The sequence below is a fragment of the Pleuronectes platessa genome, chromosome 19 (assembly GCF_947347685.1).
Source record: "Pleuronectes platessa chromosome 19, fPlePla1.1, whole genome shotgun sequence".
Taxonomy (NCBI): domain Eukaryota; kingdom Metazoa; phylum Chordata; class Actinopteri; order Pleuronectiformes; family Pleuronectidae; genus Pleuronectes; species Pleuronectes platessa.
The window spans coordinates 10,949,506-11,086,919 of NC_070644.1; the positions used below are offsets into that span (position 1 = coordinate 10,949,506).

At 41.5% G+C, this 137,414-nt stretch overlaps 5 protein-coding genes across 16 annotated transcripts; 1 reads left to right on the plus strand and 4 right to left on the minus strand.

Annotated features, from left to right (window-relative positions):
* Positions 1-6,487: 6,487 nt before the first annotated feature.
* Positions 6,488-38,826, minus strand: nup214 (nucleoporin 214). 8 transcript variants are annotated; one of them, XM_053410786.1, is made up of 37 exons: positions 38,623-38,826; positions 37,170-37,365; positions 36,854-37,008; positions 36,217-36,415; positions 36,052-36,122; positions 35,867-35,936; positions 35,651-35,754; positions 35,181-35,287; positions 34,968-35,034; positions 34,244-34,367; positions 31,266-31,424; positions 29,561-29,990; positions 29,337-29,473; positions 29,156-29,244; positions 28,338-28,424; positions 27,946-28,095; positions 27,243-27,401; positions 27,025-27,128; positions 26,458-26,637; positions 26,011-26,099; positions 25,843-25,926; positions 25,223-25,531; positions 24,969-25,136; positions 24,533-24,644; positions 22,958-23,015; positions 22,068-22,137; positions 21,804-21,888; positions 21,455-21,507; positions 19,851-21,356; positions 17,827-17,894; positions 17,550-17,730; positions 17,245-17,397; positions 14,655-14,826; positions 13,002-13,147; positions 11,870-11,903; positions 9,762-9,904; positions 6,488-6,991 (listed from the first exon to the last, which is right to left on the minus strand). In XM_053410786.1, exons 1-36 carry the CDS (start codon positions 38,662-38,664, stop codon positions 9,868-9,870), a joined length of 5,955 nt encoding a protein of 1,984 aa, XP_053266761.1. In that variant the 5' UTR covers positions 38,665-38,826; the 3' UTR covers positions 6,488-6,991; positions 9,762-9,867. The 8 variants fall into 8 exon arrangements, with proteins under 8 accessions (XP_053266761.1, XP_053266759.1, XP_053266758.1 ...); XM_053410784.1 differs by having other exon boundaries at positions 17,550-17,733; XM_053410783.1 differs by having other exon boundaries at positions 17,550-17,736.
* An 808-nt stretch (positions 38,827-39,634) lies between these two features.
* Positions 39,635-69,714, minus strand: LOC128424560 (nucleus accumbens-associated protein 2). 3 transcript variants are annotated; one of them, XM_053410794.1, is made up of 7 exons: positions 69,316-69,714; positions 49,977-50,158; positions 49,098-49,859; positions 47,643-47,819; positions 45,707-45,812; positions 45,374-45,471; positions 39,635-45,276 (listed from the first exon to the last, which is right to left on the minus strand). In XM_053410794.1, the coding sequence occupies exons 2-7, from the start codon at positions 50,086-50,088 to the stop codon at positions 44,750-44,752; spliced, it is 1,782 nt and encodes a 593-aa protein (XP_053266769.1). In that variant the 5' UTR covers positions 50,089-50,158; positions 69,316-69,714; the 3' UTR covers positions 39,635-44,749. The 3 variants fall into 3 exon arrangements, with proteins under 3 accessions (XP_053266769.1, XP_053266771.1, XP_053266770.1); XM_053410796.1 differs by lacking the exon at positions 69,316-69,714 and adding an exon at positions 68,678-68,779; XM_053410795.1 differs by lacking the exon at positions 69,316-69,714 and adding an exon at positions 51,359-52,007.
* Positions 69,047-72,474, plus strand: LOC128424562 (uncharacterized). Its single transcript, XM_053410797.1, has 2 exons — positions 69,047-69,213; positions 71,447-72,474. The coding sequence occupies exon 2, from the start codon at positions 71,766-71,768 to the stop codon at positions 72,465-72,467; it is 702 nt and encodes a 233-aa protein (XP_053266772.1). The 5' UTR covers positions 69,047-69,213; positions 71,447-71,765; the 3' UTR covers positions 72,468-72,474.
* Positions 72,475-74,420: 1,946 nt separating this feature from the next.
* Positions 74,421-76,194, minus strand: LOC128424827 (transmembrane protein 250). Its single transcript, XM_053411233.1, has 2 exons — positions 75,990-76,194; positions 74,421-75,708 (listed from the first exon to the last, which is right to left on the minus strand). The coding sequence occupies exon 2, from the start codon at positions 75,531-75,533 to the stop codon at positions 75,114-75,116; it is 420 nt and encodes a 139-aa protein (XP_053267208.1). The 5' UTR covers positions 75,534-75,708; positions 75,990-76,194; the 3' UTR covers positions 74,421-75,113.
* Positions 76,195-110,947: 34,753 nt separating this feature from the next.
* lhx3 (LIM homeobox 3) lies at positions 110,948-121,556 on the minus strand. 3 transcript variants are annotated; one of them, XM_053411467.1, is made up of 7 exons: positions 121,487-121,556; positions 120,874-120,879; positions 116,132-116,303; positions 115,800-116,002; positions 113,715-113,866; positions 112,463-112,634; positions 110,948-111,381 (listed from the first exon to the last, which is right to left on the minus strand). In XM_053411467.1, the coding sequence occupies exons 1-7, from the start codon at positions 121,554-121,556 to the stop codon at positions 110,948-110,950; spliced, it is 1,209 nt and encodes a 402-aa protein (XP_053267442.1). The 3 variants fall into 3 exon arrangements, with proteins under 3 accessions (XP_053267442.1, XP_053267443.1, XP_053267441.1); XM_053411468.1 differs by lacking the exon at positions 120,874-120,879; XM_053411466.1 differs by lacking the exons at positions 120,874-120,879; positions 121,487-121,556 and adding an exon at positions 118,815-118,911.
* Between the last annotated feature and the right edge of the window lie 15,858 nt (positions 121,557-137,414).

The window sequence follows — 137,414 nt, forward strand, 5'->3', positions numbered from 1 at the left end:
TCCTTTTTTAGCACATCTGCTAGTTTATCTCTATATGTGTCACTCCAGGGAAATTTCCTCATCAGGCATGTTGGGCTCGCTCGACCTGCAAACATCAAAAGACCAGAAACCAGATGAGCCAGAATAAAGAAACGCTGTCTAAAGTGCTGAACTCAAAAAATCTTGAAAGCCTGCACGTTTACAAAGAGGCCAGAGGCAACACACAGGCTGCTGAGCACAGTCAGTCAAGAGATTTCTATGGCATCAGAGGGGATGTTACTGCTCTGTATGTGCCTCTTTTTCTTAATGGCAGCGATTGAAAGCAATACAAGAAGATAGAGCATAGTGGTGGAATGAAGCCATTGGATACAATAAAGGGAGAGGACATAAAAAGAACCACGCAAAGAGAATACAATAAAGATGCTTCAGAAAGTCAGGTTATGAATGAATAAACAAGTGATGGTTCTGGGTGCATGTGGTGGCCCGACATGTCACTCACACACATTTCTTTTCCCTTCAATTTCCAACCATCTATTTTGCAAAATATTATTATTCTGCATGTAAATCTTATAAATGTTAGATTTTACTCGTGGGAGAGCTGAATAAATAAATCTCTTGTAGCTGATGTTGGCAACCCCTCTACCAGTGAGGAATTAAATACTTGAAACTCATTTAATTTGTTGATTGAATTTTCCATTTATACATGGTTTTCAAACACACAGTTCAAATTGAGTGTTTAACTGGGAATATCCTGTTAGGGGTATTTTTGGCTCAACAGTTTATTCCATGAAAAGAACCAAATCTATCTGTAAATAATGTTTACAATAATCTTAAAAAAGTGACACTAACATGCAGTTTTATTCATAAAAATGCTTAAAGATTAAGCTGTTAACTATATTTTTAGCAAATGTTACTCAAACAGGAATATTACTTTTGTTGGGAGCTATTGTCTGATGCGGAATAATAGACATTTATGCTACTGAGGAATGACAGCATGGGAGACTCATTTGCATGGTTGTCAGAATGAAGAAATATAAATTTAAATATATACTATATGATATAAATATATACTATATATACAATGATATACTTTATCAGGCTAAATAGGAAGTAGTAGAATAAATTATTTTATTGTTTTGCGTCTTTTCATCCCATGAAAAGAAGATATATCCCCAGTCCTATATTTTCCTCTTTTCTTCCTTCATATGTTCTACGGTTGAAATTGACGGTTTGTGTATGACCCTGATTTGTCAAATTTATATGCGTAATCTCATCAAAAGGGATAAAAGGAGTTATCAGAAAGATTAAATGGCTTAAACTCACAGCATCGGAGCTGCATCACACAAGCTTAGAGATGGACAATGGAGCAATGACTACCTCTCCGGGGCTAAGGAGCCTCTTTGTAGCGGCACACAACCACTGGGTCAAACAAATCAAAATGTGTGCATCTGAATCAGGTGATTGAAATGCAAGAAGGGTTCACAAGTTATGCTGAACGGCTGTGATAGCAGGAGGAGGAGTCTCCTTTCAACTCCTCTGCACTGCACCTCCGTTATAACTCCCAGAGGAGTTCTCAAAGGATTACAAAGTGCTCTTCTGGGTTTTTGTATTTTCTCCTCATCGCCACATTAGGCATGTAAATAAGGGCTTGAAATGAATCTCTAGACTACAGCGTGAGCAGCAGGCAGACATTTCCTCCCTTAGCATGAGCTCAGAGAATCACCGCATATACATATGATGGCGGACATTGACTCACAAATTTTTTAAAGACAAGCTTGGGATTTAGCCACTTGCGGCTCTAATGAGAACTGCGAAAAGTCCTTTCACAGTGAATCTGTGGGGGAAAGGGAGGCTGATATTATTCTCTGTGTTAATGGCTGAGTCCAGCAGCTCATCCGGATTCGATTCAGGACCCTACAGCCTCGACCGTCTATTCTATCCTGGTCACATTCCTGAGCTGCAAATTCACAGCTATATTTATATGGCTCAGAGTATGTTGCAGTGTCTCGCTGGCTGCAGACGTCCACCTGTCCCTATTTGTAATTCCAAATAATGACTTCACGACTGCATGGGCTCCTATTAAAATTCAAATGGTTGCCACTGTTAAGAGTTGCAATAGCTGTCTATCATTCTTCGCAGCAAGTCCTCCGAACCAAACAACCATATAGATCGCTTGTCCCCTGTGCCCTTGACCCTTCGGAGGGCAGACATACCAGTCAATACCGGGGCTTATCAGCCACTGATCCACAGAAAACTCCTGGCTTTTATCTTTATCAGGATGGACCTCCGAGTGGCTATGCAAACTAATCTCACCTACTCGATTTTCAGAGTTATAGATATACATGCATGGAAGTACAATTTCACCTTTGTATTTTCCACATTCAACGTAGACTACTAGAACAGACGTCGGAGTAGTTATTCTAGGGTCAGGCCTCCATGTATTTTCAGGAGCCTTCATGGGGAGGTGTAAGTTAAAAAAAGTACACATGGCTGTTATGGTTTAGAATGATACCAGTATTATTAGACAGTCTATGTTTTGCCTACATTTTGTAGAGGTCAGTTAAAGTTAGTACGCCCTGTCCTAAGGTAGAAGATAGATACTATATTTAAAGTTGGTATTAAACAACAGTGATGCCTTTTCACGCAGGGGTCTCAAGAAATCTCAGGTCCTTTAATATTTAATATTAGAAAATTATTAAATGAGTAAAGTGGAAAACACACCTGATTGAAACTAAACATTTTCTGAAGATGAGGATAAGTTCAGGAATGAATACTTTATGAAGACACTGCATTGTCTGTATGTCTGAGTATGATTAGAATATGATGAAGCCACCACCTGCACCATGTTTGAAACCATGTGTGCTTTTCGAGAACGTATTATCCTGTTTGACCGGTTGGATCCTCCATCAACACAAAAAGGACAAACTAATGACCAACAAAAAAGCTTCCATTACACAACATCGGCAGCCTCAGGCTCAGGGTTCCTGCAAAGTTCAACAAGTTATTGTATAAATTATTACATTAATAGACTTGGATAAGTCGCAGAAATGGGTGCATCAATTAAGTTTTGGACACTTGGTCATTAAGAGACGATGAGTTTACTCTCATGGACAAGTTAAATAACTAAACTATTTTTCATTACAGCATGCTTGAGAAAATATTTAAAACTAATTGTCCACTGCACGTTTTATTAAAGACCATATTTTTTTATTTGTTATGATAAACATTTATGAAGTTGAATATGTATTTCATTTTTATGTATATAGTTATTTATCGTAAAGTTTATGGGTAATCTGTATACTATCAAGCGATATCTGCATCATCCTCCTCCTCTGCCGAGCTCTACTTTTTATTGCCTTCTAGGCCCTTTTTGAAGTAATGGAATACAAAGCTTTTTAAGACAGTGTTATGCAAGTTATTAAAATGTATTATTGCAGGCAAGACAATTGATGTGACAATAAAGCTAAGCACTCACTTTGTAACCAGTACCCATATAAGAGATTGATAAACAAAAATGTACATCAGCGCTCCGTCTGGATCGTCACACCAAGGCTCGTCTAAGGACAATAACTGCTCACTACAGGGATCATGCAATTTTCCATTTAAATGAATGACGGCCATTAAACACGGAGCATCCCACAGTGGTACTTATAGGCAACCTTTATTTGCCGTCAGTGTAATTACAGCATGTGATGTCGTTGGATCCCACGTCTCCCACATACAGCTTTTGTGATAAAAACCAGACATCACAAGCTCCTCCTGAGGGAGAGCATCCAGAGCCGTTACACAATTATAAGTTGATGAGAAGTTTCAAAATGAACATCTCACCACACCTCTGTCAATATGGATGCCTTCGCTCACAATAACAAAACTTAATCCCCCCTTTTGTGTCATAATGAATTCCTCTCTGGTCGCACTCGTACAACTTCAAGGAGTTTACAGAAAGGTTTAAAAAGACTGTGGAACAAGTCTGAAATAAGGCACAGACACGTTTTAGTAAATTGGGAGTCATAATTTGCTGTCTGGCCCAAATATTAAATATGAAACTATTAACTAAAGATTACATATAATGCTCTAAAGTCGTTCTTTTCTCTAGTATAGAGGTATAGGGCTTTTTGTGAACCTAAAAGATCTACAACAGCCCGAAATAAATCGAGCTCCTCTCCTCCACAGAAAACACTCGTTAGTAGACCGGCCAAAACTTCAGCATAATCTTGATGTGACATCAAAATGCCCCACATAGAATATAATAATAATACATATACACATCTAGCGGCTAGTCTGGTAAAATCCAGGTAAAGCAAGAGCAGAGGCCGACATTTCCTACACTTGCTAGAAGATGTAAAACTGAAAAGAGGAGCTGCAGCAATGGAGAGAATGAGGAAAGTGATGCGTTTTCTGAACATTAAAGAACATAAACCTTTTCAAGCATTAACAGAAATCTTAATTATGACCCTGAATGCGAGCATAATATGTCTCCTTTGAAAACAATGTATTGAGTCAATACACAAGGCTGCTGGCATGACAGTATCAGCAATCAATCGTGTCTGGATATTACCGATGTTAAAGCTCAGAGTGCACATGACAATGATGCCTACTGTATCCAGCCAGTAAAACACATCTGCTGACAGCAGCATGCATTCAAATTCTAGATGCTTGCTTTGTGAAATGGGGAAAGCCCAGGATTCAGCAAATAATAGCATTAACCACAGTAAGCATTAACTAGATTCAATGTGAAAGACTTGAAAACTAGATGTTGATGAAATCCTGAGATAACCACGTCTCCTGCTGCAAAACAGACGTAAGTTACATAAAGATCCCAGTAAACCTGGGTGACGCAGGACTTTAAAGTGTTAACCTCAAACTGGAAGCAGAGAATGCTCACCTGAGTGGGGAATTCAGAGCTGACGCTGAGAAGCCAGCTGCGGCTCGGCTCTTACACTTAAAAAAGAAAAGCAGCTTTCGTGGCCGAGGCTGGGGTCTGACCTCATGTGCACTTTAGTGAAAACGAGTGAGGGCTTCTCACATCAGTGGTGCAAGAAGCTTGGAAAAATAAACATCACTGTCCGCAATAGAGGACTCTCATTAGGACAACTTGATTAAAGAAAACATTTTAGTGTTGAGTGGACGGGTTGATAAGTGTTTTTATATCAGTGCAACATATCCTGTGTGTATCGGGTGTCACAAATTCTCACTTAATATGGATTAGAGGTAACATTGGGATATATTTGATCACCGTCCACATGGCGACTGTTTTCCTTAGTTCCTGATGCTGCTGTTTCATTATTAAATATCTTTCATAGAAGGCAAAGAGAGAGTGTAGTTGAGTGTGTTTGAGCTCTTACATCTGCTTTCTTCAAAACATCTCAGCAGCAGTGAACGACTGCAGTGATGCTCAAAGCACCCCCCCTCCCTGGCATCTGTGATAATTCCTGACATCCATGATCAAGTTTATTAGATAAGACAGTAAACCCATCCTCAGTAATCCATTTACATGCAAAGTAAGTGTTGAAATTGCCTTTTTGTGTTGTGTCACATGTGAACAGATAAAGGGGAATAACCAGCCCTGTTGGTCCGGGGCACTTTGTGCATTATGTGAAGACTGAATGAGTTTTATGGAAATGAAAAACCTCAGAATGAAACTCCTTTGAAGTATCAGGATAAGTAATGACACTGAACTGCATAATCCCTGTGAGGGAGTTAAAGACAAAAGAAGTCGGCAGGTAATTAAAGGTTGGGATGGACTTAGCACTGGCTCGGATGTTATTTATCATGCATTATGTTCATGTCAGCGCCGCAACAAAGCTCAGAGCCGGGCTTAGCATTTAAGCATGAACACTACCATGCATTCCCTGCATGAGTCTACCTCAGTCTGCCCTCCCCTTCTCTACTCATCTCATTGTTATATACTAACCCACTGTCCATCCCTTTACTGGCTATACTAGCCCCATGCACAGACTTTACCACTACATATTCTTATATATTTTTTTTTTTTCTGGTGTTTTTTATTTATATACATTTTATAGTACTATCCAATCCCTTCACTGGCTATACTAGCCCCATGCACAGACTTTACCACTACATATTCTTATATATTTAGATATTTATATATTCTGCTGTTTTTATATATATATATATATATATAGATTTTATATTTTATTGTACTATCCACTCCAGCAGAACAAGAACACTTTCCTACTGGACACTGACACAATCACATCATTTCATTCCATTCCTGTATCTGTAAATTTGTTCTCCGTATGTGATTTATGTATGTATGTCAGTGATGTGTTAAGTGTACAAGCTACTGGATGATCTGAATTCCCCACGGGATTAATAAAGTATCCATCTATCTATCTATGCTGTATTGTGTCCTTGCATCCTGATGGTTGCAGTAGCCAATGCACCGTGTTAAATTAAATCCCACAGCTTGAGCAGAACATGCGTCAGTGCACACACATTTCATGGAGATCCTTCGAGTATTTCTGATATTTCAGTCTGGAACAAATGATGATTCAGTAAATTTCCTTTAATGTTCAGTAACGAATACATAAAGCCAACTTTCCACTGGTCAAAAAAACAACCAACACCCTTGCTTTTTTCTACAATCTGCATTAACTCCCAGGTCAGATGGTAGAGATGTTGTCAATCTGTTCCGATCAGCAGTGATGGAGTTGTGACACTTTGGTGAAAGCGCTGATTTGGCAAGATGTTGGTCACGTTTGTGACGTTGTACATGACGCACCGGGTGAAAAAAAAGAAGGGCAAATGGAAAAGGAGTCAATCACCTTTACTGGTTTACACATACACGCGTATACCCTCTAATCCCGGTGTAAAAGAGATGTCAGTTTATGTTGTATCGGTCTGTCCACAGGATGCAGCGCCCAAATAGGTGGGGGAGGCCTTGGAGAAGGGGATCCGCAGTGCACCACCAGGGCAGTGCCGGGAGAGGGATGAAACAGTTGAGCTAGGTCTCCCTCGTCCGTTTAGTGGATTATTGGATTTGGATTATCTGTGTGCACACAAAATTACCCATTAGTCAAAATGTTAGTATGGTCTTTGGGAGGAGCTGGTGTCCACAGTCGCTCGCACTGACCTCACACAATAGAGGAGCAGCACAGGGCTCATAGGAATTAATTAAGAACAAAAAAGATGCACTCTTGGACGTCCATTAGCAGATTGACGTATGTGTGTGGAGAGTAGAATTTACTCAATGTGTAGTGCTTATCATCAGTCACTGTGTGCATGGTGGGGGGGCAAAGAATAAGGGGGAGTTGGGGGAGGGGGAGTTGGGACAAAGCTATTTTTAGCTGGATTCCATGTAGACAGCTGCCGTCCTCCAGAGTGCGAGACCTTTCCTGCACTTCCCATTCTCAGGAGCAGGGACACGAGTTACAACAACTGTCACTATCAGATATTTCTGTCTATGTTTGAGGTTTATAAAAAAATAGATCAAATATATGTTTGTCGACTGTAAATGCTTTTACGGAAGCCATTTGTAAAGTGGGTGCTGAAAATCTCATAAGCTCATCCTCTTTAACTGAAAGCATTACCGACTCATTAACTGCCTGTGTGCTTCTCTAACATCCACCTACCATCACATACATCTGGTTAGGACGGACAGCAATATTCCGATTATTAACCCTATTCTAAATAAGACATTATCTCAGTTATGATGTTTACATGAGTTGCTAATAGAATATTCACTTCATTAAGGAGTTTACGTGTCTACGTAATTCAACGTAAGTTCGAACACTGCACAAGTCCTAATTCGATGATAGAACATCACAGTGCCCAACGTTAAAGCAGCTCTGGATACAGAAGTAAATCCACCAATCACAGCCGTCATTATTACACCTAAGGATTGTGGATATTGTGTTCTCCTTGACATCGAGAATAAAACATGCTTTTCTTAAAACACAGCTGATATCATACAGACTTGTATTGTTTCACAATCATGCACCTTGGGGTAAGTCTACCTTGGGTGGTTAAAATATTATGGCTCATTATAAAAAAAAAATCTCTAGGCCAAAAATAGATTGAATTTGTCCGAGTACGCCATTATTTGGGTTAAGATTATCAGTAAATGCTGTTTGCATAGCAGTGTATTTTTCAGACTGATGTCTTAATCTGGTTAATATCGGAATTATAGGGTCTTTTGTGATCTAGCGCATAATGCTGCGGTTTGGTTTCATTAGCATGTTCCCAGGCAAAGCCAGGAGCTCCAGCCCACTCATCATATCTATAAAAGCCTGTTGAGGAATGTGGATGAGACCACTTCAGCAGGTGTCCACGATGGGTCACGTTATGACCCCGACATTCTACTGCTGCTTCAGAGCCACCGGGACCTCTGCCTTCCCTTCCACCAGAGAGAAGGACGCAAGATAAGGTTGGACAGAGTGACAGTGACAAGCTCCACAGCCATAAGCCGGAAATGTAATTCTGATGATAGCAGCCACATGCCGTCACAACGCCGAAGCTCTGATACGAGCCATAGATCCCCATCAGCATTTCTCCAACAGCCCAATTTAGATGCTGGTGAGTCAGTGAATCCCTGACTGAAGATGTAGGAATGAGCTACATATCAAGAGGGATTTAGCATTAATTAGGGAGCCATCTCAACATAGCCCACAGCTAACTGTTATGCTATTCATGCACTCTCGAATTAAAGCTTTATACAGCAAATTCTCCGATTTTAATTCCTTTGTAAAAAGCAAATACCATGGAGGGTTTTTAACCATGAGAAGGACGAATACAATCCATATCAAAATGCTTTGCTTTACATATAAAAATCAATACAATAATTATGTTCCCCTTTTGCAAGATTATTTCTCAGGGATATAAGGATGAGGATGAAGGCGTTGGAAAAGGTTTCGATTGTGATCAAAACGTTCAGCTGTTGCTTGAATTCATTCCCAGACCATTAAGAAGTCCCTCATGAGGGAATGAGACACATCATGATTAGACAATGTTCACTTTAGTCCTCGATTTTTATGCAAGAAAATTAAACCATAACATGACATATTTACTGGAAAGACAACTCATAATCGATGAGTCGTTATTGTGACGGTTCACAATTAAGCTGTGGTACTAAGAGAGTTTAGAGTAGAGACATTTTGAGATATTTGATTTATTTCCAATTGTTTTGTGTAAAAATATACATAAAGAGGACTTACTGCAAAAATATTAGTTTTTTTATATTAAATCACAATTCCTTTTAGCAAGACTCAAAATGTTCTATTTTGATATATTCTTCATGGGTGTACATTTGACAAATTACTGTTTAGCACTGTGAGGAACATTAGATGCTGTGAACACCTTTCTATATAATCCCATTAAAGACAGTTTAGAGTTTTACTTCTGAACATTTCTCTTTGTACATTGTGATATGTCAAAGTGAAGACATTACAATTTTAAAATGCTGAACAGAAGGCAACATTACTCAGGAGTATGACTGGAACATTGACTGCAATGATACTTAAATCATGGGAACTACATCAATGTATGTTACTACACTTTCAGTGACAGGTCAAATCAAAATGACTATTTGTCAAAGATATTGCTGAGAATCTGTTTTTCCAGGTACTTCTCACTGACTGGTCTTGTTTGTATTGATGTCAAGTTCTCAATACTTGACTTTCTTATTCCCAATAAATATTAAATCCAGATAATCAGCCAAACTCTGCAAGCTGGTTGAAATCTTGTGTTTTTTTCCAAACATTCATAAGTTTCTGTCCAAAAAAAAATATGTGTAAAACTATTTTCTAATTTACTTTATTTACCCCTTGAACCAAAATGCACCACAGTCTTCCCCTGTCTCTCCTCTCATTGTGCGGCACAAAGGACTTGATTGCAGGAAGTACTGTAGCTCATGGAGGTTTAATAAAACTAGCTTCTCCAACTGGCAAATGTTTGTGAGCTTGATCTGGAAGAAGAAATGACAGACAAAGCAGAAAGAGGGAGAGATTACTGAAAGAGTCTCAATGTCCGTTTAAATGTTTGTACTGATAGTACTAATATTGGAAATACCACTCTAATGTGTAAATCAAATACACACAACTTCTTTTTGAAATCAAGTTTAAGGATCTTGATATCAAACATTCCACACTGGATTACAAGGAAATGGGTTTAAAATGCATTACATGTAATGCTACTATATTAATGTGCATTAATGAAATATAATATATTTATCTCAATATGATTTCACATGTCTGTGGAATCAATCCAATCCTTCCTGTGTTCTCTCCTCAGTTATTTAGCAAATATTTGTGAAACAATGAAGACGACTCTTCACTCTCAGCAAACACACACACATTTTTATATAGTGGACGTAGGGCAGGGACTGATAAAGACAAATGAGGCCCGTTTCTCAATCACCTTGCTCGTATCATTTTAAAAACAGGCTTGTGGTCAGAAAATGTACACATAATTGCACCTTATTATTCAAAACTGTTTTAGAAGTCACTTCCCATTGTCTTTCCTTTAAAAAGGTGGAGGCAGCTGAGAAAAAAGGCAGACGGTGTACACGCCCAGAGCCTATGTGAATATTTGCTTCTGAGCCATGGACTGTCTGTTTACATTTCAAATAGCCTATGTTCTACGACTACAGACGTCAGGCTTTCTTCTCAGCATCACATCCCCCTTTTCTTTTTTCATCTACAATGATTCTGTATATCAGCTCCCTGGAATAACTGACAGCAAACTGTTGTACAGAGACTGAGGACTTCAGTTATGCTGACAGTGACTTCTGTATTTCTGATTTCCATCTATTCTGTTTTTGATTTTTTTTTCATTATGTCACATTAAGCATACGCATCATGCTTAATGTGTGTTGGGATGATAAACTGTTTTCTAGTTTATCAGCCCAACCTTTACGTATAGTTATGTAGGAATAGAAGAAATAGAAAAATTCTTTATTATTCTTTAATATTTTTGTTAAGACTCAAGGGTTTGAACACAATTTATTCAAAACAACAGAGTAGTAATTAGCTAAATATATATATATATATATATTTTTTTTAAATAGTTGTATAAAAAGATATTCTGTTTTTGTTCCTTCTGCTTCATAGAATTCAGAGGTTTTCTGTACTCAGGTTCGGCGGTTTGGTGCTGGGAGAAAAAAAATACTTACGAGGATAAATAGCAAAGAAAAGGAAGACAACACAAATGCAAAAAAAGGGGGTGATATATAAGGATTATTAACAGCATGTGAATGTGTCTAATATGCTAAGCCTCGTCTCCACACACACTCCTGCACATTTCACTGTTCATTCCACTGGAACAGACCCTAAGGAACACAGGCTGCCATGTGACACGCAGCAGCAAACAGAGGAAGAAGTAGCAGAAGACAGGGAGGGGTAGAAAGTGGGATTGAGAGATGAGAGAAGAGATGGAGGGATGGGAATTAAAAACCTATCACAAGGTAGCAATTAGGCACAAAGTGTGATGAGCATTAAATAAAACAGGGCTCATTTTAGGGACAGTGACTTGCAACAAGGGTCAGGACCATGAATCATACCTGCAAACACATGATTTAATGTGTTATTTATTTCTTGTAGTGTTTTTATCCATGGTCGAAAGAGCAAGAAAGACCACTTCATATGTTATTTAATAGAGTAAAGCAGAAATAAAGCCGAATCAGACTTTAAATGAATAAAGAGCAGAGAGAAGATGAAGAGGAGGAGATAAATGAGGGCAGATGAGGTGGTATTAAATCTGAAAGGTTCGGAGGAGCAGTGTTGTGGAAGAAAAGACGTGAGCTGCAGCAGAGTTCAAGCACCGCAGGCACAACGCGCTGCTGCCAGGGAGGAGCAGTGAAATGTGGCTCTGCCCACTCACCACGTCACACACAGAGAACACAATCAAAACTCAATGTATAGATGACACTTACTGGTTTGAAGAGCCAAAGGTGTTTCCAGAGAATCCTACAGGATGGAGAAACGTGATTAGCTGTGTGATTGTCGCAATAAAACATTGTAATTGTCAGTGTGGCAAAAGATTAAAAATAATATTAACATTTGACAGCACAAGTTATCTCTGACACATCTGTGTGCTATGTAATATTGATAGTAGTAATACAGTAAAGGGCACCTAAAATGATTTAAGTACTCATTAATCTGCTGATTATATTTTGATAACAAATCAGTCAATAAAATATGAAAAAAAATAGCCAAAAGGGATGTCTTACCATTGCTTGTCTGACTATTTTATGTTGTATGACTTTTCTCACATCATTTCTTGTTCTGTGTAATAAATTATGTTTCATAATTTTATTAGGATTTTAACACAATACATAAACAATGTACTTTCTGTCCAAAGAACACCTTAAATGAAAAAATATGAAGTACGCATAGCATAAACTCTCCAGAGCTGTTATGTGCGATTAATGAAGTGTATTTTATTTTCTAGTCATTTACTATTATTTTCTTTCTCTGTTTTAACTCGTTTCTTCAAGCATTGTTGAAAGTGCTGGCAAAATGCATTATTATCATCATCATCATTATATTTATTATATCAACTACCTAATATTGTACTACTACTACTTATAATAATAATAGATAGTGGGTGTAAAAAAAGTGTATGGATGTCTGGAGAACTGTTTCCTGACTCCACTGAGCTTGTAAACAAGAGGGAAGCTGAAGATGTCTTGCAGTTGTTTCCCTCCGCCAACTTGTTTTTTTAATTCATCCGCTTACACTTATATGTAGCGAAGAAGTTCAAGAAATTCAAGTGTATTTTTCATCACAATTAATGTATTCAGTTTTGAGTTGTGGCAAAAAATGTGTTCTGTGAACTCACAGTGACCTTTGACATTCAATCACCAATGGAATCAGTTTATTCTCGAGTCCAAGTGAACATTTCTGCCAGATGTAATGAAATTCCCTCCAGGTGTTTCTGAGATATCACGTTCATGAGATAGCGACAGTCAGATGGACAGACTAACTGGCCTCAGGCCATGGCAGTCGCCCGCATGGACACATAAAACAAAAACAAAAAAAAGTGTACTGAAAGAGTAGTCTCACCTCCTGCCTGTGGCTGCTGTCCAAACCCTGAGAAGCTGCTGGGCTGAATTCCAAACCCAGAGCCCTGCTGGGCCAAGTTCCCAAATGACGGAGGGTTCTGATTAGCTAGAGCGCCAAAGGACGGGGCGGGGGGAGGTGAGGCAAACCTGAAAACAGAAGCATACACAGAAAATGTGATATGGTAAAAGAAAAGAACCATTTAACAGCCACATTCTACATCAACAATTTATTCTGAGCAAAGAGAAAGAGACTATGTGCAGGATCTATTTATTATTTAGCTCCATCCAAGTCAACATGCAAGCAGGGCAGGAGGTGTCAGATGGTGCGTATGTGTGGGTCAGGGTACGAGAGGATTAAGAGACAGGGGTTTAAGCAGTAATCTCTTCTGCAGGACCAATGCCACACTGAAAAGAGAGAATAAGCAAAACAGAGGAAAAGCAGGAGCCTGTTTAATCTGCAGGCGGCATGACCCCAGAGTGAGATTATCTGAGGAGAATAATCTAGTCCTGCAGAGAGCTCCATAGTTTAGGGCTCACTGGTATCAAAACACGTGCACATGGTGGTCACGCAAAAAATGGGGAGCATGGAGAAATCATTTGAGTGGAAACAGAAGAAAAGCTGTAAAAAAAATAAAGAATTAATACTTTCTTTAGTAAGACATTTCAACTGTGGTAAGGCTGACTGTAAAATGTTCTCCTTTAATGTTGACCTTGTGGTCTGTTGTATTTAACGGTAAAACGTCTGATTTATACATTAACCCTTTCCTGATTTCTCCTCAAACTGCAATCAACTTTGCAGACACAGAAGTGGAAGAGAACAGGACAAATCTAATTGACATCAGACAAGACCCATCTGTTATTAAACTGGCATCAGTGCAAAATTATTAAAAAGACCATAGTATTGATAAGCTCCAATGTTACAGGTTTCGCGGTCAAAAGGGGAAAAACCAAGACAATACAATTCCTATTCGTTATTTCTACATGAACATTATGTAGCACTTTTTATGTCACCATCCCTATTTGTGGTTTAGATACACATTTTCACTTTTCTCAATTCAGATTTTTCTTAGGGGCCGTAGTGCAAGGGGAGGGGCAACTCTCACAGACCTGCTGCAGCATACACGTACACCTATCCACAAACTAATGTTCAAAAGTGTGGTTACACTTCGTTGGGGGGGAGGCTGCTAAACCACAGTGAATGCTGCTCTTCGGTTACTTTGTGTGTTCTGCTTGTGAGATGGTGAGAAAAACAGATGTTCTGATTTTCAAAAAAGCAACTACACGCTACAGGCAAAAATCCCCCCTCCCTAACTGCCACCCTGCGCAAACAGCCTTGTGAGTGGGTGGGGACACTGACAATTTTAAATATTTGCGGCAAAGCAACTACCAAAAAAAACAGTCTTGTGTATTACACTGCTTTGTTACTTAGAGGTTATGCCAAATCAAATATTAATCGCTTTTATGGCTTGAATTTTGTTGTAGGTAACGATTTAAACACTTTTAATAAAAAAAAAGAAAAATGTAAGGATCTCATCAGCAAGCAAGTGAAAGAGAAGCTCAACCTCTGAGCTGCTAAACATCAGCATAGTTCCTCAATGTCCAATATTGTCCTACTTAAATATCTCTGCACAGAACATATACAACAACTTCTTACCCAAATCCTCCCATGCTGGAGGCCGTGGTTCCCTCTCCAAACACTTTACCAGCGGAGGAAACCATGTTGTTGTTGAATGAAGGGTTGGCGCCGAATGACGCAGCACCTCCAAATGCTGGAGAACTACCGAAGCCAGGGGGACTCCCAAACACTGGAGCGCTGCCAAATCCACCTGCAGAGGGGAGACCGATAAATTCGTTAAAATAAACAGAAAGAAGTCGAGCATTGTGGTCCTCATCGTTGTTTCTACAATGATAAAAAAAAAAGAAGTTGCATCACGATGTTATTGTATCGCTTAAGCTCATTTAAATAAATGTCGGTGTGGAGATCTGCTTAGACTCCTGGGTAAATATTACAACATATACATTCAACATGTAGTCTGAAACATGGCTGACTTACTAACAGGGTAATAACAAGAATAAACCAAACAAAAATTGTATTTGAGTCATACTGTCTAATGAGCACTGTTGTGTATACATTTTTGGAACAACATTCTCTGACCGCTTAATAACAGGATGAACACTTCACGCCAACTCGAAGCCTCAGAGGTTGCAGTGCAGAGGGAGAAAGGGCGGACTGAAATTACAGCCCGACGGACAGCAGCATGCTCCAGTAAATAATTGATTGAGATAATGTAACAAGATTACATTCCCTGTACGTGGGCCAGTGATGGGGCATTAGTGTGCTGAGTGGTACCAATAACCCAGTGGAGCCGAGGGATGGCTTGGAGGGCTGCTGCTATTCATCATTCAATAATTTAAAAAAATAAATGTTATATCTTGAAAACCAAATAATCTCTTTGGTTGGGGTTAACATTAATTCTTTATACTTAAACTTGATGCTGTGTAAATTGTTAAACTGTTTGGTGATTGGGTATATGGGAGCATAATGAGCAGTTTAGACCATAAAGAAGATCTAAACAGTTTGACTGTCATTTTATTAAGCACAACAGAATGTAAGCGTTTCCACTTTGTCCAACTTGAGCAGAAATCCACATACACCTACTGCCCTCTTGCAACAATGACGTCATTTCGAGCCAGAGTTTGCCCAGGAGCGATCAGGGGGTGGAGCTGGAGTATTGAGGTCCGGCCGATACAAGCAGTCAACCAATCAGGTAGTTAGTCTAAGCTGTCAATAATGACGTTTTAACCGCGTTTTATAGTATCAAATATCAATCAAAACCAAATTTGCATATCATCATCAGCGTGATGAGAACAACCTAAAATGACAGAAATCATCTTGTAGAAAAATGTATCCATCTACTTTGACTATGCATATTCGGTCCATATCCCCATCCACTAACATGGAGGCGGTGGGGGGCAATGACCTTTACAGCAGCCAGCTTCAAGGGGGCGATCGGGATTCTTTTGCTTTATTTTTAGCAGTCATGTCAGCCAAGAATCTGCCCTTCCTCTAATATGAGTTAGGGGGAAAGCATTTATCACCCTCTGTTTGCAAACAAAGAACAAACCAACAGGTCTGAATGAGTTTGTTACAGTTTAACTTACACAAATAAAAACTGAAAACTAATAAGAATGGCACGACAAGACAAGAGTTTAATCCTCATCCTAGTAAACAGCAGTGCAGTGAGTGAGACCATAACCAAACTACTACATGTTGATAAACAGGGACTCTAACAAAACAAAACATAACAAATCAAGAAGGACAAAGAACAATATCTGCTTATATGCATCATCAGCTGTCCTCGTATGATCTTGGCTGTTACAAAACAAACTCATTCATGTAAATCAATACCTTTTCTAACCACACAAAAACTGCATGAACACCTCAGGTTTAAGTAAATATTCCTCATCGGCCTAGAGTGCAAATACATCTGAAGTCATGTGCACCTTTCTACATACTGCAATTCATAGAAATCTGAACCATATATTTATCATAAGTAGATGAATAAACAATCTCCTGTAAAGACATTACTGCTTTTTTATATCATGTATAGTACACATCCTATGCCAGTGTGCATCAAGGCCATGTACTTCTATCTACTTCCTACCCCCTAAACAGTGCAGCTCTGATTAATGTTGACATTCAAGGTAGTGATCACTTAAATTAAATAACAGCTTAGATATTTAAAAGCTTTTTCTATATTGCACGTCCATCTGATACTTAAAAAATACAACACAACTTTGATTCGTTGCCCTATGACTGAGCAGTTCTGGGAGGGAACGTTGCATCAGCATTGTTCTGGAAGGTAATGATGTAGCATCTGACTACCTGACTTTCTGATCCACTGGGGTGAGGAGATATGGACATTTGCTGTATCTCAGATAATAAAGGAGAAAGCCATGTCAAAATCTGTCTGAATAAAAAAAATTACCTGATTGTATATAACATAAACTATAGTGTCTCTAATGTATCTCTAACTAGTGTCATTCAGATATTGCTCCTCTTAATATACCTGTCCTCCTATCCTGTCCATTCTTATCTCACAATGCTAAGAAAGATGGGAAGAAAGTGTGGAACTGTGGCAAAATTTACTGGGTTCTCTCTTGCACCAAGTTTTGTGGAAATCTGCTGACAAACATAACCTCTATGGAAAGGGTCATAAAAACGATATGGTGGCGGGTTGTACCTGGTTTTGTCGGAGAAGCGAAGGAGCCAAAACCCTGGGATGCGACACTCCCTCCTCCAGTGCTGAAGGTCCCACTGGGTTTCTGCTCACCAAAGGAGGTCTGTCCAAAACCAAAGGCCTTGGCACCACTACTCCCAAACAGAGTGTTGGCACCTAGAGGAGAAAACGGAAGATAAATGCAAGTTTTTTAAAGAGCAGTAAAATGCTTTTGCTTTTTGATTTCCAGTTGGTCTCCACTATGGCACAGGCAAGTGGTAACACTGATGACAGAGTAAAAAAATACTTTATAGATCGAGTTAGCTTACCTGTCTGAGCAGGCTGGCCAAATCCTCCGGTGGCGGGAGGAGCGCCAAATGGGTTCTTGTTGGCAGCCTCCTCAGTGGGTTTGCCTCCCAGGCCACTGAAGAATCCTCCACCAGCTGATGGGCCTGCAGGGTTGGCTGAACCTGAACCAAACACACTCCCACTAGATGGTTGCTGCTGCTGCTGCTGCTGGGAGAGAAGTATTATTCATATGACGTGTCCAGAATGGGCAATACTTTAAATATCAAGACAAAACAAACCAGGAATAATGGATAGTACCTGTCCAAACACACTGCCAGTGCTCGGTTGCTGGCCAAACGAGGGAGCGGCAGAGGAGCAACCAAAGCCTGAAATAAAAATAGAAAAGACATTCCCTGTGAAATCTACACAACTGCAATAGATGCTGTGGAGTTGGTGATGCCATAAACATATCCAATCATCACTAGACAATATTGCTCCCCTTTTCTCCCTCACTGCCACAGAATGAACCGATTATTGAAACTTTGACCCCCTCACCGAGTGTGTAGTCAGGAGCTGGGTGCAACTGCTGAGCTGATACACTGACATCAGCTGTTCATAAAGAAACACATTCCCACTCTGCTCTGGGAATCTAGAGAATCTTGGGGAACGGGACAACTCCCGTCGGGCCACCTTCTCCAATCTCACAACCCGGAGATCCACTCGGACTTGATAATACAAGTGTCATATTTGGATTTAATCACAATAATATGTGAAAGTCAGCCAAATGTGTAAATGCTAGTACACAGCCTCCCTCACTTCCAGTTCCCGTTCTGACATAACAATATAATTTCAGTGGTTGTCAGAAGCCAATAACGTCACCAGTTAGATACGACTTAACCACTTTGAGAAGTTCAAGTCTGATGAGCGAGTGTGACATCACTTTGTCTTCAGCTGACATTTTTATAATGACTTACTGTTTTGAAATTGTAAATCCTGTCTGTGCCATTATTGTAATAGCCATAAAACAGCCATAGGATTGAATTTTTTAAACTGAAGATGCTGTGTTGATTTAAAAATGCCACATAATAACAAGAAAAGATGAGAAAGGTAGAAACATCAACAGGGCTGATAAACAGATATACAGCCAAAAGCAGGTGAAAACTGAGATCTGCCACAGCTTTTATCTCTAATGTCGGTAACAAGGAAATGCATGTATCGTAAACCACACACTTATGTTACCAGATTTACAAAAAGAACAAATAAATGAGGCAACTACAAGGGTTCTCCGAGACAGCGTACCTGCCACAAGGCTAACACTCGATTGGCTAGGCTACAGAAAGTGAAATTACCAAACAACGCAAGAGCAAACAATATGCTAGGCGCAAATGCCCCTGCCTCCAAAGATTAGCACTTTCAAAACTCAAGTTTCAAAGTTTGAGAACAGTTTACCCCAATTACAAGATTTCAAACCTAGTAAACAAACTAATGCAATGGGAGAAGAGTGACAAATTCAATACACAAAATTTGTTGGAGTTTGAAAAGTAAAACTAAAATGCTAAATACTATTTGCAGGGATATTCTTTTTTTTCATCCTATCAACACATTATGCAAGGTTTCAAAACCATGTTTCAATCATGCAAAACATTTATTTTTAGACTTCAGGTTTCCACATACCAAGTTTATTTTAAAGGGGACATATTCCACTTTTGTAGTGCTTCTACACGTTAATTTGGCATCTGGCATGTCTACTGTCCCAAAAACTCTGAAAAAAAAAACAACTCCGACGATTTGTTGTGGTTCCTCTATGTCAGAAACGATACGCTAGAGTGCGTTGAATGGGATTATGACCGAAATAAACGTCATAGTCACACCATGCCCATGTAGAGGGTCTCGCTACATGTCCTGCGACGAGCGAGCTAACGCTAGCGTTGAGGGGTGAGAGAGAGGGGGGGTTCAATCTGAGGAGGGCTGTTTTAGACAGGGTAAAAAGGTGCTGTTTTAAAGGATCCTTGTGGTATTTTGACCAAAATATGTTAGACATTTCATTAAGACCCCAAGGAACCATATCAACTGTGGTAAAATGGGCATAATATGTCCCCTTTAAGTTTTGGAATATGGCGGAATATTCATCCCATACATAACCTCCTTGGTTGAGGTAATTATTCCAGCAGTTGTAATTTACACACCTTAATTGACATTATTCCACTCAACACTTCTATAGCTATAATTTATATCCCAAAGAATGGTTTTATTACTCAGTGGCAATAAATAAACAGTTTGGCACAAGCTGTTTCTCTTTTTTACAACTAAGCCTTGACACATCAGTCCAGACTCGCACTCACCTGAGGACTGTCCAAAGCTGAATCCTGTCGACGAAGACGTGGTGGTGTTACTACCAAACACAGACCCTTGCCCAAATCCCGAACTCTGGCCAAACGCTGGGGCTGTGCTCTGTCCAAACGGTCCCGACCCGGTGTTGCTGTCTGTGTTGGCACCGCCTTGGCCAAACGGGAAGGTACTTGTAGTAGAAGCACCAAAAAGACTTCCTCCTCCCCCTCCTACTCCTCCAGTGGTTGCAATGGTAGAGCTCGCTCCAAAGGCTGTCTGGCCAAAAGAAAAGCCACTAGCTGCTACAGTGTTACTGGCGGGCTGGCCAAAGCCACTCACCTGGCCAAATACAGTTTTGCCAAAATTAGCTCCAGGTGATGCACCAAACCCAGATGAGCCAAATCCTGTGATTGCTGGAGTTGAGGGGGCTGAGGAAGCTGGAGGTGCAACAGGTTGCCCAAAGACAGTGGCAGCAGTAGTTGTTGCAGTGCTCACAACTGTGTGGGTGGGAGTGGTGGCTGTATTGGCAACTGTGTTGATTACTGTTGTGATTCCAATGGTGTGGCTGTCTGTTGTTACAGGAGCAGACTGAGTAAAAATGGAGCCAGGCTTGTCAGAAGAGGGAACCTGAAATGCTGCTGGTACAACCTGGGGGACCGGCACAGCAGAGAAGGTGGCAGCTGGTGAAGTGGACACAGGAGCAGCGTTGGTGGTGTCTGCTGTAGCTTCGATTGTGTGAACAGCACCATATGGTGGTGGAGGGGCGGCTTCAGCTGGGGCAGCGATGAAGGGGGGAGGTTCTGGGGTAGGGGCAGTTGTGGCCAAAGGAGGTGGGGGTGTTAGTGCTGCTGGTGCTGGTGTGGTGTCTATTGTGGCAGCCTCCCCTGCAGAGTCGGGTTCTTCTGGGGCACTGGCGCTCTCTACAATGGGTTCAGAAGCTGCTTCTCTTTCAGGGGGTGGGGTGGCTTCTGATGGTTGGGGTGGAGCTTTTGGTTCCTCTGAGGAGTCTGAAGATTCTACAAGGAGACTGCTGAAAGACGTAGGTAAAGCTGTGGGAGCTGAGCCTGACTGGGGAACAGCGAAAGCTGGCTTACTAGTTGATTCAGGAGGCTTAAACAAACTGCCTGTGGAATCTTCTGCAGACTTTTGGATACCTGTACCAAAGCTGAACTGTGCTGCTCCCTTGCCCATCCCAACTCCACTGTCCCCGAAGGCAAACGAGCCAGCAGAAGGTTTGGCGGAGGCATCTTTGGCTTCTTCTCCTTGGCCCACGCGAAGTCCTGAGAAACTGCCCAGTGTCTCCCCTCCAACTGTCTTAGGCGGCTGTGGCTCTGCCTTGAGGGATGTTGCGGTAGAGGTTGGTATGGCTGCTTCTCCCGGTGGGTTTGGAGGCAGGGTGGGCGAGTCCGTGCGTAGAGCAGGGGACGTGGACTTTGGGACGAAGGAGAATGCCTCGTCTCCAGCCTGGCCGAATCCTATTTTTCCATTTCCACCAAAGGAAAACTTACTCACATCCTTTGCTGGAGAGAGATTAGGAATAACAAAACAGAAAAAGATAAGCACATATTCATTTTACACCCACTACTATATGACACCAATTTGCTCTATTGTTTATTACCTTGTGATATTCCAGCTCCCTGTGCAGCTGAAGCAAAACCGAAGCCTGTGGACCTGCAAAATAAATAATTTAAATCACACATCAATATTGCTCCAGTAGTTACAATGACCAATTAACTGAACGATCATATGCCGTGTATATCGTGGAATCGGGTTAGCTGGTTGCACTAAATCATATTTGAAGGACAATATAACTGTGTTAAATATAGTTTTGAGCTTGTACCTCAAAATGAGAAAAATATTATTAGAATTTAGAAAACATGTACAGAATATATTATTGTATTTATGTCATTGTGACAAAAAAATCTTCAGTTGCATAATGCTTCTTACATATTCCTGATCTGACTTACCCTGAAGCAAAGGAGAAACCTTTGCTGCTGTTTTGATCCGCTGAGCTTGCAGGAGCCGCGGAAACATCAGGTTTGGATGGATGACCTGAAGGAGACAAAGGTAATGAATTCAATCCCAATCAGTCATGGAAGATACAGCATCACCTTAGTTTTACATAAAGCCCAAAGCAAAATATAATCTCAGTTCTGAAAACCAGAGAAGTAAACATGAAAAAAAAATGTTTCCCTACAATATACAGCACACATATTTAAAACAGTCCTTACTGAACACAAAGCCTGTCTGTGGGGTGGTTGTACTTTCAGCGGACATCGTCTGGATGCCTTGGTAAGGATTCTGCAGAAACAGTTTGAAATACACTCAGACCATTGTACATTAATTTGGCAAAATCATCGTAATGCACAACATAACAGACATTATGTCTGTGACTATTATACAATTTAAAGAATTGTTAAACAACTTTCTCCCACAGGTGCAATTAACTTGTTTTTTAGACAGAAGTAGTGAAAAAAAACTTGTGACACAAACTCCTGCAGCTGGATATCAGTGTGTTTGATCTTGTATGGGCCCGAGTTCAGTTCAATGGGATTGACCCATGGATTTGTGCGAGGAGTTCCCCTGTCACCAAACTGTGATTTGTAACATCAACATGGGAAGGCACAGGGGCATTTCACACCCATGTAGTTTTTGGTCTGTCTTCACATACAAACCTATGGGCTATATGCGAATTTTCACATGTTGAAAGTTAAGTAGAGATGGAATACAATAACACAAACATTGCTTTATTTTGAGTATTTAAAATAATGTCACTTAAAAATACACTGAAGACATGTTTTGTGCATGCACCATGCTACTGTAAAAAGTTGGTATTTACATGTTTATTTGAATGAAATGATATGTTTCTAAGAAAATCTGATGAGGAAGTCTCTAGGTAGATGTGGTAGGGGTGGATAAGATAGCATATTCTACATATTGTTTTAGAAATTGTGAAATTGTTTCTGACAACCCTTTGAATATTTAGTGTCTTAGCCATTCAAGTGTGTTTATGACGTTTGCATTTGTGAATAATGTGTTATGTAGGTGTCAAGACTACAGCAACACACAAATGTGAAAAGATGAGTGACAGCCATGTGAGGGAGGGATAAAAGATACTCACTCGTTTAGCCTGCGTGGAAGAAACTGTTGCAAAGAGTTGCGCTGCTGGATCTGGGGAGCTGAGAGAAAAACAGAAAGGGAGAAAGAGAGAGAATAAAGAAAGTGTTCAGGTACAATCAAATGAAATGAGCTACATGTGTTGAAGAAAATTTAAACATTTTCTTCTTGACTGGGAATCATTTAAAGGAATGTCTGAACCCTAACCGTTTGACAGAGGGAAAGAGTTCACCATGTTAATGCTGGATCAGAGAAAAGCCGACGTTCATAATCATCTTACTCTCACAATGCCTTACTTTGCTTATTTGTTATTGTGAGCAGACTTTATTTGGTAAAGCCCCGAGGAGAAATGGTCGAAAAATATCAAGCAATAAAGGGGAGCTCAGTCCAGTGAGGCAGAAAGAGTCGGGGGCCGGAGACAGCAAAGGAGTGCGAGAGGATCATGTACAGAATAAACAGCCAAATGAGAAACATGGAGGAAGTCAAGTAAAGAGGATGATGGCATGAAAACAGACTATTATGCAAAGAACATACAGTCTCCTTGTATTTTTTTGGGCTCCATTCTCCAGCGTCCTGGTTTCTATATTAAACATCTTTTTCATTTAAAATAGACCGTGCTTGTGCTGAAGTAAAAAACAATAAAATATACATGAATAATTACATATTGAGCTATATGTTATAAAATATTTGCAACCGATGTCATGATCAAGGAATCAAGCTGGGATGCAGAGACTGCTAACCTCTGCCGCTCATGTTCATTGGCTAAAAATAGGTGAGTCATTGACCTGACAGATTTATGGTGAGGGGAGACACTAGAAACAAACACTGGACCCCTTGAGGACTCACATTGACAGACTGTCTACTCACTGAATCCAAAATATATGCAAGTTTAGTTAGCAATTACAAACATTAGTCAATGCTATAAATGTAATATGCTTACTATTAATACAGTAAATATCTAGGAGTGATATTTGGACATGGCAGATATATGAAATAGTTCTATATTATTCCTAACTGAATAAAAAGAGAAATTGCAAAATCCAAAGAAACATTATCTGCACCAGTCTTAAAGGTACAAAAAGATAAATCCAAGAAGAATGCAGTAAAACTAGCTGGGAGCAGTCTCAGTCAGTAACTCGCGCATGCAGAATACACATCAATGGACATATGGATAAACCAAGCAAAGAGCTTCTCAAGGCAAAGAAAAGGAATATTTTCCAGTCATTCACCTCAAGCAAATTGTTGGTTCTTCAGCCTACAGTTTTGTCTTCACCAAGAAAAAACCATGTCCAAACACACAGCACCTGAAGGCTGCTGCAGTAAACAACTCAAGGGTTCCAGACATCAGGTAGTCACAGGCAACTGATTTCCATCCATGTACCAAAAACAACTCTTTTTTTTTAGGTTTCTTAGATTGACGAGTGACTTTTGAGCCTCTGAAAGTGAGGGAATATGAATAACAATGGCTCTAAACCACCAACAACTGGTTAATGTAATGTTTTGGTGGAACTCGCACAAACTGTGTCACTTTCTAAACACTTCATGGACCTGATAATTCTGTATAATTTCTGAGTTATACCTGATGATATTGGAAACTTGTACAGGAGACCCTTTCTCCTTGAGCTCTTGAATATTGAGGACCTGAGGGACCGTCTTCAAAGTGGACTCTGTCAAGGAAGCGCCGACAACAGCTGGAACACACAGAGCACCCAGACAGATGAAACTACAGTGTTTATACCAAAAATAGGATACACTAGAATGAGATGAATGTCTCGATGGCATTGTAACTACACCGAAACTTAAAACTTTCAGGTTCACACAGCATGCTCTGTTAGTCTGTGTCTCCCCCTGGTGAATTATATTAGGCACTGCAGCAGGATTATAAATAAACAGCTTCTTATGCAGTGTTGCCTTTAAATACTAAATGATAAATCTTGATCATATTTAAAAGATAGATATTTAAATCAACTCTCGATGGCAGACAGAAACTGGCGACTGTTGAATGTTCTTCCTACCCGTCTTCTGATTGGCATACTGCCTGCGTAGAGCAGCAGTGAATGCGGCCTGCTGGGCGGGGTTGGTGACAGGTCCGGTCCTCTCACCCGATGGGGCTCCATGTTTGACCGTCTTTGTGGCAAGAGCCGTGCTGTCAGGCCCGCTGAGGTTGATCTTATTGCTTGGAACTGAAATATGAACACAGTGAAGCATCTCTACTAATGTTTAATCCCTGTACATCCGTGTTCCTTTGGACATGATGTGAATAACTTACCAGGGCTGGCAATAGGGCTGAGTCCAAAGCCCATAGTCTGTAATTGGTGAATTTTGTTTAGCGGCGTAGACTGGATTGCTCCAAAGCCAGGCTGGATAGAGGGGGTCCTCACGACAGTGGGGTGACGAGGGGTGGCAAGTGCTTGGGGTATAACAAGGAGGGCCTCTGGCTGTAGTTCCTCCTCCTCCTCCTCCAGCTCCAAGTGAGCCGGGTTGGGGTCCAGGGACTGGGACATGGTGGAGGTAGAGCTCACATCATCCAAGTCCTCGTAGTATTTAGGTGAAAGGAAGGCGGATCGAGACAGGTTGGCTGAGAGAGAATACATCAAGGAACCATAATTAATAAACATTTGTGGTATAGACTTAAAACACTTATCTCATTGAAGTACGATAGAATCTTGTAATTTTTGTTGAAGTAAGAAGTCTGTTTAATTCAACAGTCTACTCTTGTTCATATCGAGTATCTCTCTCTCTTTTACTTTATGTTGAGATTGTTTGCGATTCAAGGTTAAATAAATGTTAATGTTTATAAAACCCCAAAATTCAAGCCGTGAATGAAATTTGCAAAAAGAATAGATGAGTATCACTCTTGTTAATTAGGTTTGAGCAAGAGATGTGTACCTGGTGCAGTTGAGCGGACAGGAGGCATCTGCCCCTTTGACAGGAAGTTGCGTAGCTGGGACTGTTTCACTGGTGAGATCTTGACTGATGTAGAAAAACATCAAGTTAGTATTTATTAAAATCAAGTTAATACTTTCTATATACATTTAAAAAAATCATGATTAATACCTGGAGATCTGGATTTGGTTTTGGGAGGTGAAGTGTCCAGTCTGGCTTTCAGGAGTGCATCCCTTAAACTTTCGAGCTCACTTTCCAAACTGCAGTTAAACACAGGAACAACGATTTAAGTTGCAAACAACCAATTATTTTCTGAGAGCTATTCAAAGTGCACTGATACATACATTTAAAGAGAATGTTAACATCCCCTGCAGGCTGCCACACCGACAGAAATGAGTGTCCTCTTTAACTTATTCATGAAGTATGATGATTATGTTATTAGCTATTACACCACCCAGTTATGAAAACAACCGGCTGATTTGAATTTTTTTTTGTCTTAATTATTTAAAAACTGCTCTAGATTAAAATTGTCGTTCACTTGAGGTATGCGACTCAAAATCAACAAAGTTTAACACTTTTATCCACGAGCCTTGCACTCCCCCCATATCACATCCTTACCCAGCTGTTGTTGCTGCAGCATTATTTTGGTTTGCAGTAGCTGTAGTCGTCTTGTTGTAGAGCATCAGTGAACTGAGGTCTTTAACCAATTGGTCCAACCTGTGCTTTTGCTGCTCGATGATGTACAGGTTGTTGGCCAGTGTTGTGAAAAGACCCTCACGCCCTGGCACGGACATGTGTCTGTAAAGAGGAGAGCAAATTATACTCCATCCAAAATCTTTAAGTATCCAAAACACTCAACAACGCAGAAATAGGTTTGCAAATAATTCCCAAACTAATTTCGAGAATAAATTCATAATCTTAGGCATGTCAATCTAGACGGGGAACATCAGAAGACGAGCCTGTGGAATTTGGAGCATCTTATTAACTTATACTAAAGTACATGTTTCACAAAATACTTAATTGTTTGGCTCATCAGCATATCATTATCATAAGTATCGTGATTTGTGCAAGAAACTGTCAATTTTATTCTTGTAATTTTTTGGTGACTCGAAATCTCAGAATTTATGTTCTTTAATATCACCGTAATTCTCAATCCTATTATATAATATTGTCTTTTGTGCTTACTTCAACTTTTTCTTCTTCTCCAGATGTTTCTCCCATTCCACATTCAACACATCGTTGACGTCTTCCACAGCAAATGTGACGTACTGGTAGAGTCTGCGAATCTCCTGCATCCAGTTAAGAATAAAATAAAATATCAGTGATACATTTATACAAGCTATGAGAAACTTTTATTGTACGCTCATGAAAGGATTTGAGTCATCCATTGCTCCCTGTCTCACCTTGAGTCGTTCCTCACTGCGCGGGTCCAGAGGTTTTTTGTAAAGCAGCTGTCTGTTATTGTCATCTTTGCTCAGCTCACTCTGGGTGCTGGCTTCTTCTGCCCCAGCAAAGCCTTCCAATAAGGTGGTCTTCAGAGTCCCAATATCCCCATTGAGAGACTGAGATTCAGAAAAGGGGGAAAAAAAAGGTTGGCCGAGGACAAGACAGAATATGTCGTACAATTCATTCCATAGAGACCATAGCTATGGCACTAAAACAAAACATGCACTGTATGACGGCGCAGTTTTGGACAAAGGTCGCATTATAATTCTGCCGATACAAATGATTTAAGCATCTAAGCTTGGTCCTCTTTGATGTTTTCACTCCATGTGATCAAGAGATTGATAAAATCATTTTTGATTAGTTTGTGCATGTCGGAGCAGGCAAAATAAAAATGTTTCCTTGCAGAGAGATGTTTCTTTCTGTTAAGTTACGAGATTTTGTGTCAGATAAATAAACTATGATAACTTGAGAAATAAAGATGCAAACATGAAGTGCTGTAACAATGATTAGGGCCACTTTAGTCTGTTAAAGGGGTGAAACAACTTTGATTCTTTAGTCTGAAAATGTGTTAAAGGAATGTTTTGTACAGTGCTGCATTCCTGAAGAGGAAACTCTGCACATACATAGACTATATCCATCTTCTGTGTTCCATGGTCTCACCTCTGTAGTTTCCTTGATCTCCAGCGTGAAAATATGTAGGTCCTCTGACTCCTTCCTCAACTCCTTCATCTCCTCGTTGGTGCCAACCTTGAAATCAGCTCTTGCGCTTCTTGCCTTAAGGTCATCCAACTCCTGCTGGAAGTGTGCGATCTGATGACAAGTCAAAGAGAGGCTGAGTTACAAAACAATGAAAGGAAAAATTCACCACACATGTGACCCAGTTACTGGATGTACATATTTGGTATTTGAAACATTTTATACGTGGTGCAATCAAATTTTATTTCATGCGCAAAGTTCCATTCAGTAACCAACTATGATTTTAACATTAAATACGCTGCTGCAGAAGGAACTAAAAGTCCACAGACATGTTACTTTAGTTTAAACTGTCTCACCTCTTCAAATATAGCGGCCATGATGTGATCCGACTCTTTCTTTTGCTGTGGCTGCTTCTCCACGGCCTTCACAGGTGCCACAGGGGTCTATCAGGAGACAGAGATAAAATACATTAAAACCTTCTGTTCAAAGTCAGGAAAAAAAAAAAACACACACACTTTGTTGTCATCTACCTCCAGCAGTTGGATTCCTCCAGCAGTTGGATTCATGATTATACTTTTGATAGAAGCAACTCCTACCAGCACAGTTGCACTGACATCCAACATCTTGTCAGATCCATTACCATGGGAATCTTACGGATTTTATCTCCTCTTTACTTTTCATTGCAGTTTTGTGGTTGTCATTTGCTCATTTTATTTTTCTTTGATCAGTTCACTGCTTAACATGTTAGCTAATTTAAATACAGGAGCAATAAGCTGTCTGAGGCTAATGTGTTGCTAATATGATGTAGCTGGGCAGAGATACCGTTTCTCCTTCTAAAATTAGAGGACAGGAAATAATTGTAGCAAATTTTGTGCTAATATAAATGTTCACACCACAATACCTCTGCTCTCATTTCTTGTTCATGGTGTCTCATCGTTTTCTAATTTGTGATCACAATCATTTCTTTCAAAGTTTCACAGTCTTCCCTTCAAATGTCCAGCATTGCATACACATCTCGTGGAGGTATCCAAATACAATATTTTATAAAGACAAGCTGAAGATGAATGAAAATGGTTGGCATATGTTTTTTTGTCAAATACCATCAAAACAACTAAAATAAATCCATTTGATATGTGAACAGGAAAAACTAATATTTAATGATAAAGAAAACAACCTGTGGAGCTTGGATTCGGCTTTGGGCTGCAGGAGTTGGTTTCTGGACAACTGTGGGCGGCATGCTGGTTTGAACTGGACGCACTGGGGCTGAGGCACAAGCAACAATATTAGATATCACATTCATACTCATGAACACTTCAGAATTAAGGAATTCATTAATGTAAAAAAATAAGACTCACTAAGTACAGCTGGTGGCTTAGCAACTGCGAGTGGAGGGGCGGTCAAACTACTGGAATTGGAGACAACTGGTTTGGGTATTGGAGAAGTGAAGGACAAAGACTGTGGGGCTTGTGCTGGGGTCTCCACTGCTGAAAACCTAAGGAAAGAGAAGTTGGATTTGTATATATACAAACATAAGGAATGTGTCAGTCATTATATCCTCTTTTATCTGATATATCAGTACCTCTCATTCAGATTCATTTTCACTGTGAGTGGGGAGGCGGCAGTAAGGCTGTGAGGTGCTGGAGCTGCTACCGCTGACGGTTTGATGGAAGGGGTGCTGATGGAAAATGCAGAAGGTGCTGAGGGAGTATCAGAGGGAGGTTTGGAGGCAAAGGAAAAGCCTGCGGATCCTGAGCCAAAAGGCGTGGATCCCCCCAGGGAGAAAGCTGAAGGGGCTGAGGGGGCGCCGGTAGATGGGACAGAGAAAGAGAAGGCCGACGAGGACGTTGTAACAGGAGCCGTCGTAGCAAAGCCGAACCGAGCAGCGGCGGAAGAGGCAACGGGAGCTGCAGGAGTGGGAGCAGCTGCTGATGTTAGGCCGAGGTTTTGGAACACGGCTGGGGCAGATGGGAAGGAGGCAGCAGCTTTTGGTGGTTGGGCTGCCACAGAACCTGTGAATAAAAGGAATATGAAGTGCCATTTGATCTCATCACATGTTAGGCAAGTTTGGTCTAATTTTAGGAGCACTTGAAATTAGCCTCAGAGATTAGAATAAATCCACATTTTTCATGGTGGGTTAGATGCAACCACATTTCTATCAGACTTCAAAGAAGTTTGTACAAATGTTAACGAGCCTCTTTCTGCATTACTTTGGATTGGTTGAAAACACTGGCCTTCTAACGTCATAGAAGAGAAAGCATTACACAGTGTTGTCAAATCTGACTACACGATCAAAACAAGATTAGTCTCATTCCATTCATAATAGGGAATGTAAAATGAAAAAAGATTGAACAACAACTAATTGTTAGATATTTTTTTTAACTTTTCCACAAACAGAACAATCAACAGAAACAGAAACATTTAAACAATTATTCGTATTAATAAATTGTACTTTGTTAGCAAAGACTTTCCAATTGTTTTCTGCCGTCATCACCACTAGACTCAAACCCAAAACAACGTCTGGGTTATATCTTATGAATTTTAAAGGTTGATCTGAAAATGATCTAGTTAAATAATCCTGTAATTTGAGGGTTCACAGACATAAGGCATACTTGTGTAGTATTAAGGGATGGGCAATCGGGTGAGTGAGAAGAAACACACAATAGCCAATGAGAGTGCGCTGACAGAAAAGCGCCATAGACAAGAAGTTGCATACTTCGGCAGCCTACAACATAAATACGACTTTAGTTTTCTGTTCATGGGATAGTGACGACAGTATGAGTGGTTTCTAATGTGGCAACAGAAAAGTGCAGCCAGCTGATGATGCCGGCCGTCCATGTTTGTTTGTATTCTGAAGTGACGTTTGATCTCGCACGTTTCTGTGAGTTTCCAAGTCTCTAGAATCGCCACTCAGAAATCTCTAATCAGTTTGTTTAAAGGGTGTCATCATGCGATCATAAAAGAATACAAATCGGTTACATCTATTGTTATAATGTCTGTAGTTTCCCACATTTAAAAAATCATTAAAGATTAGAAAATCCTCTAATTTGTTGCAGGCATAAGGAGGAGGATACTAAACGCATAAAAACAAAATGTATCACGTGTTTGATGGTATTGGTGACCAAGTTAGTCAACAGCCTATGATGGCAGAACACCAGGAAATGGAAAAACTGGAAAGCACAACTTAACTATCACATGAGGAAACATATCATTGAGAGGTGTGATTATGAATCACCATGAAACCCTCTCGACAATGTTTCACACTAAAACATTACCGGATGTCTTACCTAGCTTGGGCAGTCTCTCCCCCTCCAGGGGGAGCGGGCTGGGGCCTGAGACCAGCTGCTTCGCACCAGGGTTGAGATTGAGCAGCGCAAACGGGCAGAGTAAACCCTCTGTGGATAGAATGAGCATTGTGGGCGCTGGTGGTAAGGTCTTCTCTTCAGCTGTGAGAGGAACAGAGGGAGGAAAAAGATACTCAGAGTTAAATTGCATTCATGACATACAGCAAAAAATGTTCACAATTTCACACAAAATACACATAACACTTACACACACTAACTCCATCTTTCTATCATGCATAACTCCCCAATTTCCTCCTTCTAAAACACATTTTCCACAGAGCACAGAATCAGAGTGAAATCTCTGCAGCTCTCTGGTGGGACACTTTGCACACAGATTATTAATTGAGAGCCATATCCATTGGACGGTAATAAGACTTTTGTGAGAAATTTCGATCTCTGCACAGCTCCCAATTCACACCGCTGCACAAGGGAAACGATTAGCAGCAAGTGTTGTCTGCTCTCTATTGGTTCCTCTGTTTGTGACTACAAAATGCGGTTTGTCACTTCAATCATTAAAGTGTTGACGGCATCTGAGCACAAACACTGTATGGAAGTTCTGTATTTATCCCATTAACTTTGGTCCATTCTGGCCTTCAGGCATTCAGATCAAATCAGCAAGCAGCGAGTGTTCTGCTGAAAAAGAGCTGCCGAAGGTCCCAAAAACTCCTTCCTGTTCCTCACACCTTGGCTACATTCACTCTATTAAATATTTGTTTTGAAAATGCCTCATCTCTGCTATGGATACACCTGATGTCCACACGACTCTGAAGTTTTGGAGCCGCTAAAACAGACGGATTGGTCAGGCTCCTATCACATGAGCATCTTCCTTAACCAGTATAAGCCTCAACTACCAGTGTAGAATGCAACATGTATAATCGATTACAAGTGCTACTGACCCTGTTGTCTTTGCTAACAGCTGTCCATTTAAATTCTACATTGTAAAAAGAAACTGTTTACATGTGTTGGAGACAAGCTTTTATTCCTTTATTGACAAGCTCTCTCTCCAAGCAACAACCAAATGCTTCCCGTTTAACCTGGCACGCGGATGCACAGTGTACACGAATGGTCACAGTGTACACGAATGGTCACAGTGTACACGAATGGTCACGCCATATGCGTTTTCAGTCCCGTTAGTATGGACAAGGATTCAAATGAGTACAGAGTCCACACCTGTGTGGACAGAGATCACTTGAAACGTCGAAGTATGGATGTAGCCAAACTTTCCAAAGTCATGCAGGGTGTAGTGGGCTGCAGACAAAAATGGAAAATCCAGGCTGAACCATGTAAATGATAAAACTGAATATTTGCATCCTACATTAATGATGCGTTAGTTAGAGTTGATACCAGTTGCTTCAAATACATAAGTAATGTATATAGAACACTTTGTCCTGGTTGTTCCCTCCACAGCTTCGTCTCATCACAGCAGTGGCTGTTCTTTCTCAGTTCACCTCAGTATTGGATTACTTACCTCTAACTCAACTCTCTGACAACTTCATTTTGCAACTACTCTATATTCATCCTATTACCCAAGTATATTGGTATTATATTATCTGCATACATGTTGTCATCTTCTCAAACAAATGGAGAAGATGACAAATATTGTCTTTCACGCAACACAAAATAAGCCTGCAATGAAGAGAACAAACAGGGAAATACAGCCTCTAATGTTCAGTTTCATCTCAGTTATGAAACTACAGTTTGAAAGATAGAAGCAAAGAGATAGCGGGTGAAAGAGAGAGCGAACAGAAGGGAGAGGCACACAGTAAACCTCATCAGCATTCTGCAACAGGATTGTCTGGGCTTTGTTGTTTGTTGTGGTCCTCTAGCTTGTCTGAGCCATTTTAATGAGCGCATTTTTTCTCCTCTCCACAGATAACGCTCCTGTTACTCTCCCTTCACTTCCCCTATCTAATGTCTCACTCCGGATAAAGGTTTTGATCTACTACAATCATGTCAAAATACTGCTAGAATTGCAGGTTTTATCTTTTTTTTGCTCGATGGGGAGGGAGTTCTTAGAATGAGCACCGAGAGATGTGACTAGACAGCAACGGCAGCTCTACGTGAAAGTCTGACAGACTGGGCCAGTTAAGATTAAGCGGTGTTCTGAGACGTGAGCTTATCACTATTCTTTACACACGCTGCAAGAGAACACTGCAGTGGAGGCTGTGTGCACAAAGAAAACCTGAAATTCAAAGTTAACTTAGATATGACAGGATCTCCCAGATCATTATTATGCCTACAATTTTTTTTTTAAGGAATCAGAAAAGGACAAACTGAGAGGGCAACCATGCTTTGAACTTTTTTTAAGGAACTGGAAAAAAATAAATGCCAAATGAGTATCAGTATGTTCACTAAAACATGCTGATTGAGGTGGGCGGTAGCTGGGCGCAGACTGTGCACAAACCTTCTAAACCATCCATTCGTCCAATTGACTATTTTGTGGAACACCTAGTGCATTCAGCGAGCCTTACTGCTGACATTCATCACCATTTACGATAATGACAATTTGAAAATAAAGGTGGTGTCCAAAACAAAATAGATGGAAAATGCAAGGAGGAGGGATCCAATAAAAAATTTGTCCAAATCTTGGGGTGGGCAAGGCTGTGATTTCAGTTGAATTCTGACTCCAGGCAGAAAATATGTCTAAGATCTTAGTTCTACTTATTCTGTGCCAGTATAAGGGATTTTTTCTATATTAAAAAAGTGATAATTTATATCAGACGTGGTGTATTTTTCAGAAAGCCATTTTATAAACTGTCCTCATAAATATTTTTTTTGACAAACAAGGTGTCGAATTAAAACACTTGATAAATTAATTCCGCACTTGTTTCTTATGTGACGGGGAAGTATAGTGTATGATGATTTCTACTTTGCAGACATTCAACAAAAAACATTCACAGAACGCTAAGAATTTTCCTTACAGATCCAGATATCCTGCTGGCTGGTGTAGTCTATGGCGAAGCCGAGCGGCAGAGTGTCTTCATTTGTCCCAGTCACTGGAAGCTCAGCCCGACTTGCATCTTCCAGGATCCAAAGTTCCCATATCTAAAAGGACGATTATTTGTGGAAATCAGTCTACAGACATCAAAATGAGAATCAAAGCCATTTCAGAATTTTAGAAGAAAATCTGTTCAGGTAAAACAGAGGATGAGAACCATTAAATTAAGTCTACCTTTGCTTAAATCAACTTTCACTCAAATAAGTAAGTCTTAGTTTGTCAATCACTGAAAACCAGGATTCCTTTGTGTTTAAAGTTCAAACCGGATACATTAATAAAGACAAAATTGAGCACATCTACAATAAGAACGCCAATTGACAGTTTTTTTTATTAACACCAATGCCAGTATTGTTTCTGCTCAATCAATCTGATCAATTTTCTGTGGGAAGAGAAGTCAGACTAGACAGGTTTTGAGCATAATTGCAACTGCTTCATTACCTCTGAGCAATGAGGTCTGTCATCTTCTAAAACAGATTGACGTAAAAAAAATGCACAATAATTGTTGTTATTTAGAAACAAACATGACTAACATAATCATCTAGTAAATGGCTGGATATACAGTGGTAGGGCATGTATTGTATAATTTCTGGATGTGAAATATTCATTGAATTTTCTGAAGAGTTATTGGTAATAACTTAATTAGGTACCTTGTCGTCTTGTCTGGATATGACGCTGACCTCAATGGAAGCTGCTGATGCCGCAAACACAAGGTCCCTGAAAGGAATCCACAATGAAGCAAAACAAAACTTTAAACAAATTTAATACATCACAATAAATCAAACACCAGTGTTTTAAATCAACAGTGGCATGCCTTTTGGGTGCCGACTGTAGCATAAGTGCTTGAACACAATCTTTCTTACCAGTCCTCTACATGGCTCAGGAAGTAGTGGTGCAGTCGTTCAGTGCAGCTGCCGTACACCGTGTCACTAAAGTTTAGATACTTCGTCTCCACCTTCTCATCCTTTTTCTGTAAAAGTAAAATTGCATAAAATTGAATTACTTCAAATTCGTTAGAGTAAATCAACAACAGATGACATCTCTGTATGGTGAAAACATATTTTGGCTGCTTTATAATTTCAGATTTAATCATTGTTATCATTGAAAGAATTTCCCTACAAATACTGAGAAACACATGCATTCACATTCTTCCAACTGACATCAAGTTACATTTTCATAATCTATGTCACACCTCGTATTAAGAAGAAGTTGTATGATGAGCTGTTAACAATAAAAAATTATGAAATCATGAGTGGGACTAAAGGAGTGCAACCTGACAAAAATCCAAATGTGATGAGGTGATCAGTATGTTGCTGTAAACCGTGCTACTCACAGGGAGGGAGATCAACACGAGCTCGGGAGGAGTCTCAAGGGATCCATCCGCAGCAGCGTATACCACCGCAAACACAAAGGTTTTCAGCCAGAGCACATCCAGAGCTGAGAGAGACAATGGAGAGAGAAAAATACATTAGTCACAGATAAGACTTAAGCAGTCATAAAAACTCTTGAATCTTATATAATTTTATATACACAAGAGTGGTAATTTCACCTTTGACCGGTTCATCAGGGGAAGAACTGTAGAAGTGTGGACATGGGATCACCTTCTTTTCCTCTAGTGCCTTTTGAACAGAGGAGATAATCAATTATTCATCTTGTCAGGTATTGGGGTGCTGCAACTCTCTGCGAGCACAAACGTTTTTTTATTTTTTATTACAGCGAATTAGCTTCACTTACTGGTGTGTACTGACTGACTGTGGCATTCATTTTTCCTGCAGCGACTTGTTTTCCTTTCGGACTCCAGCTTACTGTGTGAAAACAACAAGTCGATAGACATAATTTAGGCCACAGCAGAGATACGGAGTACAGGTCAACTCAACTGCTACACTCAGTCTCACTCACGGCATGTGATGCCACTCGATGCTGGTAGCTGTGCCTGCACTTTGACACCGTCTGTCACATCCAAAATCAGCATGCTGCCGTCAGACAGACAGGCAGCCACAGTGGACGCCTGGGCGGGATTCCACTTCAGGTCCTGCACCACAGTGCCAGAGGATACGGCTGCCTGCAGTGATGCAAAAGGTAACTTCTGTTGTTTCGCCTGGAAAAGAAAGAAAAGATGAGAAATCAAAAAGGTCAAATTCTTAATGACTATATCTTATAGATACTAAGACATTTGATGGATGAAGACTAAACTAAACTACTAAAAATGTATCTTGATCATTTAATAGAAACAATCGTCAGCTGGATGACACTATTGTCTTCGCATTAGAAGCAAGTCTGCTGCAGCCGACACTATAGCACTGAATAACAATGTAGGCTTCAAACAGACATTCATTTGTTACAGAGACACATCAACTCAGTACCACTGATGAGACTGCAGATACATTTTACTGTCATTTTTCTCTCAGGCATTTCCTGTTGCACATGCTCAAGCACAGTGAAGTTGAAATTGCAAATCGATCTTCATGATTGTTGTAGAACCTGAAATAAAAATGATGGGTGCCCCACAATATGATGAAATCATTAAAATATTCACCTTGTTAATGAAGGTGCGGACATCGTAGAAAGTGAGGAATAACCCCCCTCCCTCAGAGACGCCACATACTGACAATGTAAGTTCATCACAGCTGAGAGCCAAGTGGTGCACAGCCAGTTCCACCGTCACCTCTGCCAACACTGGTATTCCATTGACTAGAACAAAGAGGGAGATTTTAGTAAATTGTGAGTAGGAGAGCAGAGTAGAAATTAGGTGAAAAAAATATATTATAAGTAACACTGAATGAGATGACAATGCATTGTGAATGTGAACAGATACGTTTTTAAATTTATATATTGTATGATTGTATTCATACCTATTTCATTGGAGGTTCCATCAACTCTATCAGCAGCCAGTATATCATGTGTCAGGTAAACTTTGAATGTTCTGTTGAGCCCAACAAAACATAAGCCATATTTATTTGAGAGGGCGAGCAGAGTGGATCTTTCTTCAGGCAAATCCCCAGCAGGTGCAAAAACTCTTGCTTTCTTCATCTGACGAAACTGAAAATCCTAAAACACAAAGAGAAGAACTCTTTGTTACTTCATGGTGAAAGTAAAGGGTGGTGCAAAAATATGGCTCCAGTGCAATAACTGCAACTTAAACTGAACAGAAGGATAAACAATCGTATACTATAAACATGCTTTTTGACTGCAGGGCTCGTGCCCTTTAAGACATAAGGAGCAAGTTGAGCTGTTCCACACCGACTCACAGAGGACCTTTAAGTTACGGTAATAGTTTTGTTTGAAAACCTAGGACTGGACCATATGTCCAAAAGTTATATCAAGAAAAAAATCATTGGTGAATTTAGATAGTTATGCCAAAAAAATCACTCATTATTATTTCTTCTGAGTTTAAAGACATATTGTTGCCCCCTAGTGAAAGTCGCAGTATTAAACTGTTCCTTATGGGCAGAAATCCACAAACACTTGACAAATTTGACAAATCTGAGGAAGATCAATTATGTGTTATATCCTTACTACGTTTACACAATGCATAATAAATACATCGGTAAATAATGGGACTTTTCTCACGTTGCTATTGATGGGATTATACTGCATTAATTTATGACATTGTTTTATAGGCAAGCTTTAAAAAATACTTGCTGCAAAAACTTCTATTGAATTCATGAGACCAGGGAAGTAAAAACCAGGAGAAGGATATACAACTAAAAGCTTTTCATATTAATTTTAAGGTGCATACATAAATATATAGCATATATATACACAATTCAGCAACTGTTTCCATGAATGCACGCTGCAAATTGTCCTTCTGCCTGACTTGATTCTTTTTGACAGAAACGAAAACGGAAGTTAAGACATTAGCTAAAAGCCAGTGCTTCATTCACGTCAAAGTCTTGATTCTTAAGTGTTTTAAAGCTGCATTAACTACAGATCGAGGGTGATTGGTGAGTCCATTTTACACACAAGCGGTTGTTAGTTCACGTGCCATCAGGTTAAACGTCAAGGTTCACATCAACAGTAACTCTTACGTCTACCGAGCTAGCATACCAACATGATTGAATTATAAGTACACCATCTTTCTTGAGAGGCGTTTTAACATCTCTCTTTTACTATCAGTGAGGTCCAGTTTATGAATGTGGCTCTGTAAATACGTTCAGGTTGAAATTGAGTTAACAGGGAGACCTAAAACCCTACCAGCTAGCTGAAGTGCTAACGTGAAGCTAACCAGAGGCAAGGAGGTGGACTGGCATGGTGCTAGCAAACATTAGCTCAGACATGCTAACCTGCGGGGATAACAGAGCTTACCTTCATTTCCCTCTCGGGGGGAGAGTCCGTGTCGTCGCTCATTCTGACGGAGAGCGACCGCTGCTTTACGGAGAACCTGCCGATTCACTGCGTGTCTATCCTGGTGTGGATGTGAACCAGATTCATGTGAAGCCACATTGGGGCTGAAACTCGGGAACTGTACAAACACACGCCGCGGCGCGTTTTTTGGTAAAGGAAACAACGTCAGAGCTGTGCAGGACGACGAGTCGATGACGGAGCGAGATCACCGAGCAATGGATGTGTTATTAAAACAGTCGTGGGTCAACTAACCTTCGCAGCATGGGGACAATATCCGGTTTACTTTGCCATTAAAATGCACTTATGGCTCCAAGGCATATGGATTTATGAAGAAACACTATTTTCAAATTCCCCAAATATCACTATAACCAAGTTATTACTCCACTTACCTGTCCTGCTGGGATAAATTCAGTTTTACAAAAAAAAGTCAGAGGGGACACTGTTATAGCAATAAAAGTCATCGGCCTCATAACCCGAATTACACATCCCTATTTACTCATAAATTACTGAGGGATATACGATGCTGATAAAGTCAGTAATAATATGTCTGACAGGGTAGAAAAACATTTTGGTGACTACAAAATAAAATGTAAATACTAAATATTAAAAAGTTAAATCTAGTCTTTAGTCATAATTGCATTGGTTCTTGACAATGCCCTTGTGTGAACTTGAATGTACACAATTCTAGAAAGGGGTCACAATCAGAACAATTCATTGTTGTTGTCTATTTATCATATAACTTTAAAATGTCCCCCATAAAACGATTAGTTTAGATAAATTTAAAATAATAATTTCACAAATTGGGATCAATAAATTACATCTATCTGTCTATCTAATCCATATTTAGCATATTATAACTATATTCAGCACTGAAGAAATCCCTACAAGTGGCCAATCTGCCAAGGTCACAACATCCCTTTTAAAGAAAATACTTTATAACATTCAATCAGACAAAAGACAGCCGAGGACAGTGTATGGTGAAGTAAGGACTTTTATTAGAAAGCAGATTTTTCTGTATTGCATTTAAAGAAATCATGTACTCTTAGACTACACAACCGAAACTGGTGGTGGCACACAACCATGATGGGAATGAAACGTATATTCTTATGCAACGTCAAAAGTGGCAACTTGCATTTTTTCTTGTTGTATATATTATTGATGCTTGAGTCGGAAGGCGCATAAACATTTTCAACATTTTTCATTTTAACCATAAAGCAGTTGTCAACACTGTCAATGTCCCATCCCAGTTTGCCTGGGCCAGGTTGATAGTGAAGAACATTACCATGATCAATGTGTAAGGTTGCATGATAAGACCCTCTTTTTTTTGTCATATTTAGACTGTTGCCCATCAAGAAGTTACCAATAAGCCCAGACTGGGCTGAGTTCGACCCACGCTCTACAGAGCATTGCAGATATGGTCCATGTCAACATGGAACAGCTCTGTTCACGAAGCACCAAAGTATCAGTCCTTGTTGCAGAGACACACACGTAATAACTATAGAAGGCTGGGGTTAACATCATAATGTCCCCCGACTCTGGGAAAGAGTAAGCGAGCAGAGACCAAAGCAAGCTGGAGAAAGACAAAGCATATAGCAAGAGCACAGCAACTCATGTCAGATCTCCCATAGTGCACTTTGATTCTCATCCCATATTCTGATTGTCAGCGCTCTGAACACATGGCTTTAAAAGTTGCGTTTCCCCCCCGTTCACCGAACCCTCGGTCGCTCTTTACGTTTTTCCTCTTTTTCTTTCATTTTTCTAAGTAGTTCTAAAGTGCTGGCATTATATTCAAGGACACACACATACACATACTGTATAAACTTTAAGTGCATTTGCTGAGTCTGTTGAAAGTTTCAATGCACAGTCAACTGGGTAGTTATTCTACGTATTTCACTCTTTAAACTCTACTTTGTCGTAAATCTTGTCAATAAACATTCAATAAAAGGCCAGGGTGCGCGGTAAAAATACAAACCCCACTCGTTGCAAGAGTCTTTGTTTGCTAACAGTGACAACAGTTATTCAGCATAAAATACATGGTGCATAAAGATCAGAGGTTACATCCGGTTAGAACAAGTTTTTCCAAATGGCATGCAGTTTATGATACCAGTGTCTCTTTGCATATAAATGTATTGTTTTGAGTTCGACCATTCAAAGTAAGAAAAACCACTGTGCCCACATTTGTTTTACAACAACGCGGGGGTGAAGCGAGCACTATGTAGTGTTTTAGAAAGTAAACAACAATTTATTTGCAAAGAAAATTTGTGGAAAATAGGGTGTTTTTAATCAACAATGCCATCCCATCTCTTAAAGCGTGGTTTTCAAATCATGCAGGTGAATGGCAGATATTGTAACATATTTATGTCACTAAATTAAAGGGAAAAAAAAGATTCTGCTTTCCATGAAAGAAACTTTTACAAAAAATACATTACATACATTTTACAGGACTTTTTTCAATAGAGCTCTTCCTCCCAAGGGTTAGCCATGACATTCTCTGACATTTTTTTTTTTAGTGCAACTTTATTCATGTTCAATTTCACCCTGCACAAGAAAAAGGCCCCAACCAGGAAACAAGGAAGAAAAAAAATGTGAATATATCAGGAGACATAACGTAAACAGTTTTTTTTGGGGTGTGACTAAAATAGAAATCATATGCTAGATTCATTTTCCTTTTTTTTTGCTGTGAGTCTTGGTTGTTTCTGATTGGCTGTTGAATGTGTCCAAGTGCCGTAAATCTGTCGCAAAAACATAAAGCTACAAAATAATATATAAATTGTTACATATATAATTCTATAAGCAAAGTTTCTCAAAGCCAATATTATTGGTGAATTTATAGACTTACTCTGCCACTATTTTGTCTAGTTTCTCTCTGAACCGAAACATTCACAACACAATATCCACGCCAACACAGTCACAGTCTAAGGCACTGCTCCTCACCCCTTTATCACGATAACTGTGGAGTATATCAGTGTTTCCCCACTGCAGGTCATTTAACACCTCGAATACCTAAGTAGTTTAAGTAACACCTGTTCCAAACCAGGCCTTGGATAAGCATAGGTTTATAGTGCATGAAAATATAAAGAGAGAAAAATGTATTTAACATATATGATAATTTCACTGCACAGTTGAACATTTATGATTGAATTTACTAGGGGTGGCATGCTGTATTTTGTAACTTAAATTAATTATTGGAGTTAAATGTGTATGCATTTTTGGGAAGACTATTACTTTGAATGACAAATAATCACAAGTGCATTAAGGTAGTGGCTTCAACAAGCAACTGAACACCTTTATTCTTTTATTTGTATTTTTTTTTTTACAAGAGCAACTTTAGGAACTGTCACTTAATAAATTAGAAAATAAGAAATAATTTGCTGAATTTTTAAGAAATCTTCAGTTTTGCGAACACACGTGTCATTTCAACATTAGAGACACAACTGTTGGGATAGAGATAGTATAAACAGCGGTGTAATAAAAGCCTGTACTTGAACCTCGCCCTGTGTCTGCCACAGTGGAAGACCTGTTCAAATATGTTCTTTAAAAAAATCACAACATCACTAAAGCTTTAGGTTAGAACATCATCCAGCCGAACAGCCAGATTAGTTTTATATTATGGCCCATTTGTTTGAGAGTATACAATTAAGGAAAGAAGTGAGTCATACAGATATATAAAAAAGAGATTCAGTATTTTACCATATATTCAGTCAAGGCTCGGAGCCCTCACCAAAGCAGTGCTACAGTTTACATTCATCCATCAGCTCAGCCATTCGGTCACAGCCCTGTTTTATCGATGGCAGATCACATTTCTTCAACCACAAAACAAAATAAGAAAGAAAAAGAAATTTGTAAACGTCATTACTATTATTACCTAGTGCAATTTTAACCCTGTGTTTCTTGTGCAGGGCCATCTTAAAGCACCCCCCCCCCCTCCCAAAAAGAATATTTGTAGAAAAGACAGAGAATAATCTGGCCCAACCTTCGCAGTGACACAGCACTGATGTTTCAAACAAATGGGTCCAATATACACTGAGGGCATATTCAGTTGTTTCTGCTTAGTTGTTCATTCATGCTTTCACATTCTGTGGTGATAAAATATGACATTTTCTATTTTCAACCACTTCAGAATTCCTTGTATTTTCCCAAAATAATGGCCGGTGGCTTAGAATTACCCTGGGGTTAATACATTGACGGGGCTCGATAGTCTTATCTCGTGATTAAATCTGCGGGAAAACTTGGAAAATGGAAGAAAACATAAGGACAGCAAAGCTTTTCAAAAATCTTTTCACAAAACAATAACAAAGAAAGGCTGCTCGGACTGCGTCCTTACATGTGGCAGATAGTGTGAAAACATAGTAAAGAAGAAAAGAAAAAAATTCTACGAAAAGACAAATAAAGGTTTACGCTGCTGTTCGACATTGCCTTGTGACATCCAAGTCCCAGATTATTTGTTTTAGAAACAGTCATTGTCAGAAAGACCATTTGTTTTTTCCCCACAATACCCTAAATTTAATAAATAATCAGGGTGATGTGGAGGACACAAAAGATTCAGTCTTTAGTACAGTCACATTTAGGCAAACTCCTTAGTCTCCCACCTTTAACCTTTTTTTAATTTGAGTGCAAATGCAATAAGCCAGCAGAAATTGCTCTTATACGTTTTATTCAATAACTTACCCCCCGACACCCCTCCCACCCCCCTGGGGAAAAAAAAGCAGGACGGAAGCAGGACGCTGTAGTATCGCACCACATCAAGGTAAAACAGTGCTTCTCAATGGCATGTTTTATTTCTTCTACCACTTGGTGTAGTGCACGTCAGTCTCCTCTACCTGTGGTGACAGAGCGCTCCGTAAACAAACAAACAAAACAAAAAAAAAGAATCCAACCAGTACTGTGTCAAACACAGTCACTTCTGGGTAACATCAGAATCAGTTCTAACATATGTCAGACTGTGGTCTTTGAGAAACGTCCAGGGGAGAAATGGATAAATTAGTTCTTTTGCGTAGTAATTGTATATCTCGAGGCAACAGTAGCTGTTTGTTTTTTTAAATCATTTCTATGCAGGTTTGTGGCTTTGTTGTTGTTGTTGTTGTTGCTGTTGTTTTCCATAATTTCTCTGTATCCGTTGTTTGTATTCATGCATGCAAGCGTGGGTTGTAGGGTTTGTTCTTGTCCGTGTATCTCCAAGACAGAATGATAACTGGTAATCGAAAAGGATTCTTCAAAGTTAAAAAGCATCGTTACGTTATTGTATTTCTTTGAATGGTGTATTCAATGCATTGGTGCATATATTAAAAGGCTATTATCTTAAATGGGTGCACATGTGTGTGTGTGTCTCTGTGTGTGTGTGTGGTTAGCGGGGGCTGTCTGGAGCAGACACAGGCATCACATTGACAATCTAATCCAATGTGTCATGGGAAAGTATGCATGAAAAAACAAGTCCATGTGATAGATTATTAGTTAGATTGCGGAGAAGTCTTTAACTTTCCCAGGAAACCCTTTTTCCTCTTCTTTATCATAAAAATGAAGTCCTCTTTTATAACAGGAAATTAAAATTGTTTAGTTCAATTGTGCTAATTCAGTGCTTGACCTTTAATTGCTTATCAAGAGAACTGTCTCTCTGATCTGTTTCTCCCAAGGTTACATGGGGTTTTATTCTTTCAGAAAACTGAATTATTTTTAAAACCATCATATCACACAGTCTGTGGACTGCCAGCCAGCAAGTGTTACTTCTGTGCTGCGCTGATATCATGCATCATTACAGCCATTTGTTCTGGTATCAGGCCTTTGTGATATTGCTGCAAAAGCTGAAATACTGAGTCAATACAGCACATCATTGATTTGCGTGATGTGCTAACACAATGCCTGTGTCTACTTCCACTATCAATTAAGTAAGTGTGTACACAAGCACATGGGTGCGCATGCATGTGTGACAAATTTCTGTTAGCGAGATCTACGAGCGCTGCTTTGTGTGCTGACGATTCCTGGTGAGGAAGCACAGAGGAGAAGAAAGAGCGCTGGACAAGATGCAAGCAAAAGAAAATGAGGTGTTAAAACAGATTTCACAATGTGAGAGGCAGCTCCCAACAAGGGACGTTCACTGTCCATTCACCCTCAGACCTTGTTCAAAACTTTCCACTTGCTGCTCCGACGGCGTGTCTCCACAATTGCCCGCCTCAGCACCTGGGATCAAAGTCGGTGCCCCAAGTGATGCATCGACACCTTCTAACCCAGCTTCATCCTCATCTTCCTCTTGCTCCTCCTGCACAACTCCATCGCCTTCAGCATCAGCTCCAGCCGCCCTGGACCCGGGGCTGCCCTCTGTGAGCGGTGGGTGAGTCCTTAGAGGGTCCTTACGATCTGGATAATACCTCTGCTCTAGGTTCTTGAAGTCGGCCTCGAAGGGGAGGGATACCCCTTGTTGAGAGGCGCCCATTGCCAGGCCAAGACCCACAGCAGCACCCATGCCCATTCCTGCACGGTACACTTCCATGCCGTCAGGCAGCATGGACTTGATCTTCGGCAGCCATCTCTTGCGCACGCGCCTCGCGTTGGTGCACATGTCGGCAGCAATCACATTCATTTCACTCTCCTTGAAGTTAGGGTTGAAATTCTGACAGTAGACTGTAAAAGAGAGAAAATAACAAGCTGCGTGTGGGCAAATTGTGTCTTTTGAAAATTCTGTCACATTCATATGAAATGATCGGGACAATAAACCTACGTTTTACAGCGTTGAGGACCCTGCTGTCCAGGGGTTTCCTACTGGGGTCACTAGTAGAAGAACGGATACCTGTCCCACAGCTATTGGCTAAAGTGTTTCTGCAGGGATACAGAGTCAACACCAGGGGGCAGAGTCAGCTACAGGCACATGCAGTCGGCAAACATTGGAACACTCATAACTAACTGCATTGCACAAACATGGCCACAGATGGAGTGTGAAAGTTGGTCTGTGACAACTGCGGCTGTGTTGGAGTCATAAACACGGACTTGAATATCACAGTGGGTCCTTAAAGACAACACCAGACTCTGTAGTCGTGCACGCCTTGATACTCACCGATCAAAGAACGTAGCTAGCAGCCGGCGGAGCAAGACTTTGTGTTTGATCCCGGCACATAGATGACAGTTCATCAGCTGGCCTCGAGTCATGAACACCTGCGTACCTGTGTAGTTAAACAAAAAGGCAAACGAATAAGAAACAAACATTTCTTCATCTTTAGAGACTTCAGCATTTCTCGCGTTGCCGCAACCACTACTTCGTCTTATTTTTTTCAAATTCATGTTCAATGAGATTTTTAACGGAGCTGGAGAATCACACACTGAAAGGAAAATAATCAAAGTTAAAGGCCATAAAAGCATAACCCTGTTAAATTCCTTTGTTTTGCTTATTTTAAAATACTGTCTCTTTCAAATCCATGCATTGTTTTCTGGGTCTCACATACCCAACACATTTCAAATGTGTTCCATTCCGTTTCCATTCAATTACATCTGATTGAAGGGGACGAACTTCACACAGCTTTGCATGTGCACATATTGTGTTTGACTGGAGCGAAGACTGCTTTTTTGTGTGAAAAGATTCAACATGAAATTGATTTAACTTTTCTTTCCATTAAAGGAATGATATCGCTGTAGCTTGATGTTGAGCGGTGCCTCTGCTTTGAACAGCTCTGGTCCGACAGCCAAGAGCAATATCTGGCAGTTCCACCAAAGAGTTCAGTTTTTTCTCTCATTGAACCAAAGAATCTATTCCCTCGTGCACTCGGAGCCCTCGAAGGGGCCATTTGGCAAACCCCTGGCTGTCGTAGGCTTTTTACTCCAAAGTGACTTCTGTCTAGTCACTCCCCCATAAAGGCCGGATTGACGGCTGCTGCAGAGATGGTCATCCTTTCTATTACACTCTTCACTCTCTACTGGAGAAAAGTGTTCATCTTTGTGTTCTCCCATTCAGACATGGCACAGTGACATGGGTCAAACCTGAATGAGTGAATCATCTGACCCTGGATATGAAATGAGTAAAATTTGCTGAGTTGTCAGTGGTGTCAGATTGACCTATTTAAATAGGGAAAAGAATTGAACTGACTGTTATTAACCAAATTTATTTTTATTCGATGCTTTAATATTGACGTTATTTTATATTAGAACTGCAGTTTCTTTCCTTCGGGTCAAAAGCAGGTTGCATACATGTGTCTGTTGGATATAAGGGATATAAGAGAAGGTCACTGTTACCTCTGCAATCCAATCTCTGCCCAGTAATGCCTTTTTTACACTAAACTTTGTTTCCCCCGATGGTGCATCATGTTGAATATTACATTTATGCTGGAAACTGAGGAGCTCTCTAGTCTCGCCGTCTTGCCAAACTAGCACGTTCATTCAGATGTCATGTTTCCATCACTGCCAATCAGACCAGGAGCCGATAAAAACCCATGTCTACTGCAAAGTGATTTGACCAGGGAGGGAACGCCGATTGTATTAACTCCCATTGCAGACAAAATCCTGATGTTGGTTTGTGGTTTAGTGTTTTTTTTGACCGATGGAACAATTGGACAACAGCCTAAAATGATTCCATTTCACATGGATAGAGTTTTTCAACTTACTGCTTTTTTGGTTGAAATTGGTTTATTCAGTTAAATTCAATTTTGGGTGGCGCGTAATAGCAAGAAGGTTCCTGGTTAGAACCCAGGGTTTGCATGTTCTCTCTGTGTCTGTGTGGGTTTTCTCCGGGTGATACGGCTTCCTCCCAAAGTCGAAAGACATGCAAATTGGATTCAGATTAATTGGAGGCTCTAAATTGTCCGGAGATGCAAATGTGAGAGTTCATAGTTTGTCTCTGTAAGTTGGCCCTGCACCTCTCACCAAGTGCCAGCTCTGATTGGCTCCAGCCCCCACCCTGTGTGAGCCTCAAAGGATAAGCTGTATAGATAATGGAATTAAATTTTATTTGAGTTTCAAATTATCTAAATGTCGACAAATTGTGGAGGAATGCGCGCCCTTACCAGCGACCAATTCCAGCTTCTCCCCGGGGTCCCCCTCGGTGTAGAGCTTCGGGTGGCAGCGGTAGCCTATCTGGCTGATGAGGCTTGCAGGCAGCGCCACCAGGTCCCGGCGGATCAGCACACAGTTGCGGTTCTCCAAGGCCAAGGGCACCACCGCCATCTCTGGCTTGTCCTGGACTGAAGAAAGAAAGCAGGAATAGAGAAGGTTCAAATAGGGTTTAAAAAACCCTGAGAAGGGTTACGCTAACCACATCAACAAAGTTCTACTAACCCCTGCGTCCCCTATTCAGAGAGAGGCTGCAACATTTAACTGGGGTAGGTTGGTGTAATCTCATACAAAAATGTTGTGTTTCATAAATGTTTCAGAGCTTTGCAGATGTATCCCAGATAAGTCATGATGCTGCATCAGCAACTTGAGTTTTGGAGGGGGACAGATCCAAAGCTGGGTGTTAGGTTCTAAATCGCGAAATTCCTTCCTTTAACCTCTAAGATGACTCGCGAGTGTATGCACATGCACGCACCTCTCTCACACATACGCGCACACACACACACAGGAGAGGAGAGACGGACCTGAATGGTTCTCAAATATCTCACAATGTCACCCTGGGGTGCTCTGAATGATTGCAGATAGAGTGGATTTCATAAATATCTGAAACTCTAGAATTTGACAAGCCTGCGTGATGCCTTTGAGCTGCAGGATGCTAAGAATGACAGAAAGAGTGTGTGTTTGGGTATGTGTGTGTGCACATGTGATTTTGAGTTTGTGACTATCCATCAGTGTCCAGCTTGTGGGTTCATGTGTAAATGCAAACACGTGATTATGACTTCTCTGCGTGCAGTGTAGGCAAATGTACACCGACAGTAGATGATGAGAGTACAACATAACAAAAAGCAGCACAGACCAGTTGTGATAAGGAGTGTGTTGTTGGTCACGATGCACTCAAATCATAACTCCATAAAGCTATCTTTATGCTGAGAGAGCCCACACACATATTTGAGGCACACAACATCCTGCCTATTCAAGATGCGCAGGATACGTGATTTATGAAAGATTAAATAATGTAACTGGGATGAAATTAATGCGCATCCGTTTTTTTTGGCTCAATACACAAGAAGTCTGGAAAAGGAGAAACAAAAGCCCTAATTTCTGAATAACTATATATTTCTGCAAGTCATGCCGACTTTTACTTTTAGCTTTTTCTGATATTAAAGGCATTTTGTATATCTGGGCCAAGGGCAATTGAGAGAGTGATGCACTTAGTCAGATCTTAAATGACTTGAAAGATAAACTCGAAGAATAGTAATAATAAAAGTGTAGTTGACTGAAGTATTGGTGAGTTTGTTGTGAGGTAAAATTGTAATATGACCTTTTGAGAAGAACATCCTGAATTCTAGAGAGATTTGGATGATAAATGAGATTCCATCTTTGGCTGTTTGAATTAACGAAATACTCACTCCCATAGGGGTTAGCTGAACGTCCATAGAGATGACTGTAGGCATCCTCTGTCATTCCATCATAGGGCTCTTCCTCAAACTCCTCATCTTCATTCTGGTAGGATGTTGGACTGTCAGTGGTGGGCAAGCTGGACGATCCAGGACTGGACCTTTCTACTCCTAATCCTCCTCCGGCTCCACCTCCGCCGGCCCCTTGAAGGTGGTAAGTAGGCATACCGGGGACTGGGTTCCCTCCAGCCGTCGTGTAGAACAACGAACTCGCCCTCGCCAGCCGACTGCCCAAGTCTGAGGAAGAAATCTTGCTTTGTATTGAGGGTATCGTCAGGGGTGTCGGTTCGCCCCCTTCTAGTTTAATCTTACGCTGAAGGAGCAAAGACTGAGGCCAACCGGGGGTTCCCAGCAGGGCAGCCACCGCCAGGCCGTTACCATTATTAGAGGGACTCTGTGGTTCGGAACATGTTTCCTCTAAAGACCCCGCTGTTTGCGAGTCACAGTGAGGTGAGTTGGCTTTGAACATTAGGTCCATGCCTCTTTCAACTATATGCTGAATTTGGAGGTAGCCAGCTGTGTACATGACCACCAGCTGTTCGCTAGCTGCCATTGTTAGCTTCCCTGTGTAGCAGAAAGTGAGGATCTGCTCAAAGCAAGCAGGTGTGACTGAGGAGGGCAACTCAAACTGGGTCTTGGTGGAGCTGCTGAAGAGGTCACGGAAGTAGAGGCTGCTGGCAGCCAAAACGGCCCGGTGGGCTTTAAAAGCCTGACCTGGTTGATGGAAATAACAGAGAACAGAATAAGAACTTCAGAATGAATGATGTAGAATTAAAATGCTGTTTCTGTGAGTTCTATGAAAATAATTATCCAGATTTCCTGCTATTCTACCTTTGACCAGGATGGAGACATCACAGTAGTGTCCCAGCAGGCGCTGCTCGTTGAGGGAGCCGAGGACCGTGGCTCCAAAGTTGGGTATCTCCACATGGAGCAGCTGGGACATGTTGGCAGAGAGGCCGAGGAAGATGGGGGCTTCAGATATTCACTGCAGACTCTGCCACTGAGAGAGGCATCTGTAAAAGAAAACGTGGAGCATTGGAGAGGAGAAACACTGTGATGAAAGGAGTGAATCGAAAACGTGTAAAAGATGAAAAGACGTGCCAGGAGGAGGTAAGAGAGGTGAGAAGGAGAAAGATTGAGAGTCTCGAAAGGAGCAAAAACCCAGAAAGAAAAAAAGGGAGTTGATGCGAAGTGAGATAAAGGAATAGAGTTGAGGGAGAAGTGAGAGGTGTGTGAAAGAGAGATGGATATGTATGCGGAGAATGGTGGGTGAGAGATTAGAGGCGGGAGAGAGAAAGGAGGAGTCAAGTCGGAGCAAGAAAAAAAAAAAAAGACTAAATACAATACAGTGCCGTGCCTACTGTACACAAGAACAATGTGAAATGCCTCAATGCTATGTTGTGTAACATGGTTAAATTCCAGGAACCTGGATTCCAGGACTGACTCCATGCATTGCACTAAATGAATCAACAACAGTTCTCCTGTGGACTCAGATGACCTGTGAGACGGCCATGACAACAACTTTCTTTCAGTCTTCTCTCATTTCTCTCTGCGAGGAAACCAAACTGAATCAGTTTCTCTACATTTTGCAGACTCTATATTGTTGTCTGACACATGACACACACGGCATATTTACACCTTCTTTTCTTCCCTGAACCTTGTGTCATTGTTTTTTTTCTCTTCCTCCCCACTAACACACACACACACACACACACACACACACACACACACACACACACACACACACACACACACACACACACACACACACACACACACACACACACACACACACACACACACACACACACACACACACACACACACACACACACACACAAGTTTCACTATTAAGAAATGCTGCAGAATAGTTTCCAGGAATACAAACAGAAAAAAGTCCCACCCCCCCGCCCCCTCTCTCTAACACACACACACACACGTACACAAACACACATAAATGCGTGCACACTCACACTCCCACTTCATGAGTCCATACAGGCAGACATGCACAGGCTCACTTACATAAAGGCGTGCATGCATGAACACATAGAGCCCGGGCTGCATGAGGGAGATGACTGTGTACTCTGGCACACAAGCACTCACCTGGAGAAGCCAGCACATGACTTTTCCTGTGCACCAAACACACACCAAACACACAGACACACACAGACACACACATATATAAAGAAAGTGCTATCCCAGACAGTTCTGACCTGTGTTAAGCCAGTCCTGTGGTTCAGACACACCATGGAGCCTGGATACACACAAACACACCAGCAGCAGCAGCAGCAGCGGCAGCGGCACGAGCAGCAGCCGGGACCAGGACAGACGAAGAGTAGTTAAAGAGATGGAGGGAGAGCACTCTGATGTACTCCGTCTGGTCGACTCCCTCTTTTCACTTAAAGTGTCATTCCCACTGTTTCAAGAAGACGATCCACCACTGCCGTCTGACTGACTTTTTTCTCTCTGTCTGTCTTCACACAGCCCTATGTTCTATCTCTATATCCTCCAAAGCCCCATTCTCCCTGCTCAGTGTCTGTTCTAGTGCCGTCTCAAAGCCTCCCTCCACCTCCCTGTCATTATCTCTCCCTCTGTTTCTCTCTCCCTCTCTCTATTCTCCAAGGGTTGAATTCAACAAGTGCTGCTGTAAGAGAGAGAGAGAAAGAGAGAGAGAGGAGAATGGGGAGAGAGAGAGAACGAGAGACAGAGCGAGAGAGAGAGAGAGAGAGAGAGGAGCAGAGCGAATCAATGATGAAAGGAGTGGGAGGCTCGGTGCGCGTGCGTGTGTCTGATCAATGCAGTATCTATACGTCGCAGGGAGTGGGAGGGAGAGAAAAACACAGGCTACAGTTACAGACGGAGACAGAGACTGGGCAGAGCTACAGAGCAAAGGAAGGGAGGGAGTGAGCGAGGGAGGGAGGGAGGGGAGAGCTGAGACAGAGAGAAAGTCATTCGAGGACAGTACGAGCAGAGAAAGACAATTAGGTTGAAGCAACTTCTGCCACTTTGCCCCCCGGACACAGATGCCTATATGGTGGGTGTCGATAGAGCAGGGGTGACTAAGACGAAAAAGGAGAAATGAAAAGAGCTCATGGAGGTCACCGCCGTCATTAATTAATTAGACAATGAATAGTGAAACTTCAGAAAATCCCTTGTTTGACGCAAGTCTGGAGAGAATGCGTCACTTGATCGTCTTGGTAAAGCAAACTCTTACCGACTTGGCAGCTATAATATATACACTGCAGTGATCGTCTAATCCGAGCTATTTAAGAATTAAAAAGGTTAATCAAAAACATAGTCTGTCATTTTCAAGGTATTTCCCTATTTTCTTGCAGTACAGACAATATTTTTTTTTTAAAGACATTTTACTTTTGAGCAAGTGTTGTGTATTTTCTCTGAATCATGCAAAGACCTCTCTGCCAAACACCTACACACAAGCAGAGAGAAGTTCTGTCTTCATGGAAGACTGTTTGGTGCATGAATTGATAAATTGAATGATTAATTTACGCCCCCTGCTTTGGTGGCTCAGCTTATGCAGGTTGATATTTTATGTGTTTTCATGTCATTTTTTTTGACCGGCAACTGGGAAAAGGCCTCCCTGAATGTGGCTTGATGTGGATGAGGCAGGACATGGAGCCAGATATGTCACAGCCTGTGACGGGGAAGGAAAGACAAAAGATAACATCAAGCAGAAAGAATAATTTCCAGAGAGATGCGAGTGCGAGGATAAGAATACCAAACTGATGTAAGTGCATGCACAGTATACACTCATGCACATGTTGTGTAATAGCAGCAAACAACTAAAACCACATTGTGGGAAATTTTCTGCATTTTGGATGATGCGACATGAAGACAGTAAACATTTTGGTAAATCATTTCAAGATCTCATTCGTCCTCGCACCTCAGAAAACACAATCTGTGAGACAAAAAAGAAAAACCTGATGCAGAGCCTTATTATATCACAAGTTTGGCCTCAGAAAGCAGCCAGACACATTGCACTTTTTTTTTTTTTTGCCAGACAAACCTCAAGTAGAGAAAGTTGCGCTAAACCCGAACAAACTTTTACTCTTCAGTCACAGCGGAAATACGAAAGGGAGGATATCACAAAGCCTTGAATGCAGTGAGTGAGTCAGAGTTTGCCCCAGCAGTGTGATATCTGCACGGCACATATAGGTACACATGAGTGAGCACCCAACAACAACAAAAAAGAGCACAGTCAAACACAAATCCGCAAGCACACTGACGCAAACAGACATTCACTGTTCTTTTCCACACATACGCCAACACACGAGTCAAGGTATCCTGCTCGTGCACACACACGTTCTGTTTGTCTGTCCTTCTGTGAACCCGCCACACCGCTTTTCCACCAGTCCGTCCATCACTTATTGTTACAATTGTGTCCTTACATCGCCTCCTGCTTCTCCTCTCCCTCTCTCTCTCTTTCTCTCTCCCCGTTCTCTATCCTTTCCGCCCCGCATACCACGTACCCACTGTCTCTCTGCCAATTAATGCACACAGGGCTGCATTGCAGTGAGGCTGGCGCGTGCCACAGCAGCAAAAGCACAGTACAGAGTCTACAGACATGCATGTACGTGCCAGCCGGGCAGAGCGAGAGGGGAGGGAGGGAAGGGACGGATGGGTGGGTGTGAGGGAGGGGGGGGTTGAAGAGAGGGAAAAGGGAGGGGGGAGAGAAAGAGCAAAAAGGAGAGTGAACGAATGAACGGAGAATATGTCGAGTCAGGCAGACAGCGCGGCGGTGTGCCACACTGCACATATACACAGGCTCACATATGTGGACGTATATATATATAGATATTTATATATCTATATATATGCAGGAAAGGAGGAAAAGATGCACGCTGTGTGCATCCGCAGAACAAGTGCAAAGACACACACATTCCAACAGCACATACACATTTGCAAACACACAAAATCAGGCACACGCAAATTGCAATCTCTTCTGCCTGCATTAAATATAGACTTTGCACATCCCTGATAAAAAATATAAAAGGCATGAACTCCCTCAACTTGTTTGCCTTATGATTGCTGTATATGTGCATGCCACTCTGCTGCCTGTGTCCCCGTTTCCCTCTGTGTCTGTTTACATTTCCATGTCAAAGTTTCTCCCATACCAAGGCGTGTTTTTTATAATCATCTTTATATACTGAGCTATGACTTTTGGCACTGTATTTCAGGTGTGTGTGTGTGTGTGTGTGTGTGTCGGCGTAGTCTGTGAGTTTTGAACGTCGCTCTGATTGCTGTTGTCTGCTTTGTTGGAATGTGTTACATCCATTTTAATCAAGGATTCATACCTACGCACAGTGTTATTAACTGTAGCAGCAGGTCCAGGCATATTTGAATAATATGAAGAAATGAGTTGATTCGCCAGATGGCTGGCACACACACACACACACACACACACACACACACACACACACACACACACACACACACACACACACACACACACACACACACACACACACACACACACACACACACACACACACACACACACACACACACACACACACACACACACACACACTTTAATTGCTAGTTATACGTTAGCTATACCCAATGACAACAGGGTACCATTCGAACATAAAACCATAAAAGTCATACACAGTTAAGATTGATGTATCTGCCATTTATCATCTGGCTGAACAGTTCAACTGGGTTCAATCGTATTGAAGTAAAGTTGGTGTCATATAATGCAAATATAAACCTAACTCCGATATCTATATATTGAGAGGATACCTGCACAGACACGTAATAATGATTATGAATATCTCATATAAAGCTGAGAAATAAAAGAAAAAAGGCAGACTGAAGGAAAATTTTGAAGTGAGCCAAACAGGAACAGCTCCTTCCCCTCTCGCTTATGTTGCCTCTATACAATCTCAATATGAACAGTCCCCTCGTTATAAATATTCAGATCCTGCAGTTGTTCTCATGTCTAAAGTGTACCAGACAACAGATTCTATCCACGTTGAGACGGCAACGCTCCCTGGCAACAGTTCTACCAATCGGGACGGAGCGGGTGTCTGCCTGAGTCTGTCTGAGTATCATTATGGGATGTCGAGAGAGAGAGAGAGGGAGCGAGAAAGAGCGAGAGAGGCTGCTTATCACTGCTTATAAAGCAACATCATTCCCTGTGTATAGACCCCGCTGGGTGAAGTTGTCTGCACATAGTCAGGATCAAAATCATCCTTTTCTTCAACAAAAAAAGGCAAAATGATTCACACAGTTACGTAACAAACAGACAACTCTGAAATGATTTGTGGTGGGCTGAATATTGTCTGGTATCTTTCCACTTGTATTCACTCAATATGCACACTAATCACCCCAGTCACTGACTATAGGAGAAGGAGAGAGAGGCTGGATTTCAGGTTTAACTACATGCACAATGCTGTCTGTCTGTGGGAATACAAAGAGGTCATGTAGACAATCACATGCAGGGGATGCATTAAAACCTGTCTCATCATGTATTGCCAGAATTATTTTTGATAACTTCTAATGTCACAATAGAAAGTATGAGTTTTTTTATACATCAATTATACATCATTTATTTGTCCTAATCAATATAGTGTGACCAATTCAAGCTTTTGGACTTCTAAAAGTTATAACTCCATATGTAAGATTGCCATGCCCACCTAAGTAACAATGGTTCTAATGAGCAACCATTAGAACCATTGTTCAATGTGAAAGGGGTCATTCAGAGTATCAAACTCGCAGAGAGAGTTATAAACTCTGCAGTTTGCAGTCAGTTCTACAAAGTTTTATACCATCTTTTAGTTCATTTTAGTTTAATTCTCCAGTATGCAACTTCAATATTTTCACCCACTCACACACCTTTATATTCAGCCCTACAAACAGCAGGCAGCTTAAAGTGAATAATATCAGATAAACCTATCGTTGATGCAGCATTGATCAGCTTAAGGCGCTGGGGTATTGTTCTCAGGGGTGGTTGAGAACAAATACAGAGCCAAAAGAAGAGTTTTGTTAAGTGGCTAAAGACAAGAATCTACCAAAATGAATTCTAATATATATATATATATATATATATATTACAAGGTAACTTATAATAGTTTATGTTGTCTGTGTGTTCATTAATTAAGATACATAATGTGCTCTTGCTCTTGTTTTTCCTTATTTACACGTAGCTTTTGTCTATTCAATGATTTGTAATTCAGGCAATTACATTTTTGAAAATTATAGGTTGAGACTATAATGAACAAAATATATATATTCCATCCTTTTTAGATATACTTGCCTATCTCTGCAGTGGCAAGGGGACAGACAGTCACATGCAACCGTGGTTATATGCTTTAATGTCAAGCATCTCTATTGAGGAAGACGCTGAAGCGAGAACACGACAACGGCTCTTATTGCAGCAGTAATCCCGGTGATGTGCAGAAAGAAAACCAGACAGAAGGTGGAAGAGCATGTACAGTATGTGAGTGAATCTGCGTGTGTGTGTGTGTGTGTGTGTGTGTGTGTGTGTGTGTGTGTGTGTGTGTGTGTGTGTGTGTGTGTGTGAGATCCTCCGGAGGCAAATGCATCGCTAATGGACTCCAAGTGGCTGAGGGAGGTAAACAAACAAACAGCAGTGGCCACTATATCACACCAAACTCCAGTGACACACACAAACACACACAAAACCCACACACCCATGGACATACGTGATGCCTTTTAGCATATATTTGATATCTGAAGATGTGGTGATGAAAGAGGCATGGAGATCGAAAGGTACATGACGGTAAGTATGTTTGAGAGACGTGAAAACGGGGAGCGGAAGAGGGGAGGCAGACGGACATAAAGAGAGAGGAGGAGGGAGGGAGTGTGTGTGAAAGATGCAAATAGAAAAGAACAAGAGAGAACTTGACAAAGTGCAGTCACAGTGAAATGAGGCGGCGTGATAGAGATCGGTAAAGCTCAAAAGGAGTTTGGGTGAGGAGAGACACTGTACGAGCCAAGACGACCAAACAAATACATTCTGTCGAAATAGACAAGATTGGCTGAAGGAATCATACTCCCAATCAAAACTTGACCAGTATCACTACGCCTTGAGATATTGGTGACAAAGCCAAGTCATAGCAACAGACGGACAGTTTGTTCAAATCAAACGAGATTCCACCTCCACATTGACGACTCAAAGATGTCAGTATCACCAAACAGGCCTATAAGACTGCCATTTCTAGGAAATAGAGCCCTGCTCTGTGAGGAGAAAGGGAAGAGAGTGCAGAGTGACACAAGAACATCAGGGGAAAGCGTTTAGGGACAAAGACAGTTGGATTTTTTTGGGGGTAATAATAAGCTCATATTGCAGAACCGCGGGAGCCTCCGGGTCGTTCCAGTTTATAGAAACACATAAGTGTGACGTCGGAGGCAGCAAGGATACTCAGACCCAGGACTCACGCAAGACTGAAGTATTTTGAACAAACACTGACACAAGACCAAAAAGCCCCCTCTAGTTTATAAGGAAGCAACGTAAGCAGCACAGGAAGAAAAGGAGCCAAAAGAGAGAAGCAAAAGCACACAAAAGGATTCAAGAGTCATCAGTGGAATAAATGTGTTCAAGATCAGTATGACAGCAGCAGTAGCAGCATTTTGGAATGTGTAAACAAGCAACTGCATCATGGGTACCATGTGATATTTCTACTTTTGGGACAGTTTCTAACTAATAAATGCTGAACGTTGGCAGCAGCACGCAGCTGCCATGTGACCATTGGGTCATATAACTGTACATTTTCCATGAGCCTGAGGGCCCTAATTTCATGCTGGCAGACACTGATCTACGACCCACTATTGACATTTTTTAGATTAGTTTTTCTCACCCTTTACGATTTGGTTATTTTGTATACCACCACGAAGGAGAGCATTCAGACATTGGTGACATCTAAGGTATCCATAGCATATTATATACCTCCGACAACCTGGTTGGTTGGTTTGTAAGTTGAAAGGTTAGAAGGTTGATTTGTTTATTGGTTTATTCGATTTTCATTGCAAGGAAAGGGCAATATTTAGGTGATATCTAGAAGTGGGTGCAATTTGGTGCAGCTTGATAAAGGTAGGCTATATTTCAAGTCTGAGATCTAGACTCAATTAGGTGAAGTCAGGTGCCAGGCACTTAGAAGCTGGCAACTTTATCATCAAGCAACTAAGTTATATCTAAAACTTCTTCATGGAATAAAGTTAGTATGAAAGTATGTGAACTTTAAATATGTCAATCTTGAAACACACTTGAAACAAACATCACTTCCCCATGGCATCACAGTAAAGGTGTTGTTCTCCTTGTGACTTGACAAGGACACCAGTTGAATCTCATTTGTGGCATCTCGAACACGCTCCCCCCCGTTTCCAAACTGCGATGGTGCCATGACAGGGACCTTACTGATTTAAGAAGGAGCTAATTAGCTCTGGTTGATGCTTGCCTTCAGAGCACCTAGATAATTTATTCTCGCAAGTGCGATTACAAAGCAGGGGCGCCGCTGCTGTGCTAGCACTCCTGGCCACAAGACATCTGATACTAGAGTATTCTAAAACACTGGATTTGTGCAGCTTCTTGCACTTTGATTCGCAAGCACATGGCCCGAAAACTACATTCATATTGTCTTTAATATGTCCTTCATCTGGGGACAACAGGGCCCATCGGTTGATCTGCTGAGTGTCACTGACTGTCACACAAGGACTTCAATTAGGTTACATTTCACTGGACGTCTCACTGTTTGCGAGTGTATGAGTAACAGTGGTGACACACCCTATGCATTTGTTCCAAGCATGACTTGATTTTCACAGCGCTTCAGATGGCAGAACATGGAGGAAATCAGGATAAATTCACGAGAAGTAAAAGCTCATGAGTGCTGATCATGCACACACTCACATGCTTTACAGAAAAGACCCATGAATGGAGTGGTGACAGAAAAGGTATGCCATTTGTGGGTTGTTGTTTTTAATCTACAAACTGTATACATTTAATGTTGATCTGCTCAACAGACAAACTTATAGTTTATATTTTTTTGTGGTTGTGTCTTGATTTATCGATAACACTGTTTACTTGAGGACTGATTACATTCCCTAAAACATTCCTAGAATATTTCTTATCTTGAAATTGTTTTATTTACAATTCATTTATATTCAGCCCTACATACAAATCTCTTCATCTCTTTCACTTCTACAATGTGTTGCCTTTTGTTTCCACAATTCGTTGTATATGTTGATCTAGATTTTAACATTCAGATCTTTGTTGATATAAACTCCAAGTCAGCCTGGTAAAATGCGATCGAGAATTTGGAGGTGGATTCCTTGTTTTAGACTCATTCAAACAGCTTCATTGGTTCTACTGAGTGTTGGGGAGTTTCCGGCCATTTAAAGCTCTTTCAGCTTGGTGGGGGAGTTTCAAGCTGTTAACAGAAACAAATGCATTTGTATGAAATGTGGTTTCAAACAGTCACTGTGTGTTCAGGGAAAATTATGAAAGGAAAAAAGTACAGCAAAAAAAAAATTGTAACTTATTTTCCTTATGAATTTCAAAGCCTCATTCATTCAAGCGCTCTGTAACGCAGAGATTTGGGGGTTATTTCTTTGGAAAAAATAACTTGCTTGCCAGCAAAATATTGGAGACTTACAGCAAACACCCTCATAAGGCCAGGTGCTTACATTTTATCCTTGTAGCTTCTGGGGCATAGCTGAAAAAACTCTCCCTGGAAAAACAACAGCACAGACTCGAGTTTAAATCCAACTGCATTACCTCCTGTCATGTCCCTAATTTAACTCTTTGGGTCACTTGAGGACATCACATATAAACATGTCAAAGTGGAGCATTTCCTTTTGTACTGTTTAACCTGGTCTATCGGTTTTTACCTGTTGGAAACACGTAGTGTGTTGCAAAAACAATTTCAAAAGGTCTATGCTGTAGGTATACATGTGCTAGAAGCATGTGACATGTTGCAACAGTGGATTTACATTCCAAGAACAATTCAAATCTGTGGATAACAGCTGCAGTGTCAATCAAACAAGGGCTTTTTAAGGTGAGAGTAATAAAGAACCCAATAAATTAGCTTATGCACCTTTAAGTGTGAAAGCTGCTTGTTATTCTTCAAGAGTAAAAATACAGCTTTTCTTTACTCACAAGGCGCTTGTCTGCATGAAAAACAAATTTAAGGTTATAGCAGGGGGTTGCATTATCACATCAAACTTGAAAAGCTGCCTGGTGAAGTTCCCAGTGCGTATAACAGTGACGGTGAGAAGTAGAGTGTGTGGCAGGGGAGGCTGGGGGTGGGGGTGAAACAGAAGTAGAGAGAGGTGGGAGGTGGGGGGGCTATGGAGAGAATAAACATGCCATTTTGATCACCATGCGCTGTCGTGTCTGAGCTGAATGCTCTACAGTGACACATGCGTGACATCAGAGCAGCCCAACATGGCTACCAGAGGAGCCCGGCGCAACGCAAAAAATGAGGACACATCTTTCAGCATCAGTGCCCCACTGTCTACAGACAAGCATACACAAACACACACACGCACACACAACCACACAGAGAGAGAGAGAGCGCAGTGCCGACACTGACTGAGTGCCCTGTGTACATTTCTCAATTAGAGCAGACAGAATGCTTTAATTCACTCTCTTCCATGAATAAAAAAAACCCTGCAGGAAAAATAAATGCTATTTGATATCATGAACTGGGGTAGGTGGATAAACAGAACGTCTCATGACATGCGGCAAAGATTTCCCATGATTAAAAAAAATAAAAATCACAATGTTGCCTAGTGTTGGAATGTATCATAAAAGACGGTTTGTTCATGTGCACAGCATTACGTACACATTTATTTTTAGTGCATATACCCCCCCACACACACACACACACCACCATCCCCCCCCCCTCCCCACCCCACACACACAGACACGCACACTCCACTGACCTAAGAATCTTCCAGTCAGCACCAGACTAAGCAAGCACACATGTGCTCAAATAACATGTCACCTTGGATAACCTCATAACGCTGCTAACATACTGAAAAGGTCTCATGCTGACCTATGTGACCAGAGCTTGTCTATCTCTGTCTCAAGTCAGAGCTGATCAAACAACACGGCAAGAGACAGAGAAACTCGCTTAGCAGCAAAATCCCATGTTAATTTTTTTTTACAGATATTCATTTGTGTAACTGAGGGTCAGTCAGTCGAGAGCAAGAGAAGCACCATATGGGAGATTCACAACATTAGCACAAATGCAAGTAGAAGAAAAGAGTGATCCTACTTAAAGATATCAGGGTATAATGCTGTTCTGTAGTTAAACAACCTTGATTAACATTTTTTTCTTGTTTGTCTGTTAGGTCATTGCAGGGCTATACGACCTATAATGCTGTTAGACTTATGATATAGAGCAATGTGGCCTATACTGGTTCACACAGTCATAAAATGTAATTACTCTATACACAGATTGCTTTTATGACCTACTTGTTTTGAATTGTACCAAGTCTTTATAAATAAGACTATTATTATCACCACAGTAGCTACAAAGAGCCTTTTTATCCATGAACTAAATAATTTTTTATGTTTGAGATTGTGAGATTCTTTGCGGTCTGGCTGATATTCAGATGAGAAGGTTGACGCTATACTCTTGGTATGTACATGTATATTAAAAACACCGGTTAGTGACCTTAGCTATAACACCTGAATAAGCTAGCTTGGCATTGCTGCAGCATCCAGCAGCCACCAGAGAGCATTCATTCATTAAAAACCCAATCATTTGTAGAATTTATCCAAATACAAAAAAGTTATATCGACACGTTTTGTCAGGGTAAAGTAAATCAATATTTATAATTTGAGCCAGGCTAGTTTACCATGTTTTCTGTTTTTGTGCTAAGCTAACCTAACTAGCCTGTGGCTGTAGCTTCATAATGAAAGCACATATACAAGAGTGTCGTTGGCACCATAGGTTAGCTTGGTTTAGCTTTGTGTAGCATACAGACCAGAAAAGGCTAGAATGACACATTCAGATTGGAAGAAATATCTAGCAGATACCAGAAAGCTTACTTATATCTAATTTGTTTAATTCATCCAGAATAACCCAAAATTATATCAACAAGCTACAGTTTTATCAGGTGCATACTGCAATTTTTCATCCAAGCCAGGCTAGCAGTTTTCCTCTGTTTCCTGTTAGCTTAGCTAAGCACAAAGACCGGAAACAGCTAGCTTGGTTATGTCGGAGGGTTAAGAGAGTATCCACCAGTAGCCACCAGGTCTTTATGCTAAGCTAAGCTAACTGGCCACTGACATAGACAAGTGCGGCGTCATTCTACCCATCGCTCAGTAGTACATCAAACACACTCAGTAGTACATCAAACAATCATTACATAAATTGTTGCTATGATCACAAAACAAATTTTCTTTCTTACCAATACATGTTGGGACCAAATTTCAAGTCAAGTTCCTAAGAACTTGATAGTTCTTCGGGGAACTTCTACAAATATCAGGTAAGCAATGCTAATGCTGTGATCTAGCGATAATTGCTAACGTATGTTAGCAGTGTAAATGGTAGAGGGGGGGGGGGGGGGCTGTGCAGTAAAAACCACCCACCTCAGATTCCTGTCTTTTTCCACTGGCTCCTCCGAGCGCTGTGCCCGGCTGTGAGGACACGAGGAGGACATACAGAGCAGGTCATCGCCACAGAGACGGGGGGGGGGGGGGGGGGGGTCAGCCCATACGCTTACCTCACTTATTACCTTAAATAGTAATTAGCACGCTTTGTTTACTGCCAGGAGCCTTGAGAGAGGCTTGAAGTTTGCAGCAATTTAATTATGTACAGCAGACAGCAAAAGAGCATGGAAAATTGAGGTGGGCTGCGAGGATAAATGCCATCCATGGTGGTCTCTCTGTCTACGTCTGCGTGAGTGAGTGTGTGCTTGCATGATTTTGTGGGGTTTATTTATGTGTTTGTGTGTGTGTTTGTGCATGTCTGCAGGCGTCATCTCCCGAATTATAGGTTTGACTTTCACAGTGAGTCTAATGTCCCACCGCTGAAAATCTAAGGATCTGGGAAAATTGTTTTAAACCTATTCAGGCTTCTGCGGCTTCACTTACAGTAAAGCCTTTGCAAAGATATGGGGAGTTTAAAGAGTTGATTCAAGCTCGCACTATCTTTCTCTGGAGATATTTAGGTGAATGCCAGTGACCTTATTATTCTAAATCCTGACATAATGCAGATTAAACATACGGAGTTCAACCAAGGCTCGCCAGTTCTGCAGATGAAGGGCTTTAGGTAATAATAAGAGTGATTATACAAGTATGAACAACTTTGGAATCTTTTCAGATTTGCTCTTAATGCATCTTCCATTATAAAAAGTCGAATACGATCCTCATAATGGTACATAACCTTCATGAATTCGAAATATACTGATGCCATGAATACTGGCGAACGAGTAACAAAGTGCAAAATCATATTTTCTATCCTATTTGAGAAGCAGATCTCATGACCATATCAGAAACATGTCCTCATCATGATTCTCAACAGTCTGAAGCGCTCTAATATGGCTAGGTAGGCTATTCATGCTGAAAATACTCAGAACAATGAAATGTGCACATGCTCCCTTTCTTTTCGCTTTTTTTTTAAATACACGAGCACAAATGCACAGACATGTACAATCACACTCTCAACACACTCATACACAAACGCACACACACCACACACGCAACACAGGCACGACATTCTTACCATGTGATCTTGCTAGGCATTATGCCAACGGCCAGACATGTCACTTACCAGAAATCTCTGAGACAGAGCGAGAGAGTGAGAGAGTGAGACTGAAAAAGTGAAAGAGAAAGAGAGAGGAGAGAAAGAGAGAGGGAGATTCTGCACATTTGTGAGAGCTCCTTGTCAAGTGTGAGTACAGTGCATACACTGGGAACATGAAATTTAGCTGCTACAGTTATCTGCAATGTAGTGTGGTGTGGGGGCTGTGATTCTGAGAAAAAAAAAAGAAAAGGAAAGAAAGAGAGACACGTGATCTTTGAAATCTAATGTGGAATTGTTCTGAGGAACATGCCATGTTTACTGTCCATTGTCTCCATTCTTGGAAGGCTTCCTGAAAAGCACGTAGCACGCCAGGACCTTCCAAATCAGTTACATTTCAAAATCAGAAACGGTTCCTGCTGATCCTTCCTCTCATTTACCCCCACTCAGTATTCCTGCATATGCATGAATGGTGTGTGTTGGTGCATAGCACATGAGAGTAAAGATGGAAAATCACAGATCACAGAACCTATGCTCCATATTATCATATTTGTGTGTGCCTCAACAAACACAACTCACACATCCTTCCTCGTTTTTTATCTTTTAGCTTGTTGTCAATTCTAAGAAGAAGATAAATATCCGGCACTCTACATATTAAACGAGCATTGTATTCGAGGAACTGCACAACCCTGTCATGTGGCTTTATTTGTTTTAAATCACCTTTTTAAACCACAAACATGCCGCGCACACGTAGCTTGGCTGCAAAACACTATAGCATCACGCTAATCACTGGTTTATCTTTTTTTACCCCAGCTGGATCCCATCCCAATCATATTTGCTTTTGATTCAGGTGGGAAACGTTAGCTTACCGCGTTAGCAGACCTACCAGTGGAACATTGGTCATTTGACCGTAATTTAGTTTATTCAAGTAAATTTATAAAATTCGCGCAATTGGCAGTTTATCTGATTTGATGTGACTCCCAACTTGATTCATGCTTTGATGAGGAAACACGTGGACGTGGCGAGGTCACTGGGGCCTCCAGCTTTGTTGACCATTCATGTACGTTTCACAACTGGGACTTTATGATCCTATAAACCCCATGCAAAGAGCTGAGAGGATGGTCTTCCTTTTCAGGTCACAACAGAAATATTGGAGGGTGAACATAAAGGTCATTTCAGATTTATGGAAATACGAGACGTTAAAAAACGGTAGCCGACTACTCTCATGCTCACAGATGTTTGGGCTTTTCCACCACAAAAGAAAACAAGCTGTCTCTCTTTCCTCTCAGTCCCTCTGGTACATTGAATTGAACATTTGCATGCTGGCCAAACACAACCAATCCAATACAGACCTTGAAATAATTGGGTTGCAGTTTTCAAGCAGGTTTTAATTGTGGACACTTGACGGAAAAAGCAGTTTAACACCTCCTCAGTCAAAGAGAAACTACTGTGAGCTGGAGGACAGATTTGTCAAGAAAATGGGAGGAAAGTTCAAATTAGCTTCAAAATGAACTTATGCGGCTTCTTATATATACTATATAAGAAGTCGCAACGATATATGTGTTGGATTTATCTGGTATGGATGAGCATTAGGGGCAGGGAAAAGAAAAAAAATTATATATATATATATATATATATATATAACAATATAGTCAAAGTGTTGAGAAAAAAAGATGAAAAGTTAAGAATCAGGTCAAACTAAAGCGGAGGAGGAGAATTTTTTTCCCATTGTGCAGTTTTAAAACACAACTGAAATGTTTGGAATAAACTCAAACTTATCCAGAGGAGGACGTTTTTTTTAAATCTGCTTAGTTGGTTACGTCACAGTTAAGAATAAAGGAATACCCTTTACATTATTGATATGATACAGCTATCTATAAGCATAGAGTTGCACCACTTCAGAAAATCACACTCACACCCCAGGGATGTGACATTTTGGCAGCTCATATAACTCTCAGTCGCTCCTCTAACTGGATTAGATGTACCAAAGAAGTGAACTTCACTCTCCACATTTCAACTTCTTTCTCGAAATGCAAACCCTTCCTCCTCTCCAGATTTTTCTCCTTATGTCTGGCCCCAACCGTCTTCAGTACGAAACATTTACTTGTTGTATTTTAGCTCCGACCAACGAAGCCTCAACGCAGGAGCTGAAGCAGCAGCAGCAGCAGAAACGTGTCTTTTAAATCCATCAGGGTTTAACCAGTCGGCTCTGCCTTATGTGCAGAAAGTACCAGCCTAATGCATGAGAATATGATGTGCGAGTGGTGCCCTGTATCGCATACCATCAGCAATGACTCATCACTGTCTCAGGAAAGGAAAACATCATACACGCATAAAGCTACTCCCCACACACGCATAGGCAGAGAAGGAGTGCATCGAGCATGAGGCCACGCACACACACACAAACACAAACACACACACACAGCAAATAAAGCAGTGCCGAGGACGAACGTGGACACCAGGTTTTATGTTGTTATGGTTCGGATCAATAAAAGTGTTTTAAGGTCTGCCTTTGATGATTTTTAACATCAGTACATTAGCATGCAGTGTTATTCTACTGTGTGTGTGTTACTGTGAAATACAGTTGGAATAGACAAAGACGCTTGTCCCGCAATATTTACCGTCCACAAAATCACAGTGTAAATCACCTTTAGGTTTTCTCCAAGTGCTCGACATATTTATCGAGCACTGCTGGACGCTAACTTGTATCTCTTACAAAGCTCCGGAGAAATTTTACCGAGGTTGTAACCTGACTGTGCTTATTCTTATTTTCTGACAGTTTTACTCCTCACCTCTTTCCGTCAGTGCCCAGCATCAGTTACATTTGAAACTAGTGTTGCCGTTCTCTTGCCTTGACACTCCCCACTTGCAGACAACCCCGGGCCCCCTTGTGGAATGCTGTATAGCGTGAGGCCTATGGAGGAAGGGCATCCCGGGACACAGCGAGAGCACACAAATACACACTCGCACACACACACACACACGCACACACTACATATGCTAACACAGCCACTAACACGCACATAGACAAATACAGCTGTTGAGAGCCTTCACAACCCTTTTGGCAGACTTCCAAGGCAAAGACGAGTGCTGGAAGGCCTCCGTTTAGAGAGAAAGAGAGAGAGAGAGAAAAAAAAAGTCTCACATTTTCCATGTATGTTGTATTTAACACTTGAAGATAGAAAGTTGGCAGCACAAACGCCACATTACCATCGAACTGATACCCCCCCATCCCGTACTGTGGGGAGGAGGAAGATTATCAAAAACTACCTTGATGCAAAGCTCGTCTACAAATGCAACACATCTCATTATCGCTCATGGTATATTTCACAGAAGAGAAACAGAAGGGACGTTTTTCTTAAAAAACAAGATTCACACTACACTGGTTTAATGATTCATACGGATCTATAATGAAGGGCTTAAGGACTGATCCAACCTTTGTGACTTCTGTTAGGGCACTAGGATCCTTAGTTCATATAAGAAAGATAAAGATGTCGCCCATAACCAATGCGCAAATATGTGCGTGTTTTTTTCCCTTTGCAAAATCATCTTGACAACAAACACATGACTCCGCTGTGGTCTAGAGACAATAAGAAAGAGAGCAGGGTGTCAGAGAAAAGAGTGTGTGTGAGAGAGAGGGAAGGAAAGTGACAGGAAATTATGAAAATCGCCACAGGCTGCGTGTCGGCGAGCCACAAACTGCACCCATGTACACACACACACACACAGGAGGGGAGGGGAGGGGAGTGTATGTATAGTCAGATATGGCTCCTGCAGGGTTCAGGTGAGGTAAACAAAGCCACAACTGACATATCAGACACTGCGGGCTACGGTTACGTGCAAGAAGGGGAAAACTTGTTTTTCCACCTTTAATTGAATCTGAATTTGCTACAACATATTCAACATATCAAGATTATGAAATAAAGCGCCTTGGGTCCATTTTGGCTCTAGACGAAAGATTTAATGGACTTCATTGTGTCTTTTTTGTAAATTATTCTAAATGTTGTTTTTAGGGCACCCAGGTTATATTTTAAAGTCAAATCATCATCTAAACATGCAGATACCTTGAAGTAACACTTTAAATGCTTGTGGGTGAGGGTTCATACAGTGACACTCTTCAAACATTCACTCAGGTTATTTAAACTGTTCGGTAACGGCCTTTGCATCTTTGGTGCACATTTTGGTCCAGGCCAAGAATCTTTTATCCCACATTTTAATTTAGAAAAGGATCATATATGTTGTTGACAATTCTCATGCACTCAGATTAGTTTTTAAACACAAAATCACCATTTAAACATGCGGACATTCCTTAAACTAACAATTCAATATAGGCAACACTCCTTCAACCTTTGCTCACAAGGATTTGAACCGTTATCTCAACATATCGTCATGTTTAAATAATGGATTTGTGCCCATTTTGGCCCAGCCCGAGGACTTTATAGCTTTTAATAATGGATTTTGTTGTCTATTATTATAAATGTTGTTGATTTTCTAGTGCACTCAGGTTAGATTTTAAACACTAAAGCATCATTTGAACATTCAGACATCTTGAAGTAACACTTTAAAATCCTTGTGTGAGTGAGATGTTTGAGACGGCAGCTGCACGGGATCATACCGTAACACACTTCAAACCCTAACTCACGTGTATTTAAACTGTTAAATGAAGGTATATCAAGGAATTTATAGCCTTAATTATGACATTTTTTTGTAAATACTAATTAATGTTGCGAGCACCAAGGTTAGAATTTAAACACCAAACCGCCATTTAAACGTGCAGATACTGTTTAAACTAGCACTTACGAGTGTGGCAGCTGCAATGGATCCTATAGGAACTCTGCACTGCCCCCAAAAAACCCCTGCTGCAACCTCAGCTGATCTCTGTGCTGTAGCACAGACTGCTTGTAGCAGTCGTGCAGCATATAGCAACACAATAGATGCATTATGGGTGGAGATTTTTTTTTGGGGGGGGGGGGGGGGGGTTGACTTCATTATGACGCAAGAGCGATAATAAATCCCACCACTTTCTCTACTCGTGCAGCTGAAACTAATGACAATAGTATTCCTGTGGGCTTTTTTTTAAAGAGCTGTCCAAAATAGGACTACACTGTCCTGGGGAATGTGGGAGGGTAAAAATAATAAACTACAAAAATATGATTTGTGATTGGTGGCCGTAGTGGTGGGACACACTTTCTGTGCGTGAAAATCCACTCATCCAAATGACTTTGTGTGGAAGTTAAAGAGTGTAAAACTTGACTTAAGCAGAGTACAGTGTGCTGGCGCGGATGAGATCGTGGTTGTGTATGCGCACGGAGAAGGAGCGAGGGAGTAAATGCATGGTAATGAGAAGAGGGGGAAAAAAAGAAGAAGCCTATGCGTCATGCAAATCAGGCACTGTAAACACGGAGCCAAGACGAGACGAGAGCAGTGGATGTATTTACCCAGATATGTGGTTATTCCATGAGCCGCGGCTGTCAGCTGGCGCAGATGTGGCACACGCTTCTCCCTCCGGACGGACCTCTAAAGTTTTGCTGGGTGTTTCAAAAGACGGGAAGAACAGAAAAAAAGGCAAAAGAGCAGGCCCCTGGCTTTCCTCTAGTCCGCTGTCTCTCCCTCTATCTCTCCCTCTTCGGTCCTGGCTCTCCCATCTCTCTATCCCACTCTCTCTTTCTCTCTCTCCGCTGTCCCCTTACAGGAAGTGAACGCAGGGCGCACTCACATGCACACAGTGCGCGGACCGCGAGCCGCCTGACATCACGCACGGCTCGGTGTGCACTTCTTTTTTAAAGACGCAGACATGTTGGCGGGACCTGGCAGGGGTTTATTTCCCACTGGGCTGGAGGTGCACTCAGTCCCGGCAGCAGCAGAACACACGGTTCGGTCGCGGGCTACCGTGCGCCTTTAGGGACACGTGAACCCGGTGCACTCGGCAGAATTAAAGGTGTAGACTGCGAACATGTGAGAGTATATAAACCCGCAGCCGTGTGTGAGCAAGTGTGTGAAAGGGGACAACACACCGGATGCATACAGTGCGAGAGGCTGCACACGGGACGGGCTCTTCTTCTTCCTACTCCTCTTTTTTTTTGTGCGTGTCCTATAAGGACAATGTACATGTGTGGTTACCTCACGTGTCCCCGTGCGATGACAGCTCACTGCACGATGATGCGCATGTGCTGCTGCTGCTGCTGAGTTTTCAAAAGCGCCAACTGCAGGCGGCGTGTGGCCAGGTCCAACTTTTCTTTCACTGCAGACCAGACATGCAATCATCACCATGCGGCATGCAACGAACTGATACACTGCAGGGGGGGGGGGGGGGGTGCAGAGCTCAATTTGCTGAAATGTCCCTCACAGACAGGCATGACATAAACAGGGAATATGATTTTATTATTATCATTTAAGATAGGAGTCAGTGGTTCTCTTCTTTTTCTGCTTGCAAACCTTTTAAAACAAAGTTAAGTCAAATTGAAAGCTCTTGTCTAACTCAATGAGCTGTTAAAAGAGGCAAAATGTTTTTTTATAGATTTAAAACTTAATGTAGGCCCAACGACCTAAATACCACAGGTAAAAAGCAAAAAACAGATGATGTGGTTTTATGAAGCGAATATATATATATATATATATGTTTAATTTGGGGTCATACGGAACTGAATGTGGTCACAAGATGGTTTTCAGGTGCTAGATACAGCTTTGAAGCACTTTTGAAATAAAATAGTATAAAGGATACAAATAGTGGCTAAAGATAAAGTTAGACCACGCAACTACACAGAATGTATTCAGCCGTCTATTACGATTCGCTTAAACAAGATATTGCCTGATAAGGGGCTTAGTATAGTTTCGTATAGGATAGCTTCTTTGTCTTTGTTCGGTTTATTGGCAGGTTGCAGCAACACCCAGGTTCATTACCGATTCACTTTATCTTCTTAATATCAATTTATTTTTGATGCTTTTATGGCCTTTCTAAAATTGGCAAATTACATCTCCCCATCATGCTGACTTTAATCTAAAGTCTTGAATCTAAGTCAGTCGTCCCTCACCTTTTTTTAATTGCAACTCTTTTAAAACACGGTTAGGTAAAATAACAAGCCCTCACAAGCAAAAAATATAATTGTAAGCTGTTAGAAGAGGTACAAGAGGTTTAAAAGTAATTTGGCCCAAAGAGCTAACCTAGTATCTGACAAGTAAACAGAAAACCTGTATATATTGTAAAACATGATAAATAATAATATACGATATATTAGATAAACTCTGGAATGGCTTTATGGAGCAGAATTATGCATTTTGCCCCCTAAATCTAGTGGTTGTCACCCTAGGTGTCAGGAGCCGTAAGGCACTATTGAAGAGAGGGTCACAATATGATTTCCAGAAAGCAGATACAACTTAAAAACGATTATTAATTGTATTAATTATCACCTCCACCTGTGTAAGCTTAGCTGTCAAATCCCAGTTTGCTCTGTATTCATTAACACATCACAGACCTTATTATCTCTCCTCTCATAATGGCACTGAAAGGCCTTTATTTCTCACCTTCGTTTTCACTTCTAACTTCTCGTGTTGCTTCTGTCTTCTCTCCAGGATCAATACAATTCATCACCTCCTCCCCCATTCATCACCTCCTTTTTCCCCGACTCTCTGGACACTCTTCAGTTTGCCTACAGGTCAAATAGGTCAACTGCAGATGCCATCTCCCTCACCATCCACACTGCCCTCTCCCACCTGGACCAGAGGGACACATATGTGAGAATGCTGTTCATCGACTACAGTTCAGCATTCAACACCATTGTGCCCCCGTGAGTGGATTCTGAACTTCCTGACGGGCAGACCACAGGCGGTGCGGATCGGCAGCACCACATCCTCCACCCTGACTCTCAACACCGGTGCCCCCCAGGGCTGCATGCTCAGTCCTCTCCTGTACTCCCTGTTCATGCATGACTGCGTGGCCACCCACAGCTCCAACACCATCGTCAAGTTTGCTGATGACACCACTGTCATAGGCCTGATCACCGGCGACGATGAGAAGGCCTACAGAGAGGAGGTCAGAGCCCTGACATCTTGGTGCCAGTACAGGAAGAGACAAGGAGTGGAACACGCCCCCCTCTCCATCAACGAGACCACGGTGGAGCGAGTCAGCAGCTTCAAGTTCCTCGGGGTCCACATCAGTGATGACCTGACCTGGACCCATCACACAGACTCCATCAGGAAGTCGGCCAGGCAGCAGCTCTTCGTCCTACGCAGGCTGCGGAAGCTCCACATGGACTCCAGGATTCTCTGCAACTTCTACAGGTGCACCATAGAGAGTATCCTGACTGGCTGCATCACCGCCTGGTATGGCAGCTGCACCGCCCTGAACCGTAAGGCTTTACAGAGGGTGGTGAAGTCCGCCCAGCACATCACCAGGACGGCGCTACCATCCATGGAGGACCTCTACACCCAGCGGTGCAGGAAGAAGAGCAGCCGGATTATTAAAGACCCCTTTCATCCTAGCCATAACATTTTTTGCCTGCTGCCGTCTGGCAGACGGTACCGCAGCATCAGGGCCCGCACCACCAGGCTCAGAGAGGCCATAAGACTTTTAAACTCCTCTGAACTTCAATAACTCCACCAAACCAGCACCGTGGCATATTTGCATAATTGCACAAATTGCACTATTGCATTATTTTATTTCTCTCTTCATCTGTAAATATATATATTTAGATATATATATTTTATTTTCTATTTTAAATGTTGATATTCTATTTAACTCTATTTTATACTATTTCTATTTAATTTTTTTTAGGTTGTAATTACTTGAGCATTGCTAGAAGACAGCCTGTGACTCAAGCATTTCATTGCCAGCGACTGCTTAATGTTATTGTTGTGCATTTGACAATAAAAATCTTGAATCTTGAATCTTGAATACCCGGTTGAGACGTGTCTCTGTACGGTCTTGTGATATTCCTATATGAGCCTGCTGTGTGTTTACAGTACGCTTATTGTACCTCTAGTGCTATTTTAAGCACTGTAATATTCCCTATCGGGATTATCATGTGTCTGTGGTGGTCAACAGTGAGTTTATAATGATCGTATTGTACCATTAGAGCAGCTATATATTCTCATCAGTGTTTGCAAGGAAATTAAAGAGTTTTTCCCCCATTATGACTCATCATTCAACTAAATTCACTGAAAGCTGTAACTGTGGCCTGATTAAATATCAGATTAAATAAAGTGAAGACCGTGGTGACCGTGGCAACACGAAGGGCACCATGAATTATTCCCTGGGAAAATAGTGAAAATGTCAAAAATGCCCAAGGTCACAATGTCAAAGAAAAGATTAATAAATTCTGGATCTGCACCTTTGTCAGGATCCATGAAATTTGTATGGGTTCTCACTTTGCCTATGTCCCACCCTTCCACCAAATTTTGTGGAAATCCAATCAGTAGTTTTTGCTTAGTCCTGTTCACAAACAAACACATGGACAAAACATTACCTCCTTGGCGTAACAATAACCATAGTGGCATAATTGAAGGTGATGTTGTATGACCGAATTGTTTGAAGTTACCTATTTTTAAGTCGTCCGGATTGCTCCAGCATGTGCTGAATATAATAATTTCATGCAGCGATTCGTGTGCATTACCATGTATTCTATATTTCTCATAAATGAAGAGTCCAAGGATTGACCTGGATGGGGGGGGGGGCTGCGGGGGGATCAAAAGCAGAAGATGTGTTGATGTCAAACAAGAAAACAAAACAGGCAAGTCATTCAGACAAAGCAACCAAAAAGAAGAAATGAAAATGCGTGGGTAGTGACTTAATCAAGTTCACCTACAGTCCAGTGCTATACCGACACCACGAGACAACTCATGTTCTCCAGTTCTCCTCTGGTGCAGCTGGGCTGTCAGATCGGCCCCGGCTCTCGAGTACCAGGCATATGATGCGTTGATCCTCCGAACAAAAGCTTATTGTTGCCGCCTGATTATGCATTTGCCGCTCAAGACCATACCAGTCTCAAGCATGTCTCAGTCGGTTTTCCCAGAACATGTGTCGAAAGTTCATATGAAAAGATGGCCCTGCTGGTAGTTGCCAACTTCTTTCCTCTTTGTGTCATGTCCTATAATGGAAAGTAAGCCAGGACATCTACGTTGATTTTTGTAGAAGGTATAAAATATTCATGAAAATACCCAATACAGACGTTGAAGTGTTAAACAGATTCTTTCGACTTCAACCTCATGCACCCCCATGAGTTTCATGACAGCGTATGCTTCATGCTATGTGATAATGAGGCTATATAAGGTAACTGGGACACAGCCAGTTCCATTGTTATGCTTGGCAGAAAACAGCGGGGTCTAGTTGTGGTTGGTGTTTGTTGCGCTGGGGGAAGCTGAACAGAGAAGTCAGTCAGATCAGCTCTGAAACCATGTGAAGAGCGACTGACGGAGCACTTGACCCAACGCCCTATTTTCAATTTGAACTGTCACACACTCTTATGACACAGCTCGGGGCGCACCGTCTTGGGTGTTAGACATCACAGTTCGCAAATTGACTCGGCCACGCATCTCAGGGCATGACACATTTCATCAAAACAAAATTTATTAAATTACTTTACAAAAACAAAAACAAAAAAGCTGGATGTTTTTTCACTTTAACGCCTGGCCACCCCCCCAAGCCCTATTTCACAAAACAACATTATACACACTGCTGTTGTCGTCTTGTTTCGGTCACCTTCGCCACCATAACTTTTCAGCTTCATCTATGTGGTATATTTTCATATGATATTAACATAATCCACATTGTCAACCGGAGAATCATGGTGCTATTTTGCTTTTTGCTTTAGGGCCCACTTTGTGTTATTTTTGGCACGCATGCCGGTCTTGCATCACACAGCCATGATGCACATTAGTCATAGAGTAAGTCACGTCTTCATGCAACAGACATTCACTTTTTCCATTATTGCAAACGGAACAGTTCCCGGTCAAGATGTACTTCAGATTCTGTGAAAACCGTTTACAAATGGCGTGAAAACACGATAGAGATGTAATAGAAATAACATATGAAATATTCCATCAGATCCAAAACCCAACCAATAAGGTTTTTACGCATTTAACCCCAACGTCAAAAAGGGGTCTTCTTTGACTACAGCGGAGTGACACAGAGCCATCCCAGAGGACATGTCAAAGCTGTTTGCTGTCCCATGAACCCACACAAAGCTGAGGTTGCAGGCCGCCGCTTCCCCGTGGCACACACTACATTTCCATCACATCGCAGCTACATGTCCACAAACACCATGAAGCACCAGCCGAGCCCGCCCACCAGGAACATGGTGATCTGCATGCTGTAGATGATCAGGTCATTCACCACACCAAAGTCGAGACGCCGGTGACCCAACAAGAGCAGGATGATGGACAGCTTGTACTGCAGCCGCAGGAGCACGCGCACGCTCACGTACTGCAGGAAGAAGAGGGCGGAGAGCGCCACCCAGAGCAGGGAGGTCAGGAGGCTACAGCCGAAGTACAGGAGGAAGCGGAGGAAGCTGTACATGCAGCGGGAGCGCAGGTACAGGTCGAAGTTGTTGTACTTGGTGCGCACTAGCTTGGAGGCGTGCGTCGACCCGCAGGCTGAGTGCATGCAGGTGGTGTGGGGGCCATGGAAGCTGCGCACCCGCCGTGGGATGGGGATCACAGGCATGGGTGGGCTACGGGAGCCCGGGAGTGCCAGCTGCAGGGGGAGTCCTCTGTGAGAGAGGCGGCTGGGGAGGCAGGAAGCTTCATTTGGTTGTGGGGGCGACGAGCAGCTCTGGAAGTGGCAGCTCGGGGTGTGGGTCCAGTCAGAGAGGCCTTCCTCCTTCAGGTGCAACACAGATCTGAGGAGATATGACATTGTTACTGTTCATTTCTTATTGCGATGACAACCTGTGCATGAACACATGGCTGCAAACCTAACCCAAGAAATACAGGCCTCTGCAAAGTGTTTATTTTTTGCTGAAGTAGAACATAACATGCATTTCAACACATGAGGTTAAGGCAGTGTGTGAGCTCCGCGTTATATTTGCACGACTACATCAGAGCTGTGACCCCAAATAACACATTCTCTCCATATATTGCTCTGTGGAAACAAGTGATGGTGAAGAATCAGTGATCTTACATGCAACACTATGGCGCCTTCCTCCTCAGTAAGACAAGACGACGGCTGATTGGCTCTCTGCGGCACTGAATCACATGATGGACACTTAGTGACTGGGACTCCAACGTAAACACACGGGATTTGTTTTCTGTCTTTTCTTGTTTATCTTTCCTCGCGTCGGGTTGTTTTATTCCGGCGGAGATGCGACGTCAAGCCGGTTCCGCGAACGTAAAACTGTCGCAAAGCAAACGAGTCACGCTGCCCGTGACGTCAGACGGCGAGTTAAAGGGGAAGTGCGCCTCAACCGGAGAGATTGGAGCTGTGGATTTTCTATTGAGTTACACGGTGAGCAAATATTATATGATACATTAATAATATGTATATGTGTTTTTGTTTGGGGGAGATTTTGGATTTCTGTGCAACAACAACAACAATAATATCATTATCATCATCATAATGGCTCCATCTCCTCCCACGACCCTCACAATAATAAAAAGTATAGATGGTTTATGATATATGATGTATAATAATACTAATACTAATACTAATAATGATAAAAGTGAAAATCCCCTCCCACTTCCCCTCTCCACATGACCTACTACTTCCTCCTGTGGCTCCACCTCCAGAAGCTCCACAGGAAGTCAGCTCACCTGGCTCACGTCTCTTTAAACAATGAGACCTGAGGGGCTGCATGATGGAGGCCTCATCCTCTCAAGTGTGGACTGTCTAGATGACCAATGTAAGTTGATCTTGTTTGATGGTCCAACAGTGAACGGATTTGATTGGTGTTTTTACCACTTGAGTTGATGTTTAAGTAATGTTAAGTCTTTTTTATTTTTTTTTACTGAGAAACCACTCCAAGCTAATCCCTGACCTGTCCTAACCAACACATTGAGTTGATTGTAGAAAACACAGTTACAGTGATTTACAGGTCAATGAAGAATTGAAGGCAAACAATAGTAAACAATTAAAATATTTACCAGGTGAGCTATATGCCCCCCCCCCCCCCCCCCCCCCAATTGTTTTTAGCCAAATCCTGTTTAGTTTCTATAGAAATAAGTGAGAACAACTTTTACCACCTATTAGAAAGGAATCACAGACATTTTCCATCTTGTGCAGTTAGTCTGTTGATACCCCAGTATCCGCTGTCACTCATGATGTTTCACCCTGTAACACTTGGACATGTATCACTGTGATAAAAACACCCCAAAAAATGACAGAAAAAATGTATTCAACATGTACTTTGACTTTTTGGTTTGTTCCACGTTCCATTCCTTAATATGGAGACGGCAGAGTTTCTGAACCATACTGCAGCCAGGATGCTTTGGCTTCACTTTTGGGGAGCAGTCATGTCATCCATCTTTTATATACAGTCTCTGTTCTGTACCTGCAGCAGTTCAGTGAAAGAAAAAGACGCCGCAGAGGTCACTTGTGCGTTCATGTTTATATGTCTGTAATCTTGACAAGGTTGCACAGCATGTCCACTTGCTTGTCCTCAGAAGTGTAGGGACAACGTCAAAGTGTCCTAGCCTTTCGCTCTTGTATGTCAAGTAACCTTGATTGGGCAGATTAATGCTCCGGCTGTCTGATTACATCTCAACTATCTGTCAGGAAGCCAGATGGCAGCAGGTGACCACATAAATCATAATAAATCCACTTTTTCATTTATTTCTATGTTTATCTTAAAGGGTTTATTACAGTTGTTAATCGGGCTCTTGAGAGGTAATTTAAAGGTGTAATTATGAGAAATTAGAAAAACAATCATGAAAATATTTAATCTGACACGCATAAAGCTGTCACCGAGGCAGAATATATGGTTCATGCATGTGCTCTGCCTTCACGTTATGATTGAGGTCACTGATGAAATCCATAGAATACTAATAACTTGAGTGGCAGCCCCCCCAAACAATCTGCAGTCTGCTCAAGTGAAGTGGCTGTATGTTTTTGAATTAAGAGTATTTTCTATGTCCACTTGAGAGCGCTCACTGTCGCCGAGAAGGACTTTTGATGTTGATGTGTGTGGTGAGTTGTTCAATCTTGGGACCTCAACAACAGAGGTCAAAGGCCTAGATGACGACCGGCCTTTATTCTGACAATACTGTGATCGTCATATCTAATCTATTTTCATTCAAAACTAAATATCAGAGGTGTAATCTTCGACCTCAGTGATGACAATCATGTGTTGGTCAGATGTAACGGGCTCCAGCCTTTAAATCCTACATATCAGTGTATAATTGCAGTTTTGACTGAGAAGCTTCAATTTGTGAAGTATTTCCCATTAAATCTTCCCGATTCCCAGTTTTTAAAGACGTGCTCAGGTCACGTCAATGCAGTGGCTGTTGAATTCCCTGGAGGAGCTGCAGACTCTTCTTCTCTTTCATCATTACTTTTCTCATGCAGTCTGATTTATATTTTATTTTGGCTTATCAGTGTCAAACTGTGACAAACAACATTAACCAAGTCTTGCTTCAGACAAAGAGATGTCTTCACTTTCAATATTAATACATAAGTGTTACTTGAGGATATTTTCATAGGGCTCAAGTTTAATTAATGTTAAGGTGCTAACTGAACCGAGGTCTCACCCACTGAACTGAATGTTATTCAGTTTAAGGTACAAGCTGAAAAACCATCATGGTCAACTAGTTAACCACATCACTTTTCTGTTATGCGGAGAGGATTATGTTGTCATATGAATCAATTCTGCTTGGAAACTTCCAAATTGATTTAAAGCTCAGACGAAAATTTTGAAGTTGGACAAAAAGTCCTCCGAAATGTTCTATACTTTGAATCTGTGGTTCCCAAACTTTAGGTTTAGGACCCCTGGGGATTACAAATAAAATATCTGAGCCATGATTGTTAGAAAAAAAAATAATGTAATTCCGTAAACGTCTGTGTGTAGTTCATCAGAAGACATGGAAGGGACATGTTCAACTTGGCCTGTAAGCACGCTGCCCCCCCATGTCTGAAAAAAATGATAGCAGTTCAGAAACTCATTCAATAAGCAATTTTGGTTTAATTTGATTTTAAATGAAACATTGACCATACCATCTTTATTGCAGATTTACCAGGTAGGAACTGCCTTCTGATTCTCAGTGTCATCTGACCCCTGAGGTGATTGTGACAGATTAGCGACAGAATCAGTTGCATTAAGGTCGGTTTGCAGCAACACAGGAAATGTTGTGACATGTGCAAGTATTTGATAGATCCTCAAGACCTTGGCTCTTTTCTTTTGGGGGTCAGGGGCTGAACATTTTAAGAACCTCAGCTGTAAATCACAGACTTATCAGATGCTTCCATTCAGCAGTAAACGTTTCTCTATCTTGGCCCACAAGTGGATTTCTTTGGACTCTGAATTAGCCAGAGGCCGCTGCCCAGGTTGTTGTACTTCCTGTCCCGGCTGAGTTTAATCCGTTTAGCAAGAATCTTTTTCCTATATCTTCCTCTGTATCTCCCTTGAGTTGTGTACCTGTAATGGCCTGCACTATTTTCTGGTTAGAAGATTAATGGTGGTTATTTAGGAAAAGAAATACCCTGAAGGTTGACTTCACTTGTCGCGGTGTGAGGAACCAAAGTCTTTTCTCGGGTATAAATGAAGTTGGCACTGTAGGAAAGGATACAGAGTTCAAGCGCAAACGACATGATGGTGAAACAAGCTCTGTGCAAGTTTATATTTAAGTTAAGTTTAGATTTATTTGATCAGTTATTTAAAAAAAAACCTGCAAGAAATTGTCATATATGTCAGAGGATATATAATTCACCCCCTTTTTCAATAACTTTATTTTTCTAAAAAGAGCATCAACATTGTGACATCTAACACAAGTACATTACAGGAGCATTTGAGAACAATATGAACCAAGACAAATGTAACACACACACAGAAACAACCAAATCAAGTAAAAACAATAAAAAACAATTAATACCACAAACATCATCTAAAGAGAAAATAAACCAAACATAATTCAACAATATTATGAAAATGAATAGAGCATAATGTTCAAATTAAACACGTCTCTCCACACCTGAATCAGCCCAACCCCCCCATAACAACCCATCCATTCTATTACTGATCTTTCCTTCCATTCAAAACAGGTCCCATTACAATTTTTTGGGGAAACATGAAATCAGTATTATTAGTTTGGTTATACTTTAACTTTATTCAAGTATGTAAGACAAATCAATCTTGCCAAAATGGACAAAGGCCTCAACCTTCTGTTATCCAACACAGATCAGCTGCTCGCTTTCTCTTTAATTAGTCCTAATCACATGAGTTGACCTATTTCACTGATACAACCGAACAAAGGAATGTTTGAAATTAGCTGCGATGCCAAGTCCCAAATTGGATGTTTCATAATCGTCTAATCTGCTTCACAGGAACGCAGGCCTACAAAGGGAGGAGTTATTTTCAGATTGACTGTGAATGCACTGAGATATGTTTACAGACAAGAATTTGTAAAAATGTGTTTGTATTTGTCTTAAACATTTAATTCGATTTTTACCTATTCATTGGAAAAGATGCTTGTGGTTTGCTTTAGCACACCAGAGAGACCATTTTATTTTCTACCACTAGAGGGAGATATATGTTCAGGTTTCTGCTTTAAGAACAGTTCAGTTTCCCAGCACTAGGTTGTCTCTCTTCCTCTCTTCTTGATCTCCTTTGAAGAAAAAAAAAAAAAAATCTATTTCCAGCATTATTGCATCCCTTGACAAATTGACAGATACAGCACCATTCCAGCTAAATGGGGCCAAATTAAAACGTTGCCTTCCCGTGCATCTGGTTAATAACTGCATCCGAGCCGAGGATGCTCCTCTTTCTTGTACTATTACCAAGAAAAACGATGCCAGTAAAGTGGAGCATCGTGATTTAGGCATCCAAGTGCCCTTGTAAAGGATGTATACTGGTTCTAATCATGCATTATGGCAATATTATCGACTCATATCTTTCCCCTCCAAAACATGAGGACCTTTTAGTGTATGGCCTCATCTGGCTGAAGGTGGAGCTTGGCCCGGGAAAAGTGTTAGGAAGTATATTCTGTGCTGCGGTTTCAAGTTTCTTTCCAAGTTTGAGAGCAGCTGAGGAATGGTGCTTTAAAAATGTCATTGCCAAGGCTATTTCTTCTTTCGCTGACAAACTGCAGAAGGACAAATCGGCCCCACGCTCTTGGCGTTTCTGCAATCCGCAGCTAAAGCTTCGCCTCCTGCTCCCCCCCTCCCAAAAAAAAAGAGCTGTTGCCAATGCATCGCCATCATGACCCAAAGAGCGTCTGGAGTGAGCAAGATTAAAGGGGCAACATGTCAAAATCCTCTTTGACTCCTCCAAACACACTTGGGCTCAATCAATTAATTCATTAACTAAGTAGAGGTCACAGCCAATAGTTGAGCTAAAACAAATTAAATCAATTATCCAGGCTAATAAGATGGGGGAGGCTTTAATTAGTGAAAGTTTAATCAAAGCCATGTTTGCGCTGGGCCGTGTTATAAAGCGGCTCTGTGGATCTCCTATAGAAAGATCCATTAGGCCTGTCTAGCAAAACTTTGGCCACATATATGAAAATATACTGTATCCGCTTTTATGTTCTCATGTATTAGTTTCATCTTGGTAATAGAAGCTTCTGCCCGCTTTTATTTGATCCCAAGGAATGTGGAGCGTGCGGCTGCCAAGTTGTCCCTCCGCGTGAGCCTGTTTTTCTGTTGGGGAGTCAAATTATTCATGAGAAACTTGAAAAAAAAAAGAAGCTAAATAAATAAAATTAAAAGATGGGAAAAGGGCCTAACACTGATCCACGGCCAGGGCAGTTAGGTGCGCCGAGGATGCCAAGCCGCGGAGAGCAAATTAAGTACCCAATTAAACTAATTAAAATAAAACATGATGCAAGCAGTCAGGTCAGATGGTGGCGTCCAAGTTGCTTTGCTATATAAAGTTGAATTATGAAGGAAATAGACCCAAGACTGTTCAAACACTTTCTGTCCTCCTGTTTTTTTTTTTTTCACACACATTCATTATCTTGTGTGGGTGTGTGTGGTGGTGTGTTTCATAATCCCCTCAAGCCATCTGTTGTCATTAAAACCTGCTTCTACTGCGCAATAGTTCCCCAAGTATTAATCTGGCCACATGTTACTTTGAACTTCTGAAATGCAAAGTTTTACAGGTTGTTTTTTGTACGACCTCCATAATTTTAACAGCTCGCCAAACAAGACCACATGTGTCAATAGTGGTTTCTGTCTTACATAGTGATGAGTCAACCGTGGGGAAATGCTACAATTTTGGAATACTATCCTGTTTTTCATAATTCCAATAATCCAAGATTACGTTTTGCCTCTTAAAATTTGCCTCGAAAGTGGAAATAACGGGATGAACCGCTGATCGGTTCACTGGCATCGTTGCGGCAGAATCCTTTTTCTTGTCTGCTTCTCCTTTCTCCAGACCCATGTGGCTGGATTGGGCCCCGGCGAGTGTTAATCCTTGGCATAAATTGGGGCTAGGCTGGATTATGATGCGGAAACATCTGTATGGGCAGATGACGGGGTTGTGAAGCTCCAACCGAAGGATGAAAGATGAGGTGTTTGGGGAGGACTGTGAGGGGAGCGCATTGAAGTGAGGCCACTGTCAGATGTTCACTATATGACAATGAGAGGGATAGTGAAAGTCAGGATGTAGGGTTTAAAATATACAATTGCATTGGTACAAAAAAGGGCATATGTCCAATTGAAGGGATTAAAAGACTGATATTAAGTTACAAAGTAATGCTCTGCATATCTTTTTTTAAACTTAACTTCTCTTCTCTTCTTCTTAATTACGAGCCTCCAATGAGGCCTTTCCACCTTTTTGCGCGCGCATATTTTACATACAGACGTATTTCTATCTTGTCGTGTATGTATAGAGCCATTAATATGCAGGGATGGTTTAGAGGGCTGGGGAGACGAAGGGATTAGGCCTGTTTCAGTCCTCACTGGGGGGGTTGACGAAGGAGGAGGTTTACATCAACAAGCCCTGAGTCGGTGAACAGATGGCGGAGAAATTGCTCTGTTTGGAGAAGATGTGCAATTTATATCGGTTGATATTGTGGCGGGAGAGACCCAGAGAAGGAGAGAGAGAGATTGATTGCTGCAGAGACACGAGGCTGCATTGAAGTCAACTTAATGTCATTTGGAAAAACTGGCAAAAATGGCAGATTTCCTGTTTCAGTTTCTCAGTTGAGCTCCTCTATGAGGACGGAGATCTCCTGAATGAGCCCATGAGAGAAAGCAGCAGGTTCCTTCCCTCACCTGAACGCTCCAGAGATTTCTATGTTGCGTCTGAGCGGAGTATCACCTGCTGCGTTGTTAATGTGTGAAAGCCTGGACCCAATTGTGTGGATATTCATGTCTGAAAGTGTGTTACATGTTGAACACGGCCATCTTGTGCTGATGACGTCATTTGAAACCAGTCTGCGCAGTAGTGTGCGTGCGTGTGTGTGTGTGTGTGGATTCCCAGTAGGGGAGGTGTCCAAACGTGAGTCTCAGCTGTCAATCATGGTGTTCACCTCGTTGCTATAGCATCAAATAACGAATTAAAAGCTAACTCAACAGAAAACACTTGACCATACCTCAGTGGGATGAAGTGAAAATGTGACACACTTTTCACGATTCTCTGGCCGCATCAATACATACTTGGTTTTCCATGATCTTGTGGAATGATATTTACATAATGAAACAAGATAACTACGATGAGGATTTCACACAGCGCTGCAAATTCTACATTTCTTGTGAAAAATAAGGCACCTGTGTAGATCCTTTGGATCCAAAGAGTTTTGAGGGGGTCAGTTTCGTCTTCTGATGGGTGTAACTTGAAATGTGGTTGTCTAAGTAACATTATCTTGTCCAGTCATTAAGCAGGTATCCATTTTGACACGTTGGTTTGTGTGCCCTGACTTCTATCGAGGGAGAGGCGGTGGACTAGTGGCAGAAAGTTGGACTATGGGCAGAAAATCCAACGGTGGTCTCTGGTTCGACTCCATGGAGTGACAACAAAAAAAACATACCTGGATGGACATCACCTAGATCTGTTCCCCACTGCCTAAGTGCCTACCCCCACCCCGCTGTCTAAGTGCCCCTGAGCAAGGCACCTTACTCCCCCAGCACCTGCCAACTGCTCTGTGTGTCCTCCTGTGTTCACCAGATGGGTCAAAGGCAGAGGACAAATTTCCCCCCATTTGCACGTCGTGTGTGCATGTGGGTGTGGGACCAATAAATGTATCTTCTATCTCAGTCTAAAGCAGGTTCAGTGTGAGGTATGGATTTTGTTATAATGACGCTGTGTTCCACTTAAAGAATGGAGTTGAAGGTTTTCAGGAAGAAAACGTGACTATGAGCTCTGCTAATCTTGGGACTTCCCAAGTATTTTGTTGTCGGCGAGCTCTCACCTCTTTGTTAAGTCTGGGACGACACCCTTTGTCCATTAAGGATCCATACACTACTATTACATCAAGTAAGTGGAAACATGATCCAGATGCCACATACTGGATCAGCTCAATACACGCACGCACCCTCACCCCATTGATCTGTGGAGGTTCAGTCTGCGGAAACGCATCGATTGTGTGACATAGTTCAGATGGAATATGATGATTCTGCATTTTTATGATTGGTTGTATTTTTTTGCGGTTTACACAAGACTGTGAATTACGAGCGGGATAATTCTCCGAATCAATGATTCGATTTGACATTTGACATCAACTTTACAATTTTGTTTTAAGAAATTAAACAAAACAGCTCCTCTATGTTCGTCTACTTACTCTTCATTGTAAGGATCAACAGATTAAGTTTTTCATGCTCAGACAAGAGCTTTTTTAAGTGAATCTTTAACAGGACAGGGTACATGTTATCAAGTCTGATGGTGTTTCGAATCTACAGCAGAAAGGCCATGTAGTTAAATAAAAACAAAGAAAACTGAAATGTAACAATAATTTAGTTCATTGGTCAAAACACACAGCAAAAACGACAACTTGAAGATGCCCTAGAGGGCATCCTTCTGCCCTCTAGTGACCCTTCTTGTAACTGCGATGTACACTCTTCACATCAGAGAACAGCAGGTTCCTTTCGTATTATTGCTGTTGTCATTTCTACACCAGTGATTCGAGTGTAGTGGGAGGATTTTGCAGTTCAGTTGGTGTGTCTGTGTTATCTTTGCCTCCAGCAGGGGCCATGAGGTCTTGGAGGTGCACCTGCAAATAACTGGTAACTTGCTGCTAACGCTAGTTGCAGAGTTGACTCTGAAGGGCATTGCTTTTCTGCAGATGAATGCAGTATGTGACCAACATGACGGTGTTGAAAGGCGATCCAATCAGCAGAGGTCAACATTTTCATTTAGATAAATCATGACACCTCTACTTCTCTAGAGGGGAGGGGGACAGGCGGTGGACTAGTGGCAGAAACTTGGACTAGTGGCAGAAACTTGGACTATGGGCAGAAAAGGTCTCTGGTTCGTCTCAAAAAGACAAACCTGGATTGATCTGTCCAAAAATCCAAGAGGATTCTCCCTATCCTGTCTTGTGCCCCTGAGCAAGGCACCTTACTCCCCCAACATCTGCTCCCTGGGCGCCGTACATGGCTGCTCACTGCTCTGTGTGTCCTGCACCAGATGGGTTAAAAGCAGAGGTTAAATTTCCCTACAATTGCATGAGTGTGCCTGTGCATGTGTTTGGGATAAATAAATGTATCTTAATCTTAATCTAGCCAAAAGTTGAAATTCCAAAAACGGGTTAAGGCTGGCAGGCATTTTGTGGTTAAATGGTTAAATGTTTCCAGGGTCTGTTGATTTTAACAAGCATGCAGGGAGACAGAGGTCAGTCTGAACAAGAGTCAACCGTGAAGGGAGTGCCAATACAGGCAGTTAAAATTGAGATGGCTTAGTAACCCAGGGTGTGAGATAGACCTGCATGTCCGTTTGTGTGCTTGTGGCTACACCAATAACCGGCGTGAGTGAAAGGGTACTCGTGAGCTACAGCTCGAGCCACTGGCCGCCATTAGCCTGATTGGCCTGAGAGGTCGGCAGGGGTCAATTGATGGGTCAATCACATTGTCGATTTGATGACCCAACCACATTGGTTTGGCAAATAGAAGGCTGGACGCTGGCCCCCTTCACTCTTCCTCCCGTTGCTTGACTTATTGCGCATGCCAAGGCGCACGTTACATTAACACAGAAAAATCTATCCGATCACTTATGCTGATTTACGTTTGAACCGCGCTGCCCCGTCAACCCTCTTGACCAGCTCAAGAGAACATTTTAATGCAAGGAGATTTATGCTGCAAATGACTTCACAGTGGTAAAGTATGAGTGCATGAGCTGTGACGTTTGAATGGTGTGTTGGATTTTTCAAACCAGGCCGACCAAGACATAGAAATCTGATCTTTGGTCTATCTCGTGTTTAAAATCTATTTCTCAAAAGATTTTTCTTTTGAGAAGCTTCACTTGTTGAACACACATACATGCACACACATGCGTGCACACACACGCACTTGCACACACACATATATCACTATTGTCACTGCCCTTGTATCAGTTACGGCCATCAATTAAAAAGAAAACAGCAAGACCTACATGTGTGTTGAACCAAAACGTGGCCTAGATAGAAAACACAAGATAAACGCATCGGTTTTCGAAGCCCGTCTCCTAATCTGCAGCAAAGCACCAGGATGATCTGGTATCTTTATCAGAGCCCCATGAATGATACAGTTAGTACACAAGTACCCCAGCTCCGATACCACTCTTCCTTGAACCTGCCAATTCCAGATCTGCCCGAGCCACAAAAAGAAATACCTCTGCATGCTGCTCGGAGCGACATGATGTCAGGGGTCAAAGGTTCAAGGGTCAGGAGAGCAGGTGACCTAACCTCACTGCATCAACACAGTAAAGAAAGGTGAGGTGGGGTTAGACTATAAATTATTTTACCTAAATTGTTTTGTATTTTCTGTATAGAAGACGTTGGCCCAGCTGGGACTTCTAGGTTCTGTTTCAGCAGAATTATTTAGATGTAACTTCTCTGTTTTATGCAGTTTTGAATCAAGCCATTCACTTTTGTGTGTGAGTTAATTAGCTAATGGGAAGAGATGAGTTACAATAAGAATAGAAAGGGCTAATGCAGACATTGAAGCTACATTGTAGGGGAAATGGAAACGGAAGTGCTGCTGCTGCGGCTTTAGATTTGAAAATTTGGTTCTGTTGGTCTGGACCATGGCCTTAGTCCACTTTTACACCTGTTATTTTGGTTGAGACTAAACTGAAAAGTGTGATTGTCTGCACCAAAGAAGGAACAACACAGAGTTAATATGTAAAATCGGATTTATGGCGTACTTAAAACCAGAAACTCTTAAACTGCTATTGAATTATCTTATTTGTCTTAATATGGAGAATAAACCCAAGAAATCTTCAATGAGATATTTCCTCCTTGTATATATTTTATATTGTTACTATTCAGTTATTACACATAGAGAAGAATTCCAATTTTAAGCTGTATGTAGAAACAAATGAAAACTTAACATCGAAGTCCTCCGACATGTATAAAGTGTATAAATGAGTGATGCAAACGGAACAAAATCAGGGAGGTGGCTATCAGTCCTCCAGGCTCCTTTTTTTTCTGTTTTAACAATAGCCATGTTCAGCAGTGCTGCGGATCAGGTGTCCATCTTCACACACGGTGACCCCAGCTTTGCAGGTTTGCGGTTACCCAAAACTCCTCCAATATTAAACACAGACGTAAACTGCAACTGGTCTCCCTTTACACGGGTTACACACGCAGACACACCGACGCACGTAAGTACACAAGCATGTGCTGCACAATTGTTTATCTTAGCTGTGTGCATGCGTGTGAGCTAAGTACAAAGGATTGGTTTCGCAATGAAATGTTCAAAATACATGAATAGAGCCACACACAGCATGTAAGGTGTAAAAGGTCACATCGTCAGGAGAAAGAGCTGAAAGACAAACTTCTAGCTTTACGCTTCGGACTGAAAAGTTGTTTACCACCCTGTTGGTAACTATGACTTTTGAAACATATGTAGCTTGATAAAATGTGTTTATAACCTCGAACAAGGATTCTGCAAAAAACTTCTACCAAATTTCTTAGGATGGTATATGGGCCAAGGAATAACTCCTTATATTTGCAGCTGAATGCTTTCTGTCACTGTCTTGAACATTTTTAAATTGTGTGTTGTTTTTTCTGGGACATTTTCATTAATTTCCTAGAGAATAATTCATGGGTTCTGATGAAAAAAAATCATATTTAAAAGAAGGCATATTTAGAGCGTTGTCTACAATCTGGTGCAGCTTAAATGCATTGAAGGGGACCTGTGGGCCTTGGACAAGGAAGTGTTGTCTTATTGTTAACTTCTCACTGTGAAAACTTGTGTTTATTTGAAATGCTTCATGATTGTGTTAAAATTATCTTCTGATAATAATATCTCAGTCTGAGATATTATTTTAAATTAGTCCTGTAGATTAATAACGCAAGCTATATTCGATATGCTTTGTAAAATCTTTTATCCATTAATTCCACACCGTAAATGTTTCCTCACTTGATAATTAGTTCCTCCACGATTCCCAGCATGTAACAACATTTCCATGCCACAAGAGCAGACTTGCTGCGGAGCTTGTGCTGGCTTATCCGGCCCAGGTGGGGTTTTGTCCCAGTCAGCTCACTACAAAGAGCGTTTAGCCTCTCCTGAATAACCCAGTGAGAGCATCCGGCAGATGGAGACCCGGGGTTCGTAACCTGAGAGTGACATCTGACACATGGGCCCAGAGGGGACCTGGGGACTGGATGACTTCAGGTGGTTGGTGGTGGTGGTGGTGGTGGTGTGCCCTCTGGACATGTCACCTAACCTGCAGCTCTTTTTGCTCTGCTCCCTTGGTGATGCCTAAATGGGGCAGAGTGGTTGGGATAAACACTCTCTCACCTGGCCTGAGAAGGTCCAGTTTCCACCAGAGAGACTCATTTAGATGTCTCATGGTCTGGTTTGATATTTTTCCCCTTCTCCGAGTGCACTACAGTATTTCATTTTGCAAATGAAGGGAATAGAAGGGATTGTGACTTCCTAAAAGTCTCCTTATTGTGTTTAACTTTGCACTCTATAGAGTGTGTACCTCTGCCAAGGCACAACAGTCCCTTTTTAAATTCAATCAAGCTTCCTCTTCTTCTTTGCACGGTTTAATGTTGGGTGCTAACCAGCATCAAGGTGCTTTACCGCCATATGTGTCTTCTTTTTAGTACCAAAGACTTCTTCTCCTGTGTTCTGTTTATTGGTCCAAGCCGTACAACGGCCAAATTTCACACACTCATAGATATCAATCAATCACATTTTAATTGTAAAGCCATTATTCACAAATCACTAATTTTCTCATGGGGCTTAACCAGGTCGGACATCGTCTGTTCTGAACCCTCAAAAAGAGTAAGGAAAAACTACCAAAAAAACTCAGAGACAGACAGCAGACATTGAACATTTTTTTAGAACAAACATTGTAGTATTTGTACATAAGAAAATGTCTGATAGAGAAGAAGGGAGCAGCAATGGAACAATTAACTGAGTCAGTTATATCAGACAAAATGCCTGATTTATCTCATCAACATTCATTAAAAATGTTTCTTCTTTTTCATTTTAAACAGATCCAGCGTCTGATTCAGATTTGCACTAAATTGAATGGGTTCAAACATAACTTTGTGTGGTAAATAATAACTATTTTTTTCCCCCCATTTTCCACCAAAGTGCACCATGTTGTGGTTCAGCCGGCACAGAGGTCCATGTCTGTCAAGCAATCACAATTACTGTATATTTGTTGGCAACCTCTGCAAGTCGCCCTGAACGTGGTGCTCAGTAACTTATCGCCCCAACCCTAACCTTTCTGGGCATTGGGAGCATCCATCATCTTAAAGTGCGATCTATTCCGGTCCACCTTCAGTCACGGGAGGGAAAGGCCTGAGCTAGCGCGTGTGTGTGTCGGCACAACTTATGGGCTGTCAGCACAAAGTGCAGAGCCTTGCCGGAAACTGACAACCACTGAATGACTGACAGTGACATTGCACCATTATGTTCTCAGTGTGTGTGTCTGTGTGTGTGTGTGTGTAATCGTGCACATTAAACCTCCCCTCAGTTGCATTTCTCTCTTTGCCCTTAAGGATCTTTCAGGTTTTTCATGCCAGCCTTCACGTAGCGACGAGCTGCACAGAATCACCACTTATCATTATGATGGCTTCATCACTGTCACCTGGGAATGTGACTGTGGTGAATTAGACAAGCCTTCTCTCCTCATCGCTACATTAATGACATTCATTCATTCCCCAGACTGCTATAGTTTTGTTTTACATTTTCATATCTCGCGTCCATAAACATTTTAAATTTCATCTCGGTGACACTGAGACCTATGAACAAGTTAAAATTCTGCTGCTATCTTGGTGCACCCCTCTTTCCTCCTGCATGACTCCTCCTCCTTCATTTCTCCTCCTGTTCCTTTTTCGGTTTTTCTCACTTTCAAATATTCTCGCCGCTTTTTTCCCCTCTCCTCTCTGTACCATGTGATCCCTCACTCCATCCCCCCTGCTTCCCCTCGCCGACCCTCCTCTTTCCCATCAGCACCCAGGGGCTGATGAATGCGTGGCCTCCTATTGATCGCGATGGGTGATGGATGATGGCTGGGAGATGAGTGATGGGGTGCAGGCAAAGGTGCCAATAAGGGGGCAGCCAGAGGGTGGGGTCTCCCCTACTGGCGCTAATGAGAGAAGACTAGGGAGCCGGCGGCCGCGGCACCCGGCTCGGCCCCGCCTTCGCAACACAAACCACACGAGGCTCTGCATTTTCAGCTCCACTTTGCATTTTCTTCCCACTCTTAGAACCTGCGGGTCACACTGCTATATCCTGTTGGTGACAGGCCTTGCATTGCATCCAGTGCGTGCCTCTGCATGTTTGTAATTGCATGAGGTAGCAGAAAGTTTTTCGTGTGTTCTCGTACGTAAGAGTGGGAGGAAAACAGGGGGTAATGGTTTGTAAGTGTGTGTGCATGTGTGTGGGTGGCTGCAGCGTGGGTGGGTGTGTGGGTGGCTGGGGGGGAGGGCTGGAGTGCCCAAGTGGTGGTTAGTACAAAAAGATGATGGATGATGGGGCAGGAGGAGAAGACTGCTTCTCCGCTCCAAATTGATATCCCAGCAAATGTTTTTGTCTGCTGTGAAAAATGGTGCCGCGACTCTCATCTCCGCTGCCCCCCCCCCCCCCCCCCCCCCCCACCGGTCTCTCCTCGGGCTTCTCTCTCTCTCTCCGCAGTGAATCATGCTCCGTAATCCATTTCCTACACCAAAAGCTTGACTTCTCGTTCCCTGCCATTCTGATAACACCAGATCACGGCACCGGGCCTCCCGGCTTTCTGCTCACATTGTATTCCCGGCTCTCATTTCCTCGTTGCCATAGAAACCTGCCCTGGATTATTGTTCGTCGCCCCCCCTCATCCTTCATCTCCTTCTTCTCTGCCCCTCCTGGAACAGCATTTAGAGAAAACTGCCTATCAGAGTGGACTATCAATTGTGGGCTATTACTGTGGCTATTGGGGGGAGTTGAAAAAGTAAAGGTCCTCCAGGGAGAGGTCAGCTGATTCTCTAATTGAGTGGGATGATGTGAGTGTTTAGTAACAGAGCCACACAGTTGAGAAAAGGCTACGCAGTGCAGATTTTCATGTGATTCTTCAAGAGAGGAAAAACCTTTTACAACAAATGACCAAATGTCAGGAAATGACCTAATGGTCTTGTCATTCTGAAGAAAATAAATTAGATGGATTTAAATACCATATATTATATTTCTTTAACAACTAATTCAACACACACATTTTTTGTGATGTGAAACGTTTCTTCGAAGTGTTGTTTTGTTAAATGTTGTTTTCATTTTATGAAGGGTTGTTTCCTGAAATGTTGCGTTTTGTAAAATGTTTTGTGGTTTTTATATTTTACAAACTGATGTTGTGTTTTGACCCCCATGGCCACCGTAGTGCCATGCACCCTTCATATCTTTTGCATTATGAAAAAAGTTATGTAATCTATAACTACAAACGTATCATCTGCATCAACTTTTCAGTGCTGGACCATTACTGACATGTCAGGTGTTATTTTACAATAGTATTCTTCGTTTTTATCTCCAGATGAAGTTGAAATTGAAATCTGTAAGGTTAACTGGAAGAACGATGGGGGAAAATACAAAAATAAGATCTAAATTGAAAATGAGCAGATTTTTTTCCTCCATTGTCTGGTATATTTATAGTTTTCATGTTTGTGCCAGATTCTATCTTAGTCCCAGTGGATTTAAACAAAAAGCAGAGCGTTGTGTTGAAACCTCCACACACTCCAATGGCACATGTGAACATGTTCCAGGCCTCAACAGTTCTGGGGGAAATCAAGTGTTGGGGATGAGAAATGAGAGAGTAATGTTGGGAGAAAGGGATGAGAGAGTTGAGAGATAACAGGGGGATAACAGGAGAGATGGGGATGAGCTCACTTCTTTTGCGGTGCTTAAGGAGAGAACCATCTGCAGGAGAGATTGTGCCTCAGATTAGGAGTGAGGCGAGGCTCCAGCGCAGGGGATTACAGCTGCGAAACAGAAGCAACACTAATAGAGGACAATCCAGCTGCCTGGAGCCAGCTCTGCCGCCCACCCAGGAAAACACACGGGCTAAAGAAAAGAAAAGAAACAGACATAGAGATACAACAAAGGCCAATCTACATCCAAACAAAAAAAATATATGCACTATATATGCACATGCACACTTTGAATTTGAGGTTGGAGTGTTTGGCTCCTGGGTTTGTGTCGTAACTTTAATCCTAGCTCACTGACTGGGCTGCCCAGTGAAGGGGCCAAGAAGCCTACTCCCATAAGACCAATCTCTCTGACATCTGGGCCTCTGCCTTTCTCTGGGCTTCAGACAGATGTTGGATGATTGTTAAGCTCCCAGGGTTCTTAGGGAAAGAGACGTGAGAGTTGGCCGTGGTTAAACAGTGGTTATAAAAACACTGTGCCAGTCAGGCACGTTAAGACAAAATGTTTGTTGATGCTGAGGATTTTCTTAACATGCATTTCTATCTATTGAACATTTTTACAGGGAGTTTATTAAATATATTTTAATAATTGTTCAATATTCCTGTCAGCTCAGGAGGTAATTCTTTTTTTCTCTTAACTGATCTCCTCTCCACTTGGAGGTCTAATTGTTTCAATTAAAATACCTCAATTATTGGATGCATTACCATTATATTTATTGCAGACATTCATACTCTCCTCAGAATGAACTGGAACCCCTGACCATTCATGTAGTGCCATCATTGGATCAAATTTCTTTGGTTTACAAGCAAGTAGCAGCAGAAGCAATGGGGTCCCAGACTGAGATGTGCTAACATTGGCATGAACATGGTGAACACACTGCATATAACGATGGTAGCCCCCTGCTGGCTGGCTGCGGTATGGGTCGTAAATCAACCTCCATGTAAGCCGCTTCAACCGCTAACATGTTGAGCATTTTAGTAATTTTCTTTTTCTAACAGATTTCTCTTGATGATTTTTTAAAAATATGTTGCTACGTTCACATGAATTTAGAAGAAATTGAATTAGTTTAGTCAACAGAAGTCACATGGTACATCTCAGTATTAGAAGAATCAAAAGTCACACAACTTCAGATCCACGTCGACATCCGCTGGCTGTTTTCTAACCACAAAATGAGCTACTGTGTGAGACATTTCTGTCGATGTAAATGTGCTAAAACTCCTATCAGGATCGTTTCCCTGCCTCTGCTAACTTTAGTCTGCGCCTCAGATTTACAGCTGAGGGGGTCAGATCTCTTGTTATTCTCAGACTGCGCAGATTTATAGACTTTGGGTGAATCTCTCTCTGGGCAGCCGGCACTGAAATAATGAACACATCACTGAGGACGCCACGCACACACACACACACACAGACAGACAAATCATCATCACGAAACATACATTTTTTTCATATTAATGATGAAAATATATTCACGCTTATATAGAAAATGCAGGATATAATGTAAATATTTGTATAAAGTACACATACACTCAAATGAACGTGTGCACTTTGGTTAACCAAACTGAACATCAGCATGTAGATATGAATGCTATTGTCGCTGTGAAATTATTTCTCAGTGCAATACATCGAGCTGTGGGCTGGGATGTCGTGTTTCCTCTACAAAACATGACCTGGTGAAGAACCCATACAATTTTGGGGCAGATCCGGATCAGGGGGAGCATCCAGGTGGATTTTTTTACTTTCATTAGTTTTGTCAGATCTAGCGATTTTCACAATATTCATTGATTTCTCAGAGAATAAATCATGGATCTTGATTTAAAAAATGGGACATGTTAAGGGGGACTAATATCAGTTTCATCATTACATTACATTACATTTCATTTAGCTGACGCTTTATCCAAAGCGACTTACAATAAGTGCATTCAACCCCGAGGGTACAAACCAAGAACAACAAGAATCAAGAAAGTACAGTTTGGGGATTGCTGTCGCTCAGGAAGTAATTGTTTTGGACCAGAATTGGGTAATCTGCTCCCATTTGTAAGATCTGGGCCACAACTAAGACATTGCATTACCGCATGTCAACCAAAGGACAAAAGGTATTTACCATTTACCAGATGGGCCTCTTTGGGTTCACATCCAGATACATCTGAACTAGAGCAACGCATGTTTGTGTAATGTAATGTAAGGCCACAAGAAGGCTGGAAGTGCTGCATCATTGCCTGAAGTGGCCCACGTACATATACTATTTTGAGTGTTGTCCACTAACCAGAAGGATTGTTGGTTCGATCCCGCGGTGTGTGTGTGGGTGAATGCTACTTGTACTGACTGGAAAAGCACTTTATCAATACAGTCCGTTTACCTTTATATTTGATCTGTACATGATATAACCTAATGCAATACTTACTGAATGCTACGTACAGGAGGCTAAAAGATGCTAAATTGTTAACCCACCCCGTTCACCCCATAATGTCCAGTTGTCACTCTATAATGGCTATGATATAGTTTGATTGGTGGATTAAACACTTATCCCTCCCCTCAGTCTGCCTTATTGATTCCCCCCCACCCCGTCCTCCCCCTCTTAAAGGTGAGGTGGACGCATGGCCTGATAAATGGCAGAGGATTGATTCGTATTTAATTAACAATTTGCCGGAGACTGTCTCTACCCCCCCCACCCCACCCTTTCCTTTTCGTCTCAGGCAGCTCGTGAGACACGCGACGGGGAGAGCAGAAGAGAGGAGAGGTGATGCATGGGTAATTTATAGTCTGATCGATAAGTCCTGGCCTAACATCTACACCGCCTGGGTACGAGGGCTGGAAGGACTGTCAGGGTCCACAAGCGGGTTAGAAGGTGAAGCGGCGAAAAAGGGAAAGAGTGACAGAGAGAGAGGGAGAGAGAGAGAGAAAGAGAGGGAGAGGGATTGAGGGAAGCAGACAATGACAGGAATGAGGAAGGAGCCACGGAAAGAGAGAGACAGAGAGAGCAGTAAAGAAATCATATATTCAAAGACTGAAAAAACGGCAAGTAGCAAAAGGATGGAGAAACTTGCATGAAAGCACTAGTACGTGTAGCCGAAAATGTGTGTGACCTTCAAGCAACAACACAGATACCGAAAGAAAAGTGATAATTAGGATAAACATAATCATTGATATGCCAGAAAAAGAAGGTCTTGGCACAGATTCCAAATTTTTCTTCTATCATTATGAACTTAAAAAAATACTATCATCCTAATACTGGCATCAAATGTAACTAATCACTGTTGTGCAGAAGCTTTTGAGATTTATTTTTACAAACTAATGTGCAATTTCAATTTCCAATATGTGCTTTACTGTCATCTTTCATATTTCTGTGTATCTTTACCTATTTATTAGTTTTACTGAGTATATACCTTTACTGCAAATTTCCCAGACTAATAAAGGATTATCTAATTTTATCTGAAGTTATAAAACAGTATTTTAGAGCTGGAAAAATCAATCAGTTTATCGATTAGTCAATTGACAGATAATTAATCTACCTGATTAAGTCATTTTTCAAGCAGGAAACATTTCGTTGTTTTCCTCTCATGTAGTAGCAAACTGAATAGCTTTGGGTTTTGGCTGTTGCTTAAACTAAAACATGTAATTTTAAGATATCCGCTCAGACTTGTCTGAAATGTCTTACATTTTATTGACCGAATTATTAGTTTATTTGATAAACTATCAGATTAATCAATAATTAAACCATTGTAGTTTGAAGTCTTTTGTCTAAAAACACCTTACACACCAGGATGTTGTTATTCTGAGGTATGTCCAATAGGGGGCAATGCTGAGTCCTCATACTCCATATACAGTATGCTGCTCTAACAGCCAACATACACCCAGCACTGGAAGGAGACACATGAAAAACAACTTCTTAAAGGCAGCCTGAAGAAGCCACGTCCGAGTGTTGTGTGTCTGTTCGGTGAAACGAAGCCGTCGTCAGGATACAAGACGTTAGAGATATTCATAAAGGTGATCAGAGGTTTTCCTCAAGCAGGAAGAAACGGTCAACAGACAGAACACATGAGTGTGTCTGTGAATTCAGAGGGGGGGGGGGGGGGGTATATTCATTCACGCAGAGTAAACCTGCACCAAGGTGAGAACAAAGACAATTAGTCCGTGCTGCTGACTCCCCACCATCATGAGCAGTGTCCAGATCACCGGGTCTGGACACTGGACACCACCACCACCACCACCCCCCCTCCCCACTCACACACACACCCGCATTGACCAAATGGGCCGCTGAGTGGGCACAGTGCGGGGATGAGACCGCAGCGTTTACGGCCCTCCCCATAAAAGTGTTTTATCACACATCTTGTAATGCAACACATTAAGGGTTGCTGTTGTTATTTTCCAGCAAGGTCATTTTTACCCCCCCCCCCCCGTCCCCCCCGCTGCGCCTCCCGGCCTGCGCCACCGTCCCTCTCCCTCGCTCCCATCCTCCCCTTCTTGGCCGTTCTCACCGTGACGAGACGCCGAGGCGTGATGGTGTTATTATGCCCATAAAGGTGCGACTGGTGGAAAATGCACACATGTAGGTAATAGCCGGGGTCAGTGTCGTGACAAGGTCATCTGCAGCATCCGGCCCACATTCACTAAAGAGGTGGTTTTATCTCCATGTTTCTGTTTGTGCACTGGCGGCATTGTTTGTTTCCTTTAACTCAGCTGGTAGGCACATTTCTTTAAAGTAAACGTCTGTGTGTGTGCGTTTTTGTGTGTGTGTGTGTGTGTGTGCACCAAGTTTCCACTCACCACATGTAATCATGTGTGTTTTCTTCTTCTGTGTCATTGTTGAATTGCTTTTGAGCTTATGTCGGGATTACAGCTCTGTGTCAGACCTACTTTTACCTTTTACCAGTATTTTTAGCCCTTCTTTTATTCAGTCATCATCTTAATGAACGCATATCTGTATTTTCTTTTTTTCATTTTTATTATTCCCCCCCCCTTCTTGTTTAAGTCTGCAGGCTTTTCTGGTAATCCTATCAGTTCGGCCTTACCCCCCCCTAACCCCCGCGACTCTCCTGCTGCTTCAGCAGTAATAAAAGAAAAGCATAATCCAGTGTTTAGAAATATGAGATTTGCCTCGTTGGAATTCGTGGAGCCGTGTTGGATTAAGGAAGGACTGGAGCCCCTGGTGATCTGAATGAATGAAGAGATGGGGAGGGAAAAAGTGAGAAAAGCACAAGTTGGGTTCCAGTTGGTGAAGACGTTCAGTATTTAGATATAAAATATTAATTGGTCTTTAGCCGTGATTAAATCATTGCAGGAGGAGGTACGTTTTTTTCGGGGGGGGTTCAGTGAAACAAATATTTTATTTTATTGTGCGAGTAAATCACCCTATGCACAGATGTGTCTTTGATTTTATTTCCTGTGCGAGTGAGAGTGGGCCTATGAGGGTGGTCGACAGAGAAAGTGGGTGTGTGTTTGCGTTATTTATGGCTGCCAGGATTTGAAATGATAGAACAGGAAATTGGGCCGCTTTTTCATTTTTTCCCCTCCTTCCTATTTTACTGCACCCCGCTCATTTCTTTAATACCCTCTAAAATGTAAATCCGTATGCACACATGCATCTCGGACAATGTCCCCGATGTGAATTTTATGTAAAACGCACCCATAACTCTAGTGGACGATGTAACATATGACTCTATGTAATTTCATTATGTAAAAGGGTTTTGTGTTTGTTGGAGAGCAGGAGGTGTGTGTGTGTGTGTGTGTGTGTGTGTGTGTGTGTGTGTGTTTCTTTCTGGTGTGTATGGGCACATGCATGTGGTCGGGGGAGTTAAGAAGATAGAAGAAGTGATTATTAGTAAAGCCTTATGTTTGTGTCATGCCTGTGCGGACTGGGCAGGGTCGGGGGGGGGGGGGGGGGGGGGGATGTGTGTCAGCGTCAAGATCTCAGAGATGCAAAGTGGACGCGGGCATTAAATAAAGAGCGGAGCCTTTCATTGACATTAGAATAATCCCAGCAGGGGTTTTTTTTTGTTTGGAGATTTTACTGTGCACTTATGAAGGTAGGCAATCTACATATGGGACTGAGTTCGAAACAGGTCCGATCAAAATAAATGTAATATTGTAAGTACTGTAAAACAGAGGCTGATCTCAACCTCCATAAACCTCATAAGAAATATAATGCAGATTAGAAACGTGCTTTATATTGTTGCAGTAACTATATTTTATTATGGGTGTATAAGACCACTATTTAAATTTACTGTAATCCCAATACAATCACATTGTAAAAAATACCATATTGTGTTTTATATAAGGCCTTATTTTTTTGCTTTAAGTTTATACTGTGAACTCTGGATGTGAGGATTTAATCCGCTCTCTGTGACATGTAGTGTTTGTCAAACAAAACAAAGACGCACAATGAATTACATGATTCCAAAATAGGAACTGAAAAAACAAGTGTGCTGTAAGAAATAATTAAGAAAGTGGCCCCTTTTATGTAGACAAAATATTGAAACACTTTTGATGAATTTTGATGAATCAATAAAAAATATATGGATCAATATTGATTTTTAAAGTACACATTAAAATGTATACTTTCTTTCAAGTTGAAAACAAACAATCCCGAATACTGATTAAATCATTTTTTTTATTTTATTTTATAAACTTTTTAATTTACTTTTAAGTAATATCTATATGATGAAATCATATTTGGACTTAATTTTCAATAAATAATTAAAATTATAATGAAAATGTAACATACTGTGAATATGTGGGGAAAATTCACGTTTGTTTGTGTACAGGAATTTTCCCCACAATATTTCAATGTGTATCATTCGCTCTGTCCTTGTAGGTGCATGTGATCGTCTCTGCAGATGCCATAATTCTCATCCACGTGTCCTTGTGTGGATTTCATCCTATTAGTGTAATTAGAGGTGGGAGCCGGACGTTTGATCGTTTCCTGGTTTATTTTTTACCCATTAACCTTTTTTTTTCCTTATCAGGAGATGTTTTCCATGCATGTTTGTGAAGCAGCCCGCTCTTTAAGGGCTGACTGGACTGGCCCAGTCCGTGTTTGTGTGTTTGCATACGGGATAAAAAAAAAAAGAGAAGGCCTTTCAGCAACGGAAACCTGCTGCTGGAATTATGACATCAATCTCCTTTATTTCAGTATCTTAGGAGAAACACTGCCCACACACAAACATCAGCACTCACACACACACACCCACATCTTTTCTTTTATTAAGGAACTGCCAATCCATAATGTGGAAATCATGCTCTGCTGATATCGATCGGGGACAGAGGGGGCAGTGTGTTGTTTAGTAGCTATGGCAGTGAGATCACAAGTGTATTTGTACATATGTATTTGTGCTGCGTGTGTGTGTGTGTGTGTGTGTGTGTCCACGCTGCACCAGACACTCCAGTCTATTGGATTGAGATTCATTCGCTGTTTAAGGGTCAGGGTTCGGGCCACGTGTGCGCTGCATGGCTCGCTGATCAATACCGCCGCCACACACCCAGCCTGACCCCTGCATTTAGTCACCGTAAATCCCCGAGCAACCCTTTTTCTCGAGTTCGCCACCGCCCCCCCCCCCCCCCTCCTCTCCATCCTCCTTTTCTTTGCTTCTTGAGTCATTTAAAGAAGTGATGGAGTCAAGGGGGAGCACTTTGTAAGATCTAAATACATTTAATGTAACCAGGGATGGCCGGTTGATGGCTAATGCTCGGAGATTCAAGCGATGGCCTCGCCTCGGGAGGGACGTGCTGAGCGGGGGAGAAAGTTCAGAACGGGTTTTGATGTTGTAATCAGTGAGATGGTGACGCTTTTATACTCGACCACGACTGAACCCTTAATCTGTGAGCTTTAACACTCCCAATTGGTCAAAGGTAAAGCTGATACACTTACTAAAGGTTAACATTTGTTGACTTAGACATTTTCCAGGAGCATTTTGGGGTCCCCAGTAGGGATGGGCGTTCGATTAAATTCTCTTCGTCGATCGTCGGGAGAGTTAATGACGAATTTTCGATTAATCATTAATATTTTCAAGTTAAAAAATTCACTATTTATAAACTACATTAAAATGCAGTGGGGAAAAAAAAGCATGTTTCCTCATTGAGATCTTTATTACAAGATGAACAAAATATGCGCTGCCGTAATTTTAAGCAGCGGAGCCGACAGCTAGAAGCCGGTGCTACTAAACACAACTGACCCTCGGTTTTTTTTTCTCCAAAATAAAATAATAAGATAAAATAACATAATGTTAAACAACAACTACAAATATATAATACTTAGCTCTGACAGGTTTTGCCAAATGTAACTCAAAACTATCAAACAAGGTACCGAGTCGAGAAAGCTTCATAAAAATAACCAGTAACTCACATACAACTTCAGCACCAGCCTACGGATTTGTGTTGAGAAAGATGAGCATGTTAAACTGGTCTGGGGTCAGACACGAACGCAGCCTGGTGACCGTCAGTCCAGCCGCCGAAAAACCCGCTCTGAGGGGACTGACGTCGCCCTGATACACAGGTAGCTCCGTGCTAACTTGGCTAGCCTGGCCGCGGCTCCGGTGTTTGCGCTCCCCTCGTCCGTGTCAGACAACGCAGGCTCCTCGTCTCCCCCAGCCTCTGGGATAGCTTCACAGTGTTGGCAGTGAACCAAGTCATTTTTTAACTCAAAATGGTCCCATGCAACACTTCGCCGTGACCTCTTCATGTTTACTTTGGAAATGGAACTACACGGTAGCTCGCAGCCAGTCGCAGGTAACTGAGTAGGACTGTGGCGTTTTTTTCAAACACTGCCCAATCGATCGTCGATTAATTATGCCCATCCCTAGTCCCCAGGCAAGATGGAAGATGGGATTGAACCGCCGGTCTTCTAGCTAGTGGACGACCCGCTCTACCTCGTCTCCTTAGCCACAACCGCAGAAACTGACCTCCCCAAAACAGAAAAAAAACACATGATGCCAAAGTGCAGACTGTGCACACACATAAATAATGATTGTAAAGGAGTAAATCTCCCTCTCTGACACATAATAGCTCGTGCATTTCTAGACCTTCACCAAGTCTCCATTACAAAGCTTTCAGCAGAAAGTAGGATGGGGCCTTTGCAGTATTCTGTATTTAGCCAATTACAGAATTTTACAAATTGTCGTTGCTGCGGAGCATCATAATCAGCAATTATAAGGGTCCCCCTCTCGCCCCGGGGCCCCAGGTAAGGGCCTGCCTTGTCTATCCTGTTTCAGCGCCCCTGTAACCCTGTCTATTCCAGCCTGCACAGACCAGTGAGCCCAGTGTTGTTACTCTTCAAGAATGTCGAGGCCTCTTTATAGACACACGCACACACACACACACACACGCACACGCATGCATACGCACTCAAAAACACACTGCACATTTTGCCCTCTGCGTCCTTCACACATCCTTCAGTATTGCTCCTCATTCCGTACAAAATGCAAACGCGGTGCCCCTTCACCTCCCATCGCTTCCACTCTACATACATGCCTCCCTCCCTCCCCTCCATCCTTCCTGCCTTCTCTGTCTCTGTGCCGACTGTGGCAGCCGTCACGCCGCGCAGACATGTCTACCTGTCCGCGTTGATATAGTGGCGTAAGGTTCGCTTGATCACCAAGGTCAGGGACAAACAATCTATTCAATCCACTCATGATTATTAGGGGTATAAATAAATTTGGATGGGAGACTGCACCTTGAACTTTGAACCTTTACCCTCGGCTGAAATTTATCTTTTTACCATTTTTCTCCCCGTGTTGCTTGGTGACGAAAGATATCTCTTCCTCCACCTCTCCCTCTCCTGTGGTGTTTGATCCGATAATATGCAACACGTCCATTAGGAGAATGAGACGCACGCTGCTACTCTACATATGCAATGTTCAGACAAACTGTTTACTTGATTTCAACCAAATTGAAAATATCGGGTTGCACTATAATTCAATCCAATTTTATTTGTATAGTGCCAAATCATGATATACATTATATCAAGGCACTTTACACAGAAGGTCAAGACCTAACATTTTAATTTTTTTTTATAGAGAAACCGAACAGGAAAAACTCCCTCATTAACTGGAAGAAACCTCTAGAACCAGACTCAATGTGGGGTGAGCAGGGAATCATGGGGAGGAGAGGAGAGATGGGTGGAAAAGAGGGGAGAGACGGGAGAGAAAGAGAGATGGAGAGGGGTAGAGAGACCAGGAACACTTGTGCACCATCAGGTATCAGCTCTGACCAGTTATAATTAAAACAGTGTTAAGATGTTACTGATTATTCATGATAGCAGCAACAATCTATATATTGTATTAATTTATTAATTAATTAGAATAATTAAGAAGTATTATTATTAACAAAAATAAAAATTATAATAGGTGTTATCCTGCAGCTCTGGAGTCAGAGATACCTGCAAAGAGGGAGAGAAAGAGAGAGAGAGTGACTGGGAGGAAAAAGACACACAGTTAGTGACATGTATTAAAAATGAATAAATGAATGTGGAGATACACAGAGAGAGAGAGAGAGAAGTTCTCAGTGCATGATGGGAGTTCCCCCAGCAGCATAGCAGCATATTTAAGGGATGGTTCAGGACTCACCTGATCCAGCCCTAACTCTAGGCTTTATCAAAAAGGAATGGATTAAGTTTAGCCTTAAATGTAAAGAGGGTGTCTGCCTCCCGCATGGAGGGTGGGAGCTGGTTCCACAGGAAAGGAGCCTGGTATAGAGCTATAGATGTAGAGTGGACAGTTTATCAGTGAAGGGCACTAAGGTTCAACATCTGCATTCAAAATTTCATTCAATTCTTAGTGTTATTCTTTAGTCAAACACTGTATATGCTTGAACATCAGTATAATAACCATAACTTCTATACCTCCCCCTCAATTTCAGGTACTTCCAAATGATAACAGACGGTTATTTGTGTTAAGATGGAATGTTTTTTACCTATATAGCGAAGTTACCGATTGCATGGTTAACAAATAGAAAAACCTACTATGAAAAACTTAGAAATAACCGTCAGAAAAGAATGAAATACTAAACGTGTCACAGAAATGTAAGCCTGACCATTTTCTAATAAAGAACGGTTATGGTAAAATCAGGGCTTATGGTAAATCCACAATCCCTATTACAACATGTCAAACGAGAAGTTGTTGTGTTTTAACTTGTCTTATGGAAGAAAGATTCCTATCGGTGTAATTGAAACATGCACGACAGGATGGATTGGATTGATGTGTTGTGTTTGTCTTTGTGTTTTTTGTACAAGTTGTACCCTGTAATGCATAAACCCTCACAGATACAGTGCTTAAGCCTAAAAACGCATCATGGAAATAACTGTAGTGCATCCATTCTCCTGAGTTAACAATAGTTCCGCAGCTCCCTCTTGTTTTTTGTCCCCTGATCCTTCCCCACCCCACCCCTCCCCCACCCACCCCCCCCCCCCAGAAACCAAATTATAAAATCATCGAGAGCATGATGAGATTGCTGCTCGGTTATTAATCTTCAATAAATACATCTTGACCCGGGGATTAAGTGTGTGCCCTCTCCACCCCCTTGTCCTCTCCACCCCCGCCCCTCCTACCCCAACACACACCACCCTCACTCATCTCTCCAGAGATCCTTTGACATGAATTATGAAAAAAAAAAAAGGGAAAGAAAACAACAAGCAAAGGGGTTGAGAGGCAGAGAGGGGCCGAGAACAAATGTTCCAACCTGGATTGAGCGTTGCCAACTGATGGCGGTGACCTCGGGGCGCCCTCGGACTGAAGCGGGATTACTTCCTCTCGCTGGGAAAAGACAAATGGTGTGCCTTTCGGTCGGAAATAGTCCAATAGAAATCTGAGGCCGCGTGTTTAGGATAAATGCAGCAAATGGATTTACAGACATGCTATTTGTCCGATTTATATATAAAACAATCCTCAAATCACTGATTCAATACATTTTATACATTTTCTTTGAAATAAAACTTTAAATACAACTTAAGTAATTGTGCTTTGAGAAGATATTTACCAAAAATCGCGTTGGCAATGGAATAACAACTGGAAACAATAACTTGCCTTTGAATGAGAGCAGAAGTGGCTCTGACCTCAAATAATAATTTTTTGCTCCCTAAACACAGCAATAGCATTTATAGAAATAGAAATTGGCTAATTTATTTTCTTGTAAGGAAATATGACACCATACAGGTGTTGGCTTAATTTAGCGCAGACGCTTCAGTGTGACAACTTACATCACTTTGTTTCCCTTTGACCAAACACTTTGACCAATAGCAGCCCAGTGTGGCATTGCATTTGTAGTTTCTCCACAGTTTGGTAAGCAGAGGGTAACCTATTAAAGCAATTGGGCCAGAGTGCATTGTGCACATAACCCAATGGTGGCCTCCATAGGTCGAATTATGGATTAAATGTTGTAGCTTTTTGAAATAGTCAATATTTGAAGCACTTCTACTAAAGTATTTTAAAGGGAGATGGCACTTGTAACATATGAAGGCCTAAAAGTCTTAATTGTTCACACTCATACAGAATAATTGCCTATGGGGATTCTTTCTTTCTTTCTTTCTTTCTTGCAAGTTTCAAATTAAAACACTGACAAACATGTAGGATTTGCCCTCCGTGTCCCCCCCCATCTCAACAAATGTGATCCGTGCTCACATGCGTCAGCTCCCCTCAACTGCTGACTTCAAATACCATAATTATACTAAGTGATTCATCAGCTCCTTTAGCCAGAGATCAGAGTAGAGTGGGCACAAGGAGGACCAGACCCTCTTTGATGGTCAGACGTATATCAGCTCCCATGGTTGGTTTTCTGTTAGTCATCTAGAACCATGCGTGTAACTCCTCCAGTATATTTAATATCTCTTCTTTGTGTTTTTCTAAGTTTTGGATGCAGGAATTCTCCGTCTCCCGCTCACTGGCTCCTCTCCTGTCCCCTACGTCCCTTTAGCGGTGACAGCTGAGCAATGGCCTTCCCCGGCGCAGCGATAATTGAAAAGCATGATGGCTGGCTGCTGGTGAGGCGACCATCTGTGAGTCTGAGTGGTTTGGTGAGTGTTGCGGTCGTGGGCGGGGAGGTCGAGGGTTATGTGGGAGCCAGACAGCCTCCCGTGGGGAGCTGTTAACACCTCTTAGATGCCAAAGGGCCCCGCGATGGCCCTCTGCAGAGCCTAGGCTCCTAATGAGAAACGGGGTGATTATCCCGCTGTGAGGCCACTATAAGCACGTGCTGTTATGAATCCTGACAACCGTAATAAAAAGGCAAAACACAGAGGGAATAGAGCATCAGAATTTTTAAATACGCTGAGATGAATATGATAAAAAAGTATCTGCCGGTGCCACAACACACATTTTCTAAAGCTACTTCATTGTTGTTATCCTCCATCCGCTAACCAAACCAGCAGGAATGTTCGATGGAAGATTTATAACCTATAAAAAAACAATTAATGCTGGAATGATTACTCAATTACTCAGCTGATACACAGAAAATTAATTAAATCCAGATTCAGTAATTGGGCGTTTTGGTCGTTTATCAAAAGGAGCTGCTTGGTTTTCCTTGTTTTTTATCATTTACAAATCTGTAGAACAGGGGATTTGTAATTGTTCGGACATTTGTGGTTTTATAATAGTATTAAGTGATAATAGTGGGAAAAAAAATACACCCAGCTGGAAATCAGTATGTGTCTGATGCGCACATTCCGCAGTTAAAGCTCGTACGAAATGCTCTTATAAAAAATGACAAACATTTGAACTTAGCGACGAGAAGAAGAGCTGCTACAACGAACGCTCCTGATATGAATGTTCCCCCCTGAATGCATTTCAGTCAAGCATCACAGACAGATTACTGGATATTGCAATCCCATCGCAAAACGAAATGAAGAGATAATTATGCGGCCGGCGGCTGATGGCGAGGCAGAGCCGTGATGGACTTGATTAAAGTTGTCAGGGAAAACACACGCTAATGACCGTGTTGATTAGTTAGATTGCTTTAATGCGGCCGCCATTAATCTCGGGCATAAACAAAAGTATCCTGTTGGTCAAGTGCTGAGTTTGCAGTTAGTTTGCTCCTCCGTGCACCATCAAGAACACACCATGCTATGCAACGTGTACTTTCTCTCCCATTTGAAAATCGGAATATTTAATTACATGAAAACGTTCTATTGTCTATATAGAATATATTTAAGGAACTGAAATTAAACATGTGTATGCTTATTACTCTTAAATGTTAAATGTCTTGATATGATGCAGTCAACTAGTCCAACTAATCTTTCCTTCATCTTAGTTCTCTGTATCTTCCTTTACTTTTCCAATCTCTGCCTCTGCACAACCACGAGGCCTCAACCACTGGAGGATCTTATTCATTAACACTTAATTGATTGATATCTGTAACATGGATAATGCCCCCCCCCCCCCCCCCCCCCCACTACCTCCTCTCTTCATCCTTCCCCTGAGGTCCCAAAATGAAAAAAGAGCGTGCCGCTGCTACCATGCATACATTTGCAAACACACACACACACACACACACACACACACACACAGACGCACAGACGCACGCAGCCTCCCCTCCTTTGCTGCTCCATTAGGTCTGAATTGTAGCTGTGATGTGTAGGACCCAGGGGAGGTGTTATTGTCAGACCTGATTTACTCAGCACCATCTGACATAGGACTGGGGGGCTTGTGTGTGTGTGTGTGTGTGTGTGTGTGTGTGTGTGTGTGTGTGTGTGAGAGACAACAGGCGTATTGCCAGGCTTAGAGTCCTTTACAGAAAGGACAGTTAAAAGCAACAGTTTAACAGTCACTGTAAGCAATAGGCAACCCTTAGTAGTTTGTTTCATTGTTTCAAATTTACACATTATAGTCTAAACCTTAGAATTGTTATATTTTTAGATCAAGTCACATCATATTTTTGGTTTTGTATTTAAAAAGATATTTGAATAAAAAATCCTTAAACATTTCTTGCTTGTATGAAAACACCCCGTTACACCCAAAGATGTGAAGATGAAGATGAAACGATAAAATTCTAAATGAATCAGTAATTATATGGCTCTATATAATTAGTTTTAATTATATTAAATCAGTGTATTCTTCAACAATTTACTGGTGAAAGATTTGAAATTAAAGGTCCATCTCTGAAATTACATGTCAGATTTTATGGTCATAAATGATTACCTTTTTCGACCAATCAAAACCAAATCAAGGCCAAAACATAACCCAAAACGAATGGCCGAGTCTTTTAGAAGGATAACTGTATCCTGTTTAAATCTTGGCGCTGAGCAACAGTAAAGCGCTGCTGCCGAAGCATCATTTAATCGTTGATTAAATTGTATATCAGCATTGTCATCTTTAGCAGCTTTACACTTTAACCCCAGGACAGACTTTTATTTTGAAAAGAACGCGTAACAATTAACCTCAGGAGCCTCCGGAGCTCTTTTCCATGATTTTCTTATTTACTCATGGTGAAGCAGCCTGTGTTTGGATTGTTAAAGCTGACACCTCTCACCTTCTGCCGGTCTTATACAAGCCATCTCACAAATTGCAACTTAATCTAATTCTTTCCTCCGTAAATGCTGGGTTTCCAACTCAATCTGGAAGAGTGGGTTGGGATAATCCCAGTTATTTGTTATAAGAGAGTTCATCCCATGGTCACCAAACTCTCACACCTGCTGCGAGCCGGAGCTCAAGGTGAGAGAAAGTCGGATCATTCACTAAGAAATGGCTTGACCTCCAATGTCATGCGGTCAACAAATCCGAAGATAGTTTAGAATCCTACAGGTACACATGCAGGCATTAGTTCCCCCGTTGTTAAACAGAACCACAATTAACAGCTTAGACGTTTAAGCCAAGCACTTCCTGTTTGCTCTGAGTCTGCGACAAATCAGCCTGTCTGACCCCAAAAACAACCGGGCAGGTAAACTGACGGAGGCGGATAACGCAGGAGCTTAACACAGCCTTTGACACTTCACTCTCACCCCCTCTCCTGTCTTCGCCAAACACTCTCGGGCTCCGGTTACGCACCTGCCGCTTTTGAGAGGCAACAGTGATACCTGCCACTCACCTGGAAGGATTCAGCTGAGGATCCTGTCTGGTGTTCCTTTTCTTGTTCAGGGAAACTGAGGAGCGCAGCAGGCAGCCGTTAATGGCAGGGGACGGTGGGGATTATGCTTCTCAGAGAAAAGGTTGGAGGACAGCTGGGTATCACCATCATGCATGTGATTGTGTACAGATCCCCCCCAAACGCACATGCACAGACAACAAAGTTGCACAATCATGCAGACCGATACTTGTGCATGAATTTAGGAAACACAATTATTAAAATCCAGTCTGGGTTGCTGTAAGAAATCATGGCGGGCTCCGAAGAGATGTCAATATAAAGGGCCCATTCTAGGGTATAGAAAAATTGAATTTAGATGAAACACGCTAGTGTAAACATCACTAGGATTATTTTTATATTCCTAATAGATCTGTTTCAGACACACTGAAACTTTTAAATGCTTTGTCTTAAATATTATTTTTTTGTAACTTTTTTTTAATGCATTAAAGAAGTGTGTATTTAGTGTAACAGTTATGAATACAAATATAATTCATATATATTTTGTAATAGTTTATGTATTGACGTGTAAACAGCATTTTAATAATGCGGCTAATTCATTTTTTTTTTAACAGTTTGATCCATAGGAAAATGTCAGATTTTTTAATTGACGTTTTTATATTTAATTTTGTAAACTTGAAACTACAGAAATTGAATAAGCTTGATAAAAAATCGAAATACCCATTTAAAATAAGATTCCTTCACAACTGCAGTTAACTACAATAGATGAGTAAATGTTAAGGGCTACTTTCCACCTTGGTTCGCTAAAATAAACAAATTGAAACTACTAGGATGACTCAGTTGAGAACTTTGAGGTTCACTCTCTGGGACGTACCACCCCGATAAATAATAAAAGTAGTAAAGTAGTGCCAAAGGTTTAAAATGTGACAAATGATGTAAAGCACAGCTCAAAATCTTTAAGTGTCTGTATGATATCACGAGCCATTCCCGAACCAGATACATAAACATGCATCCTCGCGCACATACCACGCCCACACACACTCAACCCCACACACACGTTTACAGTTTAATCTATTTAATTGAACCTGACTTTGAATTAACTAAACAAATGAGGAAATTCACAAGGGGCACTTGATCCCTTCTCGGCTAATGGATTGGAGATTCCTTTCCCATGGCGGCATTTGGGCAAACAAGACCCAGTAATCTCTGAATTGATGAGTTGACTCTGTCTGCATCACATTTCTGCACTAAAGAGCTGTTGAACCCCTGATACACTGTTGGTAGTTAGCCAGGGACCCAATTTGCAGACGCAGCCGAACGGTGGGCTCGCTCTGGTTTCACTGCCAGCGCTGGGTTATGCTACAAATTAAATATATGGGATAGATGCCGCAAGTAAGACATAAGATAAATATGAAGGATTACCCTGCGTGGTTTGTTGGCACGGGTTTAGTTGCTTTTATGAGAAATATCCAAATTGTAAAAAAGACTTAAAATCCGTCCAAAACTTTCCCTATGTTCAGAAGGTTATTCTTTAAACATGCATATTACTTATTTTGGCTTATGTGATGCACAGTTGAGTAATCCAGCCAAAAAGGATAGAACTCCATCTTGCTTAAGGTGACAAATTTATTAAAGTCCTGCCATTTAATCAGGAATCATCATCATTATCATCACCAGAAGGAATAAATAAGACATAAAACATTTCCCCACATAAACAAACATATACATCAGACCCCGGGTGCCATAGCAGTTGGTCCTCGGGGGGGTTGTTTTCAGTAGAACAAAACGAACAAGATACATCTGAGAACACACAAATGCATAGAAGTAATTGGACCCCTAGGTACCATTTAAGACAACATCTACATTTTTGTCTATGTCCCTGTTTAAGAATGTACAAAGTCCTCACATCTGGGTTCTTATTCATGTCCAAGAAGGGGTTTGTATAAAAATAAAGTCTCCACAATGATAAACCATTATATTTATATATATGTAGACATTTGGCAACAACCAGACATTTAAAGACTCTGATCTTAGAACGGATTTCTGCACCTGAACTCACTGTCGAAAACAGATAGCAGTGGGAGGAGATGAGAATAAGAGGGTGTGAAGATCCAAATGATTGAGTCTGTACATTGTTCTGAAAAAAGCTTATTGTGGTATCTGCAAAATGAAACAATTTTGACAGATTCCTTTCTTTTTCTACACTTCTACTAGTGACGGACGACTGTTAGGCTGTAAGACTGTAAGTGCTTTTGAGGAGGGGCATCTCTCTCCCCCATTCTATCCAGATATTGAACGCTGATACCTGTAAATCAGATGTTGGTGAGATCCAAGTCAAGGATAGCAGACTAGTCCTTGACACGTTCACTGCCCATTTCCTAAAATCCAACAGAAGACACAGAGAAAACCAAGAAAAAAATGTCCAATGTCTTGTCCATGACCGATCAAAACTGCCCGTGGTCCACTTCGTCTAACCATGAGGCAGGACTGGTAGGAAAGTCTGGGTATCCCCCGCTGCTGCCCGTCGAGAGGTCCGAGCTGGGTCCGTTGGCTGCCCCCATGGAGACTCTCACGGCAGGGTTGATCCCGGGCCCGCTGCCCTGCGTCATGATAGAAAGGCCGGATTCCGGGTAGACCAGGCTGGAGATGAGAGGCTGGTGCCTGGGTAGCGCCTGCAGTGACCCTGGCGACTGAGGAAGGCCGTACGGGCTGTTGGAGCGAATGTCGTGGAACTGGTCCTGAGAGGGCAGCACGCCATGCTCCAGAGGAAAGGAGCCGTGGTTGTTGCCCCCTTGGCGGCTGCCCAAGCCCGGAGAGGACTCACTGAGGCTGCTGTAGATGCCGTTGGTGTGGCCAAGCTCTGACATGGGTGGTTCGTCTGTGCAAAGAGCACAAGAAGGCAAAATTAATATATTGCGTTTTATATATTTATTTTATTCCAATGAAACATAACTGTCTTATTTCAATGTATTCCGGACGAGTATGGCAGCAAAGTAATCTGAACTTAGAGCCAATCTCATGTTATGAATGAAATGCTTAATTTGATTTGACCAATAACTGTCCAGAGAGCCCTAAACTGAGGACTCCTCACAAGACACGAGACAAGGTGCAGTTTTGTAAGTACTTTTGAATCAGCGTTTACCGCACAATTAATTACATTGATGCCGTTAATGCACGTGCACGAGCACAAAGATCTCTCTCACGTGCATCAGATTCCAAGTGGCAGTTATCCAGACTACGAGGTCTGACACACACGGTAGCGGGAGCAAGCACATGGCAAATAGGGCTGTAAATAGCAATGCACACTGCAAGTTAGTGATCTAGTATGTTATGAGTAGTGTAAAACAGTTGTTGTTTCTTTATGGCCGCTAAAAAATGCCGAACTGCCCCAGCTAAGCAAGCTTGCTTTCGGAAAGCTTGGAGAAATTTGCCCCTCCTCAGTTACTCATTTTGAAATGAAACGTTGCACAAACCGCAGAATAAAATGCCATGATAGAGTCAAAGACAAAAAAGAAAAGACTTATAAAATATATAGCATTTAGCATGTTCCTTACATAATTCTAATGAGTCAGCGGTCAGGGAAAATAATAATTCAACTTCTCCTGGCGTTGATCAACCATTTCAGGAATATATCAATCTTATTTAGAACTATACAAAACATGAATTTTGTATTTTTAACATTGCCAAACATCCTCCTTTTTTAGCAAAGGCATTCAGTAGTAGGATGAGTTTACAATGTTAACAAGCTCATGCTTTTATTTGATAGGCGTCGTTTTGTGGAAGAAATTGTCACATCATGGTAGGTGTACACATTAAGACGTAAATAATAAAATTACTGATGGCTGAAATCCATTTATCTTGTTCAGTTTCTTTCAAGGTCTTGGCCTTGAACTGAACAAAGCCATACTTGCTGCGATGGCCTCTGTGATTCGGCTCAATGAGTGCTGTGGGGTCTTTACCTGTGAAGGACACCTCTGCGTCGCTGTCCATTCCCTCCTCCTGGATGCTGTCCTTATCAGATTTGGAGCTCCCCCGCGAACGCTTCATGTTGCGGAAGTACTGGCCCCACCTCTGCCGACCGGCGTCTTTCTTCAGCCTTTTCTCTTTAGCCCGTCTGTTCTGAAACCAAACCTGATGGGGAGAAATACAAGATTTATAATCACGTAATGACTGTGATTACTTCCTAAAATACATTTCACTATCTAAAACAAATGTCTGAAAAGAGATAAATTAGGTCAGATAAGTTTTGTAAAAGACCTTGACTATAAATATACCCTTTTAGTTTTTAACCCTAATGTTTCTTACACACAAGCCAAAGTCTGCTACATTGAAGTCCTCTTTCCTTGATGCACATATCCTGCTTTTACGCATTAAAAGAAAAAAAGAAGTGAACTTTCAAGGACTGTCTGGACACGACTTCCCACTTGGATGAGTTCAAGTGTGGGGAACTAAAGCAGTGACACTGAACAGTAATCCTGGGACTATACAGCGTCCCCTGCACTAGATTTATCACTCACTTAATGAACTTCACAACAGCTACAAGTTGTAATCACCTCCGGGGGCCAGACAGGTTAGTGTGCGGCTGACTTCAATTAGTCAGTACATGTGTGTACTGTATCGTTTTCTTGCTTTCACATTCGAAAAAGTAAAATACACATGCAGCGTATATGGTCTGACTGGAAAGTGTCTCAAATCTCCCCGTGCTGTCGTTTACAGTTTCTGATACAAAATGCATGAACGACCCATTTCTGTTTAATTTCATCTCGCACACAAAAATTAATCCATTTCAGTCACAGGCACAAAGAGCAGTTTTACATTCTCCTTAATGATATTCCGCCCTGAGTGAACCCCACCCCCCTTCACCCCTTCCATTTTACTGAATAACGAGAAGCATTTTAGTGGCTTCTGTCTCTACTTTTGTCCTTGCAAATAAAACAATATATATGACCACCACCCAGCGACCAGTGTGCGGCTCCTCAGCAGTGGACAATATGCGAAGGGCCCCTCTTAGCATTGTTAACGAGCTTGCACTTAAACCACGCTGACTTTCGCTCGGACTTCATTTTACTCAATCTGGCCGTAAATTCCCCCCACACCACGCACTCTGTCGTACGGTGAGCTTGTGCCAGTTCAACCGCGATTGTCCCTTGATAATGAAGTCCGGACACTAATGGAATAGCCTTTAATGGATAATAATGTGCAGCTTTATACCTGCACAACTCGCATGTCCAGGCCCGTCTCGGACGACAGCTGCTCTCGAACATGGCGTGCAGGTTTGGGAGAGTTGTTGTAGGCGTTCTTCAGTGTCTCCAGCTGCTTGGCCGTGATGGTTGTCCGTGGCCTTTTTGCAGTCGAGTCTGCTTCTGAAACAATGAGCGGACGATACACAATGTGAGCTGGGACTGAACATATTCTGTTCATAAGATCAATTTAGCTTTTTGTAAGGAATGAAGAGAGTAATGGTCAAATAATGTTTTTTTTTCTGTGATATTTTACTTCCATGTCAGTATTTGAATTATTTGTTGTCGCTAGTATAGAGAATAAAGTGTCCCATGTAGAGAAAGAGCCTATAAGATAAAATATGATAATCCTGTATTAGTCCCATAATGGGGAAATTTGCAGCAGCATAGGAGGCAATTGAAAATAGACAGGAAAGTAATAATGAGTGAACGTCCAATAAAAACAATGAATTATAAAATATAAATAGAACAGGATATAATACATAGAGCGAACTAAAATCAATACAGAGTGAGAATATAGTGAAACCGCCCATTAGCCATTGAATTGCACCAACGGAAATGAATATTGCATAGTTAATAGTGAAGTATACTGTATCTATTCAATCAATGGTAATAAAACTAAAAAAGTATGTTTACTCTATAGCAACTGATGATATAGAGCAGCCTCTTAAATACACAACTTTCTAATTCATCATTAATGGATTAATGCTCTTCTGCCTATAAACTAAACTCTAGCATCCTGTGCCTAATTGCATCATGTCTGCACATCTGTTTGCCAGCACAGCAAAATACAAAAAAAAAATAAAACCATCATCCAAATGGATGCTGCCCAAGTAATTGCGCCCTCTCATTAGTAAAATAAACGTGTGTGTTTTTTGCGAAAAGTTGCCGCGTAAATCAGTGCATGGTGTCGAGCAGTAAATTCAAACAAACAGATGGGGAGATAAAACTTGACCATGGCCGGGCTGTCCTGCGAGGAGCGGAGGCTGCTGGGATTTTTTTCTGTAAAGTTAATGGTGTTGGTATTAAACTGCGGATCTGATGAAAATGTGTGTTGTAGGTGTGTTGAACAGTGTGTGGCAAAAAACATGAGCATCTGTTAACTATTTCATGACAGCACATATTCTGGTATATTTGACAGCCACAAATCAACTGAAAGAAAAACATAAATTGAGAATCTGTGGCAATAACCAGGCCCACATGAACGTAAAGGAACATGTAAAACACAGATATTACTAACGTGTAGGTGGATATGCCTATTAATAGTATTATGTATAAAATTGTACTGTTGTCACGGAACATCTTCTTTTGCAATCTATAGTATATCTGGAATATTTTCCCTTTAAGGGATGACCCAAATTAAATGTTACATAATTTAAAAAAGAGATCCAGAAGCATATCGGAGTTATTATTGTAATTTGTGTCATGTGCATTCAGTTTTAGTACACAACTGGTACACTGCTGTTTGAGCCACATACTGTACATGAGTTACTGCTTCTACCTTTACACTAATACATGAATGTGGCTTAAGCCTATATAAACAACCAAAATGTGCATGCACTCAAAATGTAAAAATATACTATGTGTCATTGTATTCCATTAAATCTTTTATTTTAATTTGAAACATATCTTAAAATGATTGTAGATGAACAATTAATGCACCAATAGCATTTAGAAGTATGATATAATTATCATGTTGTAAATAATAGGAGCACAGACACAAAGACCTTCATTCTGGGTGTATGTGTGTGCGTGTGTCTGTGTGTGTGTCTCCTCTGCACACGGGAACAATATGAAGAGTTATTGTAAACGGATCCATTCAGGAGCAGAGTGTAAAGCCTCCGGGCCTCCTCTTTACGCAGCTCCCCATCGATTGGGTTGCGGGCAACGATGCAATTAGCACAGGTGGGTCAGAGTTTATGGGTGACCTCATTGTCACGTCATGTATTTAACGTGACGCACTAACAGGCCATGCAGACTTTTTTTCACCCACCCCTCCTCATGCGTAAAACACTGCGCATGTTGTTCTTTCTCCAGACCGGACGCACACACACACCTCTCTGTTTGGCGGTCTCGTAGTCGCCCTTGCAGACCAGCCTGCTGTCCTCCATCAGGTAGTACTCGTCCCCTGTGGCCAGCTGCCTCTTGCACACGATGCAGGCGAAGCAGTGCAGGTGGTAGACGAAGTCCTGCGCCCTCCTCACCACCTGTGTGGGCGGTATCCCCTGCTGACACGCTGCGCACTTGGTCCCGAATCTCCTTTTGGAAAATCAGAAAGTCGACATCAATAAAACCATAAACATAAATTGTATGGCTATAAAAAGGGATATTTTTGACACAGGATAATCAACGAAAACCATGTTGAAATGAGTCCTGGGGTGTACTCACTTGAAGAAATCCTCTTTGCAGTAGACGCTGTCGCCCCTGCTGAAGCACTTGTCCGCCAGCTGAGCCTGGCAGTCGCTGCATTTCAGGCACTTGCTGTGCCACTGGCGGTCCAGCACCTTGAGGATGAAGCGGTCCACGATGTGCTGATTGCAGCCCGCGCACACTGGGATCTCTGCAGGAGACACGAGGGAATCACGACATTAGTTTTCAGTCAAAAATGTCGTCGTTGGGTGAATGTGGCCCCGACGCGCCGAATGACATCTGAACCACGCGTCCTGTGCGTAATGTGCGGACCCTTAACATACTAATCTGCTGATGGTTGGACCTGTTCAATTATGCAAGACCCTCAATAAGCTTTGTAGCTAAAAATAACATCAGCAGCGTTAATATTCTGTACAAAGAAATGCGTAATGATATTCCATTGTGTCCACAGATGGACACAAAATGTCTTAAATTTGCCTTTTCTTCTCTTTAAATATTTTAACATTTGGCCATTTTTATCTTAAAACAATCTTTAAAATAATGTACACATTTTACAGGAGTGCATATTAATTGACGTAAAATAAAAACGATTGTAGCAAAGGTTATTTTGTAACTAACTGTCACTTCTACAAACTTACTTATAATTATTATTCACCCAATAAAATGTCTGTTATTTATCAATTAATAAACGTATAAATGTATAAACCAAAATAAAGCATAATGGTGTTAAAGCAAGGAGTGGGGTCCGATTGCAAATACAATCAAACACATTCTTTATTAGCCTTGTTTAGTATATGGATAAATGCCTTTATACAAGATACACATATTTGTCTTATGTACCTAAAATATTATTTCAATCCACTTACATAACATCTCACTGTCCATATTATTCCATATAACCGCCACAAGCATTGACTAGGTAAATGTAGACATAAAAAATATTAGGAGCTTTATTTATTTAACAACTGCATTCAATTTGCAAACACTGTTGTATTTAGGCTTCAGTAAGATATAATTAAAATAGTCACATTCCCACATTCAATCGATTAGTTTAAAAGCCTGTTATAGAATTATTAGAAATAAACATGGGCATCAGTGCACTACGATGCAGGCAGCCATCGTGGTATAAATACAAAACGTGAAGGATATATACGACATTTATTTTCTGTGTAAATCAGATTGAGGGAAGCGCACTGTATATCGCGGGATTTAAATTATGAGAAGCTTTTCTAATCGAGGTGTAAATAACCGTCTTGACGAATTAACAGCTCATTCATTGTTAACATGTCTGCAGTTATATTGCGGATCTATGAGGCTGTCTAACAATATTCACTCAACGTAACAAACAACCAAAGTAAAAAAAATAAGCACAAGCAGCTGCTGGCATGTGGAGAAAGACGTTATCAGGCCTCTTTATTACTAATTAAACGAAGCTCAACCACTTCATATTCCGTCCGCAGGAATCGCGTTCCCATTGTTCTGTTGTGGACAATTCATGCAACATTAACGAACCGTTTCTTCTGGCATCGCCGGCGAGCCCTGCACAGGGAGCCACGTCAAGAAACAGGTGTACCCAGCTCATCACTTATTCAACGCGCTCTGTACAACTAGAAAACCGCGGCCTATAGTCTCCAAAGGTACAGAACGACAAACGTGTCCGAGGCGATCTCACGGTGCAGGGCCCCTAGTGGAATATCCAAAAATGTAGATGCATAATCTCAATAGAAATATATTCAAACGTGAATTCCCAGGTCAACCTGCTCACAGCATGCCTATTCAAAATGGCAGTGGAGGTGGAATCGTGATTGTAGTGATCATAAACACACACACACACATCTTGTGTTCCTTACTCTTCAGTATGAACAATCCTCTAAACCAGTGCGTAAAAATGCGTAAAACCAATTCTATTTTACTCCTTAGTGCTGGAGTTTGGCCGGGCACTTCCTCCAAATCAAATATCGAAATATGTTGTCACTTAGCCGATAATATGGATAAACAACGGTTAAAGCCAGATAAGTCGAAGTTGGAGATGCTTGATCCGAATCGAAATCTTAACGTTTATGTGAAACTTTGGATCAGGTCACTCCAATAACCAGCTGGTAGCCTGTCTGTCCAGAAATGACGGTGTATTGGTAAATAAAGGTAGGGTCGTGATTGTATTGATCGTGAAAATACAAAACTGTAATGTGCATGTGTTATTCTTCAACATGCACGACCTTCTGCATCCATAGAACAAATGCGTAAAAAATGCGTAAAACTAATTTACCAGTTCAAAGCGCTGGGGAAGCGGATTAAAGGCGGATTTATCCTCCAAAACCAAAATAGAAATAGATCGAAATTTAACCGGACACATTGAATAAACAAAATAAAAAATTCATTCAAGTAGATTTCGAGCAACGAAAGTTGCACATGGCGAAGACTGTTCCAGATGACAGGACAATTTCCCCCAAATCAACACAAATGCACAGCTGTAGCATCAATAATCCACACAGCACTGAGGATACGGAGACGCGCTTGGAACATCAGCAGCAGAGTGAACGAGTCCAACAGACAGCACCTTGAAGGCCCACTGAGAGACGCCATGCTCCAACATGTATGGTCATGTATGGTGACTCTATACAAATCAATAACAGGAAATATAAACAATGCAACAACAACAAAAAAAGAAGGATGAATCGACAATATCTTTGCTCTCGGTTACCTTTCCGTAGCTGCTCACTTTGGGACAGCAGAGCGAGGAGCATCTCCGTGTTGTGCTGTGCCTCTTTTGGAGAGTTGCGCTCACCGTGTCCGTCCATCGCGCATGATTTTACGCTCACATTCACGCAAATCCCCCTCGTCTCTGGACGGTTCACCCACAAACACACGCCGTCAGTATTTTTGTCGTAGAGCGAGAATAAAGCTCGCCGGTGGAGTTTTGCAACGCGGGGCTGTTGGAGCTCTGATCAGGATTATACGAGCTGCAGTGTTTCCATGGGCGACAGGGCAATAGATTAACATCACCTGCCTACCGAGGGCTACCTTACCCGGAAGAGGAAAACACAGGAGCTGAGGAGGGGGAGGCAAATAGGAGGTTCAGGGCTGGGTGGTAACGTTACTCAAGGACGCGTTACTATATTGTATCCTATATATTACCTGTCAAACAAGGGGACGTCCAAAAATATGTTTAGTTCCTTTCCATTCACTTTTCATTTGTTGCCTGAATTTGAATCATTACAAATCCACTTTTCTTCAGCTAACGTTGTAGTCATCATTTTACGTTACCTGTTCTCATCGTTTTATTGAGCACAGGGGGGAATTACTTTTTTACTTCTTAAAAAGGCACGTTTGTGCAATCACGGTTTTGTAAACTACGAGAGCCACACACCTCACATTGCTTTTGGAAAAGGAGAAGACACATTTCCACGCATCAGACTATATCAGCTGTTTCTATATTGCTGTATCTGGGAGGACGTAAATTGTCTCGAGTTAGAAACCATCCAACCCCTGCGCCGTTAGGCACAACATCAACAGGCTGATATCAATGACCCCCGTGTGGAAACTGCACCATGATGGACACGACTAAAATTACAAATCACAAACCGGAAGAAACTGGGCCCAGTGATGTTGTTGGTTTATTCTGTAAAGTAGTATTTTCATGGCAATCCATTTTCATATCGATTTTAGGAGTGTCGTGCGTAAAGACTGGGGCCTGGGGGAAAGGCCACATCTTGTTTCGAAGCTTGTTTGGTTTGTTCTTTTCTGTCATGAATTTATTTATTGATTGCGTTTCTTTGAAAAATGAAAATAGCATCGAGCCTTGGATTCTTATTATTTTATAAATGCTCTATTTTATAATATAATTGCTCGTATTTCCACACTCGGTACAACTTATAATTCCATTATTATTGTTCGAATGACAAGAAACTTACTTTATATCTATCTCACACACACACACCCCACACACACCCACACACACTCACAGACTCACACACCCACCCACACGTACACACGTATGAAGTGTTGCAGCAGAGTGCTCAAAGACAAGTGTTTATTTAGGGGAGAGATTGGCTGTTCAATAACATGTTGATCGGGCCAACACCCCAATAAATTTTATTGACACTGATCCTTGGCACAAAAGAGCGTCTGGGGAAATCACGGGTAGTGCCACAGCCACGCGCGCCGCTGATGAATCTAAAATCAATGTCCTATTTGCCTGTATTTCAGGAGTATATGAAAAGCGTTTTGGAGAAGGCTGCTGGGGTCCACGGGTGCCCCCTCTTTACTTCTCAGCTTTGTAATAATTTTTATGTCGTATTGATCGCTTTACTTCTGAGGGGGGAGAGGCCGATAGTAATGCGACAACAAAGCGATAAAATGACCATCAGAGTAATGGTCAGCGCGTTAGAGAAAGACGCAGCAGAAAATGTCATTTTTTTCCCGTATGAAATTGTAAATTAATTAATTTCGAATTATCAGTTATCTCCAAGAAGTTTTTTCAAAGTCAATCTAACATTAAATTAAAATATGTCTTATTTTGCGTAAAGTGATCTCAGCCTGTCAAGCAGAATTGCGCAAAAGCTTATTCCAGAAACAGGCCAAACTTAAGAAAAAGGAATCCTCCCTTTTATCCTTGAATGCCACTAAATATTTAGATCAACAAGTTGGCTCTTTATCGGAAGCGTAAAATGGCGTCACTGTTCCAGGCCCCACCACCTCCACCTCTTCCCTCAGGTGTCCCACCTGTCAGGGCAGGAATGTGACACCTGTTGGTGGGGAACCAGCTCCTGCTCGCCTGCTTGCAGCCTGTCGTCCGCGGGTGGGTCCCTCCGTCCGGGTGGGTGCGCGGTCTCCCCTCCACAGATCCGCCCTCTGTGCGCCCTGGCTGCGTGCGCTCCCGTGACAACCGCGGGGCAGCATGTGCGAAATGACAGCACGCGCATAACATCTGTTGGTGTGACTCTTTTGCGACAATGAAGGCTCATTACAGATTCATAACGTCTCCCACACGCAGCGCAAAAGAAGCGCATCCAAACAGCCTGGGTTAAATGATACAGGGGGGGTCTCTCGCAACTTCTAACCCTGCAATCCCCCCACAGCTCCAGGCCACCAACTCAACATCATATGTGTGAAAGCTTTTTTGCAGGGCTGTGTGTGTTTTCCCACAATGTATTACAAGCACTCCCCTGCGTCTGTTTCACGCTTGTCAAGAGTTCACACAGCAAAACAAGAGCCACCTCCCGTCATGCAGCGCTGATTCGCCTGTGGCCCATTATCCTCTATTTCACGCCTTATTGTGGCCAATTCACGGACCCCGGGGCGTCAATTAAAGCGCATTGCTCTCTTTCCCCAAATCATAACACACAGTAAAATGAGTCAAACTGCGGATCTTACCTTGGCCCGAACTGTACCGAGAGAAATTCCCGGTGCTCTGACAACTTGACCCCGGGTGTTCGAGCAACATTTTTGGAGATGTTCCGATGATCCAAGAGGTAGAGAGGCACGACTTTTCTAAAATTTAATGAAAAACAACAAAAAAAATCTAACCAGCTACTGAATCGAGGAGACGGATTTAAAAGCCGCACCAGCCCGGTGATTTATCCTCTGGAGAGTGAGTCGAGCTCTGTTCGATGGAAGCTGGATTTGTGGAAAACGCAGGAAAGCACCTCCGTGGACCTCTCTCCTCTTGTCAGCCGCCCAGGACGCAAACTTTGAATATTCATGAAGTTTGATTCTTTGATTCCGTGTCGATGAAGCTTGTCGAGATGAGGTGGAGGGAGAAGTGTGTGACCATTGACCACCTGACTGACTGTCTGACTGACTGACTGACTGACTGACTGTCTGAGTCCGGCAGCCTGCGTCTTCACCTCGACTTGAAGTAAAGCGACGGTCAGCGCTGCCTCTGTCCAGGGTGCTGAACGGAGGAGGAGGAGGAGGAGAGGGGTCTCTAAACGGGCTGGGGGCGTGTGTGCTGCTCCTATATCCCGCGTATACACACACACACACACGCGCACCCTCCCCCTCTTTGCTCCTTATCTTGTGCTGTGGTGCACGTGTCCGTCTTTCAAGGCGCACAATGGGGCAATTGGGCTCCGCTCACGGGACATTGTTGTCCTGCGTTTCCATCGCTGCGTCTCTCTTTTGTTTGGGGTAAAAATAGACAGCATCGCATTAATGACACAAGTGGACGGAGCGTGCGTGCCGTTACGTTAGTTGAGCTGGTGTTATAAAGGGTACGCTGAAAATGATAAATGTGTTTATTGACATATATTCGTTTAAAATGCTGTTTTACGTTTAAAAGAGGAGAGTTCAGAAGAAAAATTTAGTTTTTTCCATCAAGACTTTCAGAAGGGTCTACCTATAGGTTTAGGAATATGACCATTACGCAGACAATAATATAAGCCATAAGTTATAATAATTAAACTAATAAACACAAACAAATGACAACCATTTATTGTAAAATAGCTTCAATTGTTTTTGATTGTTTGAGGTCCTGTTATAAATGAAAATAGAAAAGTTCATAATTTTATTTCAATTCTAGATTCAGGAATATGACATGACAGACATTACGAAGAAAATAATATAATTTATGTTTAGACAATAATTGATCACGGTAGGGGAAAAAAAATTGTCAAATGCAGAAATGCCCCAAAATCTAAATCTTATTTGTGTTTCTTGTAAATGTGCATCTCCAACACGCGCTTGCGCACAGCCGGGGCGTACTTTTTTGGCTACGTGCCATGCGCCCCCGTCCCTCTGACACTGTGCCAATTACCAACACACCGCACCAAACTCCTCTGACGTAGTCCTACAGCTTTGATTCAATTGTACTCGCCCAGCACGCACACGGGCCCACGAGCGGTGTAAGCCAATTAGACCTCTGCTGTTCATTAGTCCACTCAGGACAATTAGCCTCCCAAACTTGGAAATCAACCATCTCATCTTTCTTTCCTTTTCTTTTCTCATTATACCTCTCCTACTTGACACCCTCTCATCCGTCCATCCAGCAATTCCACTGCACACACACTAAAAAAAAAAAAAAAAGTCAATGTCCAGTGGATGGTTGTTTTCATGGATGTTTGTGTTTTTGTGGCCAGTAATCTCTGGTCAACAAGCCAGTGTGGATCTTTAGGCAGATTAAGGGAGAATAGTTTGTAAATCTGGAAGGAGCCGTGCACAGTGACTGGGGATTCTAAAGCCAGCGCAGCATCACAAGAGCTAAGAAGCAAAACAACAGAAGAGCTTTTCTTCTCCCTCTCATCCGCTGCGTCTCTTCGGATTGTGTTTGTGATGCCTTCGTAACACTGGTGATGAATCATGGAGCGTCACAGTCGTTTTATTTTGATAGGCAAAACTAGGCACGTTTATTTTTATAGCACATTTCAACAAGTCAGTTCAAAGTGCTTTACATAAAATATAAGTGGCATTATTACAAACTGTAAAAGCAACATGAGACAATACGAAAAGAAATGAAGACGAGCTACATAGAGAACAATAAGACAGAGCAGTGTAAGAAATGAGCAATTATTTGGTTTGATAAAAGGCAGCGGCCAACAGGAAAGTCTTCAGCATTGAATTAAAGGGACTAAAAGTTCCAACCAAACTGCAGTTCTGGTTTGCGGATCATGAAAACTGAATTCCATGGTTAATTCGGACTCTGGGAACAGAAACAAGACTCAGACCTCATAATGTAGCAGTAGATCAGAAATGTACAATATCCATAAATGTTTGGCTCATGTCGGAGAAACATATAAAAAGGATGAAAGACATTTCCGCCACTTCTTTTAAGTCTCTTTATTTTTTTCTTCAATAAGATCTTGTTATTCTTGCCTCTCATAAATATTACAATAAGCAACCCCTCCCCCCCCTCCAAAGGAACATGCCAATGCTTTTATCCTGTTTTGTCTGTCCTCTTTGAAATCTTCGAGCATCATCGCAGGAAATTGGTAAAGTGTTAATACACCTGGGTCCCACTCGAGCAAGCAGCTGCAATCAGCCCCTAATGGTCCTCCATGTAAAGACTCAGCCTGTTGCACCTATTACAAGTTGATTTTTGACCTTGAATATGAGCAGGTTCAACAGGCCGTCGAGGGCTCGGTGGATGAGGGTCGCTTCAGAAGAACAAATGGTTGGACCGCGGATGAAACCACTGCTCTCGCTCAAGTGGGGGCACTCACTCGCAAAGAGAAAGGAGCAGGTTTATGAATACAAATCTTTATTCAGATCGGTCATGCTTCATACATGACAGAGAGTGGTCCCAGCTTTTATTTGCATTTTTGCACTGAAATGACGCCGGTGGAAAACTAAAAAATCCTCTTCCCCCCTTTTTTAGGAGGTGTAAATAAAAATGATGATAAAGGAGACAAAGTATAGGTCGATATTTATTATTATTTGGAAAAAAAACGTATAACTCATTATATATTGTATATAATATAACTGAAAATGTCTTTATTTGTCAATAAAATTCTATAAAAATGTAAAAAGCTAATTCTTTCAGCACATTTTGCATTTGATTTCATTTTAATAATGATTTTGGAAATTAAAACAGGAAAAATTCGGCTTTCACTGCAGAATTTGCCAAAATCAGTAGATTAATGAAATATTTAGAAAGTTTTCTCTTTGAGTAATTGTTCAAATATTTAATCTGACTGCATCTGAATGTGTCGACTTTTATTCCAGTGTTTTTACAAGCCCTTACTGGAACATGTGTTCTGTCTTTGTGTGTACATTTTACATGCTTGCATATGTCCACAAGTGGCTCTGTGTCCTGCATTGTGTACATGTATGTGCATATATAGTGTGTGTGTGTGTGTGTGTGTGTGTGAGTGTGTGTGTGTGTGTTTAACTGCTTAAGCACAGCTGAGCTGGATGGCCGAGTCTTTCTGCAGGGGGTCCATGTGCGGCCGTGCCACCCCTCTGACACCGGGCGGCCATTGTGCGCCTGTCATTATCAATCATGTCCTCCGAAGACTGGCCTTGTCCGGGAGGGAGGGGACCAATCACACGCCTCATTACCCAGGCTTGGTTACTCCTAACCGGAGTGGTCCCAGGACACCTCGGCCTGTTGCTGTCTGAGGGGAAGGAGGAAGAGAGTAAATGTGTGTGAAAGAGAGAAAGAGGGGGGGAAATACTTAGCGAGACATGACAACTGAATGAGAGTGTGTTCAGATGCTTCTTACTTAGGTTTGCATCAGTCAAAAAAAAGGTATTTTGCCGAAACTGGAAACCAAACGTATCTGATCCAAAGAATATTTCAGGATATCGTAAACAGCAGCCACGATCCCTTGCAGGTCCAGCCTGGACGTCCCTGCAGCAACCGGCCTCCATGTTTCAAACCCTAGCGAGGAGCACTCATTGTTTTGAAATGGCTCCATCTGGCAAGGTTTCACTGACCAGGCCAGCCGCGGCTCGCTCCCTCAGCAGCTGGCTAAACTGCCCAACCGCTATTCCGCTTGGCCGTCGGAGTAACCGACACTCTGGTGGCTGTGCCCCTCAAACACACACACATGCTCACACACACACACACACAGACACACACACACACACACACACACACACACACACACACACACACACACACACACACACACACACACACACACACACAGGGGCTAACTGTCCCCCGCCCTGCCAGTCTTGGGGTCAGCTGGCTGGAGTTGAAGAAGGGGGGGTGTTGTTGCAGGGTCAGCCGACCAGCACCATTTAGCCCCTTTTGTTAGTCGGCCTGAGAGAAGTGGAGAAATGGGTCAAAAGTGTTGCATGTGCACTGTCGGACATTTAAAATGATCTTCGGACATCCCGAGACAAAATTCTCCCAAACCTAGCTCCGTTTTTATTGCAGATATGATCCATCAATCCTTTCACCACGTATGGGTTCAGCTCAACAGCTGCCCCTCAAGAGTTGAATGCAGGTTGCATTATTTGTGCAGGAGGGTGTACTCCAGGCTCAAAAGGCTGCCACCTCTGCCCGCCATCAGCCTCTTTGAATATTGATATGCTAATGATGAACAACACAGGGAACAATGCCTGAGTGCTACCACTGGAAACCGGCACAATGGCTCCTCAGTCAGGCCTTGACACTTTTACCACCCAACATGTGTCCCTGGATTCATGCTTAGACAATGAAGGCCAACAACTGTCCATCCATTTACGTACATGCAGGCGGGGGGGGTTGCTGTTAAGTCAGGTCCGACGCAGTGTCTGGGGACCCCGACTGGTTACGTTTGACCCGGTGGTGTGTTTTACCCGTCTTTGTCCGGGGTGGGAACTATCAGCTTTTTAGAGCAATGATAAGCCACCCTGTAGGCAGACATAATGCCCGGGAGGTCAGGGTTCAAACCTTTCAGGCAGGGCTTGTCATTACAGATGTTGGCCTGCCGTGGGGTCTGTCTGGTTTCTAGGTGGTACATCTCAGTGGAAAAATAACAAGGGATAAAAAGGAACGCTAAGACACTCAGTGGTGATTTGAGCTTTATGTCCATAGAGCGGCTGGAATTATATAGACGTATATAAATGATATTATAAAGACCTAATGAGCTTTTGAAGCCTTGATGGGATTTCTTTATTATTGTGGTCCATAAAGCAATGTCAAATGTATGTTGTTTTTATACATCTCTTTTCTTCAATACGGTTTTTGCCTTGTTGGATTCTGGTGCTGATTTAAAGTCTTATGCTCAGTTTACACAAGTACATTTAGTTGTTTTTGTTTTTGTATTCTCTTCTGTGGGAATTCTATAGATTTCCTCAGCCTAAAAACACATCTTTTGACTAATACCATACATTTCTATTATGTACTGTACATATTTGACGAAAAATCTTATTTCATAAATATAGACATAAAAGACCATACACAATATTCCCTGCTTTTTACCATTGTGAGTTGTATTCTATTGTCAAAGTTGTACAGTGTTAGATTATGGAATCTAAAATGCCAAAGAAGCACAAGTGGAGAATAAAACAGACGTTGGAAAATACACTTCAGTTAACCAGACAAACAAAATAAGATTATATGAATATGAGCTATGGGTCGTCCACTAACCAATATGTCGGCGGTTTGATCCCCTATTCTGCTTGCCAAAGTGTCCTTGGGAAAGCACTGTGCCATTCAAGTAAGTTTAGCATTACATGAATGTGTGTGTTACTGGCAAAAACTATGCTGTAAAGCTGCAGAGTGTTCATCAAGACTAGAAAAGCTCAATAATAATACAGAGCATTTACCATCATTCAAACAAATGCAAAAATGTTCAGCTACATCTGTATCTGATTCAAACATTTTGTTCAGAAATAATGTTGATCTGAAGTGTGGTTTAATCGCAGCAAAATCTCAACCAAAGAAATGAATGCTACTCTCTTGTAACATGCTGCTTTGTATATATAGTACACTCATGTACACACATGTAAACAATTCTGTTTTTAAGGAGGCCATAGTAATGAGCTTTAATTGAAATCCCTGATCTCTCTTTCTCTCTTGCTCTTTCTCTCTCTCTCCCAGCCAGACACAGTCTCCCTCCCAGCCCCCGCCCCCTTACCAAACCTGAACCAAAACAATGAAATGAGCAGATGAGTTCTCTCTCTACGGCATGAAACACAACAAACTTTTCTAATCTGTTTCATTTTAACTAAGTTCTGAACACCCTCTCCCATCTTCCATTTCTCCAACATTTACTTTGCAGGCACCTCTCAAAGTCCCCGCTCTCTGCCGGTGATGTATCCCTTTCTTTCGCCATCACCACGCAGAAAGCAGAGAGAGCGACACTGATTAGCGACTGTACATGGCAACGGTGACCTCGGATGATGGATGTAATCATGCCGCTGCAAAATGAATGTAATTCTTATTAGTAATTTATTTGCTGATTAATCATACTCCACGTCAGAGCCTACCAGACAACCGGCCTGCCATTAGTATCACGGGGGTCAGCTGTTTAAAAGCTTGCATTCATCATTGTGTCGCCATTAGATTTCATTATTGCTGAGCCGGCTGGGTTTCTGTAAATTATTCATTGGGAACACTGTACAGATCTCACACCCTCAGGTGATGCGCTGACACGTTTTTTTCTATTTGTGTAAGTTTTCCACTGACACTGTTGTGAATATGCATTTCCATGCCTTAAGAAGTTGAAACATGATGTCCTCTTCCCTCAGACATTCCACTTGGTTTGTTTGTTCTCCTGTTTGTGAGAATGACCAGCACTAAGTGGCGCCAAGGGAGACGCGAGTGCCAGTTTTAGACCAATGACACTTCACCATCCAGTGCCTATATTGTTTGAATAGCAAATGTGTGTACCTCTGAGGGCCCGCAGGGGGTGATGGTATGTATGTGCGGCTAGGTTCATTGTTGGTGCGTTGCTATCTTGAGGCCATTAAAATAGATTTTGATTTTGTCTGGTTTCAGTGGATATCCGGGCCAAGACCTCGTCTTTTGTTCATCGTTCACCCTGTTCATAGTCCGAGTCGAACTTTTCTCTGCACAGAACACAAACAGTGCTACTTTTTGCAGGTGTTTTAGATCAAGAAAACATTTAGGCTAATCTGAATTAACAGCTATCTGCATATGAGTGCAGATACATTGAAATGCTTAAGGCCGATGCATTTGGTTCAATGTGATCTGCCCTTCTTTGCTCTCCAAACGTGATTGGTCATGGTAGAAATGGAAACATGAAGGTTTCTGGCCCCAAAATCTTGTCACCCACCTCTAGATTTCTACATGTTCACGTGCAGAATCTTTTTATAGAGATCATCAAGATGGTAATATGCGTATATGTAAATAGGCAGGTTCACAATGCACGTTCACACATAAATAGTCTGCTCGTTTCTAAAGTAAGACTCAAGTGCCTGGTGAAGCATCTCTTAGTTTTGGACACGCCCTCAATGCACTCGCACCATGTGGTTTACACCATCCGCTTAGATCGTTAAGACAGAGCCTATGGCTGAAGATGTTTGTGTACCCATTGGGTGGTGGAGGGCTTGTGTTTTTTTGCCTTTCTTTTCCGCTGAGGGGACGAGTGTGGGGGGGGGGGGGGGGGGGGGGGGGGGGGGGCTAAACATTGCGGATAAGAGGTGGCCCGGCACACGCCTGCCTGATGGTCGGTAATCCCACAGTCTCAGACTCATGACCCACTTTCTTGGAGGAGCCTGATGGAGCAGCGGCCTCTTGCCCAGGAGGAGCCTCCAGACAACCCCCCCGCACAAACACACCCTCTGTCAAGACAAAGGAAAAGACTCTAATGAAGACTCCGGAAAGCCAAGTATAAGAGGTTCAGGGGCATTAATTTGTCAATCTCATTTGCTTATCATTTAATCTCATAAATAATTCATGTGACTTGCGGGTTTGTTTTCAGTGCAACATACCTGTTAAAGGGTGGCTCCATATATCCTTGAATTCACCTGCTCTCTAGATACTAAATAGATTTCACTGTATTTAGGTAAATCTTGGACTTTCAGCAAATGTCACTTTACGCAGATGATGCTCTGTTTTATTACAACAATGACAATTCAGGCAGTCATCAGGATAGAGGCAATAGATGGCCTTGATTTCAGATTGGTCATCGTTAGTCCTGGTGTGCTCCTCAGCAACATGCCTCCATGTGATGCGCAGACTTTTTGTTTGCTAAACCAGGAAACTGTGCTAGCAACAATATTGAGGAAGGATTTGAGCCATATTCCTAATTAAATCACTGAATTGAGAAGAGATCATCCACTAATACAAAGGAAATGAAAAGAACAGCCTCTTCATTATTATGTCTTATCCCCTAAAAACATACTGACCGACATCGTGGCACGAGCCGCAGGCAAATAGGTCAGCAAATGTTGCGTATTAGCTCATATCACCACGATACATCTTATTTATTTTTTATCAAGCACCACCCGCCCCTCCTCTTCCTCCTCCTTTTTTGTTGTTGAAAACATGCGACCCACGCGCACCACAATGCACGCCGCTCTTACTTCTCTCTTTATCTTAATCCCTGGCAGACTTTAAGTGTCTGGCATCGGGGCAAAATCCCAAACTGGAGAGGAGCGTGTTGGGAGACCTAATCCCCTTACCCACAGACTCGAGTTGCCCTCAATTCACCTCTCCCAAAGTAGGCCAAGAACAAGGAGCCACAACAGAGAGACAAGCAGCGTCATAAGGCGCAGCATTATCACACTGCCAGACAGACAGACGGACGGAGAGGCAGATTCCATGGTTTCTCTCTTGCAGTCCTTATACGATGCGTAGTAACACACAGACACACCCACCCCCCCACCCCCCCCCCCACACACACACGCACACACTGCAGTGCAGTGCTTGTTTTTTAGTCATAGCCTCCTTCCCTGTTCTCCAGCAGTCAATCTTCACTGTGCCTCTGGAAGGGGAGACGGATCAGCTCCACACTCCTGAGTGTGGATTCTCCGTTTCTCCCAACTGGATAATAACTTTCTTTGGGTGTACAGCGGCTTAATGGGAGATAACGCTCAGTACAGAGGGAGGGGCTGGGTATTAGCTGTGAACACAAATCAATAACTTGTGAGATCTCATCCCCACATGCAGTCCTCTGCAAATCGCTCACTCAAAAGATCACTAATACGTTTCCAAATTAGTTTAATCTAGAACTCAATAACGGGACAAGCGAAAATGTCAAGATTAAGAAGCTTAGTGAAGGTGAGGAATGTTGCACTTAGCACTTAGTTCCATGGAAACTATTGTTGACAGCAGATACTGACAGGTGTCATTACTGTCCTGTCAGCCTTGGACAGTGTGGATGTAGACCTCCCTGATAAAAAGACGAAGTGGTGATAAAAATACACAGTCAAAAGCAATGCCACTCGTGAAAAGATAGTAGTTAAAGTCAAGAGGTAAATTTGAGATGGTGAAAACTTTTTCCTTTATCATTTTATCAGACGTCAATAAGAAGCCAATACCTGTGCATTAACACGCATAGGCACTATTTGGGTGAGGGTCCCGAGATGCCCTGCCAATTTTGTGCATTTCAGGTTCTCACCCTCATTTGAAAACACAAAAAAGCACGGATGTTTCTACTCATGACTACTTGGTTTCATTTTTAGACCAGTGGCTTAGCATGGAAAGCACATGAACAAAAGATTTTAGTCACATCTGATCTTTTTGTGCTGATGCATCTTAAACTGCCATTCATGCACAGATTAAACTGAAACACCAGCCAGGTAAGTACAAGAAGAGTAACAATAGGTAATTTGTACAACAGTCAAAAATCCTAAGCAGGATGGGAATGTCAAACAGATCTTGAACGTCCTTGTCTCTCCATAGACCCCTGCTGCTGCTGTTGCTGATTTGTTTTGTCGACACTTTCTTCAAAAGCTTCACTTGAAGACAGAAATATTCAATTTGGAAATCCACTTTCATATATAAACTTCAATATTATAGTACATCCACTCTGTTTGACTAATGCAGACTGCAGCAGCCTCATACTTATTTTAACTCAAACTTAAAAAAAATAACTGGACTGATCACTTACATTGAAATCAGAAGGGAAGGAGACTTTTTTAAGGCAAATGTCAGTGTACATGTGGGAATGTGAGTATTGTTTTTACATTTACTTTAATGTGACCGATATTGTTGTGAACTTTATGCTGATCTCTTCCATGCATCTGTCCATCTTGACCTATACCCACCACAGATGAATGAACAACACTGCCACCCCTTGGTTGTCAGGAGAATATCAACCCATATCCATACATCTTGATGTTCCAAAAGAGGAAAAACATACCAGTCAACACTGAAACAGATAAATGGTTATAATGATCAGGCTGATTGTTGCATATTCATAGTCTTCATTCTGACATGAATAAGTTCAAAAACTTCACCAGCAGCCACAACATGGAAAACCAGTGACCTGTTTTAACATTGTGAATAATCAATACATACTAATATAATGTATAAAGGGCCAATAGATAGATACATTTGTAATTTATGGTAAAATTTAAATGTTTATTTATGAAAATATGAACTTTCCTGGGGACCTCAACCTTTTATTCCTTTGTCTAATCTAAGGTTATAAACTACTGGAATTTCAATAAAAAACTTTTCTGAACTTCCGATCGCTGTCAACATTCTGCACTAACTCTAATTCACACAGAGAATTTGATGCTCACTTTAAAGATGCAGCCATTTGTTAGATGATGCACTTGGAAATGTGTGTGTGTATGATGTTGGGGAGAAAGAGGAAAACTGTGATGCCATAATAGGGGATTGTTGCAGACTGAAGCATTGTCTTAGCGACTGCTTTGAGACAACAAGGTTTAAGGATGTGTCTGAGACACACCAGCTCACATTGGACTCTCAGATTTAAAGGCTCATCCATCGCTGTTCCCCTTCTCTCTCTCTCTCTCTCTCTCTCTCTCTCTCTCTCTCTCTCTCTCTCTCGCTCCCTTTATCTACGCTCGAAGCTCCTGAGTTCGGCAGAAGATTAGCTCTGATTTTTCCATTACGCAAATTGTTTTCTCCCTCCTGGCCCGCTGACATCACTTAGTTTTGTTGAGAGATTGCTTTATCATTCCAAACAGCACAGAAAAGAGGACGGTTTTGATGTAGTGTGATACAATGAGCTGCTGTAGGCCTGATGCTCAGCGCTCAGAGAGCCCAGATGTTTTATAGGTAATGAAACGATCAAGACAAAACAACACAGGAAGAGAAACCATGCTATTGAAGTGGACTTTTTTTAATGATTCGAATAAAAATGTAGTTCATTGATTGAATGTAACCAAGTACATTTACTTTGTTGCTGCACTTAGGTACATGTTTCATGAATCTTTACTTAAGTAGATTTATTTTCTAGTAATTTTCACTTTCATGACGTATATCAGCAATTTTGAACTTACTACTCCGCTACATTTTTACAATATATATTGCGTCACATGTTATCATTACCGAGATGGGAAGGTAACCATAGACCCTTCCTCCTTGAACGGGAGCAAACAGCGCTAAGCTGGAAAGCTGATGTGGTAAATTTTGTTTTACTTACGTAGATTATTGTGTACTGATGTAAAACTATATGAGTACTTTCTCCACCACTGATGAATTTACACATGATTGGATTGTCAATGACGTATACTTTGACATGACATATTATGTTGTGACGTAAGTGTCATGACACACAGTGTGTCAGCAATGAAAACTTCCTGGAATCTGTTTTCCCTGATGTAGTGTATTTCTGGAACATACCTGAGTCAAATATTGCATTTTATTATTTGGCAATACCTGTTTGGTTAATTTCTGTACATTTTTGTTAAAAATATTCAACACCACATCCATGGTGTTGAATATTGCATGGAATGATAAGAGAATGACCCATAGAACAAAAACAACATCACATCACTTTATAAAGTTGCAAAGTTTATGAGCGCGTCTTTAGAAAACCGTTAATCCCACTGATTAAATCAGTGAGGTCACAGATTGAAGGTAATCTTCAGATTGTCTCACATGAGAGGTCAAGTGTTTTAAACAGGCTTAGTCCACATACTGTATGTATAGTTTATAAGCTCAAGCTTTACATATTTAACCTCCTGCACGTCCTGAGGGGCCCAAGTGTACACAAGCTGGAGCTAAACTGTGTTGCTGCCTTGAATTTGCATGAAGAAGTGATTGAAGTAGTTCTCATAGTTGGAAAATTGTAAATGGATGACGACAGTAAAAATGTAATGGAAGCAGTATACAGTAAACAATTTAGTTCACTAAGTTTTATATCCCCTTTTAGTTGGAGGTAAACAAAAATATTACAAATTCAAGTTTGTGGTATAACGTTTTGCGGCAATAGATTTTTTGTATACATTTTTGTATAATATGTTATTTATTTGGGAATACAAATAGTTATAATAATAATAAAAACAATACTACTTATACTACTACTAACAGCAACAACAACAACAACAATAATAATAAAACAGTTCCCTTCGACTACCCAGCCTGGTACAGGTAATTCCAACAGAGGTTTTGAATTTACTTTCTTTCCAGAGGTCATTGGTTTGATTGGAAAGAGAATTTACTAACAAGCCAAAAGAACTGAGTTCAAAGGTAAAAAAAAGTGAAGCCAGAGTCGACAACAGCAGCCTCACCCTGGACTGAACTCAGAATCCAAGTCACAAATATTTTCACAGAGGTTTTACCAATAGCTTTCTGGTCAAAGTGATTAAAGTCAAGCAAAACCAACTTAAAAACAATCCTGTTAGTGTTTAAAGCCGAATGAGCTTCATTCTGTCCAACAACATGTTCCCAGCAGTCTAACAATTGTCTCAAAAGATAGATCCTCTTTTTCTTTTGGGGAAAACAATGTAAAACTTACCCTAATTGGAACACATGGTTTGTTTATTTGTATAATACTTTTTATACATCTCTAATATCTTTATCATCGCTAAGGAAATAAAGCTGGCAACTAGAAAAGCTTCTCTGGCACAAACTAATCCCTCGATGCTGATACAACAACATAAAACATCAGCGAGGACAACAAGTCGCACAAACGCTGCCACAGATACACAACCGAACGTCTAAAATCCTGGAGATTTATTTCAAACCTTTCCTGCTCCATTTGTGATTGGCTCATGGATTTAGCAAAATACACATGTTTGTGTCTTGATTGGACTGGTGGCGTCAGGGTGGAAGGACCTTTTTGATTCTTCTTTACGTTGACTAACTTGTTTTCTTTGGACCAACACACGTCACCACTGACGATTTTTAATCCCTTGTGTATTTTTACTCTCTCAAAACAGTGATGCAACAGTATACAACACATCTGATATATGGAGGGCAGATGGTTTTGTTTTTCGTGAAACGCGCTGCTGCCTCGTAGAAGAGAAACATATTTCAGTTGCTCAGTTTAAATCTGAAATCAGCTTACTTCAATCTCATTTAGCTTTTGGGTTGCTCCTTGTTTTCTGTAATGAGCCGTCGCTCTCGCTGCCTTTTACAGAAGATCCGACCGATACACCGCCAGAGGATTAAGGCAATAAAACAACAATAATATAAAGCAAAGGAGAAAAACAGGGGAAAAGAACAAAACACAGAATTTAGGAATATAAAGTAGCTCCCTGGTGGGGCTTTTTATTCTGAGTATACAAATGGCATTTCATTAATATGAGTGGTTCCCAATGCAATGATACAATATTGCACCAAAACAAATAGGAACATACTCTAAAGATTAATGGCTGATCCTTTGTCCTCCAGGGATATTTTTCTGATCATCCTCAGTTTATAAACCAGGAGTTTTGAATAACACAGAAACATATGACATTAATTTAGTTTATGTATGCAGCACACTTACAAAATGAGAGCTAAATGGTACAATAAAGCCATATCATTAATATTTTGGAATAATATAAATAAATTATTTCACTGAAATGATGAATAGAAACTGAATAAATTGGATTATTCATAATAGCAAAGTCATCTGGGACAGTGCAAGATGAAGAGTTTTTGTTTTAAAACAACAACAGCTGTTTTCTTTTCATGACTTTTCCTGCATCAAATTATTAAATTCACAGCAGACCCGCATTCACCAGCAGGCACTGATCCGTTAAGCTTATCAGACATATTTAATATTTATTCTGTCTTATCCTCTGTTTATTAAGGGACACTTGATTTCCCGGCGTGGTGGCTGAAGGGGGTTGGAAGTGTGTCGGCCTCTGTATGTTTATCTCATTATACATTTGTCAGGCTGCTGTCGACACCTTAGGGCGAGTGACGAGGAACATTAAGGAGCAGAGAAAAGCCTTCAACCAGAGATGCTGCTGCCAAAACAACAGGACAACAGTACAGCACAATTAATTCAACTTTTACACGTTGTATAAAAACGTATTGACACACACTGCGTACTTTGTACTATGTAAAATGTATTCACTTTAAAATAAGGGCAAAAACAAATGAAAACATATTTCTGTATATGTATTCATGCTCATCACTGTTGGTCCACATTCACATAAGGTGCTATAGCAAAATGTAAGCATTTTAAAACCAATAAAGTAATGAACAAATGATGTAGAGCAGTAATGAAAACAAAATAAACAAATAAACAAGAAACTATGCAAAGAGTGAAATATATCCCAGTCATAAGATTCCGAGAAACAGACTATTACATAAGGGTCTCTGGAATTGAATAACACAATGAAATGTTAACAGCTAAATGCAAAGTTCATTCAAACAAGCAGTTACATTAAAAGTAAGAACGCATGAATGAATAATGTCTTCAGACAGATTGTTCCAGTAGAGTGGAACAAGTGGCCTCACAACATTCAGTCGTTTTTTACTTCTTTTCAAACCTCTCTTGCCTAAATAGCAGACAAACTACCTTATTTACTTATTTTAATGCTGTTCAATACTTGTTATTTTTAAATGTATTATTGTTTTACTTTTTTACAATTATATGAATTGTAATATGAATTATAGCCATTGTAAAAGTAGTGTTTTTACATTGTTATTTAGCTGTATTTTATTAAATTGTGTTGATTTCATTATAATATTATTATAATTAAAAAAAATACTGGACCTGTTTCCCTGTGAAGATCCAGAAACAATAAATAGTTCTGTCAGCCTTGTCATCCACTGGTGCTTTGCTGCCATCTTATGGTAAACTTTGAGTACTGCATAGACCTGTGATTAAACTCTTAAAAAGTCTCCTAAAGGCTCAATGACATATATCAAACTGTGTATATGTTCTAAATGAAATGTACTATATACGCTCTAATTAGCAAATACCATACTTAATATGCTATACATGACATATACCATATTATATACGCTCTATATACCAGAGTATTTACACTCCATTTTCACCCGTTCTTTTTGCAGTGACAGCAAAAGCATAACCAGTGTGACACGAGAAAAATCTAAACAGAGTCACACACTGCCCCCCCCCCCACATTGTACATCATTTACTGTATATGTAATATATTTGTCACATTTCCTTATTCAGTTATGAACCCAGCACATATACTGGCATGCTTAAAATATTCAGATGTGTGTCACAAACATTTTACTCAAACATTGTCAAGGCTTCGCATCCACAGAAACCTGCCATAGACCCGGGGAGGTGGCGTGACACAAATCTGAGTGACAAGGCCGAGGTCTGTGAGACGCTGGAGCATGAAGATAAAGTTCAGCACTGACAGGTGAGTGGAAAGATGCTGTGGTTTGCAGTTTGGATCAAATGTGGCCGATGACAGTGGTGACGACAAATCAGATGGTAACTGTGCAACATGCCATGTCAGCACATGTGGAGTATGTCTGTAGCATTTAAACAAAGTTGATTTGAAATTTGCTTGATTTAATGTAACTCACGCATTCTTAAACTTGGTGAATTCAGTGATTTGTAAGAGAACG

Bases quoted from the DNA above. Each gene is read 5' to 3' on its own strand.
- nup214 (XM_053410781.1), bottom strand. From the start codon at position 38,664: ATGAGCGACGACACGGACTCTCCCCCCGAGAGGGAAATGAAG. The intron at 24,645-24,968 runs GTAGGAAGAACA...TGTGTGTTCCAG, and splicing joins GTATGCCAATCAGAAGACGG to CTGTTGTCGGCGCTTCCTTG. The intron at 17,740-17,826 runs GTACTATCCATT...ATACTTCTCTCC, and splicing joins CTGGCAGTGTGTTTGGACAG to CAGCAGCAGCAGCAGCAGCA.
- LOC128424560 (XM_053410794.1), bottom strand. From the start codon at position 50,088: ATGTCCCAGCTGCTCCATGTGGAGATACCCAACTTTGGAGCCACGGTC. The intron at 47,820-49,097 runs GTGAGTATTTCG...TTCTTTCTTCAG, and splicing joins TTCAGCTAACCCCTATGGGA to TCCAGGACAAGCCAGAGATG. The intron at 45,277-45,373 runs GTAGGTTTATTG...TCTCTTTTACAG, and splicing joins GGTCCTCAACGCTGTAAAAC to TCTACTGTCAGAATTTCAAC.
- LOC128424562 (XM_053410797.1), top strand. From the start codon at position 71,766: ATGCTCAGTCCTCTCCTGTACTCCCTGTTCATGCATGACTGCGTGGCC.
- LOC128424827 (XM_053411233.1), bottom strand. From the start codon at position 75,533: ATGCCTGTGATCCCCATCCCACGGCGGGTGCGCAGCTTCCATGGCCCC.
- lhx3 (XM_053411466.1), bottom strand. From the start codon at position 118,911: ATGGACGGACACGGTGAGCGCAACTCTCCAAAAGAGGCACAGCACAAC. The intron at 113,867-115,799 runs GTGTGTGTGTGC...TCATTGTTTCAG, and splicing joins CGAGACCGCCAAACAGAGAG to AAGCAGACTCGACTGCAAAA. The intron at 112,635-113,714 runs GTATAAAGCTGC...TCTCCCCATCAG, and splicing joins TGGACATGCGAGTTGTGCAG to GTTTGGTTTCAGAACAGACG.